General features: G+C 44.2%; 15 protein-coding genes and 1 non-coding gene across 33 annotated transcripts in view; 11 read left to right on the forward strand and 5 right to left on the reverse strand.

The window, feature by feature from the left end:
• Positions 1 to 11,629: 11,629 nt before the first annotated feature.
• On the forward strand, positions 11,630 to 19,311 carry xpnpep2 (X-prolyl aminopeptidase (aminopeptidase P) 2, membrane-bound). The gene is made up of 21 exons (XM_047020802.1): positions 11,630 to 11,841; positions 12,376 to 12,440; positions 12,639 to 12,749; positions 12,938 to 13,001; positions 13,659 to 13,763; positions 13,848 to 13,934; positions 14,111 to 14,254; positions 14,765 to 14,866; positions 15,237 to 15,318; positions 15,496 to 15,697; positions 15,788 to 15,877; positions 16,222 to 16,331; positions 16,477 to 16,554; positions 16,692 to 16,763; positions 16,849 to 16,909; positions 16,995 to 17,064; positions 17,282 to 17,386; positions 17,529 to 17,588; positions 17,707 to 17,783; positions 17,910 to 17,999; positions 18,780 to 19,311. The coding sequence occupies exons 1-21, from the start codon at positions 11,790 to 11,792 to the stop codon at positions 18,978 to 18,980; spliced, it is 2,028 nt and encodes a 675-aa protein (XP_046876758.1). The 5' UTR covers positions 11,630 to 11,789; the 3' UTR covers positions 18,981 to 19,311.
• Positions 19,312 to 21,680: 2,369 nt separating this feature from the next.
• sash3 (SAM and SH3 domain containing 3) lies at positions 21,681 to 28,873 on the forward strand. 5 transcript variants are annotated; one of them, XM_047027699.1, is made up of 9 exons: positions 21,681 to 21,883; positions 23,960 to 24,055; positions 24,614 to 24,628; positions 25,201 to 25,335; positions 25,638 to 25,776; positions 26,120 to 26,277; positions 26,603 to 26,815; positions 27,006 to 27,150; positions 27,869 to 28,873. In XM_047027699.1, the coding sequence occupies exons 1-9, from the start codon at positions 21,809 to 21,811 to the stop codon at positions 28,099 to 28,101; spliced, it is 1,209 nt and encodes a 402-aa protein (XP_046883655.1). In that variant the 5' UTR covers positions 21,681 to 21,808; the 3' UTR covers positions 28,102 to 28,873. The 5 variants fall into 5 exon arrangements, with proteins under 5 accessions (XP_046883655.1, XP_046883588.1, XP_046883736.1 ...); XM_047027632.1 differs by having other exon boundaries at positions 21,682 to 21,883; positions 26,117 to 26,277; XM_047027780.1 differs by lacking the exon at positions 24,614 to 24,628 and having other exon boundaries at positions 21,682 to 21,883; positions 26,117 to 26,277.
• A 22-nt stretch (positions 28,874 to 28,895) lies between these two features.
• Positions 28,896 to 46,980, reverse strand: zdhhc9 (zinc finger DHHC-type palmitoyltransferase 9). The gene is made up of 9 exons (XM_047028078.1): positions 45,986 to 46,980; positions 39,711 to 39,871; positions 37,085 to 37,243; positions 35,591 to 35,728; positions 34,980 to 35,028; positions 34,577 to 34,679; positions 32,828 to 32,931; positions 32,428 to 32,530; positions 28,896 to 31,921 (listed from the first exon to the last, which is right to left on the reverse strand). Exons 1-9 carry the CDS (start codon positions 46,147 to 46,149, stop codon positions 31,736 to 31,738), a joined length of 1,167 nt encoding a protein of 388 aa, XP_046884034.1. The 5' UTR covers positions 46,150 to 46,980; the 3' UTR covers positions 28,896 to 31,735.
• A 1,572-nt stretch (positions 46,981 to 48,552) lies between these two features.
• trmt12 (tRNA methyltransferase 12 homolog) lies at positions 48,553 to 51,650 on the forward strand. The gene is given in 8 exon segments (XM_047020053.1): positions 48,553 to 48,990; positions 49,075 to 49,243; positions 49,371 to 49,449; positions 49,657 to 49,807; positions 49,904 to 49,947; positions 49,950 to 50,012; positions 50,745 to 50,902; positions 50,981 to 51,650. Coding segments are annotated over 8 exon segments (1,092 nt in total). The 5' UTR covers positions 48,553 to 48,937; the 3' UTR covers positions 51,356 to 51,650.
• Positions 51,651 to 51,846: 196 nt separating this feature from the next.
• Positions 51,847 to 62,865, forward strand: sytl4 (synaptotagmin-like 4). 4 transcript variants are annotated; one of them, XM_047020677.1, is made up of 18 exons: positions 51,854 to 51,954; positions 53,156 to 53,295; positions 53,458 to 53,641; positions 53,809 to 54,024; positions 54,293 to 54,402; positions 54,553 to 54,670; positions 54,854 to 54,988; positions 55,085 to 55,181; positions 55,278 to 55,377; positions 55,525 to 55,625; positions 55,770 to 55,859; positions 56,287 to 56,465; positions 56,871 to 56,973; positions 59,336 to 59,497; positions 59,592 to 59,697; positions 59,804 to 59,912; positions 60,029 to 60,237; positions 62,152 to 62,865. In XM_047020677.1, exons 3-18 carry the CDS (start codon positions 53,523 to 53,525, stop codon positions 62,289 to 62,291), a joined length of 2,094 nt encoding a protein of 697 aa, XP_046876633.1. In that variant the 5' UTR covers positions 51,854 to 51,954; positions 53,156 to 53,295; positions 53,458 to 53,522; the 3' UTR covers positions 62,292 to 62,865. The 4 variants fall into 4 exon arrangements, with proteins under 4 accessions (XP_046876625.1, XP_046876647.1, XP_046876640.1 ...); XM_047020669.1 differs by lacking the exon at positions 53,156 to 53,295 and having other exon boundaries at positions 51,847 to 51,954; XM_047020691.1 differs by lacking the exon at positions 53,156 to 53,295 and having other exon boundaries at positions 51,847 to 51,954; positions 53,809 to 53,868.
• Positions 62,531 to 68,942, reverse strand: srpx2 (sushi-repeat containing protein X-linked 2). The gene is made up of 10 exons (XM_047020706.1): positions 68,614 to 68,942; positions 65,674 to 65,751; positions 65,314 to 65,505; positions 64,939 to 65,115; positions 64,468 to 64,591; positions 64,270 to 64,391; positions 63,847 to 64,026; positions 63,634 to 63,767; positions 63,392 to 63,513; positions 62,531 to 63,304 (listed from the first exon to the last, which is right to left on the reverse strand). The coding sequence occupies exons 1-10, from the start codon at positions 68,687 to 68,689 to the stop codon at positions 63,124 to 63,126; spliced, it is 1,386 nt and encodes a 461-aa protein (XP_046876662.1). The 5' UTR covers positions 68,690 to 68,942; the 3' UTR covers positions 62,531 to 63,123.
• Positions 68,943 to 69,494: 552 nt separating this feature from the next.
• tspan7 (tetraspanin 7) lies at positions 69,495 to 73,341 on the forward strand. 3 transcript variants are annotated; one of them, XM_047023680.1, is made up of 8 exons: positions 69,495 to 69,690; positions 70,792 to 70,980; positions 71,087 to 71,161; positions 71,246 to 71,341; positions 71,626 to 71,781; positions 71,917 to 72,000; positions 72,118 to 72,202; positions 72,622 to 73,341. In XM_047023680.1, exons 1-7 carry the CDS (start codon positions 69,604 to 69,606, stop codon positions 72,184 to 72,186), a joined length of 756 nt encoding a protein of 251 aa, XP_046879636.1. In that variant the 5' UTR covers positions 69,495 to 69,603; the 3' UTR covers positions 72,187 to 72,202; positions 72,622 to 73,341. The 3 variants fall into 3 exon arrangements, with proteins under 3 accessions (XP_046879636.1, XP_046879617.1, XP_046879627.1); XM_047023661.1 differs by having other exon boundaries at positions 69,496 to 69,690; positions 72,525 to 73,341; XM_047023671.1 differs by having other exon boundaries at positions 69,496 to 69,690; positions 72,643 to 73,341.
• Positions 73,342 to 73,917: 576 nt separating this feature from the next.
• On the forward strand, positions 73,918 to 75,805 carry mid1ip1l (MID1 interacting protein 1, like). The gene is made up of 2 exons (XM_047024925.1): positions 73,918 to 74,057; positions 74,565 to 75,805. Exon 2 carries the CDS (start codon positions 74,658 to 74,660, stop codon positions 75,150 to 75,152), a length of 495 nt encoding a protein of 164 aa, XP_046880881.1. The 5' UTR covers positions 73,918 to 74,057; positions 74,565 to 74,657; the 3' UTR covers positions 75,153 to 75,805.
• A 7,770-nt stretch (positions 75,806 to 83,575) lies between these two features.
• On the reverse strand, positions 83,576 to 99,206 carry bcorl1 (BCL6 corepressor-like 1). 4 transcript variants are annotated; one of them, XM_047022401.1, is made up of 13 exons: positions 98,984 to 99,167; positions 93,329 to 93,418; positions 93,131 to 93,214; positions 90,584 to 92,629; positions 90,101 to 90,221; positions 89,212 to 89,664; positions 88,606 to 88,814; positions 88,119 to 88,385; positions 87,769 to 87,935; positions 87,032 to 87,177; positions 86,779 to 86,856; positions 85,803 to 85,962; positions 83,577 to 85,714 (listed from the first exon to the last, which is right to left on the reverse strand). In XM_047022401.1, exons 2-13 carry the CDS (start codon positions 93,332 to 93,334, stop codon positions 85,366 to 85,368), a joined length of 4,086 nt encoding a protein of 1,361 aa, XP_046878357.1. In that variant the 5' UTR covers positions 93,335 to 93,418; positions 98,984 to 99,167; the 3' UTR covers positions 83,577 to 85,365. The 4 variants fall into 4 exon arrangements, with proteins under 4 accessions (XP_046878350.1, XP_046878330.1, XP_046878340.1 ...); XM_047022394.1 differs by having other exon boundaries at positions 83,576 to 85,714; positions 90,584 to 93,214; positions 98,984 to 99,206; XM_047022374.1 differs by lacking the exon at positions 98,984 to 99,167 and adding an exon at positions 95,990 to 96,149 and having other exon boundaries at positions 83,576 to 85,714; positions 90,584 to 93,214.
• Positions 99,207 to 100,228: 1,022 nt separating this feature from the next.
• On the forward strand, positions 100,229 to 100,301 carry trnav-uac. The gene has a single exon. It is a non-coding gene; the product is annotated as a tRNA-Val (tRNA).
• A 1,947-nt stretch (positions 100,302 to 102,248) lies between these two features.
• On the forward strand, positions 102,249 to 107,752 carry cstf2 (cleavage stimulation factor, 3' pre-RNA, subunit 2). Of its 6 annotated transcripts, none has more exons than XM_047020625.1 (14): positions 102,249 to 102,342; positions 102,677 to 102,755; positions 102,847 to 103,016; positions 103,133 to 103,269; positions 103,435 to 103,554; positions 103,722 to 103,847; positions 103,938 to 104,037; positions 104,119 to 104,181; positions 105,890 to 105,992; positions 106,208 to 106,404; positions 106,530 to 106,657; positions 106,741 to 106,824; positions 107,102 to 107,265; positions 107,360 to 107,752. In XM_047020625.1, the coding sequence occupies exons 1-13, from the start codon at positions 102,264 to 102,266 to the stop codon at positions 107,222 to 107,224; spliced, it is 1,509 nt and encodes a 502-aa protein (XP_046876581.1). In that variant the 5' UTR covers positions 102,249 to 102,263; the 3' UTR covers positions 107,225 to 107,265; positions 107,360 to 107,752. The 6 variants fall into 6 exon arrangements, with proteins under 6 accessions (XP_046876581.1, XP_046876592.1, XP_046876573.1 ...); XM_047020636.1 differs by having other exon boundaries at positions 107,422 to 107,752; XM_047020617.1 differs by having other exon boundaries at positions 107,102 to 107,752.
• nox1 (NADPH oxidase 1) lies at positions 107,733 to 112,624 on the reverse strand. The gene is made up of 13 exons (XM_047020607.1): positions 112,518 to 112,624; positions 112,211 to 112,306; positions 111,946 to 112,056; positions 111,688 to 111,772; positions 111,156 to 111,301; positions 110,794 to 110,975; positions 110,480 to 110,606; positions 110,257 to 110,349; positions 109,836 to 110,077; positions 109,511 to 109,673; positions 109,145 to 109,291; positions 108,938 to 109,062; positions 107,733 to 108,806 (listed from the first exon to the last, which is right to left on the reverse strand). The coding sequence occupies exons 1-13, from the start codon at positions 112,560 to 112,562 to the stop codon at positions 108,680 to 108,682; spliced, it is 1,689 nt and encodes a 562-aa protein (XP_046876563.1). The 5' UTR covers positions 112,563 to 112,624; the 3' UTR covers positions 107,733 to 108,679.
• A 230-nt stretch (positions 112,625 to 112,854) lies between these two features.
• On the reverse strand, positions 112,855 to 119,651 carry xkrx (XK related X-linked). Its single transcript, XM_047021242.1, has 3 exons — positions 118,645 to 119,651; positions 114,728 to 114,990; positions 112,855 to 114,626 (listed from the first exon to the last, which is right to left on the reverse strand). The coding sequence occupies exons 1-3, from the start codon at positions 119,013 to 119,015 to the stop codon at positions 113,770 to 113,772; spliced, it is 1,491 nt and encodes a 496-aa protein (XP_046877198.1). The 5' UTR covers positions 119,016 to 119,651; the 3' UTR covers positions 112,855 to 113,769.
• Positions 119,652 to 124,748: 5,097 nt separating this feature from the next.
• On the forward strand, positions 124,749 to 129,071 carry arl13a (ADP-ribosylation factor-like 13A). Its single transcript, XM_047021531.1, has 10 exons — positions 124,749 to 124,984; positions 126,400 to 126,516; positions 126,618 to 126,688; positions 126,791 to 127,040; positions 127,148 to 127,253; positions 127,355 to 127,563; positions 127,683 to 127,791; positions 127,896 to 128,157; positions 128,272 to 128,388; positions 128,497 to 129,071. The coding sequence occupies exons 1-10, from the start codon at positions 124,965 to 124,967 to the stop codon at positions 128,550 to 128,552; spliced, it is 1,317 nt and encodes a 438-aa protein (XP_046877487.1). The 5' UTR covers positions 124,749 to 124,964; the 3' UTR covers positions 128,553 to 129,071.
• A 625-nt stretch (positions 129,072 to 129,696) lies between these two features.
• tmem35 (transmembrane protein 35) lies at positions 129,697 to 132,318 on the forward strand. Its single transcript, XM_047019992.1, has 2 exons — positions 129,697 to 129,892; positions 130,819 to 132,318. Exons 1-2 carry the CDS (start codon positions 129,773 to 129,775, stop codon positions 131,179 to 131,181), a joined length of 483 nt encoding a protein of 160 aa, XP_046875948.1. The 5' UTR covers positions 129,697 to 129,772; the 3' UTR covers positions 131,182 to 132,318.
• Positions 132,319 to 132,502: 184 nt separating this feature from the next.
• The window catches only part of cenpi (centromere protein I), an 8,970-nt gene continuing 4,821 nt past the window's right edge, over positions 132,503 to 136,651 (forward strand). The window contains exons 1-10 of the mRNA XM_047019280.1: positions 132,503 to 132,743; positions 133,136 to 133,273; positions 133,413 to 133,531; positions 133,633 to 133,740; positions 133,905 to 133,953; positions 134,064 to 134,110; positions 134,489 to 134,578; positions 134,697 to 134,828; positions 134,946 to 135,095; positions 136,444 to 136,564. Coding sequence (XP_046875236.1) covers positions 132,581 to 132,743; positions 133,136 to 133,273; positions 133,413 to 133,531; positions 133,633 to 133,740; positions 133,905 to 133,953; positions 134,064 to 134,110; positions 134,489 to 134,578; positions 134,697 to 134,828; positions 134,946 to 135,095; positions 136,444 to 136,564 — 1,117 coding nt within the window. The 5' untranslated portion in view covers positions 132,503 to 132,580. The remainder of the gene's footprint in view (positions 132,744 to 133,135; positions 133,274 to 133,412; positions 133,532 to 133,632; positions 133,741 to 133,904; positions 133,954 to 134,063; positions 134,111 to 134,488; positions 134,579 to 134,696; positions 134,829 to 134,945; positions 135,096 to 136,443; positions 136,565 to 136,651) is intronic.

Here is a 136,651-nt window from a genome sequence, read left to right on the forward strand (position 1 = left end):
GTTGCTATTCAGTAGACAATGAATCCCGAATCCACAAAGACTAAGGCAGTGGTGTTTTTTCTATTGTCCATTTCCAGTTTCACCACAAAAACGGCTGAGAAACAAAAACATACTGAACTATCTTTCTTCCTTAGTTTGCTTGGAAATCAACATTTGTAAGACAATGGGCCTCAGAACGCTCAAAGACGACAGTGGTGCCTTTTTCTATTTGCCTGAAGTGACACAGTCCTCTCATGTATACACAACATCTCGCCCCAAGGTTTGGGGTCCTATTCAGAGGGTCCTATCTCCCCATCTGCGGCATGTCGACAGGCATCCTCCTGAATTCCAGACCCTTTGTTTGCAGAGCTACGGGGGGAAGACCATTAACGATTCTTCCGTCGACTTGACATCCTTGGAAAGTCCGCCTGGGCTTCACACCTGCTGCTGTCCACATGGAGCTGGAACCCCTGCATGACGGCGGTGGAGGATGTATCGCCTGAAAGATATGCGGGACACACACACACACACTAGCCCCTGAAGGCAACACAGCGTGCGCCGAGGAAACAGCCAAGAATGTCAGGCTGGCCACTGTCCACAGGGGCCACCAGGAATTCAGCCATTGTTTTACGTTAGGCGGTGGTGCCTCATCACTGCTATTGAGCACCTGTAGACTTAATATACTCTTCTGCTCCATTGTTTCAGGTTTTCCCCTTTTGTTTTGACTGGCATCCAAGGGCAAGGGTCGGCAGGTGACTAATGTGATGTGACGGGAGTGGGACACACTACAGTTGCTGATTAACAGGTTCGTGAAACAGCAAGAAAACTGTAGTTAACGTTCACTTCAGAAAGCCTTTGATCAAAGCGCAGTGCTCTCGCGGTGACTGGAAAAGTCACCGAGTGCATTGGCAGATAGACAGGCTCTTCCTTGATGGGGACAGAGTTGAACAGGCTGGCAGATGGATGTGCATGCCAGGGCTGGAGCATGGATCCCTCAGCCTTCCAGCTTGATTGGCTGCTGATGAAGAGTCAAACACCATGACCAATTGAGTTATTAGGGCCCCGGCTCATTCCACCAAACAGAGCAGTAAACCCTCGTGTCTTGGCGCTGTCATATGTGGGCAGGCATCTGTGATGGCGAGTGCCAGAGGCTGCCCACCTGTAGGAAACTTTGATGTTCAATGGCACGGCTCAGATGCCCCACATCACAGCTCCACGAGCCATTTAATCTCCTCCATTAAATCTGCTTTATCTGATCTTCATTGTTTCAGATCTGTTCGGTCCCACTGGACTTGGTAAATACACAAAAAGATCAAATATGGAATGAGGATCTGAATGAAGAGCGAGGTACAAAGCAAGGGGTTTGCTGTGATAGTGGAGTGATAGCAGTCAGAGTCCATTACCATAAATCTGTCAGACAGGCTGTCCTAAGTGACAAACACATCAGACTCATGGCCTATTTAAGTGCAGTCATCAGTATCCATGCGTTGAAAAACACCAACCTACTGCAGCTTAGAGGAGACCATAATGGATCTTGAAACATCTAGTATATACCTGTTGGCCTTGGCGCGCTTATGGACCTTCTTATATATTATTTTATAGAACTGCTAATGCCTCGAGAACGGTGTCCTTGAAAACGCTTCTGCTAATCCACCAAGTGTCTCTTTATCGATAGGTTTCACGGGTCAGTCAGAGTACCAACCTTATTCTTATCTTCCCCATCTGCATGACCTAAGTCTTTCCTCAGCTCAATAATTCAACTTAGGTAAACATGCCATATCCTCTCTCTGTACCCGAGTCATGGCTCTGTGTCGGTGTGTGGTACCTCCTCCTCTCCGGGCAGTAAAGAGTTAAACCACCACAGGCCATGAGCGGAGGTGCTGAAAGGTTAGATGTACAATCAGGAAATTCTCCCCGATGGTGGCGGAGTCCCAGTGGGGGGGCTGGATTCCCCTCTGCTGCAGTGTGTCCTGCCTTTCCCTTTCCTCTGCGCCCCTGAACCAACAAGGCACCCAACGGTGAAATGCTGGCCTGAGGGCTCTCAGAGGGTCTGCTGGGAGATTTATGAAGGCCATGCTTTTGTTTGGTCAAGGCGTCTTGCTTATTTTGCTTTACTTTAAGGGACTGCAGGTTGAGATAATGAATCAACAGACAGGGGAGAGGTCATGCGTCCACCAACGGTGAACTCCAGACCAGTCATCTGGTTTGAGCATTTGTTCAATGCCCCAAGACAGAGGATGTGTTGTCCGATGATGCCTTAGCCTCTCCAGATGATTGAAGCAGCCAAACATGGATTGCTGTTACCGTTGACAGCCTGTAGCCTCGCTTTAGGGTGATGGCTGAAGTTCAGACGCATGGATATAAGCAAGCGTTTCAGTTTCAGACTGTATCTCGTAGGCTGACATTTAAAAATCTCTTTACCTAATATCAGCATGAACACATCAGAGGATGTCGGAATAAAAGCCAAGTAAGTGTTCCAGATTGGAATTTGTAAATGTTAAGTGAAGGGACAGTGAAAGGTGATAGCCTGAGAAGAAGGGGTGTCAGGGCTATAATGAGCTATAAATAGCCTGTGTCACCTGAGCAGTGAGAGGAGGTTGTGTGGAGGGGTCACATCTAACAGGCAAAATGCTGTCTGATATGCCGAGGGCACTGTGTGCGTGCACACTGCCATGTCTCCATGTTTCTATTGGTCAGCTATGAACTCAGAAGAGTATCAGGTGGCACTAACAGTCCAGACATCCATGCTTTTGTCTCTTTAAGTTACTGCTCACTGCCCTGATGATGTCTTTTTGTGGTCCATCCCTGAACAGTTTTAAATGAAGTGTATCTTACACTTAAATCATTTAACTTAAAAACATTTAAATCACCAGCCTATTCTCTGAGAAGAATACAGTTTTCCAGTGACATTGCAGGGTTCCAGAGTATCTTGTGTTTAATGATGTCTCCCTCACTCTCAATTCTCAGTGTAGTATCGTCACTTGAGGTGTTGATGATCTCTCTCCCTCTCTCTCTGTGCTCCTAACAAGCTACTGTATGTGGCCGTTTCCATAGAGAGGAATGGTTAGCATTTTCAGTGTGTCTGTTTGCTTTCCTCCTCCAGAAGTCTGCCTCTGCTTGCCATATACCAAACATGCAGTTTCTGTATTCAAAAAGGCAGCTTGTGCACACAAAGTTGTGAGACCCCCTTCTCTGCACCAATGTTTACCTGCAGCCAAACTTAAGCCCCTACCAGAGCTAACAATGGGCCAACTTAACTGGTTGTCTCCATGCCCAGTCCTCCCATTGTATCAGGTTCTCTCATTGCGGTGTCATGAACTCCCATTCTACAGCTGTCGACCTGTTTTCTGTGGCTCAAGGGTCTTATTCTTGGGGGGGTCGAGGGTCAGGTTGGGTAGCATGTAAATCCCTTCTCAAGCCTATTATGGGATCTTGAATGTGTAGACATGAACACAGCAATGACGCTGGTCTTAAGTTGAAACAAAGTTCTTTGGTAGGGCATCGTCATCTCCACAACATTAAACTTGATGGATACTCCTGTTGTAACATGTTGTAATGTGTTAAGCATGTTCTTCAACCATTTCCAGCTATACTGTATCCAGTTATGTTTCATTTAAGTTTTTCCTTCTTTGTTTCCAACTCCGCCTGGTTGGAAAATCAACCACTTATCCAAGATTAGGATTTGTGAAAAGAAGGGGGAATTTAAAAATATCTTTTAATCAAGCTGCAGAGTCCAGTTGGCCATCTGAGCCATGCTACATAATGTCCGGATCAGAGAACACGTGTGTCTGTGTTTGAACAGTTGGCTGCTGATCGAGACCAGGGAGAGCAACGGAATTCCTCAATGCCGAGTAACATCCTAAACGACTAAAGTGGAAAGAATTTCGACCGGCAATTAAGAGCATCAATAATAGGCATCTTTAGATAAACAAGAAGTTACACATCGACACACAGGGCCCCGCCAATGGTCACATGCGTGAACACACAAACACACACCACATACACACAGGATGTCCGAAACGAAGGAAACCGAGGGGATCGATAGGAAACAACACAACAGGAGCCGGAGTGTGTCCCCTGGCTCTGAAAGCAGCGTGCATCTGAACCTGCCGCCTTCTCCCGTGTGTTTTCCTGTTTACCCACTTGCTCGGCCCGCTTGTTGTTGTTTTTCTTTGCTCCCTAAAGTCAATATCCTCCTGTGCAGTGCGAGCTCTCGCCTGTCTGCACCGTTCTTCTCTGGGCTGCCGGACGTCATTAAAGGGCTTAGAATATCGACCCGGGAAGTCTGATGGAGTCCAGTGTGCTGTGCATTGTTTTTGAAAACCACACTGGTTCTGTTTTGGGCTATTTCAGGAGCATAAATCGCCTCCCTCACTTTGAATGTATTCAACTGTGAGAGGCAGTTATTTTCCACCCACAACTGTGTTGTGAAATAAAACAATGAGAATTCCTTCAAGGATAAATTCAATTTCCTCTGTAAACGGACTAACTCTCTCTGACTAAAACGTTGGATTGTAATTCAAACTTCTGAACAGTTACACTTCAAGCTTAATTTAAGTGTCAAAACTACATTTCTCTGTAATGAATGGCAGGGTATTGGAATTACAGATGGTAATGAATGAATAATAAACAATGTAGTGGCCTATGCCAAAATGGCTGAGTTTCAGCTTGAAGCAAAGCTCAAGATTTACTTTTGAATGTTTGTCTGGCAGGTCCTCTCTTTGACTGCACTGCTGCATTGTGGAGGAAGACTGGGGGAGGACACTCTCTCCACCAGCCATTTACTGACATCTTTTGGCAGGCGTCCGCATGACCCCCGTGACCTCTAGCTGTGAGGCTGCTCATGTGGTGCACTCAGGCCTGATACCTGGATCTCAGATCCAGGCGTGTCAATTGACCTTTGTATCGCATGTGCACGTCCTGCACAGAATGAAGCCACCGAGTGGAAATCTTGAGAGCCTATTCCAGCCTACTGAGACAGGTTTGTTACTGAGTGGCTCAGCGTTTCCCTTCACTAAACTGACAAACACATGCGGACGCACACAGTCACACACACACACACTTGTGCTTCTCTTTCCCTGTTTGCTGACACCCTCCACAGCTGTCCTTTCACCCATACCCAAGATCAACTCTCACAACATTAGAAGAAGGGGTCCAGTCAGATGTGTTAAAACACCCATAGAACTATCCAGAAAAACTCAGCATGTCATTCAGACCGTCAAGCAGCACATTCATTGTAGTATATGGGTTAAGATAGATTCTTATTCTGAAACAAGTGCAGTACAAGCATCAGTGGTTAGGAATGTGCCACTGGGAACAAAGAGGGGGGTTTGGCAGAGCTCTCTGTGGAGTGTCTACAGCTCTAGAGCTGTGGAATAAAAACCTGTCAACCCACACGAAGCACATTGGGTGTTATCTTCCCGGCACTCTGCCAAACATGCCAGCACCTCGCAAAGGTCCACTCGTCAATCCAACCTTATAATGAGAGAGAGGGGCTGTACTTTGGCTTTCACTAGGCCACGGAAGGAGCTAGACAGGCTAACAGGGACACTACGAATGTTCTTCCTTAGAAGCTCTGGTCATTTTTAACAACTGTTGCCTCATTTGAGTCAGGAGCTGTAATGAAGCTCATTTCCCGAAGTCATTTAGTAACCGTGGAATATATTGTGTGTTGAATATATCACAGGTTTTCATCTGGTTTGGATTATGCCTTTTCCACAGAACTTCAACTGAGGTGAATCATTTTATTCACTTTCGATCATCGTCCTTGCTTTGCCTTGGTCACTCCTGATTACCCACTAGTGCTATCCTGAAGGGTTATCGTGTCTCTTTGGTGTGGCTATCTCAGACTTTCCCAGGCTCCTCCTGGTTCCTAGAGGTTATCTGAGGTTGCTCTGGATTAAGGGTGTAGACTGGCCTGTATCACCAAATGCAACACTTTCAGCCATGAATTCTTTATAGCACAAAGGACTACCAGAATTCTTTATCACCTCCCACCGCCCAAACACAGACAGACACACCCACACATACTGTACACAAACACACACAAAGACACACACATGCATACACCCAAACACCTGCACCAAATGCTCGACTGATGGATTTAATTTCCAAATCCATACTTCTCCTGTATATGGAACAGAGTACATATTCATGGGGCTGTATAGTCTTTTCGCTGTGTAACTGATGACAGATGAAGGGATTGTCAAGGGGGATAATTCAGCTTGGCCACAACATTCTGCAAATTGACTTAACCATGCTATCTCATATCCCAACATCCATTACATTATTGGAGACAGACTGGATAAAAAAGGCTGCCTCCGCCCCATTGCTCCCTAGAGCTCAGAAAGCTCCTCTACTTATCACATGATACCTCTTTATTAGTTCTGCTGATTGGGAGAGCAGCCAGTAGGATCTCCAGATTTAGGCCTGGCTTCACTGGATGTGGGGCTGCATCGTTGCACACTAACTGGACGTTAGTGTGTTTACACATTACATGATCAAATTGTGTGTGGGTGTGTGCATGCGTGTGTGTGTGTCGTGGTTTATCTCAGTGGGTGTGTACGCACAGTGAGGCGTTAGCACTCCGGAGACAGTCTGCTGATTATGTAAAGCCCCTCCGCGTGTGTGAGTGAGGCGAGCGCCGAGGGGGAAGTCTAGCATCCATCTCGCCTGACCCCTCCCGACCTTCTCCTAATCCTGCTCATTCTCACTCCATCTCACTCCCCATTACCTCACACACACTCACACACATGCCTGCCCAAACACACACACACACACCACACAGTCACACCCAAATGTACACACAAGCAGAAACACACAAGCTCCAACACATTCCCCGGCAGGAACACAGACTGCCTCAGCATCGAAGGTGGCAGGCTCATCCGTCAGCAGGGAGAGTGACAGCAGACATCATCCACGACTGGTCTCATCCTCCCTGCATCCCAGAGGTGGCTGACCCATCTCTCCACCATCAAGGCCCTCTACGGGGATGAGGTCTCCAAAAAACCCAGTCGGTATCTCAAGATGGATCATCTAAGATGGGATGCGGTCTACTCACAAACGTGTCTTTAATACCAAACCTGTTTGCATTTCTATCAAACCTTCTGCCAGGCTCGATCCCTTTTAAAAAATCCCATTTGCAGACAGTTATCTTAAAGGTTGTATATTAGGGCACAGAAGGTGTACTGAGCGTGATGCTGAATAATGAACAGCAGTTGGAAATCTACCATCAGCAGCTACTATGTTAATACATTGCTGCAGCTCTCTCTGCAAACATCGGCTTCGCTGCTTTTGTCTTCTTACCTGATTTACAACCTGTTCTCCTCGGCCTTCACTATCTCTCAGCACAATCTGGTTTCACTTGGCCTCCCATCTCCATTCAAGAGCACTTTGTCAACACTATGAAAGGGGTAGATATTCCTCCTTGGCTGAAGAGCCCCAAATTATGTATTGTGTAGCAGAGAAAGGGAAGACTTATTTCATACAGTTGGTGCTGAAATCAGTAATGCCTTCAAGATGTGGGAAACCGGTGGAGATTTTAAAGCAGACTTGAAATGAGGTTGTATTTTTCCAACATGCCACAATATCCAGTAATCATAACCCAATTGTGTTGCAAGACTTCTTATAACTGTGTTGATTTTTATCTTGAATACGTAACTTTCTGGGTGTTCAACATCTTGGAAAGGAGACAATGTTCTAGTGTCGTGCAGCAAGGCCAAAATCATAATATATATTGGGGGGGGGACATCCCCCCCAATATTCAAATCTGGTCAAAATGTCCCCCCCAATATATTGATGTAAAAATATAAATAAAATATAAATGTGCTACGCTACGACAGGCAACCATGCACTCTGTCTGAAATTATCATGGCAAATGTAATCATATTCATAACTAAACATAAAGATGGCCATTTTATAACTACTAGTATTACAGATACAGATGCTCTGTACGGAGTCAGATGGCTGAGCGGTGAGGGAGTCGGACTAGTAATCCTAAGGCTGCCGGATCGATTCCCCGCCGTGCCAAATGACGTTGTGTCCTTGGGCTAGGCACCTCACTCTACTTGCCTCGGGGGGAATGTCCCTGTATTTACCGTAAGTCGCTCACGGATAAGAGCGTCTGCTAAATGTACGGGAGGTGTAAGCTCGCACTGGTTGGTAAGGATGAGATGAAAGAAAGATGGTAGTGAGTGTCTAGCTAAATATTCCTTTAAAAGAGTGAGAAAGTTTAGCAATAGTGTGGACCAGAAGATTTCGTTTCCCCCCAATGTTGACTCCATGGCTTAGGCCTTGTCGTGCAGAGTATAAAGGGCTGTAGAGATTGTATCAAGCTAAAGGGAAATGGTTGAATTTATAATCTGTTTCCCTGGGAGGTTGAAGTGGCACTAGAAAACAAAGGCGTCTGGGTTATGGAAGTGATTGACCCCAGAGTGACCAGTAGCTGTTTACTCTGCAGCAGGACTGACGTCAGGGGACCTCACTGCACTCTGCATACGTGACTGAGGTCACTACCTCACTGTGCAGCAACCTACCTCCACAGCTCATAACCCCTGGCTGTGTCTGTCGCATTGTGTCTGTATCTATCTGACTCTGACTCTGCCTCTACACCCCCTCCGTCCTTCCTCTCCTTCTTTTGCTTTTCTGCAAACCACATTCATCAGTTATTTTGACATTCAGTTTAGATCCGTGGTGTCCACATTCTGTGGTCCTGACAGAGATTTATCCTCTGTTGAAAGCCCTCAACAGCCAGTGTTACAGCAGAACACGGTTTCATTCTGAAAATGTCCACAACAATAAACAGGAATGTAGACCACAAACTGAAATACAACTTCCTAAGTGAGTACTGGGGATTAGAACACCCACGGTGAAAGATAGGGAAGACCACAACCTTACTCTGAAAACATAATAGTTTTCATTGTGAACCCAATCTCTTCTGCACATTGCACATACATCCTCATCTTTCTGGAAGCTTTCATCCCTCATCCTTCTTCTGACAATACTAGTTATATTCAAACTAAATCCACATAACAATAGAACATGATTCAATACAATAGACGAGAATTGTTTTTCATTCATTTGCTGATTTGCAAGTGGTGCCTCCATGAACAAATGTGAATCTGTGGCCCTGGTGGTTCTGGTGAGAGGGCAGCCATGTTGGGCCCCTCTTACTATCTGTGTGTGTCTGTGGCCATGGTCACCTGCCCTCCCCTGTGCCTCTGAGATAGCTGCTTCGTCTCACCCACTGAACACAGGGAGCCGTTGCCAGGGCTACCATTTATTAATATCAGTCCATAACTTTGAGCGGTGAGCCTCATCTGAGCCAATGACAGAGACCCGCTCTGAATCCTCTTGCACATTTATATACACACTTACATGCTCTGCGCTAGTGCTGCAATTGAAGTGAACTATAAATTAACACACCAATCAGTCTGGGATTTTATACAATTGTAATGGGAGGCAGGGTGCTTATTGTAACTGGTGGAAGCTTTGTCCGCTTGTGTTGATCACTAGCGCCCCCTACTTGTGTAAGGCCGATACGTTTATATAAGTAAGAAATCTAATTAGAGCTGCTCATATCATATTTTAGGATATTAGGATCTAATGTGAAATGATCATGACACTGCAATAAACAAATTATGTGGAGGCAATTGCAGTCATTCTAAAAAGTTTACGTTACCACAAGATGTTCATGAATGTTGAATTTTCTGTTGTTTGTCAATAAATGTAATCAAAATGAGTTAAGGGACAAAGTAATGTTTTACATTATCTCTTTACATAACACACTGAAATGGTTAAATTATCTCCAGTTCGGACAAAAAACAAACATGGAGCCGATCTGCCCCCAACTGGTCACCTACTGAAAATGCATTTAGCAAGAAGAAGTAGCTACCTCTTCTTTAAGGGCAACATGATTTATTTGTTATTGTTATTATTTATTATTTTAATGTTTCTCTATGTAGTGTAAATATACAAGTTTTGCAGTTGTAGTAAAATGTTACTTGAGGGACCACTCTCGTTTATGTACTTTCAGCATTTATGATTTTCCACTCTTGTTACCTGGTCATGGCCTCAAATATGTCTTAGTGGATGGCAAACCTCATCTCATGTAACTTATTACCTCATAGATTTCCATTCTATAACATTACGTATTCCTACGGTGGCCTGATATGTATGAAGGCGTTAACATTGAGCTGTGTAGTGAGAGATTGTAATCTTTTTTGCTGAACCTCCAATTCCTTAGATGGGCTCTGGTGTGTGGTATGATCTGTGTGTCTTCTTTGTTGTATTTTGTGGTGAAGAGAGGTGATCCAGGATAGGGCGTGTCTTTTTACCGACAAAAACCTTCCTTCTCCTACACAACAGATGGTGGCCAAACATTAACAGCTGCATTTCACAACTCCCCCTCCCCAACCTCGTAAAGGCTATTCTGATCTGTGGCCAAAGTCCGGCAGAGATCATTTTAGTTCATCTTTAACCGCACACACTGTTAACAAGCTTACACAGTGTGTAGTCATTCACTTTGGTTCGTGTCCGGGCCAGCTGGAATCGAACCTGAGTCTCCTGTGAAGCAAAAGGGCTGTATTGACACGCTGTCCTAAAGTCTGGTAAATCAAACAGCTTCAGAAGCTAACTCCAAGTATTCAGTTAGAGACAAGTTCACTCAGAATCCATCCCTCTAGCAAGCTCGCTAACCGTCTTTGACACACTTGGGTGTATGCTACATCGGATTTCCATAAATCAACACCAGACAGATATCCTTGTAGGCTTCCCAGGATGTGCTGCTATGCAGTAATTGGCCTGGGAGCTTAAGACTCTCCAGGTACTGCACTGTTCAGACTGTGGAACACAGGCTGGTGGCTGATAGCATCTCTGCCCTGCTAAGCCTCTTACTGCTCCCCTCCCTGTGCTGCTCTCAGGCTCGCCGCCATGGGCACACAGAGGCTGCATTGGGTTTTCTGTTGAGAGCCCAGTGATTTACAGACATTGTACCTGTGCATCCGCACAAGTTCCCTTCCACATGCACACACACAAACATGTTTCTGTGTGTAAACTCAAGCACACCGACAGGACAGCATGTGTGCAAACACACACAATTCCATAGACACACACACACATATATATGTAAATTCAAGCTCATCTACACTACAGGTACAAACACACACAACCACGCATACTGACTCACACACACTTATCTTGTGTGTGCATCCAGACCGTTTTCTGAGCATGAATTGGCTGCGTGCCTGGAGTCTGGGTGACTCTCATTTTACTGGCAGGACTGAAAAACAAGGTGTCACAGATACAGAGAGGGAGGATGACAACACAGTGGGACAGCACCATTGCTGGATAGTCGTGTGGAGTCCGGAGGTGTGTGCTATCCGGACCGTTCCTTGCAGGCGTTTCTGGGGACCACTAGCGGACCATGTCCAGGGCAGCTGGCCGGACAAGCAGCTGCCAGAGGGTTTTATGGCAGGGAGCAGAGTGATCCTTCAAAGCCAGAGTTCCACCTCTGACTGCACATGATTCTTATCACTGGGCTGAGTGGTGATAGTGTGTGACAGAGGGAGAGAGAGAAGAGGGAGGGAGAGAGAGAGAGAGAGAGAGAGAGAGAGAGAGAGAGAGAGAGAGAGAGAGAGAGAGAGAGAGAGAGAGAGAGAGAGAGAGAGAGAGAGAGAGAGAGAGAGAGAGAGAGAAAGTGTGTACGGATACACACTTCCAAGGCGCATACCCCTTATACACACAGCGTGGGAGCACCTGCTTTGCTGTCATTCTGCCTGTGGACTTGCTTGTGGCAGGCTGGTAGCACCCCAATGGCCGGCTCGGATTGGCTCCTGCTCGTGACTCTGGTGGCGTCTCTCCAAGGTAAAACTTACTTCCATAGCAAGTTCATCTGAGAGAATTCATCTATCTGTGCTAACAAGCACACGGCGCATGCTTTTTGGTGTCCGGGCTCATTAACTGCAAAGGAGACATTAGATGGAGGCCATCTGTTGTATTTGTCATGCCCGTTGGTTTATTCATGGGATCTAATGTATTTGCATAAAATGTGTTGGTGAAGTGTCCTGGGAATGTCTGAGCGATCGCATGTATTTATACAGGAGACTGGTCTTGAACAAGGAGCAACTCCTGTATTTTGGGAGTACCATTGTGTTGTGCTTCTGTAATAGCTGGACTGTGACAGAGTTACATTGCTGGCATCTATCCATGCTGTCTCTTTTGATTCCTTCAGTGTTATGATAGTCACATCTCCTCGTCAGGGGAAGCCAGATGAGTTTTCAAAAAGAAACAGGATTCAACTTTGATCTTGTGGAAATGTGCTTACACGGTTCACTGTACAGTAGCAGCAGGGTCATGTCGTTCCACAAAGTTCATTTCCCCTTGCCTGTGTCCTGTCAGGAAACAGCCATGCTCAGAGTTTCTCACAGGAGAGGACTGAGAGGAACTGCTCCGCAACCCCACCGGTATGATTACCCACATGTCCTTTGCTCCAGCTCAGCCAATGTTCCGCCACTAAAAAGACAGTAATGCCACAAAACTGTTTTTTTTCCTATGAAAGGAAGCTAAATAGTACTGTGCATATGCTGCTTGCTGGCTGTTCTGGATCATGTGTGAGTAAACAGGTTCGAATGCCTCACATCCCCCTTTCCTGTGCTGTGCAGTACCTCCCTCCCACAGCGGTGATCACCAGCCAGAGACTGCAGGCCTTGAGGGCAACCATGCGTCCCCTGAACATCTCCGCCTACATCATCCCTGGAACTGACGCTCACCTGGTACCATGACATTCACCTGGTTTCCTGCATGGACTGTAGACATGTGTTACTGTAGGAGTAAATATGTGTGTCTGTGTGCGTTGCACATGTGAATGTGTGGAAGGATTTCATGTCTGTGTTTGTAAGAGGGTGGATGTGGGCTGTGGATGTGTCTGTATGCCTGACCCCGGGTGTGTTTGTCCGGGCAGAGTGAATACATCGCTCCCCGGGACGCCAGGATGGCCTACATCTCTGGCTTCAACGGGTCCTCAGGTGGGTCTCTCATCCTCCCTCGCTCCCTGACCTCCCCCACTCCCCTTTCTTCGCTCCCCCTCCTCCTACAGCTCCCTCTCCTACTCAGTCCCTCTCTTCCTCCTTGCTTCCCTCCCTCCCTTCTCCTTTCCTCCTAGCCTCTCAGTTATTCCGCTCCCATCCTCTCCCCTTCAACCCTCCATTATGCAGTCAATGTAATCTCATTCCACTCCTCCTATCTTCCCATCTGAGTGATTTGACTCTCCCTTCACAGTCGTCTCATTCGTCAGACGTCCCTGTGCTGATTGGTGAGTCAGGGAGGCGACTGTCCCAGACTGATGAGCTGCACAGGGGCTGGTCCATGAATGGGCCATTTGAACTGTTCTGTTGTCTGAGCTCATTAGATGAAACAAATATACACTGTTTGATTTTAATAGCTTAAGAGCTAGTCAGACTGTTTCAGTTTTTACACTGGCAGCTGTAGTCTTTGCAGCTCTTTGGCTTTGTTTAGGACGTTCACACAGAGGTCAAAAAACGAGTGCGAGTGAGAACTTCTCAGGTGTAAATATGTAAACAGTGAGCTATGCTACAGTGGGACATCTGTGGTCCAATACACTCAACTAGTCATTGAACACCATCCATCCAGCAGTATATGACCCAGCGAATGTGATTCCTTAGGCACAGTGGTGGTGACCCAGAAAAGGGCAGTTCTATGGACGGACAGTCGCTACTGGACTCAGGCTGAACGCCAGTTGGACTGCAACTGGGAGCTGGAGAAAGATGGTGAGCAGACACACACACACACTCTACACCAATGTTGAACCAGAAACTGCTGCCTCATCTATTTGCTCTGCCTCTCTCCCACAGTTTCCATCAGCAGTTTAACAGACTGGCTCATTTTGGAGGTCGCACAGGGAGGCGCTGTAGGATTCGACCCCTTTCTCTTCTCCCTCAGTGAGCACACCCACTGGCTGGCATTGACAGTCTCACATCAATGAAAAGTTAAAACTAAGTAGATTGGAAAGTATTGACCTGACATTTGATGTCAGGGAAGCCACAGACACCATTCACTTGACGTTGATTATTGGGTTACTATATGCAATCTTAATGGCTCCTTTCATTCTCCGTAGAAACATATGATGACTACAGTACGAACCTGGATCCAGCCAATCGGATCCTCACATCCATCCCTGATAACCTAGTGGACCAGGTGTGGAGCGACAGGCCTCAGATTCCTCCAGATAACCTCACCCGTCTGCCTGACAGGGTCATAGGTGTGTGTGCACGTTTTTGTGTGTGTGCTTGCTCTTTGTACATGTGTGGCCTTGCAAGAGGGCAACACCATTACTGTCTGTGTGTGTGTGTGTCAGTGTTTTATATATGTGTGTGTGTGTGTGTCTGTGTGGGTGTGTGTGTGTGTGTGTGTGTGTGTGTGTGTGTGTGTGTGTGTGTGTGTGTGCGTGTGTGTGTGTGCACTTTGGGCTCCTTATCTCTAATCTGATAAATACCTGCAAACAGGACCACAGAATCACTGAATCATGTGGACATCAATCCCAAACGGGACCATATAAAGTTTAATTGCTTGTTTATGGTTCCTTATCAGCACATGTCAGTACGGATGAGGACAGTAAGGAAAGCTAACACACAGACAGTACTGTCTGTGATAAGCTTTCCAGGCATGCATTAGAGAGTAAGTAAATGTGAAATGTAAAGACCATAAAAACAATGGTTCTGATATGATGATTATGACCCTGTGTGGCTGTGGGTCTGTGTGTGTGTGACAGAGAGGACCTGGCAGATGAAAGTGGATCAGATACGGAGTCAAATGAGGAACAATCCTTACAAGCCCACAGCTGTTCTCCTGTCTGCCCTGGATGAGTCTGCCTGTAAGACAGCCGTCCACCTTCAAACACTCTTCCCTCATCTCTCGCTTTCTCTCAGATTGCAAAGACATTGTATGAAACAGTAGGTACCCTTCTGGACTCATTGTAACCAGATGAATTATTCAAAGATGAGAAAGACAAAATAGAGTTAGTCAGAAACCAAAGCTGCAGAACCAAAGCTGCAGAACCATCACTGACACCAGATATACAGATATAACAGCACTGTTAGCTACCTGCCTCTAATAAAGAGAACCCATGGAGAGTCACGAAAGCCAGGCACACACTCCTGACATGGGTCAATCAGACCAGGCTTGAGTGTGGAAGACAGAGTTGTAGATTCTGACAAACGCCTCTTGTGTTTGTTGTGTTTTAGGGCTCTTCAATCTGCGGGGGAATGACATCCCCTTCAACCCTTTTTTCTACTCCTACACACTCCTGACCTTAGACGATATCCGGTGAGATGGAAAACATTCTATATTCTTTCCTGAGCAATTTGCATGTTGTGTGTATTTTGTCAGAAAATGATCTGATTAAGACCAGAGGATATGAAAGCATTCTTTCTCTTCCTTCTCATCTTTTCCTCGCTCTCTCTGCCCCTTCCTGTCTTTCCCCCTCCCCCTTATTTCTCCCAGGCTCTTTGTGCACACAGAAAGAGTGAGCGAGGACTTGCAGCTCTACCTGAACTCCTCCTGTAACTCTACCCTCTGCGTTCAGTTGATGGACTACGACAACGTTCGAGAAAACCTCAGGGAATATGTGAGCAGTCCTGAAGTGAAGGTCTGGATTGGAACTGAGTACACCAACTACGCCCTGTTCGAGCTAATCAGTCCCCAGGTGAGGCCAATGGCTCCAAACGAGCTGAGGAAGGTGAGGTGAAGCGCCTGCGGTGTGTAATCCCCCGTTCTCTCGTTCGTCCTGTCTCAGGATAAGTTGCTGACCAGTGCCTACTCCCCAGTGTTGACCACGAAAGCCGTGAAGGACGAAACAGAGGAACAGAACCTGAGAGACGCTCATGTAGGATGATTCGCTCTGCTGCGTCACACACACGCGCATGCACGCTCACACAAGGGGTTTTATCTGGGAACAATACTCAGTTTCTCTTTATAGACTCATCAGTGGTTTCCCTCTCTTATTGAGCCATAAAACTCCCCACAGAGGCCCCAGAGGCTCCACAGCCCTGTCTGAGAGCTCTGTTCCACCGTCTTATCAGCCCTCATCAGCTCCCCTTCCATTCCGTATTGGCATATTTATGAGCCATAGTCCATGTGTCTCATGGGTTGATGTTGTTCGTTATACAACAATATTGACACTGTGTGATAGCACTGTGGGCTCATTGTGTCCTGTGTGGCTCTCCGTAGGTGAGAGATGCTGTGGCGGTCATCCAGCTCCTGATGTGGCTGGAGGAGAGCGTTCCACTGGGCAGGGAGACCGAGCTGACCGCTGCACACTACGTGAACGAGCGTCGAAGGTGAAGGGCTTTCACACACGCACGTACCCTGGGCCACACACAGCACATAGCAGACTCCTAACACATAACATTCAGCACACACACACACACATTCAAACAACATGTGTGAAGCCTCATGCCTTGCTGTGTGGTTGGTGCTTCACAGTGAGCAGATGGACAGCAGAGGCCCCAGCTTTGAGACCATCTCTGCCAGTGGACCCAACGCTGCTCTGGCTCATTATAGGTGGGTCTGCACCTGCCAGTAATCCACCTGCCAATATCCCTCCCAATGTCAAGACCAACATGAGAGCCGTTATCATGATGACAATATCTTCCAAATGTTTATTATACGTTATGATTTTATTTGTTTTTTTATTGCAGCCCATCTCATGAAACCAGCAGAAAGCTGATTGTAGATGAGATGTATCTGGTGGACTCAGGTGGCCAGTATCTGTGAGTAATATTCCAGCCTGTAGGGCGTCTACCGCACAAACTCACTGTTTGACAAACTGTCAATGAATCTTGCTTGTATTTGTAGGGACGGAACCACTGACATCACAAGAACAGTGCACTGGGGGACGCCCACAGACATGCAGAGGGTACATGTGCAAGGAAATTTTTCTCATTTCAATTTCAAATGCCTTTTCACAAATCTAACATTCTCAATGTCTTGCACTGTTAAAGGAGGCCTTTACACGAGTGCTTATGGGGAATATTGAGATATCGCGTACCATCTTCCCATCAGGAACAAGAGGTCTGTGGACAGCATCGAGCATTCGCTCAAATCATTTGTCATAGTGATGCTCAATCAAGTCACTAGAGAGCGCTGTGTTTCCACTGATTTATCACGCAGCACCTCCTCAGGCAGCACCTTCTCAGCCTGCTTCTCATTAGATTTTTAGAGTTAGATTTAAACAGGAAAGGGTGTACAATATGCAGCTCCTCTAATGTGGCTTTCTGCTTATCAACAGGGGTAAACATAGAGATGCTGGGCCGCCGGGCATTGTGGGAAGTGGGCCTGAACTACGGCCATGGGACAGGTCACGGTGTGGGGAACTACTTCGGCGTCCATGAGTGTACGACCACTTCACGTGCACTCATACTATCAGTATAAATAAAATGATATGACTTATAAGTCAATTCCTTCACAATCTGAAGTTGTCTGTCCACAATGCTTACTCAAAATGTGCAATGATCCTCTGCCCCTTTGTCTCCCAGGGCCTGTTGGTTTTCAGACCAATAACATCCCATTCCAGGAAGGCATGTTCACCTCCATAGGTAAGGCTTTCATCCGAGCCAAACCTTGACTGCCTGGCTTGACATTTTTTTATTTATCTGAGCGCAAAATAGAAAATAAATGACTTTGTTGTCAATGAGCCTTTCCTTTTCGTCTCAGAGCCAGGGTATTACAAAGAGGATGACTTTGGGATCCGTATAGAAGACGTTGCTGTGGTTGTTCCTGCCACCACCAAGGTGGAGTACTGCCTGCAGACTCAAATACAGTGAATGAGAAATAACTCACACTGTTCACCTGTGATTGTACGTGCAGTTTTTGTAATGTAATGGTGTGTGGTTCTCTGCCTGCGTTTGGCTCTCTAGTATGGGAACAACTACCTGACCTTTGACACCGTGTCCCTGGTCCCCTACGACAGGAAACTGATTGACACCTCACTTCTGAGTCCACAGCAGGTAACTCAACACCAACTCACTCCACGAAGTTCCTCATGACAGCGCCATAGTAAAACAGTAATTACCATGTCAGCAAGAAAAACATAATGACAATGAGACAAAGACTAAATAAAGACAAGTTGAAACAGGAATCACTTGGCGCCATATGGTAGCGAAAGAGTTGTTTGATTTCTTTGAAGACGTTGAAATGTCCCATTTGACTGCGCTAGTAGAAGACTCCCATAGAGTAGGTGTTCCTGTTATGTATGCTAGTGATGACGGCAAAGACAAACGTGGCTGATGTTTCTTTCAGATAAGTGTTGGTTGTTTCCTCCTAAAAAAACCTTTTCTCAGCCACACAGTTCAGCATCTCTGTGCATCTAAACTCTGTTCAAACCACGTGAAATTCAGCTGTGATATTTGATTTTTTATATTTGTGGTGGTTTCACAACCACAGCAGCTACTTTCACAATGTCCACTGACTTTGAAATGGAAAAATGTATTATGGTGAAATATGGTATACCGAAAGTGTACAGCATTATGAGGTCATTTATAAACATCAACAGTGTCATACTGCTACTAAAAGTAGATCTAGGTCAACATGCAATAATGCATTCATTCAAGCAGACACATTTATCTAAAGAGATATGCAGCATAGGGAGGATTTTCAACTACAATCAACAACAACAAGCTATAGAATGACTAACCCAGTATTCCATCTCCCGGTAGACACACTGTGTGAAACAGAACACTGCATTTGCCTTGCCTCTGACTGTCCTGATGAATGTGCCCCCCCCACAGCTCCAGTGGCTGGACACGTACTACCAGACTATCCGCAGGCTGATGGTCCCAGAGCTGCAGGGGAAGGGTCTGGTGCAGGAGAAGGAGTGGCTGTTGAAGCACACTGAGCCCTTCCAGACAGCTGGCTCCTCAGCTGCTGTGTCCTCCCTCTCTCTGACCTTGGCCGCCCTCACCACGGCACTCTTCCAGCACGTTCTCTGAAGACCACACTCCTGGTCCTCTCCCTCTCTGTCACCAACGAGCAGAGCTGGGACTGCGCGTGCTGATCCAGTTTGGAAGTGCATGCTAGAATGCTTCAGGGTGAAATATGGATATGTAACTGACCATCGTTTGCTTTTGATTCACGTTTTTTCTTTCACCCTGACTTTTTGGGTTTCGTGTGAAAATTGACATTATTTGACCTTCACTCTGTCTCCAATTTGTTGTGAATTAGGTTGTTCAGCGCTACATATAAGATGTATTGTCTTTGGTCAATGCCACTGTACCGTACAGTATGATTAATAATTTATTAAAAGAGGACTATTTGTCTATTCCTGGTTGGCATTGACAGTTTTTCTATAAATTAAGATGCAGTATTGCGACACTACTTTGACACAAACAGGTAAACTAACTCATTTTAACTGTACAGATGATTCAGCATCATCGTCTACCTATCTACCTGAACATGATGCATGTTAAGTTGTGATGTTTGTCATTTCTGATGGATACTGTGGGTCGTTATATGTTGAGCACTGTTCAATAGACAGTCCTTCTTACAGCTTAGTTATTTGTCATATTATGGTCTCACTTAGTGCTTCACCCTCTCACCTATATATGAGGAGCTTCACCCTCTCACCACTGTGTGATGAGTTTTCTCCTCTCATCAGGCTTGTGAAAAACTCTCCAGACTTGCATGCCCCACATGTGAAGAGCTCATTCCAGCTCATGTACCGTTGCCTGGCAACAGATATCGCAGAGCTTAGTTGCAGTAAGGTGTGAAAGTGTTTTTTTTCTTCTAGGATGTCTGCCTTGCATTCAAGCAGAACCACCCCTCCCTCCTTTGGTTGTTTGGTTTTCATTGCAGAAGTTTCCATGGCGTAGTACAGATAGTGTCGTACAAAAAGGCTCTGAGAATTTCCTAGAACACTCAAAGGGAATTCGATTCCAGGATCTGTGATGAAAGGACCATAGAGAAAGAGGAACACCAAGATGACAATATGAGAGTCCTCATATGACATTAACATTTTTGTCATATGAAGGTTAGCGCAAGTTCCGTCAGGCAAGACCGATCCCTGCACTCGCTAACACACAGTACTCACTCCCCCGCTAAGAACACTACTATTTCTGCCCTCTAGTAGAGTTTTTGAACACATATTTTGAGACTATACATTGTCGTCCGCTGCCCCCACTGGCGCCCTTTGATCTATAATTCCCCATGGGGTCGAAGCTCCAAAATCTGTAGTACATGTATCATCCTGTAATAAACATCCTTCACTCATCCCAGGTCTCTCCTGATTGAATTAGCAGACACTCTTATCCAGAGCGACTTACAGTAAGTACAGGGACATCATCCCCGAGGCAAGTAGGGTGCCTTGCCCAAGGACACAACATCATTTGGTGCAGCCGGAAATCGAACCAACAACCTTCTGATTAATAGCCCGACTCCCTAACCAATCAGCCATCTGACCCCCATACATCACCCTGACATCATTGTTTTTGTCAAAGCAGAGCTGCTTCCAGATAGTTCCAGACAAATCACCAAATACAAAACTTTGACACACTTGTTGCCTCTAAAGTATGTTAATTCTGTTTATCGTGTACTTTCAATGTACCGGGTACATTTCTGACCCACAACATTTTGCAAATAACAAAAAAACAAAAATAAACTGAGGAAACCAAAGTAGGGCATGTCTCAATCATGTGGTATGCCAACACTCCAAAATACACACACACACCATCCCACACACACTACACATGCTGTTCCCTACACATGTGCACAAGTGCATGACGTGTTGTCAGTCTAATGACAAGTCTTCCATTGCAACTTATACAGGGGGCCATGTCAAGGCATCCTCCTATATTCTAGAACCGTCCCTCAAGTTTGGGTTCTTGATTATGTTTCTTTATGAATTTCAAAATGCAAACAAATCTGCCAGTGTATGTGTATTGTAGCATCAAGTGTCTGCACCTGCCCAGAGACAGTTGTCAGTGGTGTCATCTCATCTCTTTCACTTCCAGGACGTTCTGGGAAAGCATCTGTGAGTGACTGCATAAAATACAATAAAGAAAAAAACTGAATTTAAACATTCCACCCATTCAGGCCTTCTGGGTAATTTATGGCCAGAATCATAATCACCCTACCTGACAGAACGTTAGTCCTCTCTACCCTCAGAGCAGACAGTGGCATAGTCATGCTTCAGAGGAAGAGTGGTAGACTGGAAGGTGTGACTGTGTAGGATAGCCCAGATGTTTGAAATGGCCAGCACCAAGATGTGTGCCCAGTCCAAACCTCCATATAGTGGGTCAAATAAAGAGGAAGAATTGGTTTAGAAAGAGCGATGACTCACAAACACACTTGCTACAGCTGTCTTTGCTGTTGTTATGCAAGAAGTAAACACAGCATGTCATGTTCTGCCTTTTGTTCTGCATCAAAAAATATGAAAAATGTTATACCCACACATACTATTTTACACTACTTTTATAGTTTATACCCCCACATACTATTTCTGCCCTCTAGTTGAGTTTTTGAACGCACATTTTGAGACAATACATTGTCAGGTTTAACTTGTGTTAAATGTACAATTCCAGTTACGGATATCCAGCACAGTCAACCAAAACACACAAAAAAAGTGAACTTCTGTAGTTCCTGTGTGATCATGTGACTTCCTCCCAGTCTTTGCGTTGCACTCTACTGCACAGGAAGTGAGTTTCTTCTCCTTGTGTTTTGTCTGAGGGCTCTAACTGTGACAGCAAAGTGGCAGGAGGCTGCGTTGTCTACTTCAGTGCCTGGCCGGTTCAGATTTGTGAAGATCCCAGGTCCACTAAGCAGCATGCTGCGGCGGAAACCTTCCAACGCCTCAGAGAAAGAGAAGGAGAAGGAGCAGGGGCAGGTTCAGAAGAAGAAGGTGAGGTTTGCGTAGACCATCATTTGGTGAGGTGACAGTAGGACTTTTACTGAGGGCATGCCAATTTTGTCAAATTTTATCAAATAAAATGTATGATGGACTTAGAAGAGCCATCATAACTATTACATACATCATGACTATTACAATAAGTTAGTCAACCTCTGATGCAAGTAGAAAAAGTCAAAGAACACCCTGTCAAAGCACATCTTTGTGTGACAGGATGTACAAAGCATTTGTGGTGATCTAAAACCACAGTGAACCTGAAACCAAGCAAATGTGCACTCCTATTTATGGTTACCAAGAGACAGAAGACATAGCAACACCAGAATATCAGAAGAGAGCTTTTAGAACTCTTTAGACAAGTTCTCTAAGTTCTTCTTCAGTAGGTCGGCACTGTGTTTGTGGCAGTTTGGGTTCAGTTTGAGTCAGACCAGGGTCTGTGGCTTCTCTGGCTGTGCTAGCTGGCTGCTTCACTCCTACGCCTCACACTAGTTCCCTGCTTTTCCATCCTCGACTCATCTTCTGTGGTCTAGTCCTGGCTGCAACACACATCTCATTACCTTCGCTCTCTCACCCACCCATCACCCGCACCACGGTAATGCTTATCAGCTCACACAGGAGGAAAATGTCATGCTTTATTTTTGGGCAATTACTTCACCTCCTGTACAGCACTTTGGTCAACCATGGTTGTTCATAAAAGTGTTCTATAAAAAAATGTTGATTGAATAGTATTGAAGTAACTTTGAATTGTTCTGTTAGGTGCCATTCAGGATAATGGGCACAGAGAGAACAGTTTATAGAGAACAGTAAGAATAATGACTTGAAAAAATCAGTCAGAAGCTTTGCAGCTAGGTTTGATTGAGTTGTGAGATCCTTACTCATGCATGTAGATGTATGCATGTGTTTAAATCCTGCTCCCATGCCAAATCACTCAGCTCTGACAGCTGCTGTAGGTGGTTTTATAAGCATAAAGCAAACATCTTCAGCAAAGATTGCTGGAGTCTACTTAACATCATCAGACATCAAGGCTATCTGTCTGTCTGCAATGATTGGCTGGCAACCGTTGCCCAACATGTCTACTTCCTGTGGTTTTAACAAGAATCAAGAAGGCTGGGTTGTGATAAGAACTGACTGTAAAGTAGGTCTAAAAGCTGACGGAAAATAATGGATGCACTGTGTATGTGAGAGAACTGGAATTAATAATTACAAGTGGCTTTTGTAATGCATACATTTGATTCTGTCATTTTCTTAGTGGCCAGGATCAGCTCAAAATAAAACTAATTGCAGAGGACAAATGACTAATTTGATTTAGCATAATCAAGTTCTACATGCTACATATATTTGATAGCAGTAATCATGAATAGTTGAGACTTGTTAGATGCGTCACATTTCATTCTCTAGCTATGAACCCCTCATCCTCTGTCCTCTCTCTGGATGTCTGCTCCAGGAAAGGGACTGTGGGGACCTTTACTAACAGCTGCCATCTGTGCTGCCACATTAGGAGCTGTCTCATTTAGCTCTGTAAATATTGATCATGTTTTATAACTCATCACTCAACACGGCACAATAACTAAGTCTTGATAAAGGTTTATCTTATGAGCCTTCATTGATAGTCAGACTGAAAAAGCAGGTTATTGGTTTTCTGAAAGTAAGAACGTCAAACAACAGTAAAAGCATTACCATTACAAGTTTAAACCTTGGAGGGGGGGGGGGGGGGTTCAATGCAATGATGATTTTCAAAAGGCACAGGTCGAGTGTTTGAGTACTTATTAGAAAATACATTTGCATCACTGCTAGACGGTCATGGTCTACCAACCTTGACAAACACTAGCTTTAGCTTCCCCTCAGCTGTGAACAATCATTTCCTTTTCCTCAAATTTAAATCTATGACCGTGCTGTGTCTTATACAACACCTCTTTATTATACTGTATGATCAACATATAACACGATTATATCTGCTGGTATATGCTGGTATCTGGTACATGCTGGTTTTTCACAACGCTATGACTTTGGAGACTGGGGTTAGCAGTTCCATACGGCAGGTGTTGTATTCCATGTTCTTGTCTGTGTCCCCAGCTCACACTGCAGAGATCCAGCAGCTTCAAGGACTTCATGAAGCCCAAGCCCTCCTCTCCTACAGTGACTGACAGCGAGTGCACCTTAAAGGAGACCGTATGTTTGTCACCAGTCTCACACACGTGCCCCTGATGCACATATGCACACATGCACACACGTGCACTCACTCATAGTTTTGTGTACTAGTTAAATGAGTTTCATCTTCATCCACAATCCCCACAGCATGCTAAGCCACAGCTTTAGATATACAAGAAGTATTCAGGTTCTGCTTCCCAAAAATGACCAAAATAACAACTGAGTTTAACAGTAGCTAATTCCCTCACTTCCTCGGGTTCTCACGGTATGTCATCTACTGTAATTACAATTGGAAATGCAATGGCTTCTTTACAGTAGTTTACATACAGACTGCGTGGAAGCCAAGAGACAAGGAGTTACAAAAAAAAAGTTGTCAGAGGACGAAGTTGAGAGTTGCAATGTTAACCACATTGACACTTAGTGTACCCAGGAAGGATGTCCTCCATGGTGAAAGTTAGTCAGGCAGAGAACCTCTGCTCCTGCAGACAGGATGCTTCCCCTCACACGCACATCAGTCCTCATGACTCCATTCCCATTCTGTGCCCTCTGGTCGTGTTAACTGCCCACGCGGTGCTCCAGTGGAGTCTCACTTTTGTAAGTGTGTCTTTCATGTGTGTCTTTCATGTGTGTGTGTTTCTTATTCATCTGTGTTAGCTAGTGTTAGAGACACATAGGGTCAACAAGTGCAGTAGTAGGATCCATTGTGCACATGATGCAATGGTGAAGGTTGCTCATTACACAACAACAGTCTTTGTTCAGGGAGGAGCCTGTATGAGTCACTGTGGTAAGGCTGGTGGAGGTGTCTAAACCAAGCACTGCTGTATTCCTCTCTACTATGTGTGTGCGTGAGGGTGTGTGTGTGTGTGTGTGTGTGTGTGTGTGTGTGTGTGTGTGTGTGTGTGTGTGTGTGTGTGTGTGTGTGTGTGTGTGTGTATGCGTGTGTGTGTGTGTGTGTGCGTGTGTGTGAGAGAGTGCATATTCGAGTATGAGGTACATCATGTAATTAACTGTACTGGGTTTTTCAGTAAGTCTAAACACAATTACAGGATGTGATCACTTCCTGGCAACAACGACAACAGCTTTCATCCGTCTCTTCATTGTTAGGCTGATGAACATGGGCCCACTGACAGCTTTGTAATGACTGGTTCCCAATCCCATCCCTGCAGGTGGAAGAGAATGCACAAGGGGAGGATCATGCGAAAAATGGCATGAAGCTTGGGAAGAAGTGGCGTAACATGGTATCACGCACCATGACCCGCAAAACATCCAAGATGGTTCAGAAGGCTCTTGCTGAGGAGGGGGTGAGTTCCCACTTTTATAGTTATACAAAATATACATTTTCATTACTATAACTCGTGCTAAAATAGACACAATTATGTACTGTAAAGGTTAAATAGGGATTCATTCTCAATATGATCTTGAACGCTCGAGCATGAACACTGCTGTTTCTGTTCTGCCTCTTCAAACACAAAAACAAGGTGACATAGGATTGAAAATGTCTCTCCCTGGTGGACATATATATAGAGCATGTTGGAACAAAGGCTTGTGTCTGAGTGTCACCAGCACATTGTTGAACTACACTGTTGTCCTCTTGTTCTTCCAGGGGGAGAGTGGAGATGAGGGCTCTGGGTCCCCCATCACTGACTGGCTCCCAGGCCTGATCCCAGGTCAACGGACATCAGTGTGTTCCACCGGCTCAGAAGACACCACATCCAGCCCAGTCTCTCAACAGCTGTCTGGCTGTAAGCTAAACCTCCACACATGTCACAGAAACCCCATGATACAGCACACTGGGAAATCAGGATTTTTGTGAAAGGGCATCTATTCTTATAGTGGTCAAAGGGTGTCTTTTCTTACAGGGGTTTAATGGTGCCTGTTTTTATAGGGTTTACGGAAAAGGGCATCTAGTCTCATCTGGGTTATGGGGTGTCTATTGTTGTAGGACTTAAAGGGTGTCTACTTTTATAGGGGTATGGGGATTTATAACATGAAAGTCTATATACAGCTAAACACATCAGGCACAATATGACCTTCTCCTATAGGTTGTGAGTGTCTGAGTGTGAATCCTTCCCTGCTGTGCAGCAGGTGGGGATCGCAAGAGCCTGGACAGTGGCTACAGCCAGAGAGACAGCATGAGACTGGAGGAAGCTGGCAGTGCCTACACAGGACCCTTCTGTGGTCGCGCCCTGGTCCACACAGACTTCACCCCCAGCCCCTACGACATTGAGTCCCTCAAGCTCCAAGTGAGTATTTCAAATGGCTGTGGCCCTGTTCTAGGTTCCTGATTAGAGTAGGTTTGACTGGCCATGCTCTTCGCCCTCCCTGGGGAGCTGGTTAGAAGATGGGAGATGATGGAACAGTTCCACAGTCACTCTGAATCCACAAGGCCAGTTATTCACAGACCACAGAATGACACCATGAAAGGCAATCTAACCCAATTATGGTGCCAATACTCCATTTGTCATCGAGCTATAGAATTATTGTACACAGAGCTGCTGTGCTGGACACAGACCCATGTCACGGAACAAACCAGGAATTGGGTCATGTTTGCTGCTTTCTTCCCTGCAGAAAGGAGACATCATCCAGATTATTGAGAAGCCCCCGGTGGGCACCTGGACAGGGAAGCTCAACAACAAAATGGGTTCATTCAAGTTCATCTATGTTAACATCCTCCCCACTGAGACCAGCCCGCCCATTAGGAAACGCTGCCACAGCAAGACCCAGCGGACCAAGACCAAGCCCAAGACCCTGGAGGAAGTTCTGGAGAGGATAGGCCTGACGGTAAGTCTGTCAGCGTCTGACGATCATCTTAAACACACCAACACACGTGTTAATTGACTAAAACAAGTACCCGAGCTATCACTTTAGTTCAGCCGATCTGCACCATACCACCAGGGGGCGTAACAAGAATCAGAAAGGGATAATGGTTCAGATGACATGGTGGTGACGTGACATCCCTCTGTGTTTCCAGGAGCTGAGCTCTCTGCTGTCCATGCACGGCTTCCAGAGCCTGGAGGACTTTGGGGGTTTGAAGGAGTCTCACCTGAACGAGCTCAACATCACCGACCCCGAGCAGCGCACCAAGATCCTGACGGCCACCGAGCTGCTGAGAGACTGTAGGTCCTCCCCCTCCCCCTCCCACACACACAGCCGTGTCACGTTGTGTTGTACAGTCCTGTCGTCATGGACTGTGATGTGAAGTCGTACACATGCTCACCAACATTCTTATTTCACCTCCTCAAAAGGAAGACATGAGTATTATTTATGAAGCACTTAGTTTTACTAATGCATCACCAGTTTGCCTTCCTCTGCAGGAAGCTGCCTCATTAGATTCATGTTATGTGGCATCATTGCACAAGGTTCCTCACATCTTCATTAAGCCCACTGGCCCTATTGAAAATCCAATTTCCCCTCAGAGGTGCTTTGATATGAGAGCGCTCATTCCCTTCCTGCAGCTACATCATTAGGCCTCATTGAAACACCTGTCCTGTAGATGTGTCCTGTGCCTGACCACGTCTGTCAGGACATCTGACGTCTTAGCTCAGGCTATGTTCATGTTAATCATGCTACTACTGATCACTCCGCCAACGAAGGCACTGATATGATAGTGTGATATGCTGTCTGCATGCAATCTTAATGCCCTATAAGAATCCAATGTGCTTGTAATCCAATTACATTGGGGGTTTTCCACTGTGTATTGAACTGTAACATTTGGACTGTGAAGGATAGACAATGAGAGGAGATGCTCAAGTGTATATAAAGCAGAATGTGGCATTAAAACATGACACGTTCTGAGCTGTTCTGGTTACATCTCTGGACTTTTGTCTCGTCCAGCGGATGATGAGTCCGATGTAGAGGAGGACCGGCCTGTGGAGAAGAGTGACATGCCTCGGGACTCCGGATGCTTCGAAAGCTCGGAGAACCTGGAGAACGTACGTGAGGAACTCGAGACGGAACCCGAAGCCCAGAACCAGGATCCAGAGGTGCAGGAACGGGCCGACGAGGACAACCAGCTGGGTTCTGTTGAGGAGCAGCTGCAGGAACTGACGGTGGAGGAGAACTCATGAGAACCTGGAAGAGAACCTTCTTTAACCTTCACCTCTGTATGGTCTCCAGGAATCCAGCTGACTCTACAGACAGGCATTCATCAAGTGCCTCTCAGGGTCAGTATGCATTTGTAGGGCCAGAGTGACAAAGTATCATCAGTGTATACCTTTTGTGATAGCTCATATGTCTTCCAGTTTTGCATCCTAGTTTTACATGCTCTGTAACCCTTCCCACAAATGCTGTGTATGACTGCAGGGATTGCAAGTGTTGCATCCCAATATAAAGTTGATTGAGGCTGGGGTTTACGCTTTAACGATCTACAGGATGGATGGAGAGAGCGTTTCCTCTGAGATGCTGTGTCATATTTTATCAGGCTATTGAACTGTCATTAAGTATATTGTATGCTTGTCAGTGTTTAGTGAAATGTTACTTCATGAATATCATGAACTGTTCTATACAATTAACTTGCATCGTACATTTGCTTACTTTGTTCTGTCCAACTTCTACTGTAAGACACATCGTTTTGTTACCTTACCTACTGTATGTGATGTCTTCAGTCAACTATTTCTACACCTTCAGAGTGTGTTTTTTAGGATTGAAATATGTCATATAAAAAATATGTTGAACATTTGTGTTGTCTAAGTTCAGGGACTTAAAAAACCTAGCACCCAGTCAGGATGTCCATGTGATTTACTGTTAAATGTTGTCAATTTGTCCATGTCGGTGGATGATGTTTTTGGATGTTTTTCTGTAAATAAAGTTTAAATAAAAAAGATAATTGCCTAAAACGTATTAAGAGAGAAAGGATCCCAAATAATAAGACAATAGTTTATTTACCACATCAATCAATAATGTAAAAAGAAGTGGGGGAAATCGGATGAAATATACATAATCACAGTGTCATTACTAAACAAAGTGAACATAAATATTATTCCATCAGTGGTATGATAACTATCTGGTTTACATTATGTACTGGAATATTAGGTCATTAGATTCCAATCTGACCTCAGGTACTTTTCACGTAAAAAAACATACAAATATTTACCTCACACCGAGTCATTTTATCTTGTTTAATTATTTGTCATTATAATTTGGTGCCAGATTTCAAATTCCTGAATATTTAAAACCGCACTTGTTCAACCAGTTAAATGACTGGTTAAATGTCTCAAGTACAATCCCTATTTAATAAGATGGTCACACATCAATAACAATCATACGTTCTATTGATGACAATGCAACACTAGGAAACATACAAGAACATATTTAAAACTGCACAGCCGAGTACTCTTCTGGATGACCCCATCAACTTCCACTAAAAAGGAGGATTGAATTCTACCATAATTGCATCTTCAAAATAAACTGGAAGCCTTTGGCCAAAACGGAAATTACAGTTCTTCAAAAAGCATTCACACTCACAACAAACATTCAAATATGCCTTCTCAGAAGCTCACAGGGCAACAGTTTGACTCCCTGATCAAACGTTGTGGTCCTGTCTCGCTAACAGAAGCTCTCTGCTCTGAGGCGCTCATATCACACGTGTAAACTGCTGGGTTGGCAAGTAAATATGGATTTAGGTTTCATCTTTCACTTTCTACTACAAACCAATGTTCCATGTTCTTTCACTAGTCATTTTTTTTCAATAGTAGTATCTCAAGGTTTTATTAGGGAATAGAATGATCAACATTGTGAAAGTAAAGGAAACAAGCTTAAAATGTACTAAATCAATTCAATATCCGTTCTATTCATAAGCTCTGCCTTTAATCTGTTATTAATTTTGTTTGACTAGATCAATTGAAGCATTTATTTACCGGAATAAATTATCTGGGTCAAAACAGAGGGCCTAATGTGATTATACTAGAGTATCTATACAAGTAAATAGCACAAACAATTCCTCTGCCTTGCATACAACACAATGAGTAATACACACTCTCCCCATCAAATACAATCAGCTTAACACAACGCCATTCTCTCTAAAAACCTCCTTTGGAATCCCGTCCCTTTGAGATGTTGGCGTTGCAGAGACGCACATGATGCCTCACAGCCTCTCAGAAGCTGAAATCATTTGGAGCCCCAGTTGGTGTGAAATGAACAGATGTGTGAAAGGCAGAGAAACTAAAGCAGCTCCATCTTCAGTCTCCATAATGAGACTGCCACACGTGGCTCCAGCAACCATGTAGCCTTGGGCACCCAATCCCTTTTCCCAGTGAAAGACAAAAAGAGAAGACGAGTAAAGGAGGGTGGGGAGGGGGGGGCAGTGTAAAGACTGAATGAAATGCTCATTAATAGTTGGCAACAGGACAGACGGCAGTAGAGATAGGAAGGAGATGGGGTCTGACAGGAGAAACTGGAGAGGCAGGATTCCACTTTACAGGTAGATATTCAACAGTGGCCACACAAACCACCTTCAAAGAAAAAGGGAAAATAGCCACAACATGGATGCCATCCTCCATTTCCACCTGACATCGGAACATGTTTCACCATATCTACACCTACGTACAGTATGTACACTTCAGCAATGGCTTGACTTCTTTTTTTGCTTCTCAAAGTCTCAATGATACAGTAGAAAAAGTGACATTTCCCACTGAACACTCCTGTGCATACAGTTCTGAGTTGGTTTCATGAAATTAAAGTCTAAGGGCTTCTTTGTGGTCGACCTTTGTGAAGTTGCATGTGATAGTGCAGCTTTTTGATAAGGCACTGTTACTAGTGTCTACTATCAACAGCAATCAGGCTCTCTCTCTCATACACACCAGGACCCTGGCTAAGTATCTGCTTCCATATACTACTGGACACAGAAAGTAGAATTTCTGCAAACAAAATGTTTCCGCTGAACCATCACAGAGCACATTCCCTTTGAGAATATAAAACAATGGAAGTAGGATAGCAGAGGACATCTTGATATAGATGGGTCAATGAAACAACGCCCGTTTGCAGCAGTGTCAGTAGGGTTTCACTTGTGGAAGGAGCAGCTGAGAGATCGGTCTTCTATTTCTGCTTTACCATGTCACTGCCTAATAGTGAACGACATAGACATACTGTTGAACGTTTTACATACAAATCAAAACATCCTCAGTGTCCATGCCGACCATCGTTATTCTGACCATCTATGAATTGCATAGGGCCTGTACCAGGTACTGGAGACTTGGAGATCTGACGCATTAGTGTTAATGCTAGAAGACTGACAGGCCCGGAAGAAATAGACATCTGTAAAGACTACGTTGGAACAAGCTTTTTTTACAATAAAAGTCACTTAGCTATATATATAAAACCAAGACAAAGAAACTGTCGTGCTGACGATCCAAGCAAAGCCATAGGTTGCCATAAGTCACAGGCACCTGGAGAGGTCTCGTCTATGGAGTAGTTTGAAGAGTTTTCTCCATTAGTAGTTTTTCATGCAATGCTCAGGGCAGGAGAGATCTACTGAGGGCCTCACCGCTACTGTCAATCTGGAAGTCTTGCAGTCAGGGAGAAGGGATGGGAGTGGCTTGTTGAACTGTCTCTGTGCATCTGGTGGCATGTCAAATCAGATAAGAATAGTCTCTCGTCCACCATTAGTTGGTTGCTTGTCCGTCATCCAGCTCAGATTCTGATTCATGTTCCCTTTAAGACCCACAGACCAGGAAGTGAGAAGACTGCTGAAACGGGATCCCCCAGCTAGTGGGTCTTGTCCTTGACTGGGATGGACGTCTCTACGTCAGTCTCGGGGGAGGCCAGGGGCGGGACTTTGGGAGTAGGTGGCTTCTCCTCCTTGGGGCAAGAGCTCTTCTCAGGGGTTTCTGCGATGCTGGGCTTGGTGTCATCAGGAGTGTGCTCGTTGGGGATGAGTGGAGCTGTGGTTTTCTACAGATGAGAAATTGAGCCAATCAGCATCAAGATAAATGGTTACACATTATATATTCTAGCCTACTGAGGGTTTCTTTCTGCCTTGTGGGAGACTGTATGTGTGTTTCCAGAGTGTACGGCCAGGAACAAAATGGCAGCCGTGGAAGGAAAGGGGCAGAACGGTTATGACAGTGAGCCACACAGTGCATTAAGAGTATCTCTCTCTCTCTCTCAAAAAAAAACCTCTTTCAGTTCAGCAGCGCATTATTCTTCTTGCACACCTCCTATGCTCTCCTCCACTCCATTCTGGCTCTCTCTGTAATTGATTTAGGCTGTCTTTTATGCATGCTCACTGTACTATACTCAGTGTCTGGCAGGCTGGAACCAGTTTAGTGCCAGACACACAAACAGTGATGAAAAAGAGTATGTGCGTGTGTGTATTTTTATAGTGTATGTGTGTGCTTGTGTGTGTATATTCTTGTGGATGCGTGTGTGCGTGTGTGTGTGTGTGTGTGTGTGCTTACTGTGGTTTGTGGGACTGGGTTGCTGCCTTTGGTGGCAGCCTCAGCAGCAGGGACTGGAGGAGCAGATGGATCTTCCTGCATCAGCCCTCTTCTGTCCAAGACACTGGCAATGGAGACAGCACATCAGTCAACACAACACTCTATTCACCATGACAGAGAGAGGAGAGAGATGGAGGGAAAGAGCAGGAAGGTCTATAATTGAGAGTGGAATAATATTAAACAAAGAGGGAGGAAAACAAAGAGAGTTGGCAGTTATGGAGAGAGAGAGGGAGGAGAGGGAGGAGAGAGATATATACATTGCAATGGAGACAGAAGGGAATATTACTTGGGAAAGCAATGCTAGCTTGCTACTCCATGAATATCACTGTAGATCTGTCCAGATCTCCTCCAGTGTTCCTACCTGGGGTATGCAGGGCCACACAGAACCTCACAGCAGTTCTTCATCATGTTCTTGTGGCTGTAGGGGTTCTGCACTCGATTCTTCCCCGACCACGAGCCTTTGATCTGAACACAGAGAACAGGGACACACTGTGTTAGAGGACAAGGCCTCTGTAATGTCTTACCCACTCAGCCAGATGCTACCCATGTCCCAGATCTCACACACTGCCTACCAGAAAACCGGGGTGAATTGGATTTCCCTTCTGAAATAGAAGGGATTTGTGCTTATACCTTATTCAAATGCTCAGTTCCAATTTTATATCGCATTCCAACAGGGTTGAACCTGACTAGTAAAAACATCTGGCAGGGGAATGATTCCTGGTCAAAGTGTAAGCTAGGTGTGTGGTAAGCCTGAAGCATACTAACAAAATATTATTCAAATATTCTTTAGAATGTTAAACATTTCAGAGAAACAATATAAAGCCATTTTCCTAGAAAGAATTTCTTAGCACAGTGTGAGTTTTATTACCCGTTAAACACCCAGCCTGAATATTCAGCACACACAGACACACCTGGACGTGACAGAAATAGGCCAGACAATCTAATGGCCTCTGGTTCGACCCTTAGATATAGGTCAACACCAACCCGGGTGGTCTAGACAACCTCTCCTCATCCCTCAAGCCTGCATCAGCACTAACCCAGCTCCCTGTCTCCACCACCAGTGTCGCTCAATCCTCGAATGTGAGCTCTGTAAGGAACATGGAGCCTTGAGTGTTCCCCTGGGACACTGGACCAGTCGTGAGCCTGAAGGTGCCCTCTCCTTCTCACTCTCTCTCCCTCTCTCTCTCTCCCTCCCTCTTTCTCTCTCTATCCCACTCCTCCCCTCTCTCTCTCCATCACACGAGTGTGTTTGGCAGCGGGCCAAGCCCCTGCAGGTATTGATGTGTCTATTATTAGACCGATCACAGATCTAGATAGCCAGGCTGCCAGTCACTGTGCTCCAGAGCAACATTAGCACTGCGTTTTGCTCACCCAGCTTGTTGCCACTTAAAACAAGGCTGCAAGCCAGGCGGGGAGGAAGGGGACAATACACTAATCATTACAGTAGAGCGTACAAGCAGAAGAGCTCTGTAGATTTCAGCTGCAACCGCCCACCTACTGCCATCACCATCTTCTCTAGAGACTCTGTGCTGATGAATCAGGGCTAACAAAAGGCACAGATGAATATATATTTACACACACACACACTCACCCAAGTACAGACAAACTTACAGTACACACTGCACTACCCTGGTGTGGCATGCCATGTCAACACATTGTTGTGAGTCTCCCACCACTAACAACAGAAGTGTATGGGCAGTGGAATTTATAATGTATAGAGGGATATTAGAAGAAGAAAAGTGCCCATTCCAATTCTAAGGCGTGTCTCTGAAAAACCGGTCAGATGTTTTAACCATTCATTACATTACAATTGCTAAACTGCACAAAGGGTTGTGCTGTTGCCAAGGCAATCCCTCACTGGCCTTCTGGAATGTTTACACCAACCCTAAGCAGGAACCTGTTTATCTTTCCAGCCACGTGGATGCCATGCTGGTGCACCTTGACACACACTCCGACTGAACAGAACTAAGAGCACCTGAGGTAAAGTAGGTACAAGTTCCCTCTGTTACAGCATTCTCATCCTAGTAAGGGTAAGCGCTGGGATTGGTCTACTGCAGTCCATAGGCCATGATGGTATCACAGTTTGGCTGAGTGAGGGAACGATACTCACGTCCTCATTGGTGGTCTGGTTGAGGGAGATCAGGTAGGTGTGGAAGCCGGTCAGTCCCACCACTGACCACAGGGTGAAGAAACACACCAGCACTTCCAGCACAGTGGGCTCCAGTTAAGGAAACATCGATACAGAGGTGGAGCCTCAAAAGTCATCTCCTTCCCTTCATGACCTCTGATCAGTAAATGACTGTGATCTAGTTTACAACAGTAAGGTTGAGGAAAGGAGATGAGGAAAGGAACCTATTTAGAAGTATTGGTATTGGCAGGCGGCAGGTTCTCAAGTCCACCTAAAATGTCAACAATTGTTTTACACCCAATATGACCGCTCAGGATTGTATTAGTCACACTGCACACATAAAATGCACCTTCAGAGTTACTTGGTGTTTCAAGGCAAAGGATATGTCCCAGGTGTATCCTTCAGAGTATTCACAAATCCAGAGTCCACTGAGCCTGTGGAGAAAAGACAAATATTATGAACCTTTCAAAATAAAACACACACACACTTCTGAAAAGACTGTCCTGTTCTTATTCATCTCCCTCACTCCACACCATGAATAAGAAACCATTCAAATAAATTTAACATGACATTAGAGACACGCCGCAGCCTAAATTAACACCAAAGGCCTGAAGCAAATGATCTTGACTATAAACTGTGTTTTCCCTGGCTCCAGGCCTCCCTCGTCTGCTCACTGCTCCTCCTCCCACTGCCTGTCTGGAGGTCTGGAGCAGGGAACTGGGAGATGAGAGGAGCAGCCTGTCATCCAAGAAGTTATTGGTGCGTGACACCACGCTCCACAGAAACCTGCACTCAACCAGGTCTCCATAACATTTCATCAGGAAATCTGTGAAGGTGTGTGTGTGTGTGTGTGTATGAGATTCCATACAGAGGCATGGCATCAGTCACTGTCATTCTTGTTCTGTCACCTTCCTCTAACTGTCAGTATGTCACAATCTCTCCCAGTCACCTGTCATGTCTTCTCCAGAATTCCACCCCCTATCCCAGGATACTCACGTAGCACCACATGGACAATGTCGAAGGTAAAGATGTAGATGGTGAGCAGGGACAGGGACAGGGTGAACAGGTAGAAGTAGCGGTAGTTTCTTTTGCCCACACAGTTGCCCACCCACGGACAGTGATGGTCAAACCGGTCTGGGGAGGGACAGAGAGAAAGAGGTTAAATATGACACAGCCATGTGTTTAGTGTAGGGGACATGGTAGTAAAGTCCCATTACTTTAGAAAATATTACAGTATAAAACTACTGTTTTATATTACTTTTATAATCCACCTTTAAAAAGAGTCATTCTCTGAGGTCATTCTCAAAAAGAAAAGAAAAAAAAAGAGCAGAATGTTTGTGGGTAACAGGAGCCTGTTTCCTGTTGTCTGGTCTAAACATAGTGACCACCGCACCCTCTCCTGACTCTCTGAACAAGAGCCAGACTGCTGGGACGAGCTGGGCTTACTGAGGAAGACATCTTGCCTCCAGCACAAGACAACACCCCACACCCAGGATGAGGTTTCACAACACTATTTACTCTGCAAGTCACTGGCACCTAGGTGCGCGTGTCTCTGAATGTTAATTATGAGGAACAAAACTAAGGGAATTAGTCACATTTGTGTAGTCATACATTGAATGTTGTAGATGTATATAATTGATATAATTGACCTAATTTAAGTTTTGCTAGATATCAAGTTTTGGTGAATATAGGTCTGAGTGGGAAACTAATGATACCATGCTGCTATATCCACAACAGCCCATTTTGTCCAGGGAATATTTATATGACTGCACATTTAGATATGGGAGGAACCAACTAGTCAAGGGGAGAAGCAAACATCCTGAAGCTCTATAGGTGGAGGCAGGCTGCTGTGTCACGCTGGGTGTGTGGGGAGCAGACACACTGCAGCAGGTGTATGTACAGCCCACACAGACTGCCCTGTGTTCACTATGACTGAGCAAATCTACACACACAGCCTCCACTGTTTCCTCTCATATCACTACATTCCTCGTGTGTATGTGTGTGTGTGTGTACTGTATGTGTATTTCTCAGATGGTCAAACACCATATTAGCAGCCATCTTATACTTCAAATGCACCCTTCAGTCAGCGCCAGCTAAATGACTGTTGTTCTGCACAGTAAAAATGGTACAGTCATGTACACGCATCCATATCCAAAAGACGTTCCAAATATGACATGGCTGAAAAGAGACCGTTTTTATACAAAAGGTTATACAATGTCCCTTCACGACAAATTTCAAAAGCTTCTCAACAGATTATAAAGCCAGTTTTCCAAAGCCATCGAGGAGGGTGAATATGAGGAGGAAAGGTCACACTCTTACTTTATCAACTACAGCTAATATTCACTTGTATGTCTTTGTTCATGAGGGAACACAATTGTACAGTTATATTAACTACAATTTTCAACAACTATATCTGGGTCATCAAACCCACTAAGTAGTGGTGATGTGTGTGTGTGGGGGGGGGGGGGCAAGACTCTTCCTCTTTCTTACCCACACAGTTGTCACAGATGCTGCAGTGAGAGGCTCGGGGGGGCCTGAAGATCTTGCAGGTGTAACAATACTTGAGCTTGACAATCTGGTTGTTGATCTGGACGTTACGGATCCGAGGTGGGGGGCGTTGGCCCGCAGGGACGTTTCCATTGGCTGCCTCTGGGGAAGACAAAGGAAACCACAGACATCAACAACAGACGGCCATTTTGGAACGATTTGACAACGTGTCCGTACTATCTACACATTTGCATCCAGTACAGCTTTTTCCACAGCAACAATTCTTCGGTTATCAAAACCAACACTGCTTTGGCTACAAGACATGGACATTCTCTCCTGTCTTCAATCATCTCCACACAGTGGCACATCCTCATTTATCAAGTGTTGCCATGTAACCAAGGGTTACGCACAGGAAGGAATTCAGCCTCCATCTATGAGACCAGCACACACCCAGGGTCTTAACCCAGGCTTGAGCCCCTGATTGGGGTGATCTACAGCAGCACGCTGGGAGACGGAGGCCCCAAAGGCAGGGAGAAGATGAAGGGTTTGGGAAGCGCACACATGAATCAGAGCTGCTGAACCTTGAGCATGTCAGAGATGGGCACGCCTCAGCCAAAGGACCTCAGCAGGCGGCGCATGTGTTTTTATTTTTTTTACGATGATCTGTTATTATAGCAAGGATGTAAATATTATTCATAAGCCAGGATTAGTGAACGGAAGATATGTCTTGCTGTGTCAGAGGGTGACATGCCTGCTTATCTGCAAGTTTAACATGAGTGGGGTATAATAATGGAATATATACGTATGTTCTCAGGGTAATAAGTACCAGTATAGGTAAAGAGGGAGCTGACAGCCTTTAACAAAATCATATATTTACTGTTTGAAATGAAAGCCCTATCCAACTAAAGCAGCTGCAAAGTAAGCCCCTGGACCTTAGCACCAGTAGGGCAGGACCTATTCATGAAGCCATGCGGTACACAAGTGATGTTCATGCCCCATTCCCTGATAGGAAATGTAAAGATCAATACAGCTCACAATGAAAGTGGACAGAAGAGATTAACTCCGTGACAAATGCAGTATCAAATACAATTACCAAGTATTAATAGTAATAATAGTAAGTATTTTTTGCAGCAGTAGCAGCATTTTGAGCGAAACAATGAACAATAAATAAATGAACAATCTGTCTTTTGTGGGGAATGAGGCTACTCTCTAGGGGAGCTGGTCTTCCTCATGTAATGCAGGAGTAGGTCTCTCCTCCTATTAGCATTCCTCTGGGGGCCAGTCACTAAAAGGCTGAAGTGACGAAGCATTGAACCAGGAGTGTGTGTGTGTGTGTGGGGGGGGGGGGGGGGGGGGTGTCTTAATAAACTGAAAATTTTTCTAAAACACAGCCCCAATACCAGCCTCCTCAGCACAAACCCTTGTAGATGGTCTGTAGGGCTCAACTACACTTCCCCTTAATACCCTCCACCCCGAATATCCACATCTGGCTAAAGACTAGTGTCTGTGTTCTCTTTAGATCAAGCACAGCCAGTACTAGAAGGTTATCCATTAGCATCAATCTCAACCAGGCTGTCCTGGAGTGGGTGAGTCAGAGCAGTGACGAGCAGAGAGCAGTGACGAGCAGAGAGCCCTTTCCTCAGGGGACCACCTGCACTAGCCCTCATTTCCGGCCCCCCTTAGTCATCTGGAGGGGCGATGTGGCCACTCTTCCCACCTACGCCCCTCGTCCCTAATGAGAGAGAGGACAGGGGACAAGTGAAGGGCATCGTGAATCTTCCCCACGACAACGACAGCACAAGCCGCACACTGAGCAGCCAGGCAGAGGGGGGGTGGGGTGGGGGTGGGGAGGTTGGGAGATGAGGGAATGGATGGGGGGGGGAAGGGGAGGGAGATTGGGCTGTGGCAAAGCAGCAGACTGCAGAGGGGTGTTTTTGTCCAGCAAAGAGAGCAGGGACTGAAAGGCCCCACTAGGGGGCAGTCATCTCAACCACACCCTAGTTCATACATCCAAAAGCAGGCAGGCAGGGTGTGTTGAGTCTGGACAAACATCAAGGTAGGTCACTAAGGACTAAACTTGGAGAGAATATAAATGGGTTTTGGCTGTGGCTTCATTATTAATACATAGGCTCTGTCGTCTGGGTAATGAGAAATGCAGGATGCATCGCCGGGAGGCAATCCTTACAACTCTAGGTATGGCTCGGCCACTTTGGATTGGAGGAGAAAGTTCGGAACAATGCGGGTGGGGGGGGTCAAGGGGATCAGCACAGAATACACGGATGAGGGGACACAACCGAAAGCAAAGGAAAGGAAAGCATAATATGAATAAACCAGCAGGCCGGGGCTGTCTATGCACTGCTCAACACCACCGGGCTCTGCAGTATTCATGTCCACGAAACGATTTTCACATCACTTGCCCCTCTCCTACACAGCAGAGCAAGGTGGGGGTCAGCCTCCGGGGTGACACTGGCTAGGATGAGTCACACGGTAGGACTGGATGATGCGCTGACACGGGAGGAGGGAGAGTGGTGGTGGTGTGGGGGGGGAGTGGGTTCTTGTAAAAGTCGATAGCCTGGGGATGTCATTTTGTACAGATAGCAATCTAAAAAAGACGGATGGGTGAACTGACCTATCTCCATCTCGATGAAGGTGGCCTCCTCAGGCAGGGCTCGCGGCAGGACGCCCGGGTCGCTGAAGCTGGTCCTCAGGAGCATGGCCATGACAAACAGGAAGAGCAGGGCAGCAAACACAGGGATGGCAGGAGACAGGTGGATGGCCAGGTACGGACACCTGCAGGAGGAGAGGGGAGAGGCAAGCTTAACAAATAGTATTTTTGTCCACAAAGCCGGGGACTAACTAAAAGAAAACAGAGCTTGGTACATTGTAGGTTAACATACTTTCGTATTTTCATGTAGCTATAAACTAGTGGCAGCAATTCTGTTTCATGGCCAAACCTCATCCAATTTTGAATTAGAGACAGAAAATTACAGCGTCGTGCCCTCAATTTCACACCCGCGCTAAACAACCTCAATCTGATATAATATGAACATATTTTAGCAAAAAAGCCAATCTAAATTCTCTTTATGACAGTGGAAAATAAGCCTACAGAGATAACCACCACAACATGAGAGCCATACAAACTCAACGAATTCACACGAGAGACCTTCCTAGAACCGTCAACACAAGAGCAGACCTACACAGTGGTGAAGCTGAGGAGGTCAGTGTAAAACACTGTTGGAGCGCTCGCTCTGCCCTTCCCTGAAGGCCTCTCTACAGCCATGCCGCTGACGCCACGGTGTCCATGAGTAAACACCCACAGGGGGCGGCCATGTTTACTTGTGCCACACATTGCCCCTCCAGAGGGCAGGGACACATTAGCTTGAGTCCAGCTGGCACACAGGCAGTCCTGCAAAGCCCTCTCCCTGGTCAGGGAGGTGGGCAGTGGAGTGCTGCAGCAAAATTGGCACCACAGGTCTTTGCATGAGGATATTAATAGACAAGGCTGTACTGCATCCCTTGTGGAGATATCCCACATCCATAATGCATGGGTTATGTCATGTATGACTACAGTTTTTGATCTCACCATGCAACATCCTGCACATGTCCATGTGAGGGTTACACGGCAGACCAAGGCCTGCCTGCACAGCTGACTTCATGCAGTATGCAGGATTTGGGGACAGTCACTAACAGGGTACTTTAAAATTAGTTATGTAAAAACAAAAGATTTCTCTCTCTCATTTCAGTGCACGTGGTACTTAAACTTGGTAAATATCTTCAGGTGCCAACTTACTTACTTACTAATACATGAAACTGAGTGGAAATATCCAGAACGGTTGGAAACAATACAGTACACCTCAACTGTGAGCCCACACAGTAGGAACAAAGTGGACCTGTTTCTGTCTCTCTCTACAGATTAGACTGGTGTGTCTGCATATTTGTGCTCATGTTAAACAATGGCCCTCTACCTGCTGGACCGGTCTGATCACTAACCCTCAGCAGAGCTTCCGCTATCTAATGGAAAAAGTGAGCAGAGTTCAAATCAATAAAAATGTCCACTAGTCCCAGCCCTGAGATGAATGCCCGGAGCTCGCTCAGTTTGTTACTGCAGAGACAGCACAGGACAGACAGTCAATGCAGAGAGAGACAGAGAGAGTCAGAGAGAGAGAGAGAGAGAGAGAGAGAGAGAGAGTCAGAGAGAAACAGAGAGAGACAGAGAGAGACAGAGAGAGTCAGAGAGAGTCAGAGATAAACAGAGAGAGTCAGAGATAGACAGAGAGGCAGACAGGCAGGCAGTCTGGCAGCTCAGCCCAAGCCAGCAGTCTATTGATGATGCGTAGTCGCAGTCCTCATGACTGGTAAGCATTCTAGGCACACTTGGTCATCACTTCCCGTCGAGGCTCCATCCTCCCTGGACACCACTGACTCCAGGGTGGCACTCCCACCTTGTGAGTCCATCAATCAGCGAAAGATGAGCTAAACATATTGAAGATTTAAGCAGGGACTTTTTTTTCCTTTCTTCCATTTCGTGAACTCAGTTTTCATCAACAGTGCTATCAATCACATTCCGACCTGGCACTCCTTATCAGGATCCAAGTTCAGTTTAGTGTTGACGGGCGGGAGAGAAATTATTGATATGATAGTTTCATCTCATTTTCCACAGTGATTATTACTCTGTTGAGCAAGCTATACCTTCTCCAGCCCATATGCTGGTGTCATAATGGCCCATTCTTCTGTGTACACAGAGCAGAGATATAGCTTGGCTAACATTTCCTATGCAAAGGCCATTCTCCCACAGCATCTACCAGGAAGAAAAATAGGTAACCTGCAGTGTATCCCTGTAAACTCCCTTCCCAACAAAGAGTGAGGTGAATTTGCAGTCTGGACTTTGACCCATGACACTTAAGTCTGAACGCAACAGCAACTGTAGTTCAGAGGCCTCAGAAATGATCAATTTAGCAACTAGACAGCCAAACCTGAGCATGATCACCATGGGAGAGACATGACATGCCTTCATGATTCCTGACATTTTGCTTTTGCTCAGCATTTCATTTCATCTCTATTAATACTTAACATCCGGCTTCAGCCGCTGGAGACATGCGTTTCACTACAAATGAATTATGCACTTGCTGTGCCGGCAGATCTACAGCACACAGAGCCTGTGAAAACATCTCTCTTTCATGAGGACATCAGCCTAGCTCCTCTTTCTAGGGCACTGCAGACAAGCCAACACTATATACTACATTTGCCCTCCCTCTCTCCTCCGCACGGCCACAGGAAATTATTCTATAAATTGACTCCGCTCTGAACGTTGTGATCAGAGTCTTACTGATCCCTTTGGTGCAGACATCTCCAACGCCAGCTGTTGTCCTCTGACCTGCAGGCCATAGACTGACTCATGCCAGGACCAGTAGCTGCAGCCTGCAGATGACACAGCGCAGACCAGACACACACTTTTAAACCATTAAATTAATCCACACACCATGGGTGCAGATCAGAGCAGATACATTAAAAGCCACAGAGAGCTCAAATATTATAATCTGTGAGCATCAAATCTGCTATGCCATCTGAATTATGTAAAGGGTAATATTCCACTGCAGGGGGCAGAGAGTTCATTTAAGAAAGCTGAAACAAAATAAATCTTGTTAAAAGATTGGAGCTTTGTAGCTCCAAAAGAACAGAAATGTCCAACAGAACCCTTTAACTGGAATTCCCGGAACTGACCGGAAGATCCATTAACTTTAGGATAATGATTTGATTGCAGAACATGAAATTGCACACCAGTAACCTCTAACAGGGAGAAGAGAGGACCATGGCCTTCTAGAAGAGAAAAAAATCAATAAGCACAAAATAACCCACTACAGTGCCATCCCAACCTGCAAACTGAGCAGACACTAAAACGTTAGGCCCTGTATGTCCACAGTGCTTGAGAACACCTGTGTTCCAGCCCTTAGAAGGTGACATCATCTGGACAGAAGCAGTCTCCTGGGGTCCAGTGACACACACAGCTTCCATAACCAAGAAATGGAATAAGGGAGCAACAGGTATTATCATTCATAGACAAACCCAGTTATTGCAGAAAATGAGTATTTTTTTCAATAATAAGAAAAACTGCTCAGCCTTTCGTGAACAAAGACTAATACTTGTCAATAATGAAGAACCAGTGTTTTTTTTTTTTTTTTTTTACCAGAACATAAATCAGTGTCTTGACTGAGAGGCCGGCTGGAGGGGGAGGGGTCAGACTGGCCAGTCCATGAGATGGATGCCAGGGGGTCTCTGGGGTCTGTCACTACATCTGCTCTGGCCACCGTCACACCGCAAGATCAGCGCTCTGCACTGCGCATCGCCTCCTCCCTCCTAAAACTCAGGAGCTATCTGACAGGATGAGGGGGGCCGCTGGGATGGTGGCAATGGTTTCCCTCACCGGCCCTTTAACCTTTCATCGGCTGAAGCTATGGATGCAGCCCCATGCAGCCCCATTGGCCACTTATATTTTACTTATTGTATATTTTATTTTTTTGTATTCCACTTAGTATTGCTAGTTTATGTATCCTTAGTATAGTTAGACCACATATTTAAATTTAAGATTCCTATATGTTTACTGTATGCACCTTCCTGCCAAAGCAAATTCCTTGTCTGTGCAAACTTTCATGGCAAATAAATCCCATTCTGATTCTGATTCTGATGCGCAAAACAATTGACACACATGTGCAGGTGTACCCCTCTTGTTTTTCTCAGTTACACACGGACACATACCCCATCCTCACAGTGTCCTGGGTTAAACACACAAACAACACACTGGCCATGTGTGCCAGGCCCAGGCTTCTTCCTTGCTCCACAGAACGCCGTTATTCTCATTCTAACACAATCAAATACACACACGACTCAGTGAGCAGGTGACCAGCTCCATGGAGAGTACATCTGAACTCAGTACAGTACCAGCAAAGTCTTCTCAGAGCCAGAGGCTTCCATTCAAATCACGTAATGTTCACTGTAACACATCTGTAAAATCCCACTAAAACCAATAGAACACTGTTACTGAACACTAAGGAGGCAGTAAGCTCACATAGAAGGGATGCATTCTTCCAATCTTCTGAACCAATGATAAATGGAGCAAATGCTTTGTCACATCTTACATTGTCTTTGGTAAAAACCTAATTGGCCACTTATTTGCCTACTTTCCGCTCATTTCCGCAACTTAGTGTAGTTTCTATTTAGAGAACTCCCCCGCCCCTAGTCTGAAATGCTGATGGCTAATGATAAGATGTTTTGCCAGTTGTTCATGGAGTGTGGCCAGCCTGCCAACCAGAAAAGCCAGATCTCTGTTCTCTAGCTACTTCTTCACTTATTCCAGTCTCGTTAGTAATTAACAAAGTTGCCTGTTTGGTGGTTCTGGTGTATCATCTCAACAGAAACAGACCATCAAGAGCACAATGGTGTTTCTTTCTTGGTGTTTACAGTCCTTTTTGGTGCCGGCTTGTATTCTCCAAGGATACAAGCTGTTAAGTCGGTAAGATTGTTACTAAATAAGGAATGTCCAGCTCATGCCTGATACAAACTATAACAGACACCCTTGTGTCTAACATCTGCACATCTGTGTTTTTATCACTTGGAATCAATAGAACTGTTCGGCAGATACTCATATGAAACCCTTAAAGTATCAAAACCTTTTTCCCCTCTCTGTCCAGATTGCCATTACTCTGTCAGAGGTCTGAATCAGATACAGCTCAAATTGCCCCCTAATGGAGAGTTTAAAGTTACCCCCTCCCCTGTTTACCAGCTCAATCTCCGTCTTAATATCCTTCCCCCATGAGGGATAATTATGGGCAACTGTAATATGAACATAGCGTGCTAACGACCCTCCGTCCATTAGTCACTGCTGGGCCTCCTCCAAGCTAAGGCGGTTTAGCTGAGAGCAGCATCAGGCTGGTCTCTCTCTGCCCAGCTGAACAACGCAGCCTTCTGTCATGGCTCAGACGAGCACAGGCGGCCAGAGAGGGAAGGGCAGCCAGAGACGGGATAGGGATGGAGCGAGGGGAGGCCAGGGAGAGAAGGGTAGACAGGCCAGATGACTCAAGGGAGCAACAGACTATGGGTTATTTCAGCACTGTTCATCCTCTTGACTGGTTGATTACAACAGGCCTAGCAGCAGTGGACTAGCACCACAGCCTATCCTGTGCAGTCACTCGAGTGGATTTTGAAAATGTTGTTGTGGTTTGATAATGATCAGGATTACTACAGGATGTGACTGTCAAACTATGACAATAGGTTGTCCCTCGGGGACATGTTTCAGAGCCCCTGTATAATGATTACACCTCATGTTGTAAATGGTTCATCAACGCTCTGCATGCTCATAAACCCCCAACTGATGAGGCCTCTATACTCTTCATGAATCAGGGATCACAGGTCCAAACAACCAGGTGAAACTGCACCTACTACCACTAGTGATTACTGTCCAGATCTTGCTGGGTTGAGATAAGATATGCTATATGCTGAGAAGGCCCATTTTGCTGGACAATAGTAGAAGGCAATAAAATATTTAAGAGGTAGTCTTTGGTCAATAACAGTTCCCTTCCCACTCAAGCACTCAGTCATTGATTTTTGTCAGAAGAAATCTTTGGATGTGGGATTTAAACACACCATGCTGGATTTATATTGAGCAAAGACAGTGTAGTGGCCTTTAGGAATTGGCTTAGAGATCCAAATCAATTCACCAGACATAGGCATGCGCCCACCACATAACTTATGGGATAAACAGCAAATCATGTCAGAAAACAGCAGCCTACACAATAAAAGCATAGGATTTGATTAGGGCCTGGTGAACATTATTCAGTACATGACAAACATTTTTCAAGTATAGTCTACGCCTAAAATGTAATTTTGGCTACATCTGCTCAATATACTTACTCGAATGCAAAGAACAGAGAGCAGGTGCCGACGATGAGAAACATGGTTAGATAGAACACGCCTTTCTGCCGTGCCATCATCACTCGTCCGTCGCAACAGAAAGTATTTTTGCCAGGAAGCTTTTCCCATTTTCGCACCTTCCGTGATATCATTACCGCCGACATGGTGATAATTCTTCAACAGTCCAGTTCATGAAATTAGGTCCATAGGCCACCGCTTCTCAGGCCCAATTAGCCTACAATATTTACAGCGCGTTTTAAAAGGAAAATTGGTTCAATTGCATTTGTCAAGCGTTCATAAGCTATTCACCCACGCCATTTCGCGTACAATCAATTTGTTGATGTGGGCTAACCTACTGCTTCTTTTTAAAATGTGGTAGCCTGGTTCACTACTTCACTGTTGGGCGCAATCAACAAGCAACACATTTGTTGACAACAATAAATGGTTGAGGTATAAATCCTTTGTGTCTCTAAAAGCATATGGTGGTTAAGCCTATTTTTCTGTAGAAGTGTCGTATATATTGAAAATGCATCAATCCATATTTTCTGCGATCAAAGTTCTCTTCTTAGTGCCCCACCTCCTTCCAGTGCCAGAGGACACCCATAGCCTACTAGATAAGAAACACAATCAAGATCCTTGTTTGTCCCTTGAACACAGCACTGTGTCTAAATGTTATCCAAATGCTTGCGGCAGATCCTCTCGGCCTGGAGGGTAAGAATCCAATATTGGTTCTGTTGGCATCGGAGGAGTGGACCTTGACCGGTTGACATTCATATCATCCTCACACACTGTAAATGTTCAGAAACACGCTCTGCAATCTGCTCCCCGTCATTTGAATGAAGTTGGTATTATAATGCTATGTAAAAGGCTCAATACTTTATATTTACAATATCTCAACGACCTAAATATATATGTTTTAAATGTCCTAGTCTAAATTGTAAGGTGTTGCCTCTATTCGCTGTGCTGGTTTCCCGCAGGATGCGAGGCTGTCTCGTTTAATCAATGGGAGAAGGAAACACGCCTAGATTGAAACATTTTTATCTTAAAGGGCCAGAACAGGTGAATAAGCTCTATGAACAAAGGAACCTTAATCTGCAGGATTTGTTTGAAATACTTTTCTTTCAATCGTTTCTATTAAAACAACCCAATTCAAGACTATAACCCTAAATACATAATTCCGAGGAACACTGACTCACAAAGGTCGTTGGTGGTTGAATGTTCTTGTATCATTCCAATGACTCATTGTGGTTTTAACAATAGCAAATCTAGGGATAGTGATTGGATCTGCATCTATTAATTCAAGAATACTCTGATTACTATATTTTACAATATCTCCCTGATGATGTGCAAATTTAAAGACAAAGAGATATACTAGCCCAACATAATTGTTACAAACAGTGAAGGCGCTTAACCTAACACCACTGTGTGAGGCGAGAGAGTCATTAGACATCGGTCTCTAATAGCACATCACCAGCGCCAGCGGATAGGGCTGTGGGGATCATAAATGAACTAGAGGAGGGGAGGTAGGAGAAGGGAGGAACTAGGAGAATGATGAGAATGATGAGAATGATGAGAATGATGAGAATGATGAGAGGGAAAAGATGAGTGAAGGGATGTTAGAGAAATATGGGGAGTAAGGGAGGAATGAGAAGGAAGAGATGGAGATGAAAAGACAGATGGAGGAAAGGAGAGGGAGAGGAAGACAGGAGGGAGGGGCAGACATCCTCCAATCTGTGTCCTGCCGGAAGGTGTGGACCGGAGGCAGTTAACGGGCAGAGGAAGAGCTGCATCCTCCCCACAAGAGATTCTTTCTGAATCCCCGTATAAGGCTCATGAGTAATGTATGACCAGTCAAAGGCTTCCTTGAATAAGTTGGAAACCCAGGTTGAAAATGTGGCTATAGGGTCTGCTTGGGCTTCACATCACTTACATTTTATAGTGCTTCTTATGATTTAACAAAAACATTTTTGTTTCAGTTTAAAACTATATTTTGTATGTTTTGTTTTGTAAAACAACCTTGACAAAATACCATAAAAGTAAAATGATTGGATAAATGATTGATTGAACTTTGTCACACTATTCCACAATGTCATGCAAATTATATACACTTCTGCATATAGTGAGAACAAACAATGGTTCCCTAGTTTATTCATATGAAACAACCCTTACATAAGATACAGCATTTTTTTTGCCTCCCCCACCAAGGAGAAATAAAACCTACCACACTATATCCTTGTGCTGTGGATTGAGTGGTTAATACAAAAGTTTTATTTGTACAGAACATTTATTATAAACACTTTTATACACAGTAAATATATTAAATGGTTTTGTCATGCATCAAATGTGGCACTGGTTCTAGAATATAAATAACTAATAACTTACTAATCAAGGGATTATTTTCAAACCTTTCATTTTTGTGTCATTTTGTCTTTTCATCTCATTTTAATCTTTATAGTCTTTCAAGAATGCATAAAACCTGTTTAATTTAAGGCTTTATGGTAGAATCAGTGCTTCAGGTTTGTCTGTTTTAGCGTTTTGGCTCCGCCTTGCGGATATGTGCTATATAGAATTTGTGGTTTAAACTCGGTTAGAAGGCTACAAGTCAAGCAAGGCGATTAGGCTAAAAGTAAGTTAAAATCAAAGTGTAGAAGACTCGTGATCAATGTCTAGCGTATGTGCCATATAAAATATGGGACAAAACCAGACATGACATGCAGAGAAAATGCAAGCGGCTACTCGGACACGTAGCATTATCGCCTTATTTCCTGCGCTACTGCCAATGGAATGGAGTGACATTGGTGTGTCACTGTGAATGGTCCGACTGGAAAACGTAACTATGCAGAGGGGCTATCCTTGGCTTGACTTCACACTTACTGTGGTCTGATTTCAATGACAGGTTATTCTTTATTGTATAATTAATTCGACGTTTCTTTTGGATATTCGAGTATTCGAATGAATGGTGTTCCTAGTCTGAGAGTGTCGCAACGCCATGCACAACAGCTAAGGCAAGCAATCAACATTTTACATCTCTGATGTTCTCAGATACAACGAAGAGCTTGTTTCATACTAAATGTGTTTGTCATTTGTAGGAAATATCTGCAAGCTTGTGGTAGTCTTGATCAGAGATACACCGTGCAGAAGCTCTCTGACGGAACAGTAGCTATCCCAGTCCTGCCTTCCTGCCTGCCACAGCTTGACCTGCACAGTCTCCAACACAGAGTGACCTCGGAGAGTCAGTGTGAAATCATCCGCACTCCGGTAATAAAAGAGACAATCAACTGTGGATGTAATGCTTTGATGTTATTGATATCGCTGCCTCTAAAGAAAAACATGTCTTAGATTTTTCCCATCTTTTTACAAATGTGCCAACTATCTTGTTCGTAAGCTTTCAAAGAGGGAGAGGGGAAGGACAAGTGAAAAACTGGTGAAAATCCTGCAGGAACTACTAGATTCTCATGGAGAAGGTTGGACTGAAGATCTCAGAGGGGACCTTGCATGTGGTTTTCAGCGTCATGGAGATTTGGTCCTTTTAGAGGATTTTAGAGATTTTAGAGAACTGTTTCTCTAAGCCAGTATGGAAAAAATAGGTAGCCTAAAATCCTTGAACCCTGTGATACACATCAGCTTTTTAAGGATTTAAAAAAAAATGTATTTCAATCAACATTTATCAGGTCCAGAGTTGTGGCCTGCTGTTGCCCATGGGCTGGGTGCAGAACGTCTGGCACAGATGGGTCGAATCTCCAAGGATGGGTTCAGAACTCCTGTGGGGACCATGCTGTTAGGAGAGGACCACTGGGTCACTCATGTAGACAACAGGATCAGGTCAGTCAAATCCTTCCTAGAATATCCCCAACTGTTCAATATCTGCATATGACGAATGGGGCAGATGTATCACGTCATGTTGTACCTTCCTCTTAGGTATCAGTTTGATGTCACCAAATGCATGTTCTCTTCTGGAAACATCACGAGAAGATAAGGATAGCCTCATTTGATTGCCATGGGGAGATTGTGGTGGATTTATATGCAGGTATATGCAAAAATGATAGGAATGTTTCCTAGAGTACCAGATGGTCTTGGACAGTGACACATTTAGGTTCTGTACTATTGGGTTTGACAGGTTATAAGGACTGTCAGCCTTGTATTTACATATCTGAGGAGTGTATAGCTCAGTGCTTAGTGCATTTGTCTGCAGATCAAGAGGTTGCAAGTTATGATCCCTCCTGTACTGTACATCGCTGTATATCATAGTTTCTGACAAATGGATACATTCTTATATCTGGTGAAACATTTTGAACTTTCCTTACATTGTCTCACCAATTTAATCTAATTTAATCTTTGTCCATATCTGTCAACAATACTTTGTTCCGGAATTCTCCATGCTCTTTTTCTTTTTTTAGTAGCAAACTTGATTGTCATGTTTTTCAGGCTTACTACTAGTTTGCATTGTACAGTTTACTCTTTGAAGTTATGTGGTTTAATGTTTTGTATACACATCTAGATTTTAAAACATAGCTGTGGAACCAAATTAATAAATACTTTAGGTATTTTATGTACAAAAGCTGCTGGAACATATGCATGGTTTATCTAATATAGATTACAATAGTCTTTGTTCTTTTGTTCTTGAACCTCATAGTTACTTAAGTGCTGAAAGAGAGAACCAAACACAATGATTCCTGTCCAAAGACGTGGTATGTCGCTATATAATAAAACCAAGAAACTTGTCTTTGTATTTGAATCAAGTGCACTGGTACTTTTTCAGGTATCGGCTACTTCACTCTTCCTTACTTGGTGCATGCAGGAGCCAGTCATGTTCACAGTTGTGAGTGGAACCCTAATGCAGTGGAAGCTCTGAAGAGAAACCTGCAACTGAATGGGGTGTCCTATCTCTGCACCATTCACCATGGAGATAACCGACAAGTAAACTTTCATCTGTATATCTCAAACCAATTATTTAATGTTTCAAATTATTATTTTTAAAAGTATGGCTCTTTTCAGCTGTCGCTGTGTGATCTTGCTGATCGGGTGAATTTGGGCCTCATACCAAGCTCTCAGGACAGTTGGCCGGTTGCCTGCCGGCTGTTGAGTAGAAAGACTGGCGGGATATTGCACATTCACCACAATGTTACCTCACCACCACACAAAACAGGTTGCGAAAGTTCCTTTATTGCTACGGTCGAGAGAGCAACTAAGACAAGAGACAAAAATGTTTGGCAGGCCTGGGCAGATGACACGGCTATCCAGATATCCACACTACTACAGGACATCACTGTCGAGCCATGGACGACTAGCGTCCAACACATTGAGCATGTCAAGTCATATGCTCCTCACGTCCACCACATAGTACTGGACTTGGAGTGCACTCCAGTTTAGACAGACCGCTTTGGACGTTGACAGCATGTTTGGTTAGCCATATGAAAAAGTCAGACAATAATCTGTGTAACCGGGTTGTAAAAATCTGGATATTGATTTGTGTTGAATACATATCATGCAAGTTATTTTTACATTCCAGGAGCATCCCTGAACTCTACACAGGAAATATAGTTTGAAAATGTTCTGTACATTTGTTCATCCCATTTGAACAGGCAGTTCTAAACACCTTATATGTGTATACCAAGGCCTTAATAAATGTTTTGAAAAACCATAGGGTCTAGTAATAAAATTTTATTACGAAGCAAAAAGTGATTGTGTATTTCATTGTATATAATTGCTATATTAATCTTTGGTGGCGTTACATTGGAATTTACACATTCCTCAATAATGGACCAGCCTACACTTCACGAAAAAATGGGGGTATATCAGCTAGGAAATGCACCTGTCACGGAAAAATGTTAACGGCATAGTTTGCCTCGCCCCTCCACGAGTAAGTTTTCTTCCGGAACTTGGCTGTCTCTAACCAACGCTGAAAGTCAACAGTTTCAGGCTCAGCAAACGGAGCTCTTGGGAAACTGGGAAAACATTCAATCGTCGAGGTTGGTAAATTCTAATTTCTCTATTCAAATACATTTTCATGTGTTTACATTTATTAAGGATGAATCTTTTCTGAAGAAGCGGCATTTTTCAAGTTCTGTCAATCAGGGTAAATCAGAATGTGGTAAAAAAAATTGAGTGTTGATGAACATCATAGTCGTAAAGCGAGTTGCCCTTCCACAGGTGCAATATGTTATCTCTGATTAGTATGTAGTCCACAAGTTGACGTTGCATTATTTGCCGGCGATTGTGTATAGCCAAAGTAACTACACCTCGTTTATTCGCACAGGCTTTGCATTGTAATGGATGACGTGAGATTCTTGTCGAAATTATGTTTCTTATGTCTTGCGATAGTTCGTGCAAATGCACACCGAAGCGTATTTTTTGATAACTAAGACAAGGAAATTGTGATAGCAATTTATAGGTTACATCACTACTGTGTTGTTATATTTTACATGTATTATTTAACTGAATCGAATGGAATTGCATTTTTATTGACCACACAATATGTTAAGAGGTGCCTTGATAATTAAATGCTTGACTCTCTTAGACGTTTCCTTGAAGGAGGTCACCCAATACTCCTCTAAGTTGATGTACAGGTGTGTGCTTTATCAGGCGTGGGTGAAGTGTTTAAACAATGAGGAAAACGTTTTCTGGGTTCTATTGTACAACATTTTTGAGCAATCAACAACTCACCAGTGTCACCTTTTAAGCTCCATACTCTGTTTTATAAATGTCTTAGGAGCTTTATCAGAACCAGTCATGGTCTGACTGGAACATAGCTGATGACAAGCTTGAAGTCAGGATTAAACAAATGGTTTAACCAGTACACTCTGCCAGCCTCTGTGTGTCCTTAGAGGGTGGGAACCCACAGACTGATGAGCTCATGTTGTTTTTGCCTTTCCTGTTCCCATTCCAACTCAAAACCTTTTGCCCTGCTGGAGGTTCCCTCCGGGATTTAAACCACAAGAATCCTGGTCCCTATTAGTCATCACATGGCATTTATACATGCTACTGTCAACACGATTTACCGTACCAGGACTTAGATCATGTTGTTTGTGCTGTTGTATCTACTGACAGCTATACTATCATATTTTGTTTGTATGGGTGAAGACCAGGTTGTCTATTGTCCCCATTGAAGATTACGCTGTCTTTTTGGGAAATGCTCAAATATCGAAGTATCTTTTTCTGTGTTCACTGTAGTTTGCGGGGTCATCTCAGTTGATTGGCGCTACGCTGGGTGCTGCGCTGGATCTATCTCTGTAATTGCCCATCTCCAGCAGGGCAGAGAAAGTTCTCTGACAGGCTGGCAGTAGCCCCGCTGCATGGAGGAGGAGGAAAAGGTCACTCCATCATCAAGAAGTCCCTTTGACAGTCCTGATCCACACTCAATCTGTCTCTTTCCTCCCCTCCCCTCCCTCCCCCCCACCCACCACCAGAAGGGCCTCTATCCGTGTCTGCAGTCTAGCCATACCCAGCTAATGTCTGGTTTCCTCCTATTGTAGCCAGGTGTGTGTCCTAGGGTGACCAGCCCACGGGCCAGGGGGGGTAACCTGGGAGAGAAGGAGCCATGCCCAAGGGTGAAGACATGATCAACCTGTCCTTCCTGACCGAGTCGGAGCGGGACTTGATCCTGGAGGTGCTGAGGAGAGATGAGGAGCTGAGGCAGGCCGAGGATCAACGCGTACGGTGAGAACCTGGGACGCGTCTCGTTAGTCTCCCTCTGCTGTGTCCCTCACTGGCTGTCATGGAAACATTGTGTGTAGCCCGAGATGTCCATTTGTGTATTAACAATTCAGCATCCCGCTACAGTGTTTGTCAAAAATGGGCCTTTGTGAACCCCATCCTTTTTCCAGGAAGTTGAAGGCTGAGCTGCTGGACATCAAAAGGAAGGGAGCCAAGCGCAGCAGTGGGAGGTACAGTGAGCGCAGCTGTGGCCGGTGCCAGGAGCCACTGGCTCGCCTGACAGTCAGCTCCTGCCAGTGTAGGGCCTGTAAGCACCAAGTGTGCCACAACTGCCGAGCTGTGCGTCCCAATGGATCCTGGGTGTGCAGTGTGTGTGCCAAAGAGGCGTAAGAGTCCCCCCTTATCTCCACCACTCCTTCCTCCAGGCACCTCAGTAATCTCACTCTGACAATCTCACTCTATTGACAATAGCTGTATGTGGTCTATGTAGATTTCTAAAGCTATTGGCTGCCTGCTAAAATTGAGAAATAAATAACCGTATTTAGTTCCTTTCATTGCTGTTGCACTACTAATCCCTTTCAGCTTGGATGTATTTCACTGACTGCATTTTTGTACTTTCAAATGTACTTACATTTATCAAATTCTTCAAACCAGTGAAATGAAGAAATGTACGGGGGACTGGTTCTATGACCAGCGAGTGAACCGCTTCTCCTCAACCACCGGACATGATATAGTGAGATCCTCTCTAAAAAACAAGCCTGCGTGTGAGTACAGGAAATGGTTCTGGGTACTTTGACATGTTGACGTTTCCCCTGAAAAACAATCTATTGTAAATAATAGAATGGTGACAGCAGTGCTGTGGAAAAGGCTATAACTTTTACAGTTCATAAGTCAAAAGCTGTTGTGCTGTGTAGGTGTGAAGAAGAGAGAGACGGTGGGAGAGGTGCTGCTGCAGAGCTCTGAGATGAAGCTCAGCAATCCAACCCCAGTCCCCCGGCCCAGGCTGAAGGACTTGGCAGCCAACAGCCAGGGGTGAGCTGAGTCCCCTTCACCAGACACACACACACACACTTCATGAATGTTGTACTGCAAGTAATATTGAATATGCTAATCCTCCCTGCCATCGGCCAGTGTTTCCTCTGTTAGCTCGCTGAACAAGGCATCAGTCAGTTGACGAGGAAGCACAAGATAATATGTGCTTTAATGTCACCATAGGGGACAACCCCAGACGGCTGTTGAGTCTAGAGAGCAGCAGCAGCAGCGCAGTGACACAGAGTCTGCCGAGAAAACCAGTCTGAGCAGTTCTAAAACGGGGACAGAGTCATCACGCGGGACCCCTCTTCTCACCAGGTAGGACACACTTAAAACACAGAATGTGTCACTGCTACATGCTAACAGAGCCAAGCTAAGGGAACCTGCTGATTATGAGTGGTATGTGCCCCATAGGAAGGAGCTGTCCACGGGTCGGTCAAGTACAGCAGGCTCCAGTACAAATGTCTCAGACAGCGTCAGCGACCAAAGCTCTGTCTCGAACACAGACACTGTGAGGGACTGATTCTCTCCTGCCTCCTAGCGAAGACGTACCTTGCAGCGTTCTGCCTGCTCTCAGTGGACTGACTGGTCGTCTTTCTGTCCCCAGGCCCGGATTGGGAAGCGGGCCAGTCCCAGGCCAGGCTGTGCACCCATGGAGGAAGACAGGCTGTTTAAGAAGAGTGTCAGAAGTGGTGCTAAGACCTCCGGTGAGCCTGTCTGGAATGGTCCACTCAAACTGTCCACTCAAACTGTCCACTCAAATGGTCCAAGAGGCTGTTCAGTAATACACTCGAGGCTATTTTCATTTGATCCGATTTTAATACCTGGTGGTGCGTGACTGCGGGCTTTTTCAGAGTTCACGTCGACGGTGGATCTGCGTAAGGACGAACAGGAGGAAGCAAGAGCGCCCTCAATGGGGGACAGGAGCAAGTCTGTGCCGGGCCTCAATGTACAGGTGGGCACCACATACCTGTCTTAAGGAGAGCTCATGTAACCCAGTTTGAATGAGTTCAACCTGTAAACTTTTGAAAGGTCAGGTGTTGTAAAGTTCAGCTCTGTGTCCAACATCCTTTAAAACGGTTGCCTGTTGTGATTCCAGGATGAGGATGAAGATGAGGATATAGATAACTTGGTGAGCATCCATAGACAGACTGTGGCCTCCAGTGTCTCCAATCTCAGAGGCTCCAAGGTAAACACACTACATCTTTCCACATGTATATTTCTAACACGTTTGAGAACAGTCAGCATATCCATGTTCATGCTGAGCTCTAAGTGAACACTTATAATTAGGTAACCATGGTTACACATGCTTGAACTCGAACTTGCCCCTGGGCATGCAAATTCGCAAAGTAGAATTTACATGTGACAGTCCGTGAACTATTATTGTACAATGCATAGACTTGTGTAATTGACTTCCTCTTTTGTTGTTTGTTTGAATTTTCCTAGATGTAGTTTCCTTTTGTGGTTATCTTTCTCAGCAGTACAACTTACTATAATGGATTCTGCAGTTAGTTAGTTAGTTAGGTAGCTAATTTAAGCCTCCTTGCACAAACAGTACTGAAACGCAGAGAGGCATGTCGTTTGTATACTCTGAAAGTGTGTTTGTGTTTCCATAGAGCACACTGGGCAGTCTCATGAGCATCTACAGCGAAGCAGGAGACTATGACAGCGTGGAGGTGAGCGGGGACATCGTGTTCTCACTCAGCTACGATGAACACAGCCAGACCCTCAACATTGTCATCAAGGAGTGCCACTCCCTGGCCTACGGGGACGCCACTCGCCAACGCTCCAACCCGTGAGTGACCCTCCTTGGCTCAGACACCCTGGGGTGAACACATGAGTGGTGAACACATGAGTCAGGCACTCAGGTCATCATACAGAAGGATTGGCAACTGTTTTAACCATGTCACCATCACAGCCCCTGAACAGGACTGTTGAAAATGGTTGTTCTCTGCATGCGTGCCCTTGAGTTATGTTCTGACAATAGATCATATCAGAAGCTTTGGTTACATAACAGCCCTTATCTCAGTTCCTTGAGGTGATTACTGAGGTTTCACAGGAAATTGAAAGTCATCCGTTGTCAGGAAGTGGAGCCCAGTCACTGGTGTGGTGGACTTTAAACATAATGTGGAAACAGATGGAAAACTTTATATCAAGCAGCTTAAATAAAAAAAAGTTAACTCAATGTTTTGGTCTACAGGTATGTGAAATGTTACCTTCTCCCTGACAAGTCTCGCCAGAGCAAGAAGAAGACAAGCATTAAGAGGAACACAGTCAGCCCCACCTACAATGAAACTCTGAAGGTGATGACTATCAAGTTCAAGTTCAAGTTCAAGTCTTTTATTTGTCAGGTGCACAGAGCAACACAAGGTTAGACTGGGCACTGAAATTCTTAAGACAAGACAACGCAAGCACTTGGCATAACATAACATATAAGTACACAGAACAAATTTACATCTATGCTGAGCTTAGATAAGTGAACTTCCTAAATATACAGATAGCAATAAATAAACGACTATACTAACCCTAACACTAAAACTTCCTAAATTACAGATAACAATAAATAGTACGCTATACTAACCCTAATACACAAAAAAAAAAAAAAAAAAACCTGTTACAACCCGAAAAAAAAAACTAATCTAACCTAAATGGAGTACAGTGCAGTAGTGCAAATTTACAGATCAGTGACTTTGTCAATGACCAAACAGGAGCCTGGTGGCGAGGTACAGTAGTGCAATGTTACTGAAAGAGCAACCAGTAGCTGAAAGTGACAGTGTATAAGTGACTAGTGTGCAGTAAAAATGTCCATATCAGTGTCCATTGAGAAGCCTGATGACCCTAGGGTAGAAACTGTTGTCCAGTCTGCGTGTGCGCGACCGGATGCTGCGGTAACGCCTGCCAGAAGGCAACGGGGTAAAGAGACTGAAGGATGGGTGGGAACAGTCTCTTAGAATCCTGCTGGCTTTCCTAAGGCAACGTGTGTGGTAGGTGTCCTGTAGGGCTGGGAGCTTCCTGCCGATGATGAACTCAGCAGAACGGACCACACTTCGTAGGGCCTTGCGGTCCCGGTCTGTGCAGCTCCCATACCACACTGTGATACAACCAGTCAGAATGCTTTCTATAGTGCATCTGTAAAAGTTAGTAAGGATGACTGAGTCCATACCAAACTTCTTCAGTCTCCTCAGGAAGAAGAGGCGCTTACGGGCCGTTTTGACCACCTTGTCCGTGTGAACAGACCAGGTGAGGTCATTGCTGATGTTCACCCCGAGGAACTTGAAGCAGCTGACCTTCTCCACTTCCGATCCATTGATGAATAGGGGTGCATGCTCCTCCTCCTGCCGCCTCCTAAAGTCCACAATCATCTCCTTGGTCTTGCTGATGTTAAGAGAGAGGTTGTTGTCCTGACACCATGATGTCAGGGTGTCAACCTCCTCTCTGTAGGCTGACTCGTCACTGTCAGAGATGAGGCCCACGATGGTTGTGTCGTCAGCAAACTTAACGAGGAGGTTGGAGCTGTGCGTAGCCGCACAGTCGTGGGTGAACAAGGAGAACAGGAGAGGGCTGAGCACACAGCCCTGGGGGGTGCCTGTGTTGGTGATCAGTACAGATGAAGTGCGGTCACCGATTCTCACCACCTGTGGCCTCCCCGTCAGGAAGTGGAAGATCCACTTGCAGAGGGAGGTGCTTAGTCCCAGGTCCACAAGCTTGGAGACCAGTCTGGAGGGGATGATGGTGTTGAATGCAGAGCTGTAGTCAATGAACAGCATCCTCACATATGTATTCCCCTTGTCCAGGTGGGAGAGAGCGGTGTGCATGGTCAGAGCGATGGCATCGTCATCGCTCTGATGACGATGTGGCATCATTGTGGTATAAGATATGGATCGTAACAATCCTAGGATTTATGCTAAATGACCCATCTCTGAACTCTAGACCTGTCCCTGTACTTACTGAAAGTCGCTCTGGATAAGAGCGTCTGCTAAATGACTACATGTAAATGTATTGCTTAGTGGCAGTCAGAGAACCACACACTGTCACAACTTCAGCCTAGAAGCTTAGTGTTGACATAGATAAGAGTGCAGGGGTAAACGGCAAACAAATATTGATTTGGTTTCTGCCCTTTTTTTAATCCACTGGGTGTAGCTAACTTGTATACACAAGGTGGAACTTACACAAATCATTACATTGGAAACTAATTTGTTCTGCAAGCAAGCCTGGAAAATGTGACATGGCCCTGAACTTGTCACTTTACACACTGTCACTTTTAGCTACTGGTTGCACTGTCAGAAATATTGCACTATTGTACCTCACTTGTCTTAGGTTAGCATAGGTTTATAAGGTTAGTATAATAGGTTATTGTGTGTATTATGTGTATTTAGAGGTTTAGTGTACTGTATTGAATATTGTATATTATTTGTATATGAGGTTTACTATATTTTAGCTTATCATAGATGTAATCCATGTTCTGTGTACTTATGTTATGTTATGCCAAGTGGCTTTGCGTTGTCTTGTCCTAAGAATTTCAGTGCCCAGTCTGGCCCTGTGTTGTTCTGTGGATCTGACAACAAAAGACTTGAACTGAACCTGAAGACTGAAGACTAATCAGACTTCAGACTTATGCTCTTTTGCTCCTCACTGTCATTTCCTCCCCCCCTCCCCCTCTTTCAGTACTCCATCAGTCGCTCCCAGCTGGCCTTCCGCTCCCTCCTGCTCTCCGTGTGGCACCATGGCCGCATCAGTCGCAACGCCTTCCTGGGAGAAGTGGAGGTACCACTGGACAGCAGGGACCTCGACGCCACACAGGAGGAGTGTGTGCTACTGATGGGCAAAGTAAGCCATGGACTCAGAGCTATGCATGAGAATAACGCAGTGTTTACACAATAGTCTGCTGGAGTTTTACATCAGCTTCTCTCCTCTCTCTAAGGCGTCCTCTTCAGGGCAGTCCTCGGCCTTCGCCCAGTACAAAGGGGAACTGGTGGTCTCTCTGAAGTATGTCTCAGCCAAAAACCCAGCCATCGACAAGACCAAAGGTAAGATATTATTTTGAGGTTGGGAGCTGAGCTTGTGTCTGCTCTGCTGCGTGAGACTGTGGGAGAGGTTCTCTGTCTGACATCTGTGTGTTTCTGCCTCCCTAAGGCAAGAAGGCGAAGACAGAGGAAGGAGGGGAGTTACACATCCTTATCAAAGAGGCAAAAAACCTGACGGCTATGAAAGCAGGGGACACGTCAGATTCCTTTGTAAAGGGGTTAGCGGAACCTTGTTCACTTCATTACTCAGATTCACCTTCAAAACAACTTCCCGATAATCATTCACTTTTGGATGTTTCATAATTTGTTACTTGTCATGTTTCTGGTAACTCAGGTACTTGTTGCCAGCAAAAGCCAAGTCCAGTAAGAAGAAGACTCCGGTGGTGAAGAAGACTCTGAACCCTCACTATGACCACACATTTGTGTACAAGGAGATGTCTCTGGAGCAGCTGAGGACCATGAGCTTGGAACTGACCGTGTGGGACAAGGAGGCCATGGGCTCGAATGACTTCCTGGGGGGAGTTCGCCTCAGCACAGGCACAGGTAGGGCACAGACGAGACCACCAGCGGATTGGATGAGAAGGAGGACACATCATCCCACACATCAGCAGTATGCGCATGTTAAATACATCGTTGACAATTAAGCTGCTATGAGGCGATTGAATTGCAGCTAAATTCACACACAAAGCTACAGTGCCCTCCAAAAGTATTGGAACAGTGAGGCGAATTCCTTTATTTTTGCTGTAGACTGAAAACATTTGGGCTTGACATCAAATAATGAACGTGAGACCAGAGATCAACGTTTCAGCTTTTATTTCCAGGTATTTACATCAGGATCTGATGCACAACTAAGAAAATATCACATTTTGTTTGAATCCACCCATTTGTCATGTGAGCAAAAGTATTGGAACAGATATACTTAAAACATATTTAAGTGAATAAGACTTAATATTTAGTTGCAAATCCTTTGCTTTCAATAACTGCAGCAAGTCTGTGACCCATTGATGTCACCAAACTTTTGCATTCTTCCTTTTTGATGCTTTCCCAGGCTTTCACTGCAGCCTCTTTCAGTTGTTGTTTGTTTTGTGGGGTTCCTCCCTTCAGTCTCCTCTTAAGCAGGTAAAATGCATGCTCTATAGGGTTTAAGTCTGGAGATTGACTTGGCCAGTCTAATACCTTCCATTTCTTGCCCCTGATGAACTCCTTTGTTGTTTTGGCAGTGTGTTTTGGGTCGTTATCTTGCTGCATGATGAAGGCTCTGCCAATCAGTTTGGTTGCATCTTTCCTTAAATTGGCAAACAAAATGTTTCTGTAGACTTCCGAGTTCATTTTGCTGCTGCCATCATGTGTTACATCCTCAATGAAGATTAATGAGCCCGTCCTAGAAGAAGCCATGCAAGCCCAAGCCATGACATTACCTCCACCGTGTTTCACAGATGAGCTTGTGTGTTTGGGATCATGAGCAGTTCCTTTCTTTCTCCAAACTTTAGCCTTTCCATCACTTTGGTAAAAGTTAATCTTTGTCTCATCAGTCCATAAAACTTTGTCCCAGAATTTTTGAGGTTCATCTCTGTACTTTTTGGCAAATTCCAGCCTGGCCTTCCTATTCTTCTTGCTAATGAGTGGTTTGCATCTTCTGGTGTAGCCCTTGTACTTTTGTTCATGAAGTTTTCTGCGAACAGTAGATAGTGATACCTTCACTCCTGCCATCTGGAGGTTGTTGCTGATCTCACTTACAGTTGTTTTAGGGTCTTTCTTTACAGCTCTCACAATGTTTCTGTCATCAACTGCTGATGTTTTCCTTGGTCTACCTGTTCGACGTCTGTTACTTAATACACCAGTAGTTTTCTTCTTCTTCAGGACATTCCAAATGGTTGTACTGGATATGGCCAATGTTTCTGCAATGGCTCTGATTGATTTTCCATCTTCTCTAAGACTCACAATTGCTTGTTTTTCACCCAAAGACAGCGCTCCGGTTTTCATGTTGTTTTCACCTCTGAATACAGTCTGCATAGACAAAACCTATCTTACCCAATCTGAACCTGAGTGTAGACATTCAGTGGTATTTATTGATTGAATAATGTATGTAATAGGACACACCTGGGCAACAAAACACACCTGTCAGTCATATGTTCCAATACTTTTGCTCACGTGACAAATGGGTGGGTTCGAACAAAAAGGTGATATTTTCTAATTTGTGCATCAGATCCTGATGTAAATACCTGGAAATAAAAGCTGAAACGTTGATCTCTGGTTTCACATTCATCGTTTGATGTCAAGCCCAAATGTTTTCAGTCTACAGCAAAAATAAAGGAATTGGCCTCACTGTTCCAATACTTTTGGAGGGCACTGTACATACTTTAGTATTTGCTTACTTGCTTAGTGCTTGAGAAGTTTGATTGTAGTGTGCATCAATGCAGACCTTAACAGTATGCTGTGTGTGCTACATCTTCTCAGGCACAATGAAAGTGGGAAAGGAGGATGTGGAAATGGACTCAGCTGGGGAGGAAGTGAGTCTGTGGGAGAAGATGATGCAGTACCCTGACTCATGGGCAGAGGGTACTCTTCCATTGCGCTCCTCTATGGGCAAGAACTAGGGCAAGTAAGGACAGTGCCTGGACACGGATGAAAAGCCACAATGATTTATCAGGTTTCACAATGATCATGACTATCTGTTGATCCTGTTTTATTGTACCCACAAACACCACACCCATGGCCTTCTTGAAGGTTTAGATTTTTATCTTTAATCTTGTCGTTATGATTTTTTACTTGTTGAAAGGCATTTTAAATCAAATGTAGCACTTACAGAATAGTTCACAATTGTTCATAGTGCACGTTTTGTACACTGAAAGCACTACTCATTATAAACAGTGGTTTTAAAGGGGGTGCTTTTCTCTTGCACTAGTTATCCAGTTATCCAGGTTTGTAAAACAGATAATCTAGCTAGCATCCTTACTAATGATTTATGGAGACATCAAGCTTGTAGTGAATATACATATGTATATATTGTTGTTGCACAAAATTACATGTATTCTTATACACAATGCTCTTCATTTGTAGACAGCAAGGTAAATATGTCTTTCAAATATTTTAATTATTTTAACATTTTAAGTTTATTTTGAATCATGCCTGTATAAAATAGTTTATTCACATAATAAATATATGAACTGACTAAACCTGTAATCATTCATGTTTGTTAGTGAAAATGTTAGAAGGTATAAAAAGGTAAAAATCCTAATAATACTTTGAGACAGACTCAAACAATGACTACCTCCAAAAAACATTTATTGTGTTCCAAGTTCCTCCTCTTGTCCTGCAGTAGACTAATTTAAAGTCTGCTTATGTTAAATCTCTACAGCACAGAAAATTTCCTCAAGGACCGAGGGGTGACAGTACTCTCCAGCATCCACCAGGGGGTGCACTGTTGATCTAGTCACAGTGGTCCCTGTACAGTTCTAGCCTGTTTCGCTCCTCCTCGTCCAGCAGGTAGTCATCAATGTGTGAGAAGAGCTCGTCTGAGGTGGTGGTGGTGATGAATCTCTCTCGGTCCACACTCTGCTTATCCAGCAGCACCATGTTGAAGTAGGATCTGGAGATTCTCAGGGCCAGCCTACACCACAACACATTGCCTTTCACATCCTTTGACATCAAGAGATTAAGGATGAAGTTGATGGTGATCTAAGCCAAGACGTCCTACCTCAGGCCCTGGATGACCTCAGGGCCCAGCCGACGGTCCTTGATGCGACCCCTCTCTCTCGGAGGCGAACCCACCAGCTCGATCACCGTCACATGCCTCAGCTCCAGGCCACAGCTCGCTTTCTAAACACAGCAAACATACACTGCTCTGGTCAGGTAGTGTAGTCAGAGGTTTCCCCTTCTTCCCCCGCCCATCGACTTGATTTCCCTCTCTCTGCCTCTCTGTGTTGATCCTTCTCTCACCTGTATCATTAGGTTCTGGAGCTTGTAGTCCTGATCAGCAATGTTGGGCGCCGACACAATCAGGAGCCTCCTTTTCTCATAGAACTGTTCCAGGAGGGCAGAGGCTGACCTCACATCAGCTTTAAACTCCATAGCTACACACACACAACCACAATTAGTATGTATTAGTACATTAGTATGTTGAAGACGTTAAGATATGTCCTCAGTACTGACCAATACACTCAGCAGGTTCGTGGGTCCAGCTGTGGTCAAACTGGCAGACACGGGAGGAGGCTCCCCTTCTCTCGTAGCCCCCGTCACAGTGACACACACACTCCGCTCCGTAGTTATTCCCATCGGAGGAGCAGGTGACGTAGCCATGCAGAGGAGGTTTGAGGACTGGACACCTCCTCACTGGGGAGAAATTCCGGAGATATATCGACTGTAACCTATGAATGTTCTTATTCATTCGAGCATGACCTTACTGGGAAGGATATTTGACTGTTGGCCTATGAATACATAAACGTTTGTCTTATGCGTTTGTTGCAGTTCATGATACCTACCAGTGTGTGTCACTTTGTTTGTGAAGTTTCCATGGTATGGTAAAACAAAACGAATATGTCATGCCAATCTCTGATATTGACCACTGTGCCTTACCCTCAACACGCACAATAAACCTGCAGGTAGCCCTGTTCCTGGCTTGGTCATAGACTTTGTACTGGACAAGGTTTGTCCCCTCTTTGAAGCCTGTTTCAGGCAATTCACTCACCAGTATCACACTGCAATCAAAGATAGAAAAGGTGTCACATGAAATGTAAAAAAGAGAGAAAAATGTCTGGTGGAACAGTGACATACTTTAGTGTTTTATCAGCAGTGTCCGTGGCAACAGGGGTTTCCCAGGAGACAGTGGCAGTTAGTTTCCCAGGCTCTGCAACCTTAACTCTGGACATAGGACACCTGATTTTTGGAGGGTCCTGATCTGAAACAACACCAGGTTTGTAAATAAATCCACATCATTTTGCTTTTAAGACTGCTAAATATAAGTTATACGTTAAGTAGTAACTAAGGACAACAGCAACAATAGAGTTAACAGTACTGATAACATTATGTTTGTTTGGGTCAGTTTAACTCATTCCTGTTTCAAAGAGAGGCCTTATAGGAAGATTTGAAAATAGGCAGAGGAAACATGACACAAGAAAAAATGTGCATCCTGTCTGGTGGGGGACAGGAAGGGGTGGGCCTTTGGGTAGCTCTCCTTTTGTACAGAATTAGGTTATGCTTGTTTTAGTTTGCATTCAAAGAACAAGTGAACCACAGGACCTGTACCTGCACAGATGGGCTCATAGCCGCCCCATGACCCCCCCTCCAGGCAGGTGCGAGAGTGTTCCCCCTCCATCCTGTAGCCTGGGTCACAGGTGAAGTCACAGCGGGAGTCCACCACAAAGCCCTGGGTGCAGGTGTACGAGCCATGCAAGATAAGAGGCAACACACGGCAACGCACCCCTGTGGAACCAGCACACCAAACACATAGCAAGTTGGCACACTAGACGACTCATAAAGTCTGCCATTATAAGGTTTTGTAAGAAAAAAACAACACACAGCATATGTTTAAGCAGAAAGCATGGATTATTACAGACAACAGTGAACTGATTCCATGAGCTATCACTGTCAGTCTTCTGTGTGCGTTGAACAAGCACGTACTGCGGCAGTGCGTGGTGCCCGACCAGCGGCGGTTGGCCATGCACTTCATGGACGTTCTGCCCAGCAGTCTGTAACCACGGTCGCAGGTCATCAAGCAGCGCGTTCCCAGCGTGCTATGGTAGTTCCCTCCTCGGGGGGAGAAACACGTCACCTCCCCATTGGCCAGGCTCAAAGAGTGACACCAATGTGGAGCTGTGTCAAGAGAACCCTGTGAGAACTCAACAGTACTCTACACAGTGATCAGAGCACAATCAAGTCCCAAGTACATTCTAGAAATATTTATGTCAACCCAACAATGATCCACACGTTGTGGTTTAGGTGTTTTCTGGTTGGTTTAGTGCATTTGTGTCCCTCACTTACTTCTGTAGTCTAGGCGGGGAGTGTAATCTTCCTCGGGCATCACCTCATTGTAGCTGCTGTGCACTGTGGTTGGAGAGCCTGAAACCAGCAATCTATTATTAGCTCTAATCAGTAATTTACAAGCAAGTCTCATAAAACAGAGCCTATTGGGAACATGAATTTGTTGTAAATGTGCACACTGATGATAAGTTACATCCTTGTTCTGTTTTCCCTGCAGTAAATGCTAATTGAGTTGATGTTCAGGAAAATGTTAGTTAATACACCAACCAGGCTTCCATGGCTTAATATAGGCCAAGGAGAGAAGGTACTTCAGCATTTATTTTTACACAGCCTGATGTGAAGTCCCTCTGTGAACCAGCTCAATGATATTTTAAACATGTGGATTTCCAATAAGGGAAAGAGAAGCCCTCCAGAGAATATTGAAAAGCAGTCCGAAGTCTTTAACCAAAGACAGACATCTAGTGTCTTTGTATACTTAACATAATTACTTAATTACTTAATTAATCTATTAGAAATTATTTTTATATTAGAGAATATTTCTGAGGTCTAGTCTTAGATGAGGAAAGATGTTTGTCTTTTAACCAAGAAGCAGAATCTTTACTTTCAACCCACCCCTTCTTTCCCAGCTTTTGTGGTTTGATCCATTTCACGAACATGATCCCTTCTGGAACACTCATGTTTACATAGAAGAGTGGGGAACTATAATTTTCCTTCTTCTATGGCCTGTCCTTGTAAACAGAGAGTGGTCCGATAACAGAAAAATAAGCCTTACTCACTGGCTAAAGTGTAATCTTTAGCTAGTCATCGTCTGCTAAATGCGTAAATGTATTTATAATAAAAAAATAGTTGACTTTATGTATTTTAGAACAACTATACTACACTATGACAAAATCCCATGTTTATAATGGCAATGTGAGTACTTTCCACCAGCACCTTAACCTCCACTGGAAAATCCTGCAGTGATCCAGACTACATTTCATCCATTCCCCAGCCCCCGAGAAGACTCATGTTCTTTCAAGCATAAACACCTAACCTGAATGAAAGCCTCCAGACTCCCTCATGTACACAAATCCAAGTGGAGTTTAACAGCATGAACTAACTCTTTGGCTTCTGAGACAGCACATATTCTGAGACAGCACACATTTGAAGATGAAGGTCACCAATTGCAGTTGCTGACTTTCCCTGCATTCCTGTATTAGTGGTCTGACATCTATTTTCCGTGACACTGATGATGGGCTTGTGAGTGGTGGTGCTGAGCTGGTTGTGGTGGGGAGCTTGTAAAATACCCAGACTCTGACATGAATCTGGGGCACACATCCCACAGCTCTCAGGGCAGCCTGGCCTCATAGCTTACTTTACCAGGAACTCATGCAGCGGTCTCTACTAGGAGAACATCCAAGAAGGAGGTATGAGTCACCTTGGGGAGAGTGTGTTCCACTATTCATGGTAGACCCGCTGTGAGCTGTGTGGACAGATTGTCCTTGTAGACACTGTTTTAATTAGTTACAGATGAGCAATTTGTATTTCTCTATTTGTGCTGATGAGGAAAGAAACAAATAAACAAATGCACTACTTTTCCAACATGATCAGCCAGGCATCCCAAGATTGTAAAATACATGCAAAGTATTAATTTAGCAGACACTTTTACCCAAAGCAACCTCCGGTAAGGATTTAACCCAGTAACCTCAAGTGCTCTACCACTGAGCTATGCCTATCCCCAAGAAATGAGGAAATGCTGCTGGGACCTTGCCTTCTTTAGACAACTAGATAGCCAATTTAGGGGTTTGCCTTATTATGGATGTGTAGGTTGGGTGGATCTCTGGTGACTCAAATGACTGTCCACTTAAGGTCCTGCCACAGCTGGTCCTTGGACACTCAGTAATTAGCTGGTGATTAGAGCTGCATTGTAATTACACTGATCTGGGAGGGAGTTCCTGTACCACATCGGAGAAGCAGCTGACTACACAGCAGTTCACAGTGAGAGCTCACATTTTACAGGAGAGCCAAAAAATAATAATTGCCCACCATCCCACTTTTACTGTTTTGCCTTTCAGTTTTATTTTAAGCACGTTGTCATTTCAGTTGTGTGTTTTTGTCACTGAAATGATTTCACGAGAGCTTTCATTTGATATAGGCTGTCACTGAATTACTACTTCCAAGGTTTCTACCATTTTCAGAGTGTTTCCCTTTAGGCTGGTTTAAGTGCAGTTCTATGTGAAGCCCTCTGTGATATTGCTTGTAAAAAGGGCTATACAAATCCAATTAATCAGTTTTGCCCAACATGGCACTTATGCCCCTGTGGCTCCAAGCCCTTAATGGCATTTATACGCCAACAGGACCTAAATAGATGGAAGTAATTAGCAAATGTGTAAGAAAAAATTATTATCAGTTGGTTAATATAAATGAAATACAATTTGAATCACTCTTCACACAGTTTTTATACTGTAATTAAATCACATTTGAGGTTAATATTAGTTACAAGTGTTATCATGTTAAGTGAGTTATGGAGTTATGGATGGCCCTGCATGGTCCTCTTTGTTCTGGCCTTAGGAATAAGTGGTAAAGGATGAGTCAACCCTCCATCAGCCATATCACAGACCCCAGCACATCTGCACCTAATATATATCATATTGCTGCGGTGATGAAGGTATTTCCCCATGGAATGTAATGCAGATCATAGAAATGAATGTGGTCGTGAATGCATGACTAACCCGGCCCAGAAAAAAAATAGTTTTTATCAATAAAAACTGAACAAATATACAGTAGGTCACGAAATAAGATACATATTCTACTTGGAAGCACAATGAAGAGAATGTGCCTGCTATATCTGCTTGGCCAATCATATGTACGCAGACTGAGCGTCGTCAAGTCTGTAAACGTAGCCTGCACTCTAACCTAAAAGCCGAAAGAATAAAACAAGCGATAGTAATTTTACTGTACCTTCATCGTTAAGTCCCAATAAATCGCTTACTAAATAAATATACAATAGGAGTATAGGCCTATGTCTGTGTGACATTCCGACACTTTTGTAGTAGGCTAAAAGTTCTAGTTGAGGAAAATTAGCCTATTTCAGATAAGCTAAACTATCTATCCATCGACGGCTAGTTCATACACAGAGTTCAAGATGTAGTTATTTTTGTCTACAGAAGAATGTACTTTCTCTAATATTAACAAAACAATTCCGAGTCCCGAAAGTCCACCAAATCAAATTGGCTCTGCAGTCCCGCAGTTCGCAAGAGATCCTCACCTATTTTGCGTGATTCGAATACGTAGGCCTACCGCTGGGGGACACTATTAGACCTTTGACTGTGTCTCAGTCGACAAGATTTACAATGAAAATCAATGTTGTAAAATGTAGCCTATTTTCCTCTTATCATCGGGCACATCACACTTAGTCCTACACTGTAGGCTACCGTGATTAGGTTAATACACACAGATGATCATAGAACATTACGAAAACAAAATGTAAGATGAAATAAAGTCAAACACACCCCAATGCAATAGTTAGCGCAAAAACCTAGGATACATATTTTAGTCTACTCTAACAACATGTAGGGTATCAACTTTAGTAATATGAGTGTAATATGAGAGTGATCCAATAATGCCTAAGTTTAGGTTATTTTAACAATTATTTGTTATTAATTGTTCAATAAAAGACAATCATAGTTTTTACTATGAGTGGTATAGTGACACGCATCCAGCAGATCAACACCAGCCGAATCAATCCCCCAAATACATGGGCAATTTTATTTTTTATTTTTTTTACAGGAAAGTGGATTTGGAATACTGACGACACTTCCCTTCTCCTTGGATTGGACCTTCTTGATTTATCGGGAAAGTTTTTTCTTTTTCCCAGAGGGGCGCCGCGCAGTGAAAGTTTTTCTTTATTTCACGACGAGTATCAGAGATAAACTCGGAGAAATAATCATCATGTCTCCACCGTCAAGACGGCTTCAAACAAAACCTGTGATAACATGTTTAAAGACTTTTCTAATTTCTTACAGTCTCATATTTTGGGTAAGTTTTTTTTGCATCTTATAAACTGACGCCGAGGTAACAATGGGCTAAGTTAGCGTTGGTGCCAACATGACACGGATCAACAAAGGAGTTATGGTCAACGCCGGAAAAATGGCTATTGATGCGAGTAGGAAAAATTACCAGTCGTAATTAAATGTTTCCATAAACCTCATTTGATGGTAAACAACTGTTTCAACGACGCCACCACCCTTTGTAGAATGTAGTTAGGTTACTTACTTTGCCTAGTTAACGAAAACAGTTTTTTTAATAAAATTTATATTGGAGACGTTGATTTGGCAAAACAAAATCATCATGTTTTTAGGCTTTGTGATTTTTATCATTCGATGATTGTAAGCGCTTTCCCTCATTAGTGTTTAATCCGTGTTGGACTAGTTTACGCAGTCGAAGTACCAGATGTTGTCAACACCACCACGTTGTACCAGGTTACAACCAACTAAAAAGAGTAACTTGTTTTAGAACACCATGCAAGTAGTCATCCCTAATATGGTATTTGTTTGTCGTTTGTTTAAACACATTTCGCGTGGCTTTGCCATATTACGTTTTGCCAACTCTTTGCAACTATGGCTGTGATTTAATTAGCTTGAGATCTGTTTGTCATGTTTCTTTCCATGACTACTGAATATAAGAGGTGCATTTACTTGGTTCAAAGTTCACGCCAACACTGTTCTTTATGACAGCAAAGATACATGTTGATTAGTATTTTTCATGGCTCAGGGCACTAATGAGTTTTGTACTAACTAATGGTCAGCTTAGGTGATGCATGGAGGGTGAAAGACAGAGCTGATGAAACTGAACCCTATTGGTTGCTGGGGGGCATGTTTACTTCTTACTGCCTTAGGAACCTGTTTACAGGCTAGTGTGAAAACCTCAAAGCTTTCTGAGATATGGCCCCTGTCCTGGCTACCAGTAAGTGCTTCACTACACAATGTAATTGATAGGTCTACCTGAGGTGTATAATTAGGATGGTAGTCTGAGCCGTAAATCTTGGCTTTTGTGTCACAGAAATAGCCCAAACCTCTGAAACATCTCTTCTCGGACCCTGCATTAAGTATGTTGCTGACTGACCATGCTTTATCTTAGTTCACAGGGGTGATCCTACTGGCTGTTGGAGTATGGGGGAAGGTGAATATGGAAGCCTTTATCTCCCTGGCCTCTGACACTAGCACCAACGCGCCATATGTCCTCATAGGAACTGGGGCCATTATTGTTATCTTTGGCCTGTTTGGTTGCTTTGCTACATGCCGCGGTAGCCCGTGGATGTTGAAGCTGGTGAGGGCTGCATTTTGTATTCAAAACATCATCTTGGGTTGTTTCTACTTTGTCGTTGTGATAACAGTTTGACCGCCTGTATGTGTTTGTATTCCTTTGCCTTCAGTATGCCATGTTCCTGACTTTAGTGTTCCTTGCTGAGCTTGTGGCAGGAGTTTCTGGCTTCATATTCCGGCACGAGGTGAGAAATTGGCACACAATTAACAATACACCACCTAACCATTTGGCCACAACACAAACAAACCCAAATGTCCATGTCCTGCAGATCAAGGCTATTATATATAAGGCTTATGGAGAGGCTGAGAAGAACTACAATATGAATGACACCAGAAGCATTGCAGTAGACACTATTCAGAGGACTGTAAGTACATCTCAAATCCAAGCCATACTTTACTTTTAAAGGACTTATTTGTTTGGGAAAGCCACAGAAATGTGCTTCTGGAACAGGTTTTGAACGGATGGCTACCTGACATCCATTTCAAGACCCCAGCTGAATAAAAGTTGTTATCCAGATAGATACGTTTATCTCATCCTATATTATCTTTTATACATGTTGAACTTGACAGTAATTATATTTTTGTATAATAGCCCATCAGACACTGATTTATATGATATAAATTTTTTGCCATGTGCACGTTTGTGCAGTTGCAATGCTGTGGGACGCAGAACTATACAGACTGGATCGAGACAGATTACTTCAAACAAAACGGCATTCCTAAAAGCTGTTGTAAGCCACTTGCTGACTGCACCTCTGAGACTGTCAAAGATCCTACCAAATTCGCAACGGAGGTCTTTGATAAGGTGAGTGCTCTGCCATTTGAGACACTTTTCAATATTGTGATATCCAACAGTCTAGCATTGAAATGGTTGTATTACTGCAGTGGCACAAAATGATCATATATATAAATGCACATACATTTCCGTCCTCATGTTTAGGGCTGTGTCGCCCTGGTGTCCTCTGTGATGGAATCCAATCTCGGAATAATTGCAGGAATATCTTTTGGAATAGCATTTTTCCAGGTAACAAAATGAACACTAGAGCTAAATAAATGAAAATAGTCTTGTTTACAATGTGGTAATAGTGATTAAATGCATATTGTCTTCATATCTATACTAACACCCTTTATTTCGGATTAGCTCATTGGGATATTTCTGGCCTGCTGCTTGTCTCGATACATCACCAACAACCAGTATGAGATGGTCTAGCTGTGCCCTTCCACAGGTAATACCCAGCCCTGGGGTTATAGGCTCACTGTAGGGTCCATATCCTTCTATTTGAACTCTATATATCTAGAGCTTATCTAACAATCGGAAACAGAATTAGTATTGCAACACTGTCTAAAACTACTTAGCACATCTCCTGAAGTTAAAACTAAGTACGAATTGTCTGTTAAGGACATTTTAAAGAATGATGTGGGATTGTTTTGTTATGTGGGTCCTGCATTGTGGTGAGGTCAAATGTCACTGAAATATCCAATCCTGTTGCACTCAAGGGCATGTTGGCTACTACAGACATCTGATATGTCATCTTTTTTTTATTTTAGGCTATTGATGAGCAGATCACGGTGCAAATTGACTCAAAGGGAACTTACATTGTTTTAATCTGTCATGTGTATTATTAGTTATGTATGTCTTTTATAGGACATTGTTGCTGCTTTTTAGATTTTGACCTTCCGATTGCAACCAGACAGGAGGAACAAAGTGAATGGACATCATGAGGGATACCCATTGTCTTCTTCAGAAGTTTAGTAATTTAGCTTGTTAATACATTTGTCCTGAGCTTGAATAGTGGTTTATTTGATTCCTTGACTAGTGTTCCTTTGATTCACGTATAAACTCCAAAACAATGTGATCTAAGTATGTCAGTATGCATAACAATTGTAGTTGGCTCATACAAAGTGTGAACAGCTATACATTTTGCAGCTCTTGTTAGTAATGGCTATCCTCTGATATTGTTGTGAATGGGCATTTTGTGTGTATGCATGATATTTTATATGGCATTAAAATGGTAAGAGGGCACTGTTTAGACCACCAAAACATTACAGGAAGTTGGTCTTGGTGTATTTGAACATCGGGTACAACCACAAATGTATTTCCATTGAAATTGAAAAAATATATGTTTAAAGATGTTCTGAAATAGTGTGTATATTCTGGAGGAAAGTAATGCACCATGTTTTTTGTAATATGTCACTCAGCATTCCCAGTCGTTTTGCATTGCTGTCTATGTTGATCATATCTCAATACATTATTCATATAACCTACTTTTCATCAGTTAATCATCAGTGTTAATTGTTTTGTGTTCATTTGTGGAAACAGCATGTGAAATACTTGAAAAAAATAAAGATGTTTAATGTTCATACATTTTTTTGTTACTTTTTTTCGCACGCTTTGCCTTTAAACAAACTAAATGTACCCTAAATATTAAGTGGCACCAAACACCTAAACCTCTTAAGTTTATAACCATAAAGGGTTTATACTCATAAATTGCTAAATATAGCAATCTTATTAATAGATTAGAATAAAAGTAATTAAATGCAGTGAACAAAAGTGAAACACTAACATAAACTGCAGTTTAGAAGCTTCATACTAAAAATACTCTAGGTGGCAGTATTGACTGCACACAAATAAATATTTTGTGAGGTAGAATACAGATTCAAATTTTTGTAAATTAACGCTGTTCCTCGAAAAACGCAATATTTGTCAAAATTAGATTACACGGTATGCTATGTGGATGAAACCGTGACAGTATCCATATTGTTAAATCGTATGGAAGTGGCTACGCAGACAAATCCACAAAGCATCGCTTGACAGACACGCATACCCTAATGTGATCTCTAATTGGTCTTTATCGTTGTCGCTCAGTCCATGATCACGCCTTCTTCTCTAGGAAAGGAAGAGGGCGTGTTTAGCCACCCGGCTTTGCCACTATAAAAGCTCACGGTTCTTTGCAATAGGTTGAGGAAGTCCATACTTTTCTTCCAGGCAGATGGAGATAGAAGCCTGAGTTGCTTACGTTTTGGAATTGGTTTTCATCTGCTCATCATCTAAACGTTTGCTCAGGTTTCCATCTGATTCAGGTCAGTAACCTTTTTCCGACCTATTTCCTCTGTAAAAGGGCAAGGTCAAATGAATGCCAGAAATTACTAATATAAATTAAATGCGAAATGTCGTAGTTAATATAATTGAAGGCACCTACGTTGAAGTAATAACATTAAGTATGTTTATCTGATTTTGATTCGCAATCTATAAACCGATGACTGGCAGGAAGAGATGCGGTAGCAAGCCAGGTTAAGCCTTTAAGCTCCGTTATGAAGAGCCTTCTAGTCGGCTAATGCAGCAATTTCAGGGCTCCTCGTACAATATTGTCATGCAACTATTGTTCATCAGAATTATTCTTTGTGAATGAAGGCAGTGCCTGAGCGTCTTGCAGCGCGTTTAATATTTATGGCCTACAATGTTAGCATTTGCCAGGGAACCATGTTCGTCAGTCGACCTCGATGCACATGGGTTATTGTTTGATTAAAATGTTACAATTCTGACATCCATGTTCTCCTACCCTAACGATCTTCACTTCCATCTTACAGATGTGAATTTGAATCGACAAGCCTATCCACCAAGGAACACTGCCTGACTCCACCTGTTTATTTCGAAACTCAAGTAAACGTAAAGCCTTCACAATGATGCAGATTAGCAACGACACCGTGAGCAATAAGCACTCCCTCATCAACGTGATGCACCGCTTCATCGCAGCAGCCAACAACATGGACGAGACCATTATGGTGCCAAGCCTCCTGCGGGATGTGCCGTTGGAGGAGCAGCAAGTGAGCCATCCCCCAGAGGTGGTGGAAAACAACAACGAGCCTTTTCCCAACAAGCAGAGGGACATGTACGAGCACTACCTCCTGCTGAAGTCTATCAAAAACGACATGGAATGGGGCCTAATTAAGAGGGAGATAAGTGGTGGGGCCAGTTTCCTGGAAATGGCAGTCAAGCAAGAGGAGCAGCAGCCTGTGACAGGGGGGCTCCCTGGTGAAGAGGGCTCAGACCTGGAGGACCAGTTCCACTACCATCTTAGAGGGTTGTTTGGTGTCCTGTCTAAACTCACAGTGCAGGCAGACCACCTCACTAACCGCTACAAGAGAGAAATTGGAGGTGGCAACTTCATGAGATAGGAGCCACAATTGGATTCTATATGGACTGCTTGACTTGCAAGCGTGGGATGCACTGTCATGGGAGGCCTCACACTCCTAATGGAAGATGTCTGAGCAGGGCAGTGTGAGCTGACCAGAACTACCTTGTGACTTCTCAATCCTGTCTGAGCAGTGTCCCCATCTCCCCCCCCCCCCCCCCCTCCTCCTCCTCTTCTCTCTCTCTTCCCCCCCCCCCCCTCTTTCTGAAAGCTCTGCTAATCATCACTGTAAACCAATCTGATTGATACCTACACATGGCCCTCAACGTGTGAAGGCAATGAAGTCAAACTGTTATGCAGTGTTTGGTATGCTCTATTAAAACTGTTTGCAGAGCTTTGAGTATAGTTTTAATTGTGGCTCTGGTACATGTGAGTTGACATTTCACTACTCAGAATTGAAGTGGTTCTTTGTTGGAGCTGTGTCTTGTCTGTAAAGTAACTGTTTCTAACTGTAGGAGAATTTGGAATGCTGGTTATTCTGTCCCTCCTTGACATTAAGGACTTGGGCTGTTCAAGGGCCTAGATTTTTTTAAATGAATACTACGCACCACTCCTGGTACAGTTTTTATTTCAGCCCTTCTGTAGGTTCACGTCTGAATATCAAAAAATAAACAAGGTCTATTAATGCTACTTTCATTTCTGTGTATTGTCACTTGAGTATTTGAACTTTTTATATTAAGCAGAGATGCAGTAAACACAGAATAAAGACTTCAAACACATTTTCTATGTACTTTGTTTGTCCTGACAATGAATGGATATAACTAGTGGTCAAGCTTCAGCCTGGGTGTGTCTCTTTACTGTATCACATTAGGCCCCCTTGGTTGAAAAGACTCAGTTTGTTCTTACTACTGAGGAATGTGGAGTGCCGTGATAAAACATGCTTTAACGTGTTAACTGTTATATAAACATGCTGCACTTACCAAAGTATGGTAGGTGTATGCAAGTTAAGTGATGCATTTGGGAGTTCTCTTGCTTTTCTAGAGGTGATCTGGAACAATATCTGAATGCAGGTTCTCTGACATTAAGGAGGTTCTGTGCTCATGAACCATAAATGGGGACTTTTTGAGAATACATCACCTTTGAACAGAAACAATATTTTGAAGAGGACCAACTTTATGCAAGAATGTTGTTTGGTGTTTATTGTGGTGAGACAGCAAGCCGTTGACCTGCCAAATGTTCGTTTGGCAAGACCCAATTCTTAACCAACACTCATTATTCAATACAAAAATACTGATAACACAAATATATAAATGGTGGGCCTTGTTTGAAACCCTTTCTCTATCAGAAATCAGACACATATTATTCATTGGGATTCAGCCAATATCACCCACTCCCACCTACATCACTCTCTCAACCCCTCCCCTTAGCAACAGCTCCACCAACATTAGCCAATGGGGTAACAAAGCTTTTTTCTCTCAAAGGCGCTGCAGTGATTAAGAGATTGCAAAGTGGTAGAGGACGTACAGAGGGACCAGAGGACACTTGGGGTGAAAGAGCCATGCTCCCAGAGCTGCTCTGACCCAACTCAGAAGTGGAGCTAGTATTGTGTAAGGCTGTGTCTATCCTCTGCCCTCAGATTTCCTTTTGCAATGACCCATAGGAGATGACTGTAAATCATCACTGTAGATAAATTGGTCAACCCTTCAGCCCAGTCAAGTGAAATGGGTCAACCACTGATGGGGGGATGCTGACAGCTGGTAAGGCTGTGTATGAATAGTAATTCCGTTTTCTACATGTTATCCCCAGATTGATACTGCTTCAGAGACTAAATTGCATGTTAGAAAGACAAATTGAAGACTTACAGTATTGTGATACACAAGATTGGGTTGATAATTAAATGAGCCTTTTGTCTATTCTGGAAGAGCAGAAATCTGCTAAGTGAAATCATAATTGCTCATAAATCTGTCATAAGAGTCTGACTTCAAGAAAATGACTACAAAGCCTGAAGGAAGATATCAGTCTTTCCTGGAGAACATCAGATACTTGTGCATGTTTAACTTTTTAGGATGACCTTAAGTTACTTGATACATAGACTGGGATCTCACATGTAGCCAAGGAGATCTGAGTTTAAACATTTACTCAGATATGAGTTAAGGTTTCATTTTGGTCATAAAATTGAATTATTATGTACCAATGTCCAGTCATGATTGAAAAACACAGGACTATATTTCTTGTCATGAGAGAGACCTTGGAACAAGCTGAATCACCATGTCTTTGACACTAGGGTGTCAGGGTAAGTCATTTGCCAATCTTCCTAAGGGGTGAAATGCAGTGTGTGTGTGTGTGTGTGTGTGGGGGGGGGGGGGCTGGGGCTGTGGATCAAGCTGGTGACACCGAACCTGGGACATGTGGAAGTGTTGAAAGACCCCCAGGGTTCTGTGATTGGTCAACCTGTGTGTCTCGAGGCGCAGCCCACTGTCGGACTGCGTGATCACTGAAACAAGACAGGGCGAACAAGTTCAGACAGCCAGGCCTTCTCAGCCAGCTGCCCTGGACATCCATGCCTGCTATGCCTTATTGGCACTACTAGCTGATGGAGTGTTGCACAATGGCTGTAACACTCTCAGCTGGCATGGGCAAGACGTGGCAACTGTGACCAAAGTTGGTCAGATAGTGATCTTTATATTTTCAGACAGCTGGAAAGCTAAATCGATATGGATGTGTTAATAATAGCAGTATATAGATTTTGCAATTATAAACCAGAGGTTGCAGATAGTACGGATCATAGATTAAACGTTAGGTCCGCCACACCTGTAGTCTTTTCTCTTTTTATCATTCAAGTTGATCTCCACCTATCTGTGCCAACAGAGCTGCTCCAAGTTCCAACATTAGCATGCGCGTTTGCTCCAATTCCTGGCACGTTTTAATGAATAATTCACATTCACAGAGAAGTAGATACAATAAACTTTCCTGGTTTTGAATATCATTCATCAGCAAAATTCTCCTTTGTGGAGAATATGTTAACTAGTTGTTCTAAATCACATGTCAGGGAAAGAGTAGTCTGATTTGATAAACAAGCAAGTAAACAAGTCAGTCTCAAGTTTAACTTGCTGTTTACGGTTCCTGTGGACTGTAACGTATACTGCCAGCCTTTCTGGCTTCTTGTGTGTCGGCATGCTGTCGGTGTTGCTAAGTGCTAACCCAACGTAAAATCAGCTGGTTTTCAAGCCGGTGACTCTCATGCCACGGCCTGTGGCTAACTCTTTACAATACTCTGCCTTGTATTGGACTAACTAATGAGGATCAGCATGCTTTATCAAGTCATTACCAACAATTCTGAAAGAGGGAGCATCTAGGCAGCAGAGGAGCAAGCTTTTACAAAAATGGTTGTTATTTGCATCGCACCATGAGAGTGAAGTCCTTTTCAGGAAGTCACATCTCCAGGTTATTAACCTGGTTATTAACTTGGTTGATAGCTGTATAAAGTGGAATTGCCCTTGAGCTAGACATGTAGAACAATTAAACCATGTGAATCTTAATGTAAGAAATGGACAGCTGAATTCTTTATTTTTTTATATGACAACTGAAAGAAGATATTGCAATCTATTACAATGCTTTTGATTTAATCCAATAATGATTTGACATTAAGCCAATGTCAATTAAAACAAAGACCTTTTCTAAATGTTCAACAATCAATGAATGCAAAAACCAATCAAATACTTTGCATCATAAAATATTCAATGACTTATTTTTGGCTGAATACAAGACTTCAGAGCCATGATGATCTCTGAAGTTGAATGAATGACATATTGCCCTAATCAGTCAAAACTTGTCTATATGGGAATGTTTCAGGTCACTCTCACTCAGATAAAAAAAAACATATCTATTGTCTTGGCAGCCTTGGCTGCAGCTGCAGGGCCCGGGAACACCATGTTCCCCATTAGTACAGATGCTTTCCCACAGAGGCTGAACCCAGTGAGCTCCTTCAGCGCTCACATAGCCTGCCCTCCTCCTCCTTCTGTCCCTCCTCCCTCTCCGCCTCTGATAGGAGCTTGGCAGGACCAAGCCCTCTTGCTCATTTGCTCATCGCTAACACTGGCTCAGTTTGCTTTGTGTGTTTTTGTGTTACTGGTGGGTGAAATCAGATCGCCTACGTCAAACGCTAAACCATGACTTTCTGTGGGTTTCTTGAGTTTCTTGTCTGTGGACAATGTTCAAATCAAATCAGTGGTGATAAAGCCTATTCAGGGCTAAACCCTTGATAGTTGCTTTAAGTGAATTTAGTCTCAGATTTATCTGATTTTCACCAGGGGACAAAGGCCCCATCCGGATCTGTCTTCAGCAGCACGCACATGAACATGTCACCCTGTAGTTACTCTCAGACCGGGAGGCTTGGCCTTCTATGCTTTTCACAAAGCATTTCTGATCAGTACGCCCGCACCGTGCAGAACATACAGGCGTGGAATGTTGGAGGTTATGTAAGAGGCAAGGGGGTGTGGATCTCAGCTGGAGCTGCTTCCAGCTTGATACAGGCTGTCTCTTAGGCTGCCCTTGTCTGCTCGCACACACTGAGGACATAGACTGCAACTCTATCAGGACCATCTATATAGGTCAGTTGAGGCTCCTGTTTCTCAGTCATTGTGCATCCACATTACCCCCCCCCCCCCCCCCCCCCCCTCTAAATCAGCCCCATAGGCCACCGTCTGTGAAGTCAAAAAGCTCCAGAAAAGCCGGTTTTGTAATTCAACTGAAGCACTGGTGTCATCTTCCTAGGGGTTATCTCTGCGGGCCGTACACCTTTAACACAAACGCTTTTGTTTCCTCCAGGAGTCTGTTAACAATAATTGTCTGTTAGGTCAGTGATAACCATCAGTTTTGCTCTCCCTTTTAACCCTGCTCTGGAGATGCTCTGTGCTCATGGATAGAGCCAGTGGACACAGCCAGATGATGAGCTTGGTTCTCAGCAGGTCGGTACTCGTCTCCATCCCCTGCAGAACCATTTCATTGAATCTAGTCTGCATGACCGGACCAAGATAATGGCACCGGCTGTATTTGTCAGTGTGTAATGACCATGTCAGCACTTCCATAATGGGGTCTATATGATCAAAATTGTCATTGGAGATGACAGATTTACCTTCACACATGGGAAATCCCATGTATAGAAATTGTAATAGGTCTTTACAGTATAACCAAATTGTCTCAAATGTAGAAAGACCCTTATGGATCGGTTAGGTTTCATAAAAAGGGTAAAGTGTATTTCCAAAATCAGCTCATGTAATTTCAATACAGTCTACAACACAGACATTTGCAAAAAAGAAAACCCTGTTATTTCTCAATCACACAATCAATGAGTGAAAGGCAAAATGAAAAAGAAAAGTTCAGAGTAATACGAATATGACCAATGACCTTAAGGTGTTGTAAAGATGTCTAGACTACAGAGACATAGACTGCCTGCTGTACACGTGCACACACATCCAAGTGTCTGGCCAAGGTCTTTCAATCACAGTATGATCTGTGGCAATGCTCAACAGTTTGACTCAACAGTCACTGTCCTGTTATATTTAGCCGTGAGGAGCTCAGAAAATGTGTTCCCGACACAAGACTGCAGAGTCAAACATAGCATTGGATTAAAGTCCACTGTAGGCTCTGTTAGGTTATTAATACCTACCTGGCAGACGCTACAGTAATTTACGGGCAGATAAATGACGGTCTCTTTTTTATATTACTCAGCATGTTAGCTGAGGTCAGGCTCAGTGAATGGTAGGCAGACATTTTGAAGTTGGCCTGAGTAGCCATTTCTAAAATAAATTAACAACATAAAAATGGGACTTGGATAGTGATAGAGAATGACCCCTGGGGAACCAACTGAAAGGACATGTTTAATAATGATCCACTTTGTCCTCAACTCTCTTATTGCAAACAAAAGCGTTCAAAGGAACCCACATTGCACTTTCATAGTCGCATTTCTGTAGCTGCATGAGAAAGTACTGAAAATGTCTGAGAAAACAAGAGAACAACATAGAATCTTGACTACATTGTCAGATTAGGCATGTTTAAGATTCTGGTCAACACTCAAGTCAAAGTGTTTTTTCAAATGAAAACGGATAAAAAGGAAGAATCTGGCTCAGCCAAGCACAGGAGACCTCCCCTTTGCAAGGTTTCCAAAGTGACTGTTACATAACCAAAACCAAGGGTTGGTAAAGGGCAAACAGATAATATACAACCTACAAAAACACCTGAAAAAGTAGGCAATCAGAATGGAGTGCTCATGTTCAAAACTCTTGCATGAGGGAAACCTAGAGCTGAATAAAAAAACTTGTGTTGTTATTGACCATTCATTTGACATATCTGAAAAAAGCTCAAAATGGGTTGTTATGTGATATTATCGTTCGGCAAAATTAGAGTTTGGGTTATTTCTCACCTTTTATTTTACATTTAATTTGATAAGGCATCCTATTTTATTATTATCTGCTGCATTGCTGAAAGCAACGTATTAGTTCAAGCATGGGGTTGGGGTTTCTGTGACAATGACCTGACAGTACTTTTTACATTACTCAGTATGTTGGAACTTCAAGTTATTAGAATGAATTAGGAAACCTCTGAGCTGCAAAGAAAGGATGTTGGTTTGAGCAATCACACCATGTGCACTGGTGTCTGTCTATTCTTCATGTTCTTTCGTGTCGACAGGGTTGCATATGAACAATGTAAAAACTCAGCACTTTTTTCTCTTCACCCTTTTTGAATTCAGTCATTCAGGGTCTTGTAGAGACTTGCCCTCAATTTGAACCAATCAGCGAGCCTAACTCCAGAATAGTAAGCCAATGAGCTCTAGAGGATCCCAGGGGCTTGGTGAAGGGGAGGTTCTGAAGTCTTAAATCCATATACACTGTGATGTCATGGTACTCCCTTTCCAGGACTTAACAGTCAGCCATGCAGACCAACCCAGTTGAACCCAGTGAAGTCCTTTGAACAAGCACTATTTCTGGAATTCAACAAACACACTTTTGTCAGCACAAAAAGATGCAGTCAGTTTAAAAAGAATTCCAGTTATGAAATGGTTTGTAACAAGAGACTAATTTGGTGAATAAAAATTAAAATGTAAGTTAATTTAAAAAGCTAAATTGCATTCATACATTTCACTCTAATCAAATAGGTAGAATGTTTGTGCAGCTACGATAAGGTGATGGGCTTTGCATCGCAACTCACACAGACGGCTCAGCAAATGACTGAACTGCAGTAACCTCAGGGGGCCAGCATGCTCTACAATGAACAGTCCTGCTGTACTATGGGGCCCAGTAAGGGGTTCTGTCAGAATGCTACTGTGTCATGTTACAGCCTGCACATACTGTATGTTAAAAATGTACAGCACATACAAATCCTAAGAGGTAACTTCTCAAGTTAATTGTCATTGCTTTTTTAACTCCTTGTCTCTCTCTCCAGCAGCAGGTGGATTTTCAGTCTATATTAAAATCTGTTGTTCTCATGGTTTATTGATAGTAGATCAATTTCCCTTGGTACTGCATTACATTCTCGGATATCTGATCAGGATGCTTCGAAGTCTGTGAAAGAATCCTGGGTCCTGAGAGAAACACATAATGGCACAAAGAAATATCCAGCAGGGGTAACACCCTGCCAGCTGGTGTGTGTTGGCAAACATCCCAGGTTAACTGACAAATACCTGGGAACTTTCTGCCAGGAGTAGATCAGGGAGAGTGACCAGACTAGACTAAACGACTTCCTGAATAGATTTCATTTTCTTATCAGTGGGCATGATAAAATAGTCTCTGTTTCCCCATGCACCAATGCACCCAAGTTCAGAGTAATCATGGCCTGCAAGGTAATGTTGGGAGTAATTTAACCAGGAATAGCTTAATCTTTGTTTTGGAAACCTCATGTAGAGATCAGTTAGGGGAATTTCCTTTTGTGGAGCCATCTTTCCTCCCAAGGCACTATTTTGGTTGCTTCGCAGTGACCACATGCCATCTGCTGGATTCTGGATCTATTTACAGTTAGAATTTCCCTCCTAATGGCCATTGGGCGTTTTGAGATTACATTAAAAGTTTTAAACAAGATGATCACAAAATATTAGCCAACAATAAGCTTGTTCACTTGCTCGCAATTATTTCAGGAATATTTATCAAGAGTAAAATTTAGTGTATTAATTAACTGCATATTAGACCTGGTCTCTGGCAATATCAATAACCTTGCCACATGAATGTGTACGCACAGCCGAACATTTCTTCCATCCGAACAACCTGTTTTTCTGTGGAAAATTAGATGGTGGTTCCCTCGAAGGGTGGATTTCATGGAAGCCTTATCACTGCAAGCTCATGTATTCAGCAGGACCTCCAAAAATAACCTCCAAAAATAGATTATGTATTTTCTGTCCAACTGCGGTTTATGAGTACAGTTTATGTTAACTACCACAGCAGTTGGTCTGAGCAATTCAAAATGACATCATTATCTAAAATTGCTTTTATCAGTCGTCCCAAGGGCTGTTAAAACAAGCCTTTCCGGTGAAGCATGACATAATGATCCTACATTAGATAAAACACTGACATCATGTTGACAATCAAGTTTCAAATTAATATTAGTACCCTACTGATATCGCAATCACACGTAATGCCTGCTATACATTACAGTGCGAACTGTTAATATGGGGAAAAAAATAGTTAAATAACATTGAAAAATACATAAAACAGCAAAAGGAGAAGTTTACAAAATTTTGAAATTTATATGTTAGAAGTCAAAAATCAATGCTTCACAATCATGCTTTATTCTGGTTGATATCTAAAAGGTTATCCTGTTTTAAACAGTACTCACACAAGCAGCTCTGTCCTTTACGAGTCTTGATGTTTAGCCATTTTCATCATAGGTAATGAAACTATACTCTTTCTTTACATTTCTTTCTCTTCATCTTAAATAGCATTTATTGGTTTTTAACTTCAAACAAAAACTTCATTGATTGTCAACACAAAATCTATCTTAGCACCAGTACAATAAAACTGTACTTTTGCCTTTTAAAATACTGTCTGCAATGAAAAACAACACACCTCAGGATCAAGAAGTCCTTAATAGTTACATTTCAAAATGAAGCACCAACCATACAAAGCAAATTCCATCAATAGTCTCAGGTACATAAGAGGTCAAATATATTAATGACTATTAAATTAAGCACAAAAAACAAACATCGTAAATAAAAACACGCGCGCGACAAAGCACGGTGGAACTGAGGGACGGCCAAGAGTTGCAGTGAGAGGACATCCGCTCTGTTTGTCCCTCCTCAGACTGTTCTGCAGCATAGTGGAGGTTCGTCTCCCAACATTCTACATCATTTCCATTACAGGGAGTGGGCCGTTGAGGAGCGGAAAAAAACAAAATACAGTGAGATCTTTCCAATCTGCTGCGATCTGTAAACACATTTGTTTTCAATTTCCTCACGATAAATCTGTTCAAAATCTAAATGAAGAGTTTAAGCTAGGTGGGTAAAGGATAGACACACAGCAAAATTAACAGACAAGAAACAGTCAATTACACATCCATCCACTGGTGAATTTGAGAATATTCTGTGACATTCCAGGTGGAATGCTGGAAACAGGGACTTGTAGGTTGTGAGATGGCCAGATGTGTTTGTGTTAGGGAAGAAGGGTATATGTGCCATAGTCTCTCCTCTGTCGGCCTTTGGGTCCCAGGTTTAAGGGAGGAACCATCTGGCCCAGTGGCCTTCCTGCCTGCTTCTGTTAGCTGGCCATAAGCTTCTTAGCTGCACGCAAGAGTTCACCAAGATAAAAGCCTTGGATTATCTCCAACCGAAAATATTCACTTTCCCTCAGGAACAAACAAACGGAACAAAACCAAAAAGGCCTAAATGTAATTCATTCCTTGCCACAAGACTACATCTCAACCAAATGCTTTTACCCTGATGGCAAGATATACATATATAACTACAATGCTATACATCATCATAAAAAATAAAAAAAATGCTTTCAGAACAGTTCTCGGGGACTGAAAAATCCCAACTGATAGGATCCTGAAAGTTTCTTTCCAGGTCTAAGCACTCCCACCTGCTCATGTTGTTGTGGCCTCTATTCTCAAGCAGCAGGGTCCAAGGTCCTTTCTGAGACCTGCTCCTCCTCGTGACGCAGGTGGAGAGCAGTTTTAAGCCACGCCCCTCACTGCAATGGACGGCTCCACATCTGGGGGTGGGTAGGGTGGAGGGAAACAGTAATGTGGTGTTGAAGGTGGGAGTGTGGGGGCTACCGGTGGCATTGCCTGGTTTTGTCCTTCCCTCCCTCCTCCCCTTCATCTTCCTCGTGTAGGACGTGGATGGAGGAGCCCAGAAGACCCTGGAGCTCCAGAACACAGCGCACCAGCTCCACAGAGCCCTCCCTCTCCTCCCCATCCTCTCCCTCCTCCTCCTGCCCCTCTATGGAGTCTCTCGGGGGCTGCGCAGGGGCTGAGGTCACCTGGCTGACTGACACCTGTCTACGCAGCTCCGCTCGGGCCAGGCTCACCACCTCAAAGTGCGGGTACCGTGCCCGGAATATTCTCGGAGACATCTTCAGACGCTTGAGGACGTCCGCCAACAGGAACCAATTGCAAAATCTGTAGTCGCCAAACAACAAACCATGTTAGTTTGTTTTCTGAGCACAGACACTAAAATAGTGTGAATTATTGTGTGTTGCAAACTTACCCCTGGGTTAATGACACCTGGACATGGTAGCAGGGTAACAGGGGCTCTGAGGAGAACTCAAACAGGAGGCAGTCTCTCTCCTTCCTCCCATCTTTCTCCTCCTGCTCCTCCTTTTCCTCCTGTGAGAGCAGGTAGTCCCAGCAGGCTTCCTGATCAGACTCTGCAAAGACGATCCAGAGATGTGAACTGAGCTGAACTTGCTGCACCTTGTTCCAGCCTAATCCCACATGGGATTAGGACTCCACCTAGCGGACTGTCTACTCAAAACAACACTTCTACCTTCTAGGCTGGCTACGGCAGGGCTGCCCCACCCCACACCTGAGAAGCAGCTGCGCTGTAGGTTTTCACACCAACCCTAGTTCTATATCACCGGAGTCTGCATTTTAACAGCTAATTATCAACATGGGGTGGGTTAGTCTAGTGTTGGAGCAGACACCTAGCAGATACTGGCAGGTACTCAATACAAAATGGTAGTTACATTTACATTTAGTCATATAGCACAGTGGTTCCCAACCCTGGTCCTCAGGGCACCCCTGTCATGCATGTTTAACGGTGTGTGTCCACTACAGCGGAGCGGAGCGTCAGCTTCCAATCCATTTTCAATGAAACCGGCCGCTGTAGTGGACACACACCGTAAGATGTTCCCCTGCTCCAACACACCTGATTCAAATGAATGGTCATAAGCAGGCTTCTACAGAGCTGGATAACGAATCAGGTGTGTTGGAGCAGGGAAACATCTTAAACATGCAGGACTGGGGTGCCCTGAGGATCAGGATGGGAACCACTGATTTAGCAGACACTCTTATCCAGAGCGACTTACAGTAAGTACAGGGACATTCCCCCTGAGGCAAGTAGGGTGCCTTGCCTAAGGACACAACTGCATTTTGCGTGGCCGGGAATCGAACCGGCAACTTTCTGATTAATAGCCCGATTCCCTAACCGCTCAGCCACCTGACCCCCCTAGTTAGTCTCTTACCAAACAGGGAGCTGCTGTAGAAATCCCAGGAAAGACTGGGGTCCTGTTCACTGCGCCCCTCCAGATCTGTGAAGTACTCTGAAGCCCAACCAATAAACACAACTAATCACATTAGACTGCTAGAAACAGGAGATTCGAAACAGGAAACACTAATGTCGCTACCAACAACAGAGTTGAGAAGACTGACAACAGGAGCAAAGCGATCAATATGCAAGGTGCATGTGGTGGAAAAGGAGGTAACCTGATAGGTAACCTTTGAGGAAGGTCTTCATGCTGTGGCTCTGGGCCAGTTTGACGGGGGTCTGTCCAGAGTACGTGGCCAGGGTGAGGTCTGCCCCGTGGTTCAGCAGCATCCACACAACCGGCAGGTTGTCGCTAGCCACTGCGTCATGAATGGGCCTGTGGTAATGCAACGTGGAATGTCATATATATCAGCTTCATTCAAACGAGTCATGTCATTCGCGTAATGCTGCAGTTACCAAACACACTGAAATGGACGTCATTGTTTTTGTCAGTTGGAGAATGGCATTGACAGTAGTAGTTTGGTGTGTGGTCAAATATGCTACCTTACTGGCTTCGATGTCTCAACTGAAAACAAAGAATGGCTACTTCAGAGGGATGTTATCTACGCCAGCACTAGAGATAAGTCCCATATTTTTAAGACCTAAAGAACCACCCTACAGAAAAGCCCCTGTCAGGCCTTCATGTGGCACACAGTCTGACATGCACAGGCACTTTGGCAAACGAGAACGGGTATCAAACACATGCAACCACAGCGTGACATCTGGAGTGGCGTTGCTCTGTGAGCGGTGACGCCCGACTACATTGTCTACACATGACTCGCATAAGCTTGTGCGCAGAGATCCGATGTTGTAGTTTCATGCCCAGAGGAAAGACAGGAGCTCTTGGCTGGATGCACCGCACGGTGGAGACACATTTCTCAGACCAACGGTAAGGGTACATTTGGCCCAGCCCTGTCACGAGGCCCACCTCGTTCCGTCCTGAGCACTGCAGTTGACGTCGGCTCCGTGCTCCAGCAGCACCTGGACGATCTGGCTCCACCCTCGGCTGCACGCCTCGTGGAGGGCGGTGTACCCGGCGTTGTCACGGCGATTCACTTCTCGCACGTCCTTCTCGAGGCAATACAGCACTACATCCTGGAGTAGAGAGAAAGTGCACGTAAGCCAAAAAAAAACATCTACAAACCATAACACTTCAGACAAATACCCATACACTTAATACAAAATACAAACAGTTTCAGTATGAAGGGAGGTTGAGCAGGTGTTGCGTGAGGTTGAAAGAGCATGCCGCCTGCCACACGGGGGCATGAGCTGCAGTACCTGGTAACCCAATCGGGCGGCTCGCTGGAGCAGAGTTTCTCCGGCGTTCTTATTGACGATCAGTCGACGGACTTCCGGGGGGACGGGCCGACTGGGCGGAGCCTCCGGGGCTCCTCCCTTCACTGACGAGCCTTTCTTATTGTATAGGGGAGAGGGAGAGCCCTTGGGGGTGGCCGGGGGGCCTGCTGGTTTCTTGGCGTCAGGGCTTTCCTCATCCGTAGTGATGAGGGAGGAACGCTTACCCAAGCTGCCACGCTTGGGTTTCAACTGGAGGTAATGAGGATGTTATGTGAGGTGAAGTGTAACAGCAAGAGGCCCCCCATTATAGCTGCCATGAGTCAATAAAGTAGACTAAATAGACGTTGTTACATATGCCACAAGGGGGCAGTAAGAGCTAAAGTTTTCATGTCAGGTTGCGTTTCAAATAAGGACTCGACATGAATGCAAACTTTCTCTCAGCCTGCGAGGGGGCAGCTGAACCTCCTACCTTCTTCTGCTCTTCAGAATCGCACAGGTGCTTGCTTTTGAACTTCCTCTTTCCCGAGGGCTTCTCTGGGGGCTCCGGGGAGACGTCCTTCTCACGGAGGCGGACGGAGCCTGAGCGGGTGAACGGGGGCCGTCTGGGGGTCAGCTCTGGGCTGGCAGAGTGGCAGGTGAGGGAGGCACTGAGGCGCGGGTACATGCCAGTCCTCAAGTCTAGGGCAACAAGGAGAAGGTTAAGAAGAGAGGGGGAGAGGGACATGGAGACATGCTGTAGTATTGCACCTGTGTGATTTCATTCCTAAACCAGACTAAAAACTGTGCTCTCAGAGCCCTAATAGGGCTATATTTATATGTAGACAACTGCTGGAGAAACAAAGGGACCTGGAGGGACCCATATTCATTATCCGAGTCATAGGAACATACAATCTCTCTCAGCTGAAGTAATGCAGGAAGGATATACACCACAAACAACAAAAGGCACGACAAAACAAAAATAATAAGCAACTGGAATAACAGTGCAAGGCCACTGAATTGTTAATGATTAATGACAGAACTCTCGGCCCAAGTTAGAACCACATCTGTAATTACACAAAGTAAGATTCTGCTGTACCTCCTGCAGCTCTGGTTACGTGTCTGGTGGATTCTGGTATGTCCTCCTCCTCTCCGTCCACAACCTTGTCTCTCTCGGTGATGTACTCCCCATTCTGGTACTTCCTGTTTCGGCAGCGCCTCCGTTTCTTGCGCGTGGGAGTCTCTCCCTCTGCGCTCGCTGCAGACTTGGCCTTGCTCTGCTCCGGCAGGGGGTTGGTGCGCGGCCGCCCTCGGGGGCGTCGGACGGGCGGAGCGGGGAGTGTAGGGGGGGGAGGCGGGGGAGGAGGAGAGGGAGTACAAAAGCCCCAGTGGTCCAGCCGGGCCTCGTCAGCCCTCCGTCTGCCCCTCCTCAGTCGGGGGGTGCAGCTCTCTGAGGTCTCTGGCTCCTTGCAGGGTCTGCCGGAGCCGCCGAGAGACTGACTGACTGGAGCCTCGGGGCTCTGGAGGCTGGGAGCTGAGCTGCTGCCAATACCTGTATCAAGACCAATCAAAGTCACGTTCACTTGGAACGCTCTGAGACAAAAGGCCAACAGAACAATCATCAACTGATGGAATCTAGGATTTTTTTTTAAAGAAAAGAATGGGGGGTGCTCGCCACTATGCTGGAATACAACACCCTTTATAGGGAGGCTGATAACACCATGCTCCTAATTCTATCAGCATATCTGACGTGACCAGATTAGTGTCTCTATCTGCATACAATAAACAACTATTACAACTGACAGCCTACAATCGCAGGCAGAGTATTCCATACTCATTTGATGTCACATGACCTGCCCGCTTCCTGGAGTTACCACGGCTGGTTGCCTCTACGACTCTGTCATTTTCCGCCACTTCAAGACATGAACAGCTGACAGACAAGTGTTGAAGTGTGGGGACATGAGAAGGGATGCCAAACGGGAACCCACCTGGCTGGGTGTGGGCGGCCGGCTCCCCGTTGCAGGGGCTGCTCCTCTCTCCGTCTCCACGCTGGGAAGCTTCTTCCTCCACAGACGGTGTCTGCTCCAGCACAGGACTACATGGTTTCTTCTGATGCAACACACAAGGGGCAGGGTGAGAGGACTTATTGAGTCACCCACACGATTGATTCACAAGTCTTTGATGGTGATAAGGAGCATATAGTGAAACTGTGGTGCTTAGTACAAGACATTTGAGACTTGAAAACTTCAAACAATCAGGCCTCTACGAGGATGAATCAATATATGACACATTGATTAGCCGCTCAATATAAGACATGTGATACCTGATATGAATTCCGATTTCCAATAAATAACAGAATATTTCAACAGGCACTGACGAGTACCGTCTCATAATACCTGTAATTTCTAATGGATCTGTGTATATTGATTTCAAGTACTTTTATCATCAGAACATACTGATTCATGACTTACTTTTTTAGGACGCAGAGTTTTCTTGTTGTTTTCATTAGCCTCCTCCTTCTCCTTCGGAGCTGCCGACGCGGCCTTCTTCAGAGGATCTGACGGCGACCTCTGCTTAGCTGGCTTTCTGGGAGTGGCTTTCTTCTGTTTGGTGAGGGCAACTTTAACGTCAGTGCGGGACCCCTCTTTGGGTCCTTTGGTTTTCTTCTCCACCTCGGCTCCAGTCGTGCACTGGCCTGTGAGGATGGACAGAGCGATCCCCTCCAGTTTGGCATGGGGAGAGATCCTGCCAGATTTCACACTCGCCTCCTTCACCAGAACTCCTTCCAACTCCTGGGCCAGTTTGCTCTCCATCCGGTTTCTATTAGCGCTGCTTCCAAAAGCATGGGTGTGGGCAGGACTCTTCGTAGAGACTTGGCTTTCGTTGCGTCCGTTGTGTTTACCCTCGTGACATTTGTTTTCGCTGCTCTTGTCTCTGGACTCGTGTTTCTCAAGCCTGCTCATAGCTAGCGTGTAATCCCCCTGGGAGGACGGGCTTTCTGGTCCGCCGTCCTTGTTCTCCGCAGGACTTCCTGTAGTAGTGGTCTGTCGGCAGAGAGGGTCTCTGCTCTCAGTGTGTGAGCTCGTGGTTTCAGGCTTCCTGGATGCCACTGGTGCTAAATGACAGTACCCCTCGCCTGTCAGAGCAGTTGTCTCCAGAGCTTTCTGCTTTACTATGGACTCAAGATTGGACAAAGGGGACTTGATCCTATCCCATTTGTCATCCTCCATTCTGGACAGGCTTTGATCAGCACTGTGGAATTTGGGACCCTCAGAACCTGTGGAGGCCTTGATCTTTGGGGTTCCTTGCATGACCTTTCTCTGAACAGAAGCCCCTTGGCGAGGAAGGAGGGCTTGTTGCTGCCACAACGGCTTGATGACAGAGGCAGAATATGACGTCGCTGCTTTGCCAGATCCCGGCTTCTGGTGAGAGAATGCATTGGCAGAGCCAGGGAGGGCTGTGCTCAAAGCCCCTTTGGAGGGGCAGCTCTGGTTTACAGCAGGGCTGGTGCTGTTTGGGTGCTTGACCCCATGAACGTGTTGGTTGCCCTTTGTCATAAACGATGGCTTCTTTCCTCTGGTGGGAAGTTGCTCCCCTTGATCAATGATGGAAATAAATTCTTGTTTGGCGAAGGTTTGAAACTCATCGACAAAAGTACCCTTCCCGTCTTTGCTACGTAGGGTGGAAGCAAGAATGGGGCTTGCCACGCCCACATAGGTTCCTGGGAGGTTACTTATGGAGTCTTGTGAGCATCCTTTTGCCCAGGAGGACTTGGATTCTAGGACCTGGGAGTTTGGTGGCCGATTGGTTGGTTTTTGATGGGCACCATTTCTGTGGGTGTTGGGCAAGATCGGGTATGGTGCAGTAGAAGCATAGGTCGTCAGCCTTTTGGAGTTGACAGCATCTTTCTTATGTGACTCGTGAGCGGCCGCCTGATGCTCTGCTGTGGCCACTGCGTTGGGACGTTCGATGACACTTTTTGGACGTTTCGACTTAGCCGACAAGTCAAGAGGCACGTCTCTTGCCTCGACTGGGCAGGAAGCAGTGTTGTCGTCAGTAGCAGATGGACTCTTCAGTTTCAGAAAGCCTGCGGACGTCTTGTCTACGCCACGGTGTGGCGCGGCTTTCTCCACATGGTTCAGCAACCTGCTTTGAGTGGTGCTGCCGGCCTGCGCGGAGCCACAGCAGATGGTGGCGGTGGGAGACAAGGTGATGCGGCTTGGTGGAGCAGGTCCTAATGCTGGGTGTTGTATAGGGAGAGCCATAGTCGCCGAGGCCACCACGGAGGCAATGGTGGATTTATGCTCCCCTGCGGCTTTGGAGCCCTTGCTGCTGGACGTAGAGCTACACTTCAGTTTGGAGGTTGATGTGGCTGCTTTCTTCTCCGGGGTGGGGCCTCGACCCAGAGAGTAGTGATAAGGGAAGGTCCGCAGCAGTGTGGGTCCTCCAGCCCCTGAGCTCTGTGGCTGGGTCTCTTTTTGAAACTGGCTTGCTGTGGCCTCTCTCAAAGCTGCAATCTGACCCAACGCAGGTGGAAGAGTGATTTTGCAGAGCGAAGAAGAGAAGTTAGTAGAAGGAAGAAATGCAACAGACTGACCTGATTTATATATGGTTGAGCGCTGAAACCCAGTAGGAAGACTAATCACTGACTGGGTTACTGTATATGATTTCTTATTTGATGTCACAATGCTGTGACTTGGATTAACTGGGTTTTCTTGGCTGACTTTAGTGTCAGTAGGCCACTGGTGAGCGGGCAAAACTGAAACATCGTCCGCGATGTGTTTGGGGACTTCTGGCACTTTTTCTGCTCTCTTGTTAGAGCTTACAAGGGCAGGGCCGGGCATTGGGGCATTGTTGCATTGCTGAGGGGGAGGAACCTCTGGACAGCGGTTGAAACTGCCAGGTTCTGAACAGGCGTTTGCCATCTTACAGTCTGGAACTGTGGTGGTTTTGTTTTGCTGACTGAGTGGTACATCTCCTCTGAGCTCAGGGGACAACGTCTGAGGGGGATTACCCACCATGCTAGCAGACACTTTCTTCAGAGCACTGGTCTCTCTGCTCACCCTGCCTCCATCCCCTAAATTCATTGGAGTGGGATCCACCTGCGTGACAGGGACAGTTAGACAAGGTCAATGGCCAAGTCAATTCACCCAGATAACAGCCACATCAACTAGAAAGCTGTCTATATAAAGTTGATGTCCATAAAAACGTATTACCTGCATATGCTTTTTTTTCCTTTTTTTAACACAGCATCCCTCAAGTGGAGTTCACATCTGCCTAGACAGGGTCCACCTCATGTGCATACACTGTTGAATACATAAAGACCACATCATGTGAATTGATTATGATTTCCTAATAGCTTTCCAGGCCTTATTTGCAAGATATAGGGTGTGATTCCAACTATCAATGTTATATATGTATATGAAGCGTTGTGCCACTTCAGTAAAACATGTTTTAGTTTTTATATATCGATATATTGACCATATTAAGCTGCTGATAAAAGATGATTACATTTGTGTGAATAGAAGAAGCTTGAGTAAGAGATGTTACAATTTCCTCAAAAAGGGGCCCTATTCAGGAAGGTATAATGAAATGTGGATAGCTGAGGAACAAATTTGTTTTTCTCTTCCTTGTTATTATATTACAACTAGGGAACTAAGATTCTTTCACTCATTCCATATTGCTTTTTGTTGCAATTTAACGTGTCTTTCTGGCAAAAAATGTATGCACTAAAGCTGATCTTCAGACCTCACAAAGGGGAATAAGCACTTCAGTTATATAGCTTCAGTTTCAATGGGAGCTGTCGTCTGTCATCTCTCTCACCACTGTCTGATAGAAATGGTCAGTGACAATGCCAAGATGTTTCTGAGAGGTGAACGACTCAGACCACAGAGCAATATCTGTAACAGGACAGTAAGAACTTGAGGGAGATTAACTGTTCTGGAGATCTCTCTATCAAACTTAATTCAGCCCTCAAAATGTGGGCGGTGTATAGGGAAATGGGTCGATTGCCGAATCGAGCGAAACGTGGATAACAAGTTCCGTTAGAAATATTTAGATACAACTATTAATTTCTGCTGCATGCGCGTCATTTTCCATTTCCAAGCATTCATCATGAGGCAAGCAACTTCGTTGTTGTCTGAAGAGCACATTCGGAGAACTACAAATCCGACGCATCCCGTACACACGTGAAACACTGTGCGAAGTAGACAACCTCACCCGCTAATTAAGGAAATGAGTACAAATACTCCAACACGGACCACAACAACTATGTCTCCGATCCTTCTATAGATTTTTACTGGGCAACTGAAACCGCTGGAGCAACCGGAATAAATCCCTAACGTTACCGACAAACATGAGTGACATTCAAGGTGCGTCGTCTCTCCGCTGGAATCGGCATTACGGACTATTTAGCCCATAGCAGCTCAATGGATGCGAAGAGCGTCTGCATTAATTATCGTATGAAATCATGTTGCTTACAGCTAGTTTGTCTTTGTGCTGCAGATACGTCGCCTTCTCCGCTGAGTATCCTACATCATCGATTCTTCGTCTACACGGATGTAGGCAAATTGGGGAGGGGGGGGTATAAGTCCATACACACGCTTTAGTCAACACAACGCTTTTAAAACAAAGTCAACCCCGCTCTAGTAATGTGACCTACTAATAAGAATAGGATATAGCTTACATATTTAGCAACATTTCAGAAATACATTTAGTATCATCTCTCCCTCAGACTCCAGACTACCGTTACTTGCTCCCGGTCAATTGAACGTGAAGCCCGGAGCCCACATGCACAAAAGAGACGCATTCGAGTGTCAAATCTGCATTTGATGATACAGACTGTACAGTGGGTCAGAGGCACGTCTCTTTATTTCAACATTAAAGGGAATCGACAATTGAGTTTGAATTTGATATCAATGTCCACAACTCCAGGCGTCCACTCGCTCGCGGGAGCTGTTGAGCAGTCACAATGATAGCCATTGACTCTCAGGTGATCAGTCACAACATGAAATGCCAGGACTGACAGGGAAATACATAATCAAAAATGCCATAAAAATTGCTCTAGGTTTTTGAAACAGCGAAAATGCCAAGCACTTATTGCTCAAATTAATGCATGGTGACACAATGTTTGGAGCCAGACTACAGACAAGGCAAATGCTTACATCCTTCATCCGCACTAACACGGGTACTACCAACGTTCACATATTTGCTAATACATCAATCAACATAAATCCATGGAAAAATAGGCTACCAACAAAAACAATTAAATTAATGACCACAATAGTTCACAATATAGGAGACCACGAGGTGGCTCCAATGTCTGTGACGTGCTTTCCTAATTATTGACCTGGCTTAATAAACGAGTTGATTTAAGATGGTATGCCTAGAATTCAGAGGCTGCTCTTGATTGCAAGGGGATATCGAACTTATACTTCTCGTCCTCACACTATGGTTCTACGCTCACACCAATGGCCCAATAAAAGTGCTGAACAACAAACAGGGGGTTAGGAAACAATGAACACTGAACTTATACTGGAACGAGCGCCACTACACAAGAGACCAAACAATATACAACTCCAATGTTGAAAATACCTCACAAATGTCAGATCCCTGCGCAGCAGTCTCCGCGAAGCAGAATGGTCTGCATTACACAGTACTGAGCATGTTTAGGCAGGCTACAGTATTTATCTCCGGTCGTGCGACATAAAACGTTGGTTTGACTCACTCTTTCATCGGCCTTTATCAGAACCGCGTCAGTGCTGAAAGACATTCACGAGCACGACCCGAACCGATTCTTCTCCACCCCAATACTGAATAATTCGAAAGGTAATTAGCAAGCAAGATAATGATGTCAAATGGCATAAACATTTACGAACCCGTTGGGCAGCGAGTCCGTGACCAATGTGTATCACGAGTCAAGCATGATATTCAAGTATTTGCCTCTTGTCCGTTGCTATTCACTAATCTCGACGGTTTTCGGTTCTGAAAGTCTGGGGGGGTTCGTCAAGACAGTCCGTACCGTATCTACAGTCTCTAGTCTGGTGGGAGAGAGGGGCAGAAGGTGGACAGCTAGTTTGGGACTTGTAGTGTTTGGTTACCCACGCCCAGGATATTAAACTGACGAGATGGGAGGAGTAAGGACTGCAGGTACCAGCATGCAACGCAGGACTCCAGCCGCTCAAGGGGAAAGAGGGATCGCAACGGTGCGCTAAACTGAAAAAGCTTATCGAAGTAGCAAAGTAAAAATTGACCTTACCATAATATGGTCTCATAGTTTAAGTGACTGCATCTCTGAATACCCTTAAACAGTAGCCTAAACACATTAATGAAAATAAAGCAGTGAATGACTGTAATGGCATTAGTTGAAGTGGCCAAGACAGTGGGAGAGAGGCATTGGTTCTATTGCAGCGGAATTAACACGAGGGAGCAAAAGCCTAGCGAGTGTCAGAGGGGGGCACTCTCGACTTTCACGTTGTAGGTGTTACAGAGTTCTAGACACTACAACAACGGAAGCTTTATTGAGGATGTATGAATGGAACGTGTTTGTCGCAAATAACCGTCATTGGTTTTAGCAAACATTTTTTCATTGTCAACATAACGCTAAATTGGTGACAAAACAAGCTTATTATATCCTCAAGGTAATTTCAAGGCTTCCCCACCCCTTTACAATCAACACTTTACATACATTATGTTATCAGTTTGGTATAGGCCAATGTTGCCTATGTGTGGATGGCACATGATCAAGGTATGGTTGTCTTAGTTAACAGCATTTCGCTTAAGCCAGGAAATGATATAGGCTACCTAGGCCTGTCGCTGTGTTTGCAGAAGGTGCTGAGGCCCCATGTCCATCTAAAACTGCCACCATTTTGATAAACAATCCCTTCAATACCTGACAATGGCTTCTCTATGTTGGTACAGTACAAATAAGCACCATTCAGTGGCTCAAGAAGCATGATCAATTATCAGCATCATCAGCCTATTTCCATATATTTTTTAAAATACGTTGCCAGTTCCACTGGCCTATGACACATCATGTGACATAAAACAGGCATTCGTGTCATAAGGCCTCACCCCCTCCTAGTAAAGTGCAGTTGAAATGTTGCTATGAAAAATGTAATGAAAGTCCACCTGCACTGATGCCAAACACATTCTCAAAAATGTGGTTGGCATCACATGCAGGTGGACCCAGTGACAGTTGAAACGCACAAGTGTTAAAGGGACTAGCCTACACACTGTTACTGCTACATGGGACCAAATATGATTTGGTTCTATGACCAGCCAAAATAGTCAGAATAAAAACACATTTGGGGGACATTTATAAGAGAAGAAAAAACGTGTTAGTTGTGCATCTCTGTGTTGTTAACTTTCATCTAGCCTATTGCCTTGGAAGGTCAAATGAGATTGTGACTGTGTTTCATTAAAGAATAAGGCAATTGTATACCTAAACATATTGTTATGTAGCAATCATAATAGTCGCATTGGGCGCATCAATCTCATGCAGGCTATATCTAATCAGGCCTGCAAAGGTATAAAATAGCCTACTTAGAATTGTCTAAAACACTGATAGGCTACAAAAAAAAAGGTAATTAATTTATTTCCGTCAAATTGTTTTGTTTGTTGCTCAACGATGACCTATTTCTCTCCAGACTCTCGGACGGTTGCAAGCGCAATGACCGATTGCATCGAACGAGCGTTCGTGTAAACTGTAAACTATTTCGCAGCCGTGATATCGGTGAGTGTGTCGGCGTGGTCAAATTCGCCCTTCGATTGTTGATGACAGTACAAGGATGACGACGAATAATCAAGTCGTTGATAACATCAACATACGGACCCAAACCTTCAAAAAAGATTACAGAACGGTAATCGGCAGCCTACATTGTGCATTGTTTCTGAGCTGGGGTTACCCGGAGACCTCAACGACAGCGCAAGAGCTATCCCGGTAGTGACCGGCTGCTCGGGGCTTCTCTAGCCTACTTATCGACGACTCTCGGTCACTGCCATTGCCAGTCTGTCACACGATTTCAAAAAGTTGCTCAAAATACGTAACACAGTCTAACCTACACTAGCCTATGGCCTCTAATGCGCAGACGTGTACGAATATTATAACGTTCATAACAAACGGAGGCATGTTTATCGGAGGCCCGTTGAGAGACCGAATTCCCCTTTGAACTGAGCTCACAGTCATCTGTAAGTGAAATGGCCATTCTGGTAATCGCAGCGTTACCTAGGCCGCCAGAGATGCCGCTCGTACAGACATGTCCCGTTTGAGTTCGTGGTTTACCTGTCAAATTGTTACACGCTAGGAAATGCTAGGTATGAATCCCATTCAGCCCTGACCAAACAGTGTATAGCCTAATATAGGCCTGCCATTTATGAATATCAGGAACTGGGCATAAAGTGGGGTAAGCTAGATATGGGAGCAGACAACAAGTTAAGGGGATATGTTCTGACTTGGCAGGTTGAGGATGCAATATACCTACAGCCTTACACTGACAAGATGTCCCATGTAAAACTGCTTTTGAGGTAGTTGCTATTCATGAGAATTACATTTGTATGTATCCATTCAGTCACCGCAAAATTATCCAAGTGAGTCAGGGCGTATTGAGAAAGGATTTTGTCTCAAGAAACATGTGACACGTTTTTGTGGCACTGGATATATCTGAATTGCCATATACCCTACGATGAATAACACAAGACACATTTGAAGTCGTACATGTATGGTTTGATACACGAACATTTGTACAATTACCAATAACAAAGTTTGGAAGTTGACTTGCCCTCCATTGCGTTGTGCAATGCCCCCTTTAATGCCCCCTGTTCGCCAGTAACGCCTTTGTTATTAGTAATCGCATGGTATTGCACCGCCTTACCTTGCGCTTCAATCTGCTAGCGGGACTTGTAAATGAGTGATTTTCAGAGAATGACAAACTATAGTTTGTCAGTTGTGTACTTCCGTTGGGTGTTATGGATATAATTCTAAAGCAAAACGTATACAGTATCACATTTTGGCTTGTCCTCGCGATCTTCCCTCATCGCCAGTTTTCAGACCGCAGCAGCTGGAGATGAAAAATCGCGCACCCTGGGTCCTAGCGCCGGAGCAGTCCACAGGTGAATAACAGGTTGTGAATAAACGCCCTCGATAATTGCATGTGGTTTATCCAGAGTAGGGTTAACAGTCTATCCTACAATCTTGCGCATACATACATACAATACCGTGTTTTTCTACAGCTGACCCTCAACGCCCTGCGCCACAGTATTCTATTACAGCCATCAAATTGTATCCTTGAAAGCCTACAGGTGTAGCCAACTCATGGGCGCAATATATAATGTAAAAAATCAATCAATAAATTACATTATAATTTAGTTCATTACATTTTATGAGGGACAACGAGGGTCAAAACTCTGAGCAACTAATTAAATGCACAATTAAGTATAAACATAAGACAAGACAAAAAAATACATTTATATAATTCCTCTAATCAATAGGATTTGGCATGATAACAGTCTTTGAAAGCAATTCGACCTAAATTCGACATGTTCTTATTTTCATTTTAATCAACAGTAAGCCATAGCCTATACCTTTTAAGAAAGAGGCAAACTGTCCATGCCCTGTTTTAGGTGGTCGTCACGAGGTTGATTAGAAATGAAAATGTGCCAACCACACTTACACAGGCTTCCGAAATGGAACAGTGCAGAAGGAATCGAACGTGATGAAAGCAAAAAACTGTTTGAGTTAAAGATGATGACTCCAAGTTAAATATTAAAGATTGATTTGATTCAGAATTACGTATAGTTTTATAGACATTGTATACATGTGTGAACATAAAACTAATCAAATTCTTGTCCACCAGGTTACAGTAACTGCGGAACTACAAAAGCTGATTGAGGTCAGTTTTCAGGCCCTTCATAGGCTATATTTACGAAACAAAACGGTTTACTTCGGCAATAGCCCTAGTCACATTCAAGCACTCAAATGAGTCACTAGCGGTCCTTTGCGTGTCCATTTCTCACAAAATTATATATTTATGTACAAAAAAGTGCGTTTGTCGGATACGATTCAAGTCCTGCATAAACAATATATTTAATCCTACATTTCTCCTTGCTCAACAGCGCTTGGTTCCATAGTGTAGCGGTTATCACGTCTGCTTTACACGCAGAAGGTCCTGGGTTCGAGCCCCAGTGGAACCATTAGAGTTTTGCCAAAACCATCAGATATTTTTATCCAGTTGGTTTACCTTCTGAATTTATGTTTTTTTTCCCTTTAAGGGGAAACTGTGGAATACTATTATATTCAAAGCATTGTCATAATGTATAATTCTGTCACAGTTGATATAGCTTGAAACAACCTACTACTTGGAAATGTGTTGCTAGCCTGGTTAGGTTTTTATATTGGATTGTAGGGGTGGAACGGTACATGTTTTCGTACCGAACCGTACGGGCGTCACGGTTCGGTGCATGAAATTACATGGAGAATACACGGTATAAAAATAAATACAACTTGTGTGCAAATTAATTAATGTAATGCGGAACTACTGTTAGTACTGTTCTTTAGGGACATCTAATCTGTTTCTTTGAAGCTCTGATTGGCACCGCCGTGAGTCAGAGATAGCTAGCCTAGCAGCACTAAGAACGAGTATGGCGAGTGGTGGGGACCCACGAGCGATAGAGGACCCTATGGCCTTTTTAAGATGGCAAGTTTGGGAAAACTTTGGTTTTCCATTCAGTTATAGTAGTACAGGCGAGAGAGTGGTGGATAAGACAAACACTGTGTGTCGGCGTTGTTCAGCAGTTGGGTATGTGAGTGGAAATACATCTAACATGCTAACGCATTTAACGCATCTGGCGTGTGCTAAATGACTAAAAATATCCGACTCCATCACCCAGGTGTGCCAATCACTGGAACGAGACCAAAAAAACTTTTGTCCAACTTCTCTTCCCTACAGTACTCAACCAGCCATTAGATACACCTTTCCCTCAGTTGTACCAAACTCGTACCGAACTGTGATGTCTGAACCGCGGTATGAACCGAACCGTGACTTCAGTGTCCTATTGGATTGTTAACATCCCAATTGTGAATGAATGATGAATAGCATGTGCCACATGCACTTTATTACAGTCACAGGTTGCCTATGGTAGATTACCTTGTCCCCTATCCATAGGAACTGGGCCACCTTGAGGAATTCCCGTTGGTTGCTGTATCCCACCTGGGACAAAATGGCAAAAGTGAGCACTGCTCAGGTGCTCTGAGGCTGCATCATCAAACATGAAAGAGAACACTTACTCAACAATCCATCAATGCTGCCTCTGAGCATGTGTGTGGGTTTGTGACAAAGCTGGTGGATTCCCCATAGGCTGTGGTTGGGAGATGGGAGCGTTGGGCTGGGGAGGTAGCTGGTTTGGTGGAGGCCCACCTCCACCCTGGCTACTGCTGGTGATCAGAGGCTGGACGGGGGTTTGACGGTGGAGCATTTTCTACAGTAAGGAATAGAAGTCTTCTCCACACAAAGAATATACAACAAATGAATAATGTCAAATTGATCTGTAAATGTTGAAGTATTCCACAGGGATCCAGTCTCATCAGTCATTATTTAACTTGGCTAATTATCTAGGTTCTTGGCTACACAGTTGACTTACTTGGCAATATGTAAAACAGAGGCAGTGAGGCATATTCAGTGGAACAATAGGTTTGACATTTTCCAAATAGCCTACATGCTGCACTGGTGATACCTTTGAAAGTGTCCTACTTCTGTAATCTCTTTAACTTTGTTAACTAGTTAGCTAACTTAACCCACCTAAAACTGTTGTATGCAGGCTGAGAGACCAGGGAATACAGAGGACAAAGAGGAGGACTGTCCGGATCTTCTTTCTGTATATCTTGACTAATTAAGTTATTTTGGCCCCGCATCAGCTAAACTCTATAGATTCAAAAGTGCAAAAAGCTAGTGCCAGCTGAACAATTACTAACAGGAATAGTTTGCAGGTAAAATATGAAGGAGGTCCATCATTGCAAAATACTTATGCCCTCTGACGGATACATTTCCCGCCAATCGTTATCGTTGAAGGTTGTTTGAAATGGATGGGCCCACATTTTTTATAAGCGGATATTGTCGACTGTAATTTCCGTGTGTCACATTATTTTCATTCCGCAAAATGGCGAACCTAGCTGCTGCCGTCGTTGCTGCCGCAGGCAGAGATCCAGCGGTTGATCGCTCTCTGCGCTCAGTATTTGGTAGGTTCGTTGGAAATGTATACCATATTTAGTTGACTTTCAAACGAACACGCTAATAATTGTGGACTGTAAGATACATTTGTGGAGTTTGATCACGGGTTTGCTAGCTAGGTAGCAGTAGCTGTCTTGCTACCGAACTAGGCATTGTAACTGTGTTACAATGTTATATAGTTTGTAAAGTTCTATTGTATGTTGTATTGAAGAACATGCGGGCATTATTATAATAGGAACTCAGGTAACAATTTGGCTTACTATTGCCTACTGATAGCTGGCTACTCTAACAAAATATTTACCAAGAATCAACTGTAATTCACATGCATGTCTAACATTACAGTGGGAAACATCCCATATGAAGCTACAGAGGAGCAGCTGAAGGATATTTTCTCCGAAGTTGGGCTTGTGGTCAGCTTCAGGTGAGTGTAAATTGTTCAACAAATCCTGGTGCACCGGACCATTCTTGAACAGTCCTCTCATTTCTGGTTTTGAATCATGTGTGCTCTCTAGGTTAGTGTATGACAGGGAAACAGGAAAGCCAAAGGGATATGGCTTCTGTGAGTATCAAGACCAGGAGACGGCCCTCAGTGCCATGCGGAACTTGAACGGAAGAGAATTCAGCGGCAGAGCTCTCCGTGTTGACAATGCAGCCAGCGAGAAGAACAAAGAGGAGCTCAAGAGTAGGTTCTGAGAAGCTCATGTAGACACAGTTAACCCAGGACCCAACCCAACGGCCTTAGTTGAGATGTCTCCAAAAAGGTATGTCTCTGGACATCAATTCTGCCGTGTCCAACAGGTTTGGGAACAGGAGCCCCCATCATTGAGTCTCCCTATGGGGACAACATCCAACCTGATGAGGCTCCAGAGTCCATCAGCAGAGCTGTGGCCAGTCTGCCTCCAGAGCAGATGTTTGAGCTCATGAAACAGATGAAGGTATGTCCTCTAGCCCTCTAACCTCCTTTCATATTTGTACATCTCTATAGAATTCACAGGCTGTCTATGAACGGAACCTCAGAACCTACCCGTGGTCATCCTTAAATTGCTAAAGCCTTACGAAAAAAGTATTTAGTTTCACTAACTCTGATACCCCCTGTCCAGCTGTGTGTGCAAAACAGTCCGCAGGAGGCCAGGAACATGCTGCTGCAGAACCCTCAGCTGGCCTTCGCCCTGCTGCAAGCCCAGGTGGTCATGAGGATCGTCGACCCAGAGATTGCCCTGGTGAGACTGGAGTTCTGTGAAATACTTCAACATTTACAGACCTATTCAACATGTATATTTGTTTGTGTGGACAATCACCCGTGGCTAGTCAATGGTTTGGAAAAAGAGCTATGCAGGACTTGTAACGTGGCTCATGGCTTCGTTAATTTCTCTGTTCCTTGCTGTAGAAAATGCTCCACCGTCAAACCCCCGTCCAGCCTCTGATCACCAGCAGTAGCCAGGGTGGAGGTGGGCCTCCGCCGAACCAGCCACCTCCCCAGCCCAACGCTCCCATCTCCCAATCACAGCCTATGGTGAGCCCAGCTCTGTCACAAACCCACACACATGCACAGAGACAGCATTGATGGATTGTTGAGTGAGTCTTCGCTTTCATGTTTGAACAGCCGGGCATGCATATGAACGGAGCCCCCCAGATGATGCAGGGACCTCCTATGGGTGGCGTTCCTGGACCCATGCCTGGACCGGGCCCTGTGGGACCTGCAGGTAAACAGCTGTGACACACACACACACCTCTTCACTGACTATGGCACCTGAGCAGTGCTCACTTTTGCCATTTTGTCCCAGGTGGGATACAGCCACCGATGGGGATTCCTCAAGGTGGCCCAGTTCCTATGGATAGGGGACAAGGTAATCTACCATAGGCGAGTTGTGTCTGTAGTAAAGCTAGGGGTGACACATGTCATTCATCATTCATTCACAGTTCATCCCAAAAAGCAGTGTCTAGTTAAGGAACATAAAATGACCCATTGAATGTCACAACAAGTCCCGATGATCCTTCTGAAACATGAGGCTGTCAGTGACAGAGAAGCTCAGTTCCCTTTCCACACTGTTTGCATCTTAATGTTCAGAAATGTTTGTGATCTCCCTCTCGTGTCACGATGAAGTGTTGTGACATTCATTTTCATGTCTGTGTAGATGCATGTCATTACACATATTCTTCACTAGGTGTCCCTATCAGCCTGGGACTGCCTCATTTTTAGGACATGTTACTATAAATGTTTCAAATTATTACTGTAAATCTGAAATACTTTGAACTTAATCACTGTATAGATCGCACCCTGGTCATTATGTTGTTTTACGGAGTATGCTCATCCATTTCATTCACCTCAAATGTGGAAAGTGACACCAGTTTGTGTTTGTGTGCGGGGGAGCAGTTAACCCTATTGTGGGAGTGTCGCATGCTTTGGCGCCGTGTCTGAGTGTTGCTTTGCTCTCTCTGAGTTGTGTGTCTCCTGTTCTTTTCACTTAATGCTGGCTCAGGAAACCTCCAGCATTCACCTACTGGATCGTCTGGGCAGGCTGCTATCGAGCGGCCTCAAGGTATCCTCTACTTACTGCCCATAGCAACCCAAGAAGGGATTTTATGGGATGGTTTTCGTTTAGTCATCCTGACCAAGGGTGTATCAAGTCTTAAGTTGCATATGTTGCAAAATAATTTGCAACCATTTTCATATGCATTGACACATTAATTTATTAATTATGAATTAAGTTATGCCAACAGTAGCCTTTGTGTCGTGGGGTCTGGTAGAAGAGTCTAGGGCACCCAGACTGTAAACACTACAAGCAGAACATCATATGACTACACCTCTCCAAGTTCTGGTTAAACTGTCTTGCAAGAAGGTTCTCCTAAGTTCTCAAACACGTTTGCGTAAATGGTATCAGCCTGTCAGAAACCTGTCATGTCTTTGTTCCCAGGTGTGGAGTTACCGCACATGATGAATGGATTTTTGCTTATTTGCTTTGCCATCGTGAGCGAGAAAAAGTTTGTCTTAGTTTTTCTCCATAGTACAATGGATCCAGAAATCCAGTGTTGCACATTCCGTGACTGGGGAAACCCAAAAGCTGTATTATTTTTCACTGTGATTCAACAGTTTGTTTGTTTTCACCAGTAAGTCTGAACAAAGGTGATGCGTTTCTTTCCCCCTGTGTCACATACGCATCCTGTCATTGTCTGACAATGACAGATCCCCGAGACACAAGGCCTAACATTTCGGACCAGTAATGTCCCCTTAAGATGTCATGATTATCCTTCTGGGTGGTTTCTTCTGCCATCTTCCTTTCCCTGCTGTGTGTTGTGACTGAGCTCTGGTCTGTCTTAGCTACTGCCTTGTGTTGCCTCTGATGGAGTGATTGTTGTGGTGTGATGAGTAAACCCTTGTTTTTTTCTTTTAGAACCTTAACAAAAAAAAACTCCTTAATTTCCTTACAAAAGGCCTGAAGGTCAAAACGTTCAGGACAAACCTCCACAACCTAGCAGAGTATGGGTATTGGTGTGTTACCCTGTGTGGCATTTTTACTGTCCGTGCTTGCTGGTTGAATGTGTGTCTTGTCTCAGCAGGGCCAGGCGGCATCCCCCCCAGGGGCCTGCTGGGGGACGGCCCCAACGATCCCAGAGGAGGGACCCTGCTGACGGTCACAGGAGACGTGGTGGAGCCCAGGTGAGCACCAGCGTGGTCCGAGGCGCCGGCTCTGGATCCTGAATGCAGCACTTCACTCGACCTTCTTGGAATTAAGTCTGTTAACATGCCCTGTCAAGACTTAAGGACGTTAACCTCACTTGGGCCTGGAATGTCATGGAAGTTCTGAGGTGTACAACCAGCTTGTGAATCTTGATGTTGTGTGCAGTGTGGTTGACTGTCTGTTGTTCCTCTAGTCGTGGGTTCATCAGTGCACCCCCACCCCACCAGGGCCCACCCATGCACATGGGCCAAATGGGAGGTGGGCCCCCCCAAGACATGAGAGGACCGCCCCACGACATGAGAGGACCCCCCATGGGTGAACCCCGCGGCATGATGGGAGACCCCCGAGGGCCCATGATGGAGCCCAGGGGACCCCCCATGGAGACCAGAGGTACCGGCATCACTCTCTCTAGAACCCACTCATGTTGAATCTTGTCAGTTGAGAGGTATTCCACCAGGTACTTGTTGAATGAGAAGACGTTCCGTAATAATTCCGTTTTTTGTATGTTTCTGAAGGTCGCGACCCCAGAGCCGTAGACACTCGTGGGCCTCCTGTGTCAGGACAAAGGGTTCCCATGCCAACTGGAATGCCGGGTCCTGTCTCCCACTCAATGGGTCCTAACGCCCCTCCTTCTGCCAGACCGGTAGGTGCTAATCGCTGTAGCCACCCAATATCTGCTATGTGAAGTGGACCTGTGTCAGTAAAGCTGTGTGGTGATGTGGACAGGGTCCTGGCGTCTCTGGTGTTCCCCAGGCTGGAGGAGGCTTCAGCCCTGGCCAGAGCCAGGTCACATCGCAGGACCACGAGAAGGTGAGTGTGCCACTTCACCACTGTTTTATGCAAACTTGAGATTTCAAGTTTCTTTACTGGATATTAAATGATAGTGACTGATTGTCGGCACATTAGGAAAACTGGGCAATCCAGCTCTACCAGATCACTGTGGGTTGTCTTTGTTGAAGGAATTATATAATACATTGGCACTAGCCAAATATGTAATAAAGTGTCATGAGCGTTGACTGCAGTTTCGTTCCTGAAGGAGCTGCAATTGACCTCAGTTAGTTCACCAGTGTTTCTGTACTGTTTCTAGGCTGCCCTGATCATGCAGGTTCTGCAGCTGACCCCAGAACAGATTGCCATGCTGCCCCCGGAGCAAAGGCAGAGCATTCTCATCCTCAAAGAGCAGATCCAGAAGACGGCTGGGGCGCCTTGAGGCTCCTCCCCCAATGCCCACACACACGAACACAGTTCAAGGTTGGATGACGTTCCCTTCTTTCGCATGGCTCACCTTTCCATGACTGGCTGCTCGTTTTGAGATGTCCACATACTTTGTATTGTTGTCACACAGCTTTCAGTGGACTCGCAGACAGACATCTTTCCTGCGTCCTCTCAGATTTCTTTTGTTTCCAGGAGTGGCATGCTCAGACCTCTCAGACCTGTTTCTGACAGAAACAGAGCCGTTTCCTCCCCCTCAGAGAGCTCCAAAGACATCTCCACAGCTTAGTTTGGAATATTTTGTAGACTGTTTTGTATTACCATTTTTTATGTGGAAGGTTGACCCCAGTGTTTTTGAATTGAGCGTTTATGTGACTCCCTTTCATAAGGGGCCAATTTGTGGAAATTCAAGAGAGTGGTTTCATACTGCATTTCCCTTACTTTCTTTTGTCAGCACTGGAATCAGTTTCATGTCTGGATGTTTTTTTGTCAATAAAAGAGACAGATTCATTTTACCCACACAGTTTTAATTCGTTTTGTGTTTTATCATTTACAAACAGATTGTGAGGGTGATTAGTTGCAAGATGCTTAACAATTGACCTTGTGGATTTAAGTAACAAAGTCTAGCAGTGATTTCTTCAGTGCATGACTCAGAATTGACTACACGACTGATGGGAATCACCTTGACCATACTTCCTTCTCTTTTATGGTGTTTCTAGAAATAAGACTATTTCCCAAAAACATTTCTCATTTCCTTGTCTCTGACCAAACATGGACAAACACACCCCATAACAAATAACTGATTGGTGACATATCTTATGGGGACTTTTACTCAGGAGGAGCCGTAAAACGAGATAAGACCTGAACATGAACACAACAGTGAAACAGACCTGAAAGAGGATAGGTGACAAAGGCAATAGTCATTCCTCGAGTTTGAGAGGATTCAACTTTCTGTCCTGTTCTGTCGATCCTAATGTGCGGACCCTGGAACACGTACACCTGTCAAAAAGATGACGTAACATGGAACACACCTCTAACACACCTCAGCCACCAACTTGGATCACTACCAACAGTCACAAACAGTAATCAGCAATGCTATCCAGCAGCACACAAAGGCTTTTTATGGATGACGGTTACCTGACTCATCACTGAAAGGTTAAGGATCAAGAGCCAATACCTGAGCAGGATTGACATCACACTACAAGAAAATGACTTTTTCTAAATGAATACATTATTATTATTCGTGATGTGCTCAAATTGAGTTATTTTGTGGAGGTAGAATCCTACAGGTATTTAAACACACCTATTGTAGGAGTCACAGAGACTGCCAGCTCCGTCAAACTGAGTTTCAACACTATTGTGTTCCACTGATGCACAAAACTAGTATTGCAAACGCAATATTTTGAAAGAGCCAAGAGCAAAGCGTGTCCTTCAAAGAGGGAAGAATCTCATCTCAGAAGTTTTCCTTGTTGAAGTAGAATTTGGTCTTTCTGGGATCCACGTCTGAGTACTTCACACATTTCTTTGCAAGGACATCAGCCAAAGCTGCAGGGCCACACAGGAATGTCCCCACCACTGCCCTGTAGGACAACAACAGGACAGCGTTATCTATGTGTTGCATGTTAAATGAAGGGTTTCATCTGTGTTAAACCACACTAAAACCATAGCATGTGTTTGAATGTGTACAATAAAATTTGATTTGTAAACTTGCGTTGGGTTTTCATTGCGGACTTGTTCGAACTCCTTTTCCCAGTTTGGCCTGCCATAGTGCGTTTTCTGCTTCAGTCCTGTGACGACGTCCGTGTCCTGATCGAAGTGAACCATCACATGATTGGCCTGTCAGGAAGAGAGGAGAACATGTTAAAGGAAGCTAGTTATGTTGTTGGTCATTGTAGTATAAATAGGCTCCAATACATACATGGCTCTGGTCCCATCCAGTGAGGTAGAGTTTGTATGTGAGGAAGTCGCCCATGCCTCTCTCTTCCATCTCCCTCTCCAACACCTGCAGCAGATCTGCAAACCACTCAAAAGCACTTGTCTCTCGGCACAGCCAATAGAAGTAAATCTGTGAAAAAGTTGTCAACACAAGGTGGTTAATCAAACAGACAGGACAGTGCAGACATGCAAGACTAATGACAATGCCTTCACACAGCAGAAAAGCATCCTTCAAATTCCTTGCACAAAAAGTAGGTGCTTTGTGGTTGTGTTGTCTGATGGCAAAGAAACAAGCTGGACAGGTTTAAAGGAGTTCATGTTTTGGATCGATGTCTGGCCAATATTTTACCTTTCTGGTTCGTAGCTTAGGGTTGGATTCTTTGAATTTGTACCAGATGGACTTGAGGATAGAAGCAAACGGGGTGACTCCAATACCAGCACCAACCAGCATGCTGACCTCATAGTCAAAGACATCCTCACTCGCTGTCCCAAATGGACCATCCACCCCCATTCTGAAGGAGAAATCAACAATCACACCACAGCAAAAGCAAAAGGAGGACGGCATTAAAAGAAAATCTGAAACCTAGCTGTGGATCCGAGAAGCTGTTCTAGTTTCATGTTCATGGGTGATGCTAGAAATACGGTCTCTGTTCCAACTGGATGGGTGGACCTACTTGGGACCCTGTGCCCCCTCGGGCAGTTGCTCCACCATGCTGATGAGCTTCTGGGTCCAATCGCCTGCAGAACGGATGTGGACGCTGAAGAAGTCCTCCTCAGGGGCAGAGGTCATGGTGAAGGGGTGCCACTCCAGTGGGGAGATTTCTGGGCAGTTGAGGAAGACATACTGACCCACATCCATCTTGAATCCGTTCTTCACCAACTGCAGCTCCAACACCTTGGATGGCCGGATAACAATCTGGGACAGGGATGGAGGGACGAGGGAAGGGAGAGAGAAGCGAAGGAGCGAGGTAGAGATGGGAGGAGGAATGTATGCAAAGAGAGGAGGAGAGAGAGATTAAGTTACAAAAGTGTCACAGCATAGCTGTTGGACCTAGAGGGGGAGAGCAGAGAGCTGGCAGGTAGCAGCACACATACCTTTCTGTACTCGACGTTCTGCATGTAACGGATGAATCGCAGCAACCTCTCACACAAGTAGATCACCATGGGACCAATCACCCACATCCAAGTCTGTTTGGCACATTGTCAATGTTTGTATTTTTAGGACCATCTCCCTACTGATTTGACAGGAAACCAATAATCTCACCAAGTCCAAATGGAATGAACGCATAACGTAATCTGTCACAGAGGAAACTCTCACCTGTGGGAACCCCCCTGCAAACTGCGGGATAGGACACTCCGGTTTTTCCCCCCAGTCATCCAAATCGTCTTTACAGTAGGTGAGGTTATACGGTGAGTCTATGTTTTGCTGACTCCGCACAATGCGTCTGAGGAGAGAGTGAGAGGAAGTGAGTACGCACCTCTCCCAACGGTCACCATGTGTTTTATGAAAAAAGATCACACAACACCACGGAAGTGGCAGGATTCTAAACATGTATAACTATGATAACAGGTAGTCAGCAGGTAGAGTTCACAGGACGAAAGGAGACCTGTCATAATCAAGGAGAGCCTTACCCAGCCCCATGGATGACCAGGCCTGCAAAAAATACTATGAAGAGGTGGTGTGTGTACCAGAAGACCTCAAAGTAGCTGCGTCTGATGACCTCCATAGAGGAGGTGATGATGAGGATGAGGCAGAGCGTGATAATCACCCCTGTAATCCCAGCAATGGTGGTGAACACGATATAGGAGGGAGTCTGAGGTACAACCAACCAAAGAACACTGAATTAATCACGTGATTTGGGGATTTTTTTTACACTTTTCTACTTAGGGACAAGACATGACCATAACTATAGGGATTTCTGCTGTCTCAGCCTTTTGCTCGAAAGAGACAGGACATAATGAGTTGTTGACAGCAGTAGAGGTTATGAACTCACATCAGAGAGGGATCTGAATGGGTTCAGGTATGTCTCATCATCATCGTCTCCCAGGTTCGATAGAGTTGTGCTGAGTTCGTCATACTTCCCCTGTCTACTGTTGTAGAACCATTCCATGTTGAAGAGATGCGCTATGGTGTGAACAGCTGCCCAGACAAGAACATTTTTTTATTGAATCAAGCTTAGAAGGGAATGGGGAAATTCCAAAAGAAGATCTTTTTGCTCAGACATTCAGATTAATAAACAGATCAGTGTTCAACTTATCTAAAAGTTGAACTAATTGGTCCAAACTATGAAAGCATATTAGTTAGAGGTCAGCTTTTCTCCATATCCAAATCAATATTTGCCTTTGGTTTTTGTTCAATATTTAACGACTTTTCATTTTGAAATTAAGCTTTTATTTCCTTTTAACAAATAAGTTCCTGTGAAACCCCATATCATTAAAATGTATGCCAAACGTGTGCTTTTGTTTCACCATATTTCAAAATTACCTATTGGCTCTTGTAGTTTTGTAAATAGTCAAATTGCATACCTGTCATCAAGCCAATCATGTATGCAACCATCTTGTGGAAACTCAGATTGTTGTCCAGCTGTTTTCTCATTGTCCTCCCACAACACTGAAACATGGTAGTTTATCACAGAGACTGAGTAACGCGTTCAAATTCAACCATATTTATTGCGGTTATTATAACCCTTAGTAATAAACAGATACATATCTCCATTATTTGGCATTAACTGATTTCATCAAGAGCAGACACCTCGACAAGGGTGTGAGCCCTGTGGAACTCACCATAAAGGAACCACGAAGGAGAGAGAGCAGGTTCCGACACACAGGCAGCAAGATGAGCATACAGTTGAAGTTTAGGACGGCTGCAGGAGCCCTGGCCCAAGCCAGCGCTGTCTGACAAACCAAATCACAATGCATTTAGAATTTAGAAATGAAATGAGTGCTACCTTGCAATATCTTATAGCTATCTAACAACAATGCTATAGTTTTATAATACAAAATGTTAATCTATAAAATAGACAAATTCATCCTTTCCAAATTCACTCACCCCCAAAATGTGACGAGTGTAGAAATACTGATCCCCCAACTCGTAGATAAAAAAGAACCAGACGAAAAGGAATATGTTGATTGCCATCCAGACCACCTGCAGGTCCAACCAGGAGACAGAATATCAACATCATGGTGTACCGTCAAACTATAATTTTCCACAATATAAGCCCTGAAATGTTGAGACTCCAACGATTTACCGCGCACAGTCAGTCACACTATGCTACAAGCAGCCCATATTGGGCATTTATAATTCACCTGCAGCACTCTTTTGAAAAATCTAATTAATGGCATAATTTCATTCTTACCTGTATGAAGTAAGTGAGTCCATGGTTGATAATCCAGTGACCCATTTTGATGGACTTGCTTCTCAATACACTTAAGTGCCAAACCTAGTTTACCTGCTGCCTTAATGCTTGCGGGTTTTATAGAACGCCCGCTCAAACCACGCCTACCAAAGAACGGTCTAAATTGAGACAAGGAAATACACAGCCAGCATTGGCCTTTGTGGACTTCTGAAATTCCTAAAGAAAGTCAACAATTCCATTGTACGTGACACTTCAGTCCTCCAGTTCCAATGGATAAGGAAGTTGTGACTTAATCCAAATGGTCCGGGATCAAACAATGAGTGAACAAAACAAAGGGTGCTTTATTATAATAACTTTATTTTAGCAAATCACAATACAGTAGTTAAGGCACTTACACATGCATTAAAACTGATCATACAAATAAAAGTACACAATTTTCATATTCTATCAATATTCAAGGTTTGAATGAACTACATCTGTACATTTAAAATATTTGTGTTTGTTTTATGACATTGAGGCACACAAAATACTACATTTTTGCATAATATCTTTTGACAGGTTTTGTGCAAAAGCAAAAAGGCAAAAGAGAGCATTGAGGCAAAGTGAACAAACCTGGTCAATACAAGTCAGTCATTCATGAAATCTTACTGAACAGGGCGGGGTATGTGAAGAGAAAAGAAAAGTTCAAGGCAAAACCTGAGTTTTTCCACCTACTGTGCTGCATTTGCTTCAAAGTGGAAACAAAAAGGCATCCAACGTCACAGATTGTATTTGTCTGTCAGAAACCTTTGGGTGAAAAGAACACTGGGGGAAGTCCCGGACAAGTCAGTCCCTGAGGCAGGAGACACTTGGCAGGTTTCCTACACACCTGGCCCGCTGTATCTGACCCAACACCGCTCTTTCTCAAGGCTGCTATTGTGCATCATCGTCACCACCACATATCTCACCCCAGTACATTCTTTGGTCTCCTGTGGCCCACTGGTTCTCTACATACAATATTTGTCAATGAATGACAGTTCTGCTTGGTTTTATTCTATAATAACTATTGGTAAAGAATTGCCAGTTTGAGAGACTAAACCATTAAAGACCACTGAGAGTCTGCCGTGTCGTCTGTAGTGACGTGTAAACAACCCAGTCTGTCTCCAAATGTGTCCCCCTCACGTGTAACAACTCTGACAACACAAAGCCAAGACGACACCTAGTGGCACTGGCCCAAAGTTATAACCAGATCTAACCCCGCAAGGCCTGATCCTCACACTACAACCGTGATGTCATCCACAATGTCTGTCTCGAGTTCCCCCAGTTGGCTGGTGAGGTCGGGGGGCTGGGTAGGCTGGGGCTCCTGGGGGGGCTCCAGCGGCTCCTCCGGTACCAGCACCATGGTGGCGGCGGTGGCGTAGGGGTGGGGTTGTCCACGCTCCTCTCCTCCCCGCCTGCAGCAGCACACGCAGTGCAGGCAGTCGTGGACGTTGTACCTGAAGAGTTGCCGGCAGGGGTGGCAGAACTGGTAGAAGAGCAGCATGAAGAGCACGGCCAGGCTGTAGCAGATAAGCAGCTGGGCCGCCAGCATGGGGGCGCATACATACTCGTAGAAGTCCGACTTGAAGAAGTACCAGAGGGCGATGAGGACCGCGTTCTCCACAAAGCGGCCCCCGTAGTACGCGGCCAGGCGGCTCCAGCCCTGCTTCTTCTCGATGAGATCCCTGTGGGCCAGGTCCAGCTGCACTGCCGACCAGCAGAAGATGTTGATGCAGGCATAGAGGAAGATGAACATGCACAGCACCAGCGTGGTGTCCAGCTTCCCAAAGTTCTTCTCCACGTTCTCCGGCAACGAGCCCCGCCGTGCCCAGAACTCTGCCCACGGCAGGAAGAAGAAGAGGAGCAGGTTGGCCAGGCCCACGGGGATCACCCAATAGGTGAGAGCCGTGCTGAAGAGCACCAATGAGGTGACCCGTGTGGCAATCTCGAGGCCTCGCCACAGGATCATGCAGATGTAGGCGGCGGGGCGGAGCCGGACCTTGTAGTCGTCATACCGGATCTGGATGGCCAGAACGCTACACACAAGAGCGCCGTAAGTAATGGAGACCAGGGCGATGATCATCAGAGTAACTGGAAAGACAAACAACAACAATAGCATACAAGTGATTCAAAAAACAACTAAGAATGTCACTGTCAATTTACTTTCACATTCCACATAAATTCTGTCTCACGTCGAGGGACACTGATATATTTCTCTTGGATGGTGGCGTAGAGCTGCAGGGTGAGCTGGGGGGTGGAGCCAAGGAAGGCCTGGATCACTGCGGTGCGTTTGAAGGCGTTCCGGTGAGTGGCCAACTTGCGTTCAGAGTGTCCGATCTCCCACTCCATGGGTATGTTCTGGCCCTTCTTCATGAGGTTGATCTTTCTGGAGATGGTGACATAGGGCTCCTCTTTTTTACCTGACTTGAAGTAGACAACCAAAGCCTCGAAACACCTGAAAGGACCGACAAGACCAATGAGGATGCAGTAATATATTACAACCACCAGAGAGCAGTATAGGACAGGCCGACTAGGACAGGCCGACTAGGACAGGCCGACTAGGACAGGCCGACTAGGACAGGCCGACTAGGACAGGCCGACTAGGACAGGCCGACTAGGACAGGCCGACTAGGACAGGCCGACTAGGACAGGCCGACTAAAACAATCTCCTGAGGCAGACGGTTTAGTGGAGCTAAACTTCTTTCTGTTAGCATACCAGACACAGTTTTCTAAATGTATGAGTTGGGGAGAAATGTCTTAAGAAAATCATCACAAGGAGGTTGGAATATCCTGTTTACTTTAGGCTTCCTTCTGACACACATTGGATTAGCAAGGACATTTTTGCCAGCATATTTTACCGTAATAGCAGGACTCATCTGTGAAATCAATAAATGTAATGTGTTTACTTGCAATGGTATAGCTACACCAGAGGGCACTCTAAGGTAGAAACTACAATATGATATATCAGTTCTGAGGAAAAGACTGACATTGAAACCTAAGAAGGGTGTGTTCCATTTCCCTTTGCAAGGTAAATGCATCCACTGTTGTCAACAACAGGAACACAAAAGTAGTGTCCAGGAATAGATGAGGATCTGCAGTTTCTTCACTAAATGCTATCCGTACATGTCAGATCCTATTGCTAGTTGTCTGTTTTTAAGTGATATAATATGAACAAAACCAATATCAACCATGTGCTAAAAGGCTCCAAACAAAACTAAAAGGTCCTAAGACCTTGGGATCCACCCCCAGAGCAGAAAATCCCACAGCAACTCGGAACACTGGAATGTTGTCTTTTTAATCCAAATCAACTCCTTCTTTGGCCATGGGTTCTGAGGAGAAGACAAACACACACAGCCAGCTCTACCGACACATAGTTCACTGCACAGCCATATTCAGCTAGTGTTTCATCAGCTGTTGTGGTTTACGAATCGCTTTCAGTGCAAAGGAACAACTCAGCGCCTGGTCTTTACTCGACCTGTGTGTGACCTGCACCAGACGGGAGGAAAGGGGTTGGGTCTAGGCGTCTTCTGCGAGCTTATCTTTGTAAGAATACGGTTAGAAGGTCATCTCTGCCTTTTATGACTTGGGCAAAGACTACAGTAAGAGGGGGAGCCGTCACAAGACCACCGCTTACAGACAGCCCTTATTGGGAGACTTGGCATTACGTAGCGCTGAGAATGCAGGAAGACTTGGAGAACACACTGTCAGCACATCAGAACCTCTAAACAACGGATAGGCCCTGAAATACCCATGAACAAAGGATAAGGTATATCTGGCTGCGTTGTCAGGAAGGAGCCCACTTTTGCCACAAATCCTGTTTAGCTCCACAGCCACTAGGCATAACCAAGCAGAGCCTCAGGCCTTATCAACTGTCAATCCAAGGCTAAATGCAATTTTATAAAGGTTGCTTCAGCTTTTTATAGTACTATAAAGTACCCTTAACAACCTGTACCTGTTAGTCAAGTCACAGTTGGCAGTAAGACAGGGTGTAACTGAATGTGTGAACTAGGCTAGTATGTTGATTTCTTGCCCTTGGGGGTGGGATGGGAGGGGAGGAGGGAGGGAGGGAGGGAGGGGGGGTCGTTACGGGACAAGCCAGAACAGGGTTTCGCCACCCAATGCAGAAACTTCACTACAGGTGGAGAAACTCCCTCTGCCCTTGCCTTAAGACGCTGTGTCGATGTATAGTCTAAGGCGGCATATTGGGAGATGTTGTAGCGTTGCTGTTTAGACGAATGGAGGAAGTGGTGTTGCAATTTGCAAGCTCAAAAGAGCGCAGGTTTTTTTCCTTACCCCAGAAACAGCTAACCAAAGGTTGGGGACAAGAAACTGGGCACCTATCCCGAGGTTGGGGACAATAAACAGGGTGGCTAACCTGCTGGCCCTGTTAACGGTCTTGAAAAACTGTTAGAACTTTGAACACTTGTCTGACTTCTCCTCATACAGATTCGCTCTCTCTCAAGTCTCAAATCTTTTGCATCAACCCTTTTTGACGCCTGGCACAACTTCCCACCCACAATGGTAGACACCTCCCTCAATAACCTGCTGCAATCAACAATACAGGAAACTTATCCCCAGCATGACAAGATGTTGCTCTACTCAGTACAAAGTAGTGGGCCACTTTTATCATCAGAATGTACATAGGATAGGCACGAGCATAATAGTATATGCCACTGTAAAATGCCTGACTTTCCCAGCTGAAGCTTCATAGTCTGGAGTGCATTCCTGGTCTATTATAACAAGCTGTACAGCCACATTTGAACCCTCTCCCTGGGTTGCTAGGAAACATGCTATATTGAATTGCACTGACTTAGCAGTATATCAAAGATGACTTCACCCACCAAGCTGGACATGAAACGCCCATGATTTCAAAGCTTCTTGTGAGCAGAGGTGATCAATGGGCCTTATAGCCCTCATGTCAAAGTATGCAAACATACATCAATCATCTGAAACACTAATTACACATTATAATCTGAATCCAAAAGCATTGAGAATAGGCTATGTTTAAAAAAGAATTCAACATAGAACCACTGACACAGATAATATCTGCTTGTGTTTCTCGTCAACATTACTTTGTTAATCCTCCTCTTGCCCAGAGAGTCTCTCTGCCCTTCAACAACATCAGTCTAATACAACCAAGCAGCAAGTACCAAGACCAGTGAGAGTGAATGATACTGAGTGTGGCTTCTTCCTCTGGGGCACTGCCACCTCCCATGGCTCACAATTACCTTGTGTGTGCTAATTATAGAACTGTAACGACTAAACCATGACCTTGATCCATTTATACAGAGTAAAAGCCATAGGAGTGCAAAGCACTTGCATGAATTGCACCCACAATGTCTCATGTGTTGGCTTGGCCATGCCGATTGGTCAGTTACCCAATGAGCAATACTAGGTGGGGCAATTGTAGCTTTGCTGTCGGTAGCTTTAATATACACTGTCATCTCTTTAGGAACCATATGAATCAGAACCGTATTTTTAAGCAACATGACAAAGATGCCTGTTTCTGTCCACCTGTAAGTCTTCAAGATATTCAAATATCTGACCCAGTATTTGCAACTGTATCAACTCACTTTATAGACATCATCTTTACTATCTATGCACAAAAATGCAACACTGGGCCTTACATGATGCTTGACCTTTTAAGTTATATGGTAGTCCAAGTTCACTAAATAATCGCATAAATGTTTCAAAACATTAGCCTGAGCCACTCCAGACTCCACCCCCACATTTGACTTCTCTGCTGAACAAATGAGTCACTGTTTGTCAAACCGGTCTTGCTGCAAACAGACACCCGTTCTTGACAAACTGACAAGTTATGAGACTTGGTACACACAGTGTTATTTCATCTTGGCACAACAGTGTGACCAACAGGGTTTTATAACAACTTTATTCATAGGGATTCAATGGAGCCCCCTTCATTCAAGATCAAAATCAAACCAGTTTAGTGGGCTAAGGAGTTGCATACAGCCCTCATGGTCCCATGTCTGCCTGATCTCTCTGGGCGAGTACTGCTCTCACTCACAAGCTAAAGCACTCTGCAAGTGTACGTAGTAATACATCACTGATAATATAATGACGCCCATGAGTGCCCATATAGGCTACCTACCGAATGAGAGGACCCATGAGCAGTAAATGCATTAAGAGGACCAGAGGTCGATCTCTTCCGAGGTCTCTGTGGATGAATGTAAGCGCCAGCTGGGTCAATATAGCAGGCACCAACATGAAAGTAATTGTCAAACCTAGCCAGATGTTGTCATGGCTCGTGTGGTATTTGTCGCACAGCACTGATGCGCTGACAAATTCCGCACAATACAGAAGGGTAGCAAGCACCACGCTGAAGGGCGGTTGGATGTTACTGTGATTGACAACAAGCATGACTCCGTTTTCCATTTGGGGAGATTCATTTCGGGATTTCTCGGCCTCCATAATCTCCGTGTCAACTGGGTCGTAGTGTTCCTCCATGATAAATTTGGTCATTTGGCAAAAGGTAAGCGTAAACAAATGGAGCTTTCAAGCACAAAACTGTTGACACCCAACAATATCCATAATCGGCTCCTTTTTATAAAAGACCGATCGCGTCTATATTAATCCTTGTGAATTGGCACTTAACAGAATCCATCTTCAATTAATGTTTTGGTAAAGTTTTTCTTCTTTTGCCTTCCTACGATCATCTTGTAGTCTTTGCCCAGTCTTTCCAGCTGCAACCAGCGATCTTCAATGTTTTGTTGCATGCCATTACTACCCCATGTGGTCACCATAAAAACAAATGTAGAGTTTTCACTACGCTTTTAAAAAATGCCGACATGTCCCTACCTCAAACAAAATTGATAAAGAAGTTTCAAACTGTGCATTTAAAGCACAGATAGTCTTTCCGGTGTTATCAAAAGTACAGTTGTCCAGTAATGTGTACTGTTGTGGTGTCGACATTCCTTCTAGCCTACTGCAAAATAGAAACAAATGCAGACTCTTCACTGAGAGCTAAAAAGCAGGTGTGTCTTAACATGCACGTTCGGCTGGGTTATTACCTCAACGCCCCAGGGTCCTAAACTCACTTGATTCTGTGGTCGCAGCTGTCGGACCTTATTTCCAAATGTGCCAGATACTTTTGACAGTACATACCTTCTGGACATAGGCTTAAGAGGCTGCTGCAATTTGAACTCTCCTGTTCCTCAATCTAAAATTTCCTTCTCAACGTTTTTGGAAAGGACAAAAAATGTTGTTTCATTACATGTTCTTCTGGTTCTACCCATTGGCTGGATAGAACCAGGGTTTCTGGATAGGGTAGTCCAACCTTGTTATGGCTTGTCCCTGAACAACCCCCCCCCCCCCCCTCCTCCTCCCATCCCACCCCCAAGGGCTAAGAAATCAACATACTTGTCTCTGGAGGAGGGGATCCCTCTCTGAATTGCTCCTCCCAAGGTTTCTTCCATTTTTTTCCTGTTGGGAGTTTTTTGGGAGTTTTTCCTTGTCTTCCTTGAGGGTTTAGGTTGGTTGAGGGGCAGTTCTATAAGCAAGCGCATGTGAAACCCTCTGTGACATGCTTGCGTGTACAAAGGGCTAAACAAATACATTTGATTTGATTTGACTAGTCTAGTTCACACACTCAGTTACACCCTGTCTTACTGCCAACAACCCATGTTTTGACTACCCGCAATGTTTTTGGGGCTATCTCGTTGTTTATGATCCTTGACCTATACACTTTTTGCGACTTACAAGCTCTTTCTTGTAAGTCGCTTTAGATAAAAGCGTCTGCTAAGTGAATAAATGTAAATGTTGAAAAGCTATATTTTGAGTGCGTAACAGAAGGTTTAAATTTAAGAGGCCACTGCAAGTTGAACCTTGCTATTCCTTACTCAAAACGACCCATATCAGTGTTTTTGGAAAGAAAAAGGTGCAGTGCTCTTTTAGATCTTTTGGTTGTAGAATCAAATGAATGGCCAGTGTCCAGAAGGCTGACATTTAGCCCAGATATACAGCTCTGGAAAAAAGACCAATGCACTTTTTTCTTTCCTTTCCAAAAACACTGAAAATGAACATTTTGAGTGAGGAACAGAAGGGTTCCATTTAATCTTAGTATATGCTGTTTTTACTCTGGCCTATGCTATAGTAGCTCCTATCAACATAACTAAGCATATCGGTTTCTGCCTATTATTCCGACAATGTGTCACAACTATCGTTATGGTGGGCTGATATTTTGGGGGAAACATTTGCAATATCACCGGTAATACTAACATGCTATGCTAGGCAGCAGAGGGCACAGAGATCAGTTGTCCTTGTTTTCCCTAGGCTTCACAACTGTGACAGAGCCAGCCTTCCTCAGTGCCAGGGCTGTGTGAAACAGAGCTACAGTGCCCTCCAAAAGTATTGGAACAGTGAGGCCAATTCCTTTATTTTTGCTGTAGACTGAAAACATTTGGGCTTGACATCAAACGATGAATGTGAAACCAGAGATCAACGTTTCAGCTTTTATTTCCAGGTATTTACATCAGGATCTGATGCACAAATTAGAAAATATCACCTTTTTGTTCGAACCCACCCATTTGTCACGTGAGCAAAAGTATTGGAACATGTGACTGACAGGTGTGTTTTGTTGCCCAGGTGTGTCCTATTACATACATTATTCAATCAATAAATACCACTGAATGTCTACACTCAGGTTCAGATTGGGTAAGATAGGTTTTGTCTATGCAGACTGTATTCAGAGGTGAAAACAACATGAAAACCAGAGCGCTGTCTTTGGGTGAAAAACAAGCAATTGTGAGTCTTAGAGAAGATGGAAAATCAATCAGAGCCATTGCAGAAACATTGGCCATAGCCAGTACAACCATTTGGAATGTCCTGAAGAAGAAGAAAACTACTGGTGCATAAAGTAACAGACGTCGAACAGGTAGACCAAGGAAAACATCAGCAGTTGATGACAGAAACATTGTGAGAGCTGTAAAGAAAGACCCTAAAACAACTGTTAGTGAGATCAGCAACAACCTCCAGATGGCAGGAGTGAAGGTATCACTATCTACTGTTCGCAGAAGACTTCATGAACAAAAGTACAAGGGCTACACCAGAAGATGCAAACCACTCATTAGCAAGAAGAATAGGAAGGCCAGGCTGGAATTTGCCAAAAAGTACAGAGATGAACCTCAAAAATTCTGGGACAAAGTTTTATGGACTGATGAGACAAAGATTAACTTTTACCAAAGTGATGGAAAGGCTAAAGTTTGGAGAAAGAAAGGAACTGCTCATGATCCCAAACACACAAGCTCATCTGTGAAACACGGTGGAGGTAATGTCATGGCTTGGGCTTGCATGGCTTCTTCTGGGACGGGCTCATTAATCTTCATTGAGGATGTAACACATGATGGCAGCAGCAAAATGAACTCGGAAGTCTACAGAAACATTTTGTCTGCCAATTTAAGGAAAGATGCAACCAAACTGATTGGCAGAGCCTTCATCATGCAGCAAGATAACGACCCAAAACACACTGCCAAAACAACAAAGGAGTTCATCAGGGGCAAGAAATGGAAGGTATTAGACTGGCCAAGTCAATCTCCAGACTTAAACCCTATAGAGCATGCATTTTACCTGCTTAAGAGGAGACTGAAGGGAGGAACCCCACAAAACAAACAACAACTGAAAGAGGCTGCAGTGAAAGCCTGGGAAAGCATCAAAAAGGAAGAATGCAAAAGTTTGGTGACGTCAATGGGTCACAGACTTGCTGCAGTTATTGAAAGCAAAGGATTTGCAAATAAATATTAAGTCTTATTCACTTAAATATGTTTTAAGTATATCTGTTCCAATACTTTTGATCACATGACAAATGGGTGGATTCAAACAAAATGTGATATTTTCTTAGTTGTGCATCAGATCCTGATGTAAATACCTGGAAATAAAAGCTGAAACGTTGATCTCTGGTCTCACGTTCATTATTTGATGTCAAGCCCAAATGTTTTCAGTCTACAGCAAAAATAAAGAATTTCGCCTCACTGTTCCAATACTTTTGGAGGGCACTGTATGTGGGCATGTGCAACTGCTGAACAAGCGTCCTTATTTACAGTATTGGACACAAGCAAGGCTTGGAGTTCAATGTCAAAAAGCTCAGCTGTAACAATGTATGGCTCTTGAATCAAACATTTCAGTTTAAGTTGTACACTCAACACAATCTTCTACACAAAAGAGCAGTGTTTGCAAAATGTAAAACAATTCTGTTTGCTCAACTGCTATGCAAACAGGAATTTATTTCATTTGGGAGGTTCTTGAGATTAATACCATCTGCTCCATCTGCCAGTTATTTCCATTTCAAAAATAGTATCTGTCCTATCTGTTTCATTCATTCTTGATCACTGTAGCTTTTTAAAATTGTAACCATAGTCTTGCATACAGGCTCCAAATGTATTAATGCAACATTACAGCTTTAGATCAGAGTAGAATATAAATAACTAAAGTCACCCATGACTCTGCAGCCAGAATGTGAATAATTCCTGTAGCCTAACAGACACTGAGTCAGACCTGAGGCCTGCATTGTGAACAGCATTTACATGGTCTGCTGGAGGCCTTGTCCTTATTAATGCATGTGCTTGGCTAGACAGTGTTGTAGTAGGTCAGTCAGTGGCTGCAGGGTGCAGAGGATGTTTGCTGTGTAAAACCATGGGGGAAGCAGTGTTCAATTGAGACTGTCTTTAATGGTTCTAATTAGTGCTCGTATTCCAGTTCTTTACCAAACCGAGAGCTATTAGATAGTCGATCTTTTGAATCAAACACATGATGTCAGCCGGATACGACAAATCCTCAGCAAGTCAGCAGAACAACATTGTGTGATGTGCTGTAGAACACAATTCAACATATAGCTTAATCTAGACATGTACTGGTCAGGTGTCAGATACATTTGAGATATGAGGAGGACATTGAGCCAGGGTTGCTAATGTGTGTCTGCATGTGTGTGTGTGGTGTGTGTTTGTATGTGTCATTGGCAGCTGAAGGAGGGATGTGGTCAGTCCTGGATGAGTATAGTCAGCACATTACCAGTAAACCATGCCCCAATGGACATTGGGATAATGACTTAACAAGATGAAGACACAAAAGGCAGTGCAGGAAGTTGTTTCCATGCAACCTGATTAAATGACGTAAACAATGTCTATAAGTGGATAACCCCTCAGAATATATCCTGTCACAGGTATTTCCTCAGTCATGTCATGTCTATAATCACGTCACACTGCAGCTGGTAAAGGATCAGTGTTTCTTTTATGTACCTTCAGTGATACCTTTAGATTAACGTTTCCTTTAAATAGGCTTGGCCTTTCTCATCTAAAGAGACTTAATTGGTCTCTGGGAAAATTATTTCCTGCTCATGTCATATGGTCTGTAGAAACACAACACAGACTCTTATGCAAATATTTTGACTTCACCGCTTAAGGTGGGAAAGGATCTTGTGAGTTTGAGGACATCTAGTGTTTGTTTTGAACAACTGCATCACTTCCTAAAGTTAAAATGTGTCAATGTAACAATAATGTAAAAAGAATGTCTGTCCATGTTGATTATTGTAATGATAATGGTTTTATAATACGATTTGGGCATTGGGTTTAGATGTTGTGTTGTGACACTTACGCTATACTTTTTTCAGCTGAAGGCTACTTAGTGTCACTTTCAGCAAGGTGCCAAAGTCTTAACCATTCCATTGGTCACCTTAACATCCTGAAGTTGACACAACTGAAGCTGTGTAGAACTAGTTGGATCGGGTAAATAACTAAAAGCTGCAAAAGTTAAAAGAAAGAATGCTTGAAGCTTGGTTTAAAAACAAAATACTAATTAGTACTGGACTTTTGGACACTAATGTATGTAGCTGTGTTAAACTCTGTGTTGTATAAACAGTATAGTTTGTTTCTGTTTACATAACAAATGACCACCTCTTTCATTCCCTCAGTAGGGATGTCACAGAGAGCAAAGATCAGATTGAGCCAAATTAGGGTTGATGAGATTCCAGGTATGCCTTGACGCTGGGATTGGTCTCCTAGAGAGTAAATAGTGGCACCACATCACATGAACCCCTGTCATGTAAACAAACGCTGCCAAAGTATGTCATCATCTGCTATGTGGTTGTTCATGCACACCATCTCATGAGTTATTCTTGCATAATGGGAGTTTCCTCTTTCAGACACTTGCATGGTGGCACAATTCCCACATTAAATTACAAAACACATTGATGTTAAAATGGGACATGGGGACATGATCCTGATCACAAGGTGAGGCATGCTGTCCAATAGGAGTGGCAGATCTTCCAAGGACCTGTGTAATTGGTTGATAAGTCAACACGGTGTTTCTCAGGTTGCTCCTCCCAAATGAGGTGACCAAGGGATTTGTGGCTTCATTTGAGCCTGATTAGTTTTTAGCTGTCGGCTGCAATATGCCACAAGAACAGTGCAAACAAACAAACGCATGGAAGCAGACATCTTATGGTAAGTTCAGACAAACTATTGTTCAACTTTCAGTTTTTGAAATATTTTTGTCTTTTTAAAATCTTGTTTGAATTTTCTGTTGCTAGGGTGTAGATATACGCACATTGGAACATGCAGAATCAATATGAAATTAAGGGTAACCCCATGTGCCAGTGTGAGTAACATGTTGTGTGGATGTATCAGTTATCTGATACCATATTTATTGTTGTTTGTTTTGATATAGAACACTGAAGTTACAGAACCCTTTGCTTATGGTTTACATTACCAAGTTGTTGACAGTACTTTGTGTTCATAAGAAAATATTTTTCTTTGAGTTGTATTGGGTATAATTAAGTCACATACATTGTCAATAGATTGTTTGTTGGTATACTTTTGCTGTTTGATATTCTAGACTATTGCATAGAAGCAAACAATCAAATGTAAGAAACTGACCATATAGATATTGGCCGGGTTTCCCAGATTCGTTAAGAAGCTCTTAACGCCAAGAACTTCTTAGGAGCGTTCTAAGAACGCTCTAGAACGCTCTTAGAACGCTCTTAGAACGCTCTTAGAACGCTCTTAAGAAGCTCTTAGCGTTAAGAGGTTCTTAACGAATCTGGGAAACCCGGCCATTATGTGTATAGAAGTGAGAAAAAGTATTAGGCCACACTAAATATTGAATTTGTGTTTTCACTATTCATGCTTCCTTGTATTGACTTCATTCAATGGTATTTCTTTAATTAGTCTGTATATTTAATCGCAGCTATTGGCTCATTTGAACAGACTGAGGACACAGCCTGGTCAGTGGCTGGGACCTAAATAAGGGTCAGTGTAGTTCACTGTGAGAAGCAGTCATTCTAACTCCCACTAAGTGAGTCAGTATGGGCTTTAGGAGATTATGAGGCCTGAACAGATGCACTGCACAGAGGGCTTAAGCAAGCTGGATTTATTTAATACACAGAGTCTTACACCTCAGACTCCTCAGATACATTACATAAACATACACACACACACACATACAAGCAACACACACAACATACATAAATAATTACATACATACTATACATACAGAGAAAGAGAGAGAGAGACCGATTAGACACACAACATAGACAGCTTGTGACAGCAGACAGCAGGTGATGTGCCCAAACATTATATGAATAACTTGAACCAGGTCAATACAAGAACTGGAAACTCATAGCTTGAGAGCTGGGGAGTCTTTGTGCAGTTTAAGTATAAACTGTGGACCAAAAAGCAATGTAAGATTTTAAAAAGTGCTGACACTTTGAGGGGGAAGCAATTGGATTGCAGATTTAGTGTTGTCACTCTTCAGACATGTCGCCATATGCAGTCCCTAATGCATGTGGAACACAACTAGCTGCCAGGTAGACTTGGCTGGTCAACCCTGTCTTACAATAAGGTCTGCCATCTGGTTCCAGGTACGAGCTCCAGAGAAAATGGTGGCCCCTGTGCTCGCCTTGCTCTCCTCAACTAAACATGTTCAACCTGATGAGCAACTGCTGCAGCTGGGTTTCCAAGATCCAGCAACCTTTAAGGTGAAACACTTTGCCTCTCAAAATCCAATTAGCCCAACGTGATATTCCTACCCTCTCTTCAACACAGTTTAAATAAACTAAATTATTGTTTTTTCACACAGGAAAGTCAATATCCTGGTAGTTGGTCTTGACAAAGCGGGAAAAACATCCTCTGTCAAGGGGATGCTAGGAGGTAAATAAAATGTGACTGAATCCTGAAACACACTAACATTCCAGAACACAAACAGAACACAGTTCTGCGGTGACTGATTCAGGTTACTGTGTTTGTCGGCAGTGCCACCAGGGGATGTAGGTCCGACACATGGGTGTGTCCGCACCGAGCTGAGAGTGGAGAACTTCCTGGTGACCCTGCTGGACATAGGCGGAGCCCCGGAGGCCAGAGGAGCATGGAGTGACCACTATGGAGATGTGCATGGGGTCATCTTTGTGGTAGACTCCAGTGACAGACACAGGATCAAGGAGGTCAAGGAGGTTCTTGGTGACCTGCTCAAGCAGCCCAAAGTAGCTGGGAAACCACTCTTAGTGTAAGGATCCCTCATATATCTGTCACAGACTATCGTTGAGGAGATTTGTATACCATTTGTACAATTAATTTGATTTTGTATTTGGATTTTTTATTTATTTTTCCTAGGCTGGCCAACAAACAGGACAAGCTGAATGCTCTGCTGGGCAGTGAGCTGATTGAGATCCTGTCACTGGAGAGGCTGGTGAACCAGAGCCGCTCTTTGTGCCACATTGTGAGTCCTAAAAGTGTCACTTACACAAACTCAAAAGCTGAAAGATTCATACTGTTAGATCCCATGTAGATGTGATGATCTCCTCTCTCTCTCGATCTCAGGAGCCTTGCGCGGCCTTAATGGACCTTCGGCGCTGGTCGGACAGGAAGACTTTGCGTGGTCTCCGCTGGCTTCTGCGGGCCATCTGTTTGGATTACCCAGAACTCTGTGCGCGCATTGCCAGGGATAGCAGGAGACCTCTGGCACCTCCTCAGGAGAAAGATCGACGAGGGAAAGGAGAGAAAGGGCGCAACAAACCTAAAGAGGAAAGGTGAGAGACCGAAAGGCATTCACACAGGCTTACCCCAAATGATGATGTTTATCTAATATCTTGGTGTTGAATCTAAAGTATCATATTTTGTCTGGTAAAGTCTGGTCTTTGTTGTGCAGAATACGTGCTAGCAAGACTGATCTCCGACATGTTCACCGGCCACAAGAGAAAGACAAAAAGGCTAAGACTGGAAGCACACTGCAGCCTATTCGAAATATTTTGAATAAGGTAGAGAAAATACCTACAGATCTTGGGGAAGATGCCACACCCATTACAATAAATTATGTGTGTCAGAATTATACACTGATCTGTCACTTTTGCTTATATGCTAGGAGAGCACTCTGAAAAAGACATTTAAAAAAAAGAAGAAAAAGCAGGTCAAAATCAAGGACACAGAGAAAAGCAAAGGAGGAGAGAATAAGGAAGAGGAGGTTGAGGGCACAGAGGCAGACCAAGAGAATGGTGGGCAGAAAGAGAAGGCCAGCAGAGCCCTGATAACGCCTAAACGAGGCAAACTGAAATGCAAGACAAAGGTGAAAGAGGAAACCCTTGACCTTCCAGAATTACTTGATAATGATGACAAACCTGCCAAAGGTAGGCTTGTATAGAAGGATATATGATTGAGAATTTGAACAGCTTATAAGTAACTGTTGCTTTTTCAAATGCTTTTAACAGATATGTTCAACATTTGCATTGTGTCGCTTATAGGTAAAGAGGAGAAGAAGAAAAAGAAGAAAGCTGTGAAAGTGAAGAAGAAGAACAAGATCAACACAGAGAAGGTGCCAACAGAGTTATCCCAGCCAGTCGACCTCTCAACAACCTTTGGTGAGCCCCATGCCATTTCTCTAGACTCTCAATGAAATGCCATTCAAACTATATTTCTTGTACACAATGCCATTTGTATAAGATACATGATTTCCCTGTCTTCTGCAGATCTTTACCGAAAAGCGATTTTGGCTTTGAAAGAACGTCAAGATCAAGCTCAATGAAAGTAAGAGGGTCCTGGGTCATGTGTGTGACGACGGGGTCTGCTGACGACAACAGCAGTCTAAGTTTATGATCATGCAGTGACACCTCAGTGACCATCCCCCCAGGACACAAAGCAATCACAGAGATGGGGAGGCCTGCGACATGCTGCCCAGCCTGCACCACAACCTTCTTGTACATGAAATACAATCTTGACTTTATGGATTATTGAAGAAGATTTTCAAATCTTTTAAACTGATACTTTGTTCATTATTGACATTGTGTAACCCCCCATTTCTGTTGTGTTATTTGTGTTTTCTTTTGTTTGGTATGGATGTATTACTGTTATTTCTTAAATGTCACTGTTAAAAACAATACTTTCCTGATGATGTAAACTTGGCCATACTATTCAACTGTGTGTGTGTGTAAGACATGATGTATATATTTACCTTTTTCTACATATTTTTGACAAATGTTTCCCATAAAGTGTTCTGGAAATTGAGAGTAAATTGTGAGGAATTTATGGAGAGTGGACTGAAAACAAGATTTAAACATTTGTATTAAGCTTGCTTCCTACATGATTTGACTTTTTAGACTTGATGGATTGCCCTCAATTTCACAATCATGCAACCTGACAGGAAATATCTAGAATTGAACAAATGTTTTTATGCATACAATACGTATGTGCAGTTCTGTGCAAAAGTATTAGCCTCTCAAGAAAGGTGATATGCAGGATTTTTATGTCTATGGCAAATCCCTCAAAAAGTTTCGAAACAGATCTACCACAGGCCATTTGAAATAAATAACATGACAGTACAAATCATATTACTTCGGTTTTGCATTCTAGGAGGCCTCACAGGTTTTGGCCCTTTTCATTATATGTTTTCTTTATGTTTACTTCATGCCAGATAGCTGTTTTTGAAAACAACCCCTTACTGCTAAGACAAATTGATTTAATTTGACATTTAGACTTTACTGTAGGCCTGTATTCAGTGAATAAAATAATTTCAATAGGCCTAACCTTCCAAAGACCTCAGATGTAGAATTGTATCTAGGTCTATCACAATCTGCTACTTAAATGGAACACTGGGACCCAGTAAAGCAACCATGTCGCCATATTTGTCAGTGTTCCAGAAGCCCATCCCCCTTTTGCATCTTCATAGGATAGAAAGAATACACTGTTTCAGATAGGACCGTGCATTGGGCACTTGACGCGCAGCTTGGCGGCGACACACACAGGAAGATGGCTTCACCGAGGACAATAACCATTGTGGCACTCTCCTTCGCTCTTGGTCTGTTTTTTGTTTTCATGGGTACCATTAAGCTTACACCACGATTGAGCAAAGATGCATACAGTGAGATGGTAAGTAGGCCTAAGACTATAGCAACGAATCGCATGTGCTTCTTACAGGAAAGGCCATTGTTCTGCTGTAGCCGCGAAAGCTCTCATGCTCTAATAATGTGACGTACGATGCTGACCCACATTAGTAAGAGACCATTCTAAAGCCCCAAAATATAACGTGAATGAGGATTTATGTAGACAAAAATTGTCATCTTGAGACAGCCTATAAAACATGGGATTGAAGGCGTGCCCGTCATAGAATGAGACTTGCAATGATGCCTGTCTAATGAATAGTCCATAATTTGTTTGCTAAATTATTTATTGAAACTGGCGTCACTCTTACAGTAGAAATAACTAAATATACCCCTATAAGAGGAATGCTGTGGTCAGTCAGAAAAGTCATCCCTAAATCGGCAAATTCATAAACAAGGCTACATGAATAAATGTCGTGCAGTTTCTAACGTTTGCCTATAAATTAGACCACTGTTTATGATTACACGGTTATCTATTTGATTTTTTAGGGAGATTATGACAAGAAATGTAGGTTATTATTAAAATAGAGTGCAATAGAGCAAACAACGGCAATGGCGGCGCATTCGAGCAAATTCTGTGCTGCACCTGTCGGTGCTGATGTTGTCGCTTTCGGGATGTTTCTGTAGCTCAGTATGCAACACATCATACATGACCACTGTGTTCATTTAGTCTGTTCGCCCACATCGAATAGCACCTTCCTAATATGTGCCTACACATTTTTTTTAAACGACATCAAGGACAATTTTTATGGCCCATAGTGGGCCCACAATTAAAGGGACAGGCTCAGATTTTCAATCACTCATAGGGCCAATGTCTTCAAATTGAAGGCTATAGTTCTCCTTATGGATGAGATATTTTCATATGTTTGTCAATAACACTGTCACATTTTCAATAATGCTGTCATTGTATTTCAGAAAAGAGCTTACAAGAGTTACGCCAAGGCGTTGCCAGGTCTCAAGAAGATAGGCGTCAGCTCTGTCCTACTTCGTAAAATGATCGGCTCACTGGAAGTGAGCTGTGGTGTGGTCCTGACCCTAGTGCCAGGGAGACCAAAGGACGTGGCAAATTTTATACTTTTGCTGGTCATGTTAGCTGTCCTCTTCTTCCACCAGCTAGTGGGAGACCCCTTGAAACGATATGCCCATGCTCTAGTCTTTGGTATTCTACTTACCTGCCGCCTGCTTATCGCCCGCCAGAGTGAGGATCGGCCTGAGAGGGAGGAGAGCAGGGAAGAACATGTGAATGCTCAGGAAAAGAACAAGGTCAAACAGTCTTAATTTTGCCACTTTTCTAGTTTGGGCAGAGCAACAGCAAAGGGAACCCTGTGTGTTTCTTTGGATCGTCGCAATTATGGTTCAAAGGGAAAACAGTCGCTGAGAAGAGTGATACCCACACACTCCCTGTTCCACTGTCTTGGCTGACTGGTTATTGGTGTCCCCTGCCCTGTTCCCCAGCACTGATCCTGAAAACCTGAAGTCCTATATATTCTATCCATTACTGTGGACTATCATTACATATGGCAACTAAAGTGAGCTCAGCTCTTAAGACATTTGCCCATCCAGAATCTCTTCTAATCACTGTTTATTGTTCTCTATTATTTGTGATATTTTATTTAAAATGTATTCATCCATATACAGTAGAAAATGTGATCTGTGTTTTCTGTGTTCTGGACATATCCCTTTCAATTTCTGATTTCATCACTATTAAAGATTTATCCTCTTTTTGTACTGTTTACATATTAGATAGGAATGGTTCCATGAAATAATTCTATTTCATGTCACACAGCATGATTAATTTAGAAATCATTAATTGTATAACTGTTCAAAATAATTACAGGTGTTAGAGGTTTATTTGATATTGTTCCGTCAATTACAGTATCACATTTTTTGAATAAGGTATTAAAATAAATGTAGTATTCTGTGAAGCCTTTTTTTCTTGTTCATTACTTTTTCTTGTTGATAGTACTGCATGAAGGCCTTACCCCTTTTCCTCAAAGAAACAGAACTGTCAACTGCTTACTGTTCAGTGAATCATTGCTTTGGTGGAAGATAAAACTGTCATTGCTATCACAGTTTCACAAAATCTATGAAGGTGGAAGAGACTTTGGGACAGTTGCGGCATCAAGTGCCAGGATCAAAATTGGCACAATAGACCATCTGCTTTGTTAAATGACACGTCAAATAAAGAACCATGGCTTTGTGTCTTTCTCTTATGTCAAAGTACGAATCTCAGTATGATCATCTAGACCTCCGGGTTATTCATTTACCATATGTCTTACCATATGTTCCATATAGGCTATACTTACAGATTGGTCTTTTGCTATTTAGATTTGTTATATGCAAGGGAAACAATAAACACATTATTCAGATGCCATGTGAAGTAAATAATATAGGATTCACAATACTTCTGTAAAACAAAATGAGAAAAATAAAGCATTGTGGATGAGATAAAGTGTGCCTTTTTGTTTATTATGGTTAACATTAATAGACAACGAAGCGGAATAAGAACGAAATAGTTGTAGGCTTTCTTAAATACTTCAGAACTACAATAACCAGAGCGCCACCGAAGGAGTCTAGTACGCTTGCGCAGAGCAAACGGTCGCGCGGAAGATTTGAGTTGTTTGAATGACTGCCTGGAAGGACGCCGAATGATTGTGTTTTTAGCTATGTAGTAGCAATGGCCAAAGTATCTAGATCGAGTTCAACATTTAACTCGTCGTCGGAAGGGAACTTGTCTGTTTCTGGTCGTAGTAATGGAAGTTTGAGAGTGGCAGAGAAAAAAAGAAGAAAGAACGAGGCGGAGGATCCACTTCTGCTTGCCCTGAAGTACTTTTCAGAGGGTAGGGCATGCTCGGTGAACAATATGCAGTACAGTAGCTAGGCTAGCTAGCAAGAAACAGAAACACATCTTCCTAACGTTACATGCATTCATCTTGGCTTGCTAGCTAGATAAGTTAAGGTCCACTACTGGTTTGTGTTTAGTTTGATTTGCTAGCATGCTTCTTTTATTCACTGCCAAGAGCATGATTGATGTCATGTTTAAACAATGTACTAATACTGTAGTTACAGTAGCTATGTAGCTACTGAGACAGCTTTGTTGTTGTTGTTGGTAGATGACGACTATTAAAGTTAACGTTGCCTGCATCGCATTTTTCTGTAGGCTAGATACTTTCCAACACCAACAAATGCATGGATGGAACGATTTAACCCGTGTACTGCTTGCGTCCGTTAGTTGAGGCAGGTACCCAAGTTAAAGGCAATGATATGCTGGAGGTTAACCTGGTGCATGTCGAGAGAGTTGGCCTCAGTCAAGGACTACCTCCAGAGGCCATTTCTGTCATGCTGGAGTTCGTCATGAGTCTTCGCATGGGTGAGTGTATCTTCAACTGAATTTCATTTGTGGACTCTGATATTGCTTAGAGGGCCATTCAGTCCTGAACTAAGGCCATATTGTAGTCAGAACATTTCGTTACAGGGCTTATTTTCACTGCTTACTCTGCATTTTGAAGGGAGTGCTCCGTGTGCCCGGGTGCTGAAGTTCCTGATCCCTGCTACAGTGGTCCCACAGGAGGCTGTTGTACGAGCGGTGGCATGGCTGTGCATCGGCAAGATACCAGTCAGCACACAGGTAGAACGCACCTCTGTCTGGTGTAAGGGTTTAGGAAGCCACGCACATTATTTTTAGCATTGTTTTATTTTTGGAAAGTAATTTTTGGATGCTTGGTCCAGGTTCTTTTCCTGAAGTGGGTCCTGACTGTCTTTGACATGATTGACTCCAAGGACCACCTGAGGGCCATCTATGGCTTCATCTTCAGCTTTGTGAAAGATGACAATCTGGTGAGTGCAGTTGGGATGCCTGGTGGTGCTGTCTGTGATTATACTGACTGGTATATTCTTGATTCATGCTTGATTGAGGGCATATCAACCACCTGGGCACTTATGCTATTCAAAACATTTCAAATGCACCCTCCAAAAGTAAATATATTTTACTTCCTCCCCAGTCTCCCTTTATCTGTCACCTACTATTCCTTTTGACCAGGAGGGAAAGTGGTAAGTGATGTTAATTGTTCAACACATTTATCCCATCATTTGGGGGTTTTCCTCCTTTTCCTGCAGCTGTGCATTAAGTTGATATCTTGACCTGTTGATCTCTGTTACAGTTAGCCAGTTCAGAGTGAGAAAGCTACTGGAGCTTCAGTCTAAGATGGTAAACTATTCTTTCATCAATCTTCAAATCAAGGCAGTACATATTGATTTATGGGAGTAAAATAAAACATTTAGTTTTCAAGGCTTAGCTGAATGTGGGTAATGTCAGTAAGTAAGTTTCTACAGTTTGTCAGTTTTTACAAATATCTAACAGATGCAGCTGTTTCTTCTTTGTTCTATAATTAAAATATGATGAATTGCATGAAGGGTAAAGCCTGACTTATTGTTTATCACCCAGTGCATCATTTCCATAAACACTTCATCCTCCATCGATGCCATTATCTGTAGTTGTCATGAATGATTACTGACATCAATCAAAGGAACAGGCGTCCATGTTTTATTGCTCTCCGCTCATTTTCTCCCATCTCTTCCCTTCCAGGGACGGCAGCCTTTCCTGTCACACCTGCTGTCACTCTACAAAGTGTTCTGCCCGGAGCTGGTGACGCTCTCCCTTCCATCGCGAATGAGGGTTAGTACGTACATCACTCACCATCACCGAGGGCCTGGCATTTTGTGGATGTAGCTCCGCACTATATCCACGAGTACATCCGGCTCGCATGTGACATTCATGCACTTTAATCCTTCAGAGTGGGTTTAAAAACCACAACGCTCCGTGGAAGGCAGCACTGAGTGTAGTTCAGAGGAGGGCCAACAGTCAGATCACCTCAGGTGTCGGCCTGACCCTCGGCGCAAAAGACAAGACCAACTCCAAGAAAAGGGTACCGCATGCTAATCCTCCTGTCAATGGCACCGTACTGCACTTCCTCAATACTAATGACGGTGTAATGTGAAATGTGTTATCAAAATCAGCAGGCTCACTTCCTCATCTATTATAGAAACTGCACCACTTGGAGCTGCCGTCCCCCAGCCCTGCAGTGCAGAGCCAGGCCACCCCGCCCTCCTCCTCCTTCTCCTGCAGGAAGGTTCTCCCCCTGGTGCAGCTCCACTCCTTCTCTCAGCTTCTGGACCACCTCCACCACATAGAGGTCAGCTTGCCTTCTCTTTCCTTTTCCTCTGTCTGGCCCTCTCCTTCTGTACCCCACCTCCCCCCCTGTCTCTTTCTCCCCACCTCGCTTTCTTTCCCCAGCCTGTTGGCCTTTATCTGGGCCTCTCAAAATGGCCTTCTCTTTCTCTGCTGCCTGGTTAGTCACCCACTGCTCATGCCTGGATGTATCTTAGTCTGGCACAGCTGGTAGATGAGCACTTAAGAAGGGTGGATGTGGTATTTTATCAAAGTTGTTCTGCTCAAAAGGGTGCCTAGACATGTAATGTCACTGTACGGCCACTTGGTGGAAGTGTGTCACCATGTAGTGTAGACAGGGCTCAACAGAAGATAATATAGGCCTCAGAAGTTCATTTGTATTGCTTTGATCCATCACATTCATGAGCTTTTCTCTCTGTTGTTTGTGTAGTAAACATGTCATTGCTCAGTATACAGACTTCATCCCAGTTGTTTATCCCCGTGAGTCATTAGACTAATGAACAAATGAACAGGGACGTGTGTGTGTGTGTGTGAGCCGCATCGGAAAAGTTATAAAGTGTCAACAATTAAAGAACTGCTGCCTCTCAAACACTGTTTGCTTGGCAGAGCCGTTGACCTGACAAACTCAAATACATTTCTCATAAAAGGCTTAAGGACATTTATGCTTCATGCTCCATCACTCCGCCCCCCACCACCACCACCACTACAGTGTGTGGAGCCAACATGTGCAGCAAAGCGTTGTGACTTGCTGGTTTTATAGCTGGCCCCCAGGCACTAGCAAAGGCAAGACTGACATATCAGCTAGTCCAGTCTCTTGACAGGGAGACGAGCTATGAGTGAGGCTGGGGATGATGAAGGACCGCCTACATCCTCCCTCCCTCCCCTCTTGATAAGCTCCCCAGCTTCCGATGAACACTGCCTTTTGCTCCTTAATTATGGGAGGACTCAGCCGTGTCCGTCGACAGCCTGTCTCTTCTGGATTTATATATTTATTATAAGCCAGTTACCATATTGCGAGGCAGCTGTTCATGCACAATAGACACAGAGATGTCTGAGTGATGCAGAAGACATTGCCACGCTGATCACTATGATTACTGGATGAGACAGAACTGTTTCAGAGGTTTATCGATTGCCCACTCGGTGAAAACAGCGACATGAGCATGAGTGGTCTTATAGTTCTTCGGGCAAATCTCCTGATTTGAGGCGATTTTAGAAGCTTTGTTGTTGGGCTGCCTCATCAGCGTGGGCATAGCTAACACACTGAACCCCCCCCCCCCCTTCCGTTTGATTGTGTGTGTGTGCAAGTACCTTATCCCTCTTCACTAACTGTTCTTGTGTTTCTTCCCCTCCAGCTCCCGGCCCAGATGGGCTCTTTGTTGGGCTCCAGCCTGGCGCTCCACTACCTGGACTGTGTTCAGGACGACTCGGCCTTCCTCTGCCTCAACTACTGGCTGGGCCACGCCCTTCACGAGGGTGAGCGCATCAAACGCCGCCCCGCCGTGACATCGCCCGTCACAGAAGCAGCCAGAAAAAAACGCCTCAAAGCCAAAAGCAGGCGTG

Source organism: Hypomesus transpacificus, chromosome 1 (genome assembly GCF_021917145.1).
Source record: "Hypomesus transpacificus isolate Combined female chromosome 1, fHypTra1, whole genome shotgun sequence".
Classification (NCBI taxonomy): Eukaryota; Metazoa; Chordata; class Actinopteri; order Osmeriformes; family Osmeridae; genus Hypomesus; species Hypomesus transpacificus.

What these genes read in the sequence shown, in the direction of transcription:
- mid1ip1l (XM_047024925.1), top strand. Translation starts at nt 74,658, where the DNA reads ATGATGCAGATTAGCAACGACACCGTGAGCAATAAGCACTCCCTCATC.
- zdhhc9 (XM_047028078.1), bottom strand. Translation starts at nt 46,149, where the DNA reads ATGTCGGCGGTAATGATATCACGGAAGGTGCGAAAATGGGAAAAGCTT. An exon ending in TCTCTGTTCTTTGCATTCGA is followed by an intron (nt 39,872 to 45,985) that starts GTAAGTATATTG and finishes CTCCTCCTGCAG; the next exon opens with GTGTCCGTACCTGGCCATCC. An exon ending in CATCTGTGACAACTGTGTGG is followed by an intron (nt 35,729 to 37,084) that starts GTAAGAAAGAGG and finishes GTCCCTCCCCAG; the next exon opens with ACCGGTTTGACCATCACTGT.
- sash3 (XM_047027632.1), top strand. Translation starts at nt 21,809, where the DNA reads ATGCTGCGGCGGAAACCTTCCAACGCCTCAGAGAAAGAGAAGGAGAAG. An exon ending in GGCAGGTTCAGAAGAAGAAG is followed by an intron (nt 21,884 to 23,959) that starts GTGAGGTTTGCG and finishes CTGTGTCCCCAG; the next exon opens with CTCACACTGCAGAGATCCAG. An exon ending in TGGAGAGGATAGGCCTGACG is followed by an intron (nt 26,816 to 27,005) that starts GTAAGTCTGTCA and finishes CTGTGTTTCCAG; the next exon opens with GAGCTGAGCTCTCTGCTGTC.
- sytl4 (XM_047020669.1), top strand. Translation starts at nt 53,523, where the DNA reads ATGCCCAAGGGTGAAGACATGATCAACCTGTCCTTCCTGACCGAGTCG. An exon ending in GCCGAGGATCAACGCGTACG is followed by an intron (nt 53,642 to 53,808) that starts GTGAGAACCTGG and finishes TCCTTTTTCCAG; the next exon opens with GAAGTTGAAGGCTGAGCTGC. An exon ending in TTGGCAGCCAACAGCCAGGG is followed by an intron (nt 54,671 to 54,853) that starts GTGAGCTGAGTC and finishes ATGTCACCATAG; the next exon opens with GGGACAACCCCAGACGGCTG.
- xpnpep2 (XM_047020802.1), top strand. Translation starts at nt 11,790, where the DNA reads ATGGCCGGCTCGGATTGGCTCCTGCTCGTGACTCTGGTGGCGTCTCTC. An exon ending in TGGCTTCAACGGGTCCTCAG is followed by an intron (nt 13,002 to 13,658) that starts GTGGGTCTCTCA and finishes GTGATTCCTTAG; the next exon opens with GCACAGTGGTGGTGACCCAG. An exon ending in TCTGCCTGACAGGGTCATAG is followed by an intron (nt 14,255 to 14,764) that starts GTGTGTGTGCAC and finishes TGTGTGTGACAG; the next exon opens with AGAGGACCTGGCAGATGAAA.
- nox1 (XM_047020607.1), bottom strand. Translation starts at nt 112,562, where the DNA reads ATGGGTCACTGGATTATCAACCATGGACTCACTTACTTCATACAG. An exon ending in CTAAGCTACGAACCAGAAAG is followed by an intron (nt 109,292 to 109,510) that starts GTAAAATATTGG and finishes ACTTTTTCACAG; the next exon opens with ATTTACTTCTATTGGCTGTG. An exon ending in GTCCGCAATGAAAACCCAAC is followed by an intron (nt 108,807 to 108,937) that starts GCAAGTTTACAA and finishes GTTGTCCTACAG; the next exon opens with GGCAGTGGTGGGGACATTCC.
- xkrx (XM_047021242.1), bottom strand. Translation starts at nt 119,015, where the DNA reads ATGACCAAATTTATCATGGAGGAACACTACGACCCAGTTGACACGGAG. An exon ending in CTCATGGGTCCTCTCATTCG is followed by an intron (nt 114,991 to 118,644) that starts GTAGGTAGCCTA and finishes CGGTCCTTTCAG; the next exon opens with GTGTTTCGAGGCTTTGGTTG. An exon ending in ATATATCAGTGTCCCTCGAC is followed by an intron (nt 114,627 to 114,727) that starts GTGAGACAGAAT and finishes TTGTCTTTCCAG; the next exon opens with TTACTCTGATGATCATCGCC.
- tspan7 (XM_047023680.1), top strand. Translation starts at nt 69,604, where the DNA reads ATGTCTCCACCGTCAAGACGGCTTCAAACAAAACCTGTGATAACATGT. An exon ending in CTTACAGTCTCATATTTTGG is followed by an intron (nt 69,691 to 70,791) that starts GTAAGTTTTTTT and finishes GCTTTATCTTAG; the next exon opens with TTCACAGGGGTGATCCTACT. An exon ending in CAACGGAGGTCTTTGATAAG is followed by an intron (nt 71,782 to 71,916) that starts GTGAGTGCTCTG and finishes CCTCATGTTTAG; the next exon opens with GGCTGTGTCGCCCTGGTGTC.
- bcorl1 (XM_047022394.1), bottom strand. An exon ending in GGCCGCCCACACCCAGCCAG is followed by an intron (nt 89,665 to 90,100) that starts GTGGGTTCCCGT and finishes GTCTTGATACAG; the next exon opens with GTATTGGCAGCAGCTCAGCT. An exon ending in CTACAGCAGCTCCCTGTTTG is followed by an intron (nt 85,963 to 86,778) that starts GTAAGAGACTAA and finishes TCGTCTTTGCAG; the next exon opens with AGTCTGATCAGGAAGCCTGC.
- srpx2 (XM_047020706.1), bottom strand. Translation starts at nt 68,689, where the DNA reads ATGTCACACAGACATAGGCCTATACTCCTATTGTATATTTATTTAGTA. An exon ending in ACTGCTGATAAAACACTAAA is followed by an intron (nt 64,392 to 64,467) that starts GTATGTCACTGT and finishes CTTTGATTGCAG; the next exon opens with TGTGATACTGGTGAGTGAAT. An exon ending in GTTTATTGTGCGTGTTGAGG is followed by an intron (nt 64,027 to 64,269) that starts GTAAGGCACAGT and finishes ATTTCTCCCCAG; the next exon opens with TGAGGAGGTGTCCAGTCCTC.
- tmem35 (XM_047019992.1), top strand. Translation starts at nt 129,773, where the DNA reads ATGGCTTCACCGAGGACAATAACCATTGTGGCACTCTCCTTCGCTCTT. An exon ending in AAGATGCATACAGTGAGATG is followed by an intron (nt 129,893 to 130,818) that starts GTAAGTAGGCCT and finishes ATTGTATTTCAG; the next exon opens with AAAAGAGCTTACAAGAGTTA.
- arl13a (XM_047021531.1), top strand. Translation starts at nt 124,965, where the DNA reads ATGGAAGCAGACATCTTATG. An exon ending in TGTCAAGGGGATGCTAGGAG is followed by an intron (nt 126,689 to 126,790) that starts GTAAATAAAATG and finishes GTTTGTCGGCAG; the next exon opens with TGCCACCAGGGGATGTAGGT. An exon ending in TGATGACAAACCTGCCAAAG is followed by an intron (nt 128,158 to 128,271) that starts GTAGGCTTGTAT and finishes TGTCGCTTATAG; the next exon opens with GTAAAGAGGAGAAGAAGAAA.
- cstf2 (XM_047020617.1), top strand. Translation starts at nt 102,264, where the DNA reads ATGGCGAACCTAGCTGCTGCCGTCGTTGCTGCCGCAGGCAGAGATCCA. An exon ending in GGGCTTGTGGTCAGCTTCAG is followed by an intron (nt 102,756 to 102,846) that starts GTGAGTGTAAAT and finishes TGTGCTCTCTAG; the next exon opens with GTTAGTGTATGACAGGGAAA. An exon ending in TCTCCCAATCACAGCCTATG is followed by an intron (nt 103,848 to 103,937) that starts GTGAGCCCAGCT and finishes ATGTTTGAACAG; the next exon opens with CCGGGCATGCATATGAACGG.